General features: G+C 44.9%; 7 protein-coding genes, 1 long non-coding RNA gene, 15 other non-coding genes and 2 pseudogenes across 24 annotated transcripts; 5 read left to right on the forward strand and 20 right to left on the reverse strand.

Moving 5' to 3' along the window:
• The first annotated feature begins 37230 nt into the window (after positions 1–37230).
• LOC123178655 (uncharacterized) lies at positions 37231–37840 on the forward strand. Its single transcript, XR_006489754.1, has 2 exons — positions 37231–37585; positions 37674–37840. It is a non-coding gene; the product is annotated as an uncharacterized lncRNA (long non-coding RNA).
• Positions 37841–41639: 3799 nt separating this feature from the next.
• LOC123161448 (aminopeptidase M1-C-like) lies at positions 41640–67942 on the forward strand. Its single transcript, XM_044579281.1, has 21 exons — positions 41640–41747; positions 41855–42127; positions 42243–42388; positions 42882–42984; positions 43209–43395; positions 43492–43585; positions 43886–44036; positions 44551–44655; positions 44731–44847; positions 47232–47345; positions 47651–47780; positions 64463–64515; positions 65196–65463; positions 65541–65662; positions 65749–65846; positions 66001–66178; positions 66256–66370; positions 66458–66525; positions 66627–66704; positions 67563–67640; positions 67760–67942. The coding sequence occupies exons 1-21, from the start codon at positions 41640–41642 to the stop codon at positions 67940–67942; spliced, it is 2769 nt and encodes a 922-aa protein (XP_044435216.1).
• A 4541-nt stretch (positions 67943–72483) lies between these two features.
• On the reverse strand, positions 72484–74529 carry LOC123178666 (CST complex subunit TEN1). Of its 2 annotated transcripts, none has more exons than XM_044591479.1 (4): positions 74201–74529; positions 73300–73416; positions 73065–73218; positions 72484–72980 (listed from the first exon to the last, which is right to left on the reverse strand). In XM_044591479.1, the coding sequence occupies exons 2-4, from the start codon at positions 73401–73403 to the stop codon at positions 72867–72869; spliced, it is 372 nt and encodes a 123-aa protein (XP_044447414.1). In that variant the 5' UTR covers positions 73404–73416; positions 74201–74529; the 3' UTR covers positions 72484–72866. The 2 variants fall into 2 exon arrangements, with proteins under 2 accessions (XP_044447414.1, XP_044447417.1); XM_044591482.1 differs by lacking the exon at positions 74201–74529 and adding an exon at positions 73551–74163.
• Positions 74530–75544: 1015 nt separating this feature from the next.
• On the reverse strand, positions 75545–75632 carry LOC123183761 (small nucleolar RNA Z195/SNORD33/SNORD32 family). The gene has a single exon (XR_006492788.1). It is a non-coding gene; the product is annotated as a small nucleolar RNA Z195/SNORD33/SNORD32 family (small nucleolar RNA).
• A 2006-nt stretch (positions 75633–77638) lies between these two features.
• Positions 77639–77746, reverse strand: LOC123183879 (small nucleolar RNA snoR100). Its single transcript, XR_006492868.1, has one exon. It is a non-coding gene; the product is annotated as a small nucleolar RNA snoR100 (small nucleolar RNA).
• Positions 77747–78586: 840 nt separating this feature from the next.
• Positions 78587–78663, reverse strand: LOC123183824 (small nucleolar RNA Z155). The gene has a single exon (XR_006492817.1). It is a non-coding gene; the product is annotated as a small nucleolar RNA Z155 (small nucleolar RNA).
• A 644-nt stretch (positions 78664–79307) lies between these two features.
• Positions 79308–79428, reverse strand: LOC123183719 (small nucleolar RNA SNORD14). The gene has a single exon (XR_006492751.1). It is a non-coding gene; the product is annotated as a small nucleolar RNA SNORD14 (small nucleolar RNA).
• Positions 79429–79560: 132 nt separating this feature from the next.
• Positions 79561–79641, reverse strand: LOC123183841 (uncharacterized; annotated as a pseudogene).
• Positions 79642–79770: 129 nt separating this feature from the next.
• LOC123183845 (small nucleolar RNA R11/Z151) lies at positions 79771–79870 on the reverse strand. The gene has a single exon (XR_006492835.1). It is a non-coding gene; the product is annotated as a small nucleolar RNA R11/Z151 (small nucleolar RNA).
• Positions 79871–80497: 627 nt separating this feature from the next.
• LOC123183775 (small nucleolar RNA Z103) lies at positions 80498–80593 on the reverse strand. The gene has a single exon (XR_006492801.1). It is a non-coding gene; the product is annotated as a small nucleolar RNA Z103 (small nucleolar RNA).
• Positions 80594–80793: 200 nt separating this feature from the next.
• On the reverse strand, positions 80794–80880 carry LOC123183760 (small nucleolar RNA Z195/SNORD33/SNORD32 family). Its single transcript, XR_006492787.1, has one exon. It is a non-coding gene; the product is annotated as a small nucleolar RNA Z195/SNORD33/SNORD32 family (small nucleolar RNA).
• Positions 80881–81016: 136 nt separating this feature from the next.
• Positions 81017–81083, reverse strand: LOC123183766 (small nucleolar RNA Z105). Its single transcript, XR_006492793.1, has one exon. It is a non-coding gene; the product is annotated as a small nucleolar RNA Z105 (small nucleolar RNA).
• A 52-nt stretch (positions 81084–81135) lies between these two features.
• Positions 81136–81222, reverse strand: LOC123183931 (small nucleolar RNA SNOR75). The gene has a single exon (XR_006492915.1). It is a non-coding gene; the product is annotated as a small nucleolar RNA SNOR75 (small nucleolar RNA).
• Positions 81223–81979: 757 nt separating this feature from the next.
• On the reverse strand, positions 81980–82092 carry LOC123183881 (small nucleolar RNA snoR100). Its single transcript, XR_006492870.1, has one exon. It is a non-coding gene; the product is annotated as a small nucleolar RNA snoR100 (small nucleolar RNA).
• Positions 82093–82230: 138 nt separating this feature from the next.
• Positions 82231–82309, reverse strand: LOC123183823 (small nucleolar RNA Z155). The gene has a single exon (XR_006492816.1). It is a non-coding gene; the product is annotated as a small nucleolar RNA Z155 (small nucleolar RNA).
• A 581-nt stretch (positions 82310–82890) lies between these two features.
• LOC123183718 (small nucleolar RNA SNORD14) lies at positions 82891–83011 on the reverse strand. The gene has a single exon (XR_006492750.1). It is a non-coding gene; the product is annotated as a small nucleolar RNA SNORD14 (small nucleolar RNA).
• A 72-nt stretch (positions 83012–83083) lies between these two features.
• Positions 83084–83219, reverse strand: LOC123183916 (uncharacterized; annotated as a pseudogene).
• Positions 83220–83272: 53 nt separating this feature from the next.
• LOC123183837 (small nucleolar RNA Z112) lies at positions 83273–83454 on the reverse strand. The gene has a single exon (XR_006492830.1). It is a non-coding gene; the product is annotated as a small nucleolar RNA Z112 (small nucleolar RNA).
• Positions 83455–83500: 46 nt separating this feature from the next.
• Positions 83501–83594, reverse strand: LOC123183848 (small nucleolar RNA Z152/R70/R12). Its single transcript, XR_006492837.1, has one exon. It is a non-coding gene; the product is annotated as a small nucleolar RNA Z152/R70/R12 (small nucleolar RNA).
• Positions 83595–83666: 72 nt separating this feature from the next.
• On the reverse strand, positions 83667–83766 carry LOC123183846 (small nucleolar RNA R11/Z151). Its single transcript, XR_006492836.1, has one exon. It is a non-coding gene; the product is annotated as a small nucleolar RNA R11/Z151 (small nucleolar RNA).
• A 6446-nt stretch (positions 83767–90212) lies between these two features.
• On the forward strand, positions 90213–93538 carry LOC123183354 (RGG repeats nuclear RNA binding protein A). Its single transcript, XM_044596147.1, has 6 exons — positions 90213–90599; positions 90709–91108; positions 91217–91364; positions 92586–92744; positions 92822–92878; positions 92989–93538. The coding sequence occupies exons 1-6, from the start codon at positions 90434–90436 to the stop codon at positions 93181–93183; spliced, it is 1125 nt and encodes a 374-aa protein (XP_044452082.1). The 5' UTR covers positions 90213–90433; the 3' UTR covers positions 93184–93538.
• Positions 93539–93878: 340 nt separating this feature from the next.
• Positions 93879–98146, reverse strand: LOC123183353 (proline-rich receptor-like protein kinase PERK1). The gene is made up of 9 exons (XM_044596146.1): positions 97807–98146; positions 97551–97690; positions 97360–97454; positions 95834–97275; positions 95540–95700; positions 95263–95339; positions 95026–95173; positions 94492–94641; positions 93879–94372 (listed from the first exon to the last, which is right to left on the reverse strand). Exons 1-9 carry the CDS (start codon positions 97973–97975, stop codon positions 94091–94093), a joined length of 2664 nt encoding a protein of 887 aa, XP_044452081.1. The 5' UTR covers positions 97976–98146; the 3' UTR covers positions 93879–94090.
• A 21092-nt stretch (positions 98147–119238) lies between these two features.
• On the forward strand, positions 119239–120929 carry LOC123178687 (GDSL esterase/lipase At5g55050-like). The gene is made up of 5 exons (XM_044591483.1): positions 119239–119458; positions 119625–119795; positions 119901–120013; positions 120072–120579; positions 120736–120929. Exons 1-5 carry the CDS (start codon positions 119239–119241, stop codon positions 120927–120929), a joined length of 1206 nt encoding a protein of 401 aa, XP_044447418.1.
• Positions 120930–135714: 14785 nt separating this feature from the next.
• LOC123178702 (transcription elongation factor 1 homolog) lies at positions 135715–136167 on the forward strand. Its single transcript, XM_044591486.1, has one exon. It carries the CDS (start codon positions 135773–135775, stop codon positions 136103–136105), a length of 333 nt encoding a protein of 110 aa, XP_044447421.1. The 5' UTR covers positions 135715–135772; the 3' UTR covers positions 136106–136167.
• Positions 136168–137591: 1424 nt separating this feature from the next.
• LOC123178717 (uncharacterized) lies at positions 137592–139894 on the reverse strand. Its single transcript, XM_044591489.1, has 3 exons — positions 139191–139894; positions 138604–138898; positions 137592–137945 (listed from the first exon to the last, which is right to left on the reverse strand). Exons 1-3 carry the CDS (start codon positions 139668–139670, stop codon positions 137905–137907), a joined length of 816 nt encoding a protein of 271 aa, XP_044447424.1. The 5' UTR covers positions 139671–139894; the 3' UTR covers positions 137592–137904.
• Positions 139895–141539: the final 1645 nt, after the last annotated feature.

Raw genomic sequence — 141539 nt, forward strand, 5'->3', positions numbered from 1 at the left:
TAAAACCACTAGTTTAAGAAGGGCAAGGGCAAAAGGGATACTTCATGAAACAGCAAGTCGTTTGCTGCTCTAGTGAAGAATCCCAAGGTTGAACCCAAACCCGAGACTAAGTGCTTCTGTAATAAGAGGAACGGTCACTGAAGCAGTACTACCCTAGATACTTGGTAGATGAGAAGGCAGGCAAGGTCGACAGAAGTATATTGGATATACGTTATATGAATGTGTACTTTACTAGTACTCCTAGCAGCACCAGGGTATTAGATACTGGTTCGGTTGCTAAGTGTTAGTAACTCGAAATAAAAGCTGCGGAATAAATGGAGACTAGCTAAAGGTGAGATGACGATATGTGTTGGAAGTGTTTCCAAGGTTGATGTGATCAAGCATCGCATGCTCCCCCTACCATCGAGATTTGGTGTTTGCGTTGAACATGATTGGATTATGTTTATCGCAATACGGTTATTCATTTAAGGAGAATAATGGTTACTCTGTTTATTTGAATAATACCTTCAATGGTCTTGCACCTAAAATGAATCTCGATCGTAGTGATACACATGTTCATGCCAAAAGATATAAGATAGTAATGATAGTACCACATACTTGTGGCACTGCCACTTGAGTCATATTGGTATAGAACGCATGAAGAAGCTCCATGTGGATGGATCTTTGGACTCACTCATTTTTGAAAAGATTGAGACATGCGAACCATGTCTATTGGTATATATGCATGAAGAAACTCCATGCAGATGGATCGTTTAGACTCACTTGATTATGAATCACTTGAGACATGCAAATCATACCACATGGGCAAGATGACTGAAAGTCCTCGTTTTCAGTAAGATGGAACAAGAGAGCAACTTATTGGAAGTAATACATTTTGATGTATGCAGTCCAATGAGTGCTGAGGCATGCAGTGGATATCGTTATGTTCTTACTTCACAGATGATTTGAGTAGATGCTGAGTGTATTTACTTGATGAAACACAAGTCTGAATTATTGAAAGGTTCAAGTAATTTCAGAGTGAAGTTGAAGATCGTCGTGACAAGAGGATAAAATGTCTGTGATATGATCATAGAGATGAGTATCTGAGTTACGAGTTTGGCACACAATTAAGACATTGTGGAAAGTGTTTCACAATTAATACCGCCTGGAACACCATAGTGTGATGGTGTGTCCGAACATCATAACTGCACCCTATTGGATATGGTGCATACCATGATGTTTCTTATCGAATTACCACTATCGTTTATGGGTTAGGCATTAGAGACAACCGCATTCACTTTAAAAGGGGCACCACGCAATTCCGTTGAGACGACACCGTTTAGAGAAACCTAAGTTGTCGTTTCTTAAAAGTTTGGGGCTGCGATGCTTATGTGAAAAAGTTTCAGGCTGATAAGCTCGAACCCAAAGCGGATAAATGCATCTTCATAGAATACCCAAAACAGTTGGGTATACCTCCTATTTCAGATCTGGAAGCAAAAGTAATTGCTTCTAGAAACAGGTCCTTTCTCGAGGAAAAGTTTCTCTCGAAAGAATTGAGTGGGAGGATGGTGGAGACTTGATAAGGTTATTGAACCGTCACTTCAACTAGTGTGTAGCAGGGCACAGGAAGTTGTTCCTGTGGCACCTACACCAATTGAAGTGGAAGCTTATGATGGTGATCATGAAACTTCGGATCAAGTCACTACCAAACCTCGTAGGACGACGAGGATGCGTAATACTTCAGAGTAGTACGTGATCCTGTCTTGGAAGTCATGTTGTTGGACAACGATGAACCTATGAGCTATGGAGAAGCGATGGTGGGCCCATATTCCGACAAATGGTTAGAAGCCATGAAATCCGAGATAAATGGAACTTTGAGAAGAAGACGGACGTGGACGGTAATGTTACCGTCTATGAAGCTCGACTTGTGGCAAAGAGTATTTTCACAAGTTCAAGGAGTTGACTACGATGAGTTTTCTCATCCGTAGCGATGCTTAGGTCCGTCGGAATCATGTTAGCATTAGCTACATTTATGAAATCTGGCAGATGGATGTCAAAACAAGTTTCCTTACCAGTTTTCGTAAGGAAAGGTTGTATGTGATACAATCAGAAAGGTTTTGTCGATCCTAAGGATGCTAAAAGGTATGCTAGCTCCAGCGATCCTTCCATGGATTAGAGCAAGCATCTCGGAGTCAGAATATACGCTTTGATGGGGTGATCAAAGTTTTTGGGTTTATACAAAGTTTGTTAGAAACTTGTATTTACAATAAAGTGAGTGGGAGCGCTACAACATTTCTGATAAGTATATGTGAATGACATATTGTTGATCCGAAATGATGTAAAATTTCTGGAAAGCATAAAGGGTTGTTTGAAAGGAGTTTTTCAAAGGAAGACCTGGATAAAGCTACTTACATATTGGGCATCAAGATCCATAGAGATAGATCAAGACGCCTGATGATACTTTCAAAGAACGCACACCTTGACATGATTTTGAAAGAGTTCAAAATAGATCAGCAAAGAAGGAGTTCTTGGCTGTGTTACAAGGTGTGAGTATTGAGTGAGACTCAAGACCTGACCACAGCAGAAGATAGAGAAAGGACGAAGGTCGTCCCCTATGCTTTAGACGTAGGCTCTATAGTATGCTATGCTGTGTACCGCACATGTAGTGTGCCTTGCCATGAGTTGGTCAAGAGGGTACAATGGTGATCCGGGAAAGGATCACATGACAGCGGTCGAACTTATCCTTAGTACCTAGTGGACTAAGGAATTTTCTCGATTATGGAGGTGGAAAGGAGTTCGTCGTAAAGGGTTACGTCGATGCGAACTTTGACACTAATCCGGATGACTCTGAGTAGTAAACCGGATTCGTATAGTAGAGCAATTATTTGAAATGGCTCCAAATAGCGCGTGGTAGCATCCACAAAGATGACATAGATATTCGTAAAGCACACACGGATCTGAAAGGTTCAGACCCGTTGACTAATAACCTCTCTCACAAGCATAACATGATCAAACCAGAACTCATTGAGTGTTAATCACATAGAGATGTGAACTAGATTGTTGACTCTAGTAAACTCTTGGGTGTTGGTCACATGGTGATGTGACCTGTCAGTGTTAATCACATGGTGATGTGAACTAGATTATTGACTCTAGTGCAAGTGGGAGACTGTTGGAAATATGCCCTAGAGGCAATAATAAATAGGTTATTATTATATTTCCTTGTTCATGATAATCGTTTATTATCCATGCTAGAATTGTATTGATAGGAAACTCAGATACATGTGTGGATACATAGACAACACCATGTCCCTAGTAAGCCTCTAGTGACTAGCTCGTTGATCAATAGATGGTTACGGTTTCCTGACCATGGACATTGGATGTCGTTGATAACGGGATCACATCATTAGGAGAATGATGTGATGGACAAGACCCAATCCTAAGCCTAGCACAAGATCGTGTAGTTCGTTTGCTCAGAGCTTTTCTAATGTCAAGTATCACTTCCTTAGACCATGAGATTGTGCAACTCCCGGATACCGTAGGAATGCTTTGGGTGTACCAAACGTCACAACGTAACTGGGTGGCTATAAAGGTGCACTACGGGTATCTCCGAAAGTGTCTGTTGGGTTGGCACGAATCGAGACTGGGATTTGTCACTCCGTGTAAACGGAGAGGTATCTCTGGGCCCACTCGGTAGGACATCATCATAATGTGCACAGTGTGACCAAGGAGTTGATCACGGGATGATGTGAGTTACGGAACGAGTAAAGAGACTTGCCGGTAACGAGATTGAACAAGGTATAGGGATACCGACGATCGAATCTCGGGCAAGTAACATACCGTTAGACAAAGGGAATTGAATACGGGATTGATTGAATCCCCGACATCGTGGTTCATCCGATGAGATCATCGTGGAACATGTGGGAGCCAACATGGGTATCCAGATCCCGCTGTTGGTTATTGACCGGAGAACGTCTCGGTCATGTCTGCATGGTTCCCGAACCCGTAGGGTCTACACGCTTAAGGTTCGATGACGCTAGGGTTATAGGGAAAGCATGTACGTGGTTACCGAATGTTGTTCGGAGTCCCGGATGAGATCCCGGACGTCACGAGGAGTTCCGGAATGGTCCGGAGGTAAAGATTTATATATGGGAAGTCCTGTTTTGGTCACCGGAAAAGTTTCGGGTGAAATCGGTAATGTACCGGGACCACCGGGAGGGTCCCGGGGGTCCACCAAGTGGGGCCACCAGCCCCAGAAGGCTGCGTGGGCCAAGTGTGGGAGGGGACCAGCCCCAGGTGGGCTGGTGCGCCCCCCCACCAAGGCCCAAGGCGCATGGGAGAGTGGGAGGGGGCAAACCCTAGGTCCAGATGGGCCTTAGGGCCCATCTAGTGGGGCGCCTCCCCCTCTCCTCCCCTTGGCCGCCCCCTTGATGGGATCTAGGGCTGGCTGCCTCCTCTTGGGGGTGGAAACCCTAAGGGGGGCGCAGCCCCCTTCCCCCTATATATACTTGAGGTTTGGGCTGCCATAGACACACGAGAAAGTCTCCTTTTGGTGCAGCCCTACCCCTCTCCCTCCTCCTCCTCTCCCGCGGTGCTTGGCGAAGCCCTGCGGGATTGCCACGCTCCTCCATCACCACCATGCCGTCGTGTTGCTGCTGGATGGAGTCTTCCCAACCTCTCCCTCTCTCCTTGCTGGATCAAGGCGTGGGAGACGTCACCGGGCTGCACGTGTGTTGAACGCGGAGGCACCGTACTTTCGGTGCTTAGATCGGAATCAACCGCGATCTGAATCGCTACGAGTACGACTCCCTCATCCGCGTTCTTGCAACGCTTCCGCATCGCGATCTACAAGGGTATGTAGATGCACTCCCCTTCCCTTCGTTGCTAGTAAACTCCATAGATTGATCTTGGTGATGCGTAGAAAAATTTGAATTTCTGCTACGTTCCCCAACACCTGGTTGGTGGGACAAACCGGGACCAATGGGCCAAGCTCCTGGCCCACCATCCTTTAGTCCCGGTTCATACCACAAACCGAGACTAAAGGGCTGGTCCTAGTTGCGGCCAGTGTTTAGTCCCACCTCGCCAACCGAAGGGCGCTCACACCAGTTTATAAGCCTGTCCCTCTATGCCTTGTTGAGCTTCTCTTAAAGTGAAAATAGATGCCCTTATACAGGGAATTTCACCTAAATTCACAGTAAATTGAAATTTACTGTGAATTTAGGTTTAATTTTCTCTATAAGCGCATCTATGTTCATTTTTTTATATTTATAAAATAAATAAACCTTAATAAAATAAATAAAACTAAATAAACCTTAATAAAATAAAATAAAATAAACTATAGTAACTACAATAAATAAACCTTAATAAATTAAGTAAAAATAGCAGCAGTAAAATAAATAAAAATAGCAGCAGTAAAATAAATAAAAATAAAATAATTAAAGTAAAATACATAAGTAATTAGAAATAAAATAAATAAGTTTTTTGTTGTAAGTAGAAACAAAACAAAACAAATAAAGCAAAAGAGAAAAAAATAACACGAGCCATCAACTCCATAACCGCCATATCTGGGATAGAGAAGGGCGATCCCTTGGAGTGGGATTCACATACAGTTGCCCGTAACATCTACCATTCGAGCCTAGCAGGTGGAACTCGGATCTGTCAACAGTGTCAAAGCGGCAAATAGCAGGCGGAGGAGAAGCCACCGATGTCATGTGTAGATCCCTTCTAGGTCTTGCGGATCGTGCTATTACAACAATTTGGTTGGTTGATCCCAAAAAAAAGGAATTTGGTTGGTTTTCTTGAAGCCCTAGCTTGTTGTGCCGTCCTATTCTCTCAATGCAATTTAGCAAATGCTACTACAGTACAGTAAAGGGCATAAAGAAAAAGCACGCAGTGAAGGAAAATACCTCCATATCAAAGCTGCTACTTATCTTGTTGGTTATCAGGATGTGGATATGTAGAATTTTCTCTAGCCACGGCAACAGACATGCATTCATCGAGGGGGTTCACTACAGAACAAAATAAATGCTGACGTTAGTTGTTGAGGGTACGTTTGACATCCCTAAGAGACTAGATAATGAAAAGATGAATCGTCAAACCTGGATGAACAAAGACGCTACCAAGTGGATGAATCTGATGGCCTGTCCTCCCTTGAAGATCATGCGTCCTCCCTTGAAGGCGCCACCAGGGCCATGGACGCCTCATACACCGCCGCCGACATGTTGTAGTGATGAGGTATCGTGCAGGATCTGACACAGGATCACCTTCAGGCAAGATGAATAGGTCTTCAGGGGCACGACGGCAGCGGCGGCGCCATGGCCGGGACTGGTGACGACGGCGGCGGCGAGCGAGCGGGAGGGTGGCGGCGGCTGCGTGCGAGTGGGAGGCCGGAGGATCACCACTCATTGTGCTCGACATATCACTACAAGAAACCTGTTAATCCATGACGGATTTCTAATGACATTTTTGGAAACTCTCATCGATGACCTGGTAAAACCCCACAAGCCCGGTGAAAGCCCGCTAAAGCCCGTCTAACCGTTCCCGTATAAAAACTTAACCCTAAATTCCCTCCTCGGCCCCTGCATCGTGTCCCACAGCACGTCGCCACCCCTCGTCCCTCCCACAGCTCGTAAACCTTAATAAAATAAAATAAAATAAACTATAGTAACTACAATAAATAAACCTTAATAAATTAAGTAAAAATAGCAGCAGTAAAATAAATAAAAATAGCAGCAGTAAAATAAATAAAAATAAAATAATTAAAGTAAAATACATAAGTAATTAGAAATAAAATAATTAGGTTTTTTTGTTGTAAGTAGAAACAAAACAAAACAAATAAAGCAAAAGAGAAAAAAATAGAGGAAAAAATTATGCCACCTACTGGGCCACCACGGCCTGAATACGACTAGAAACCCATCCATGGGCCAGGATTCAGGCCCGCAGAAGGCCCAGTAGGCCCCACAGGCAAAGAGAACAGTTAAGCCCGAAAGCCTGCAGTTGAGAGGAGTTCGAGAGGGTGGGCGCAGCAGCGCTTATAAACCACTCTCGAGCTCTCTCAACTAGCGAGGTGGGACTAAACTTTTGACGCGGGGCAGCACAAGGCCTTTGGTCCCGGTTGGTGCCACCAACCGGGACTAAAGGGGGCATTGGTCCCGGTTCGTGGCACCAACCGGGACCAAAGGCCTTTAGTCCCGGTTGGTGCCACCAACCGGGACCAATGAGTTCCCTATATATACCCCATCGCCACAGCAGAGCACTCCAGAGTGCTCTGTTTTTTCTGGCCGGCGAGGGGAGGGCATTTGGGTGCTCTAGCTCACCTCCTATGCACATGAGGTGTTCGATGAAATGTCTGAGCCACACTAGTTAATCTTTGTCCTCTCGAAACTCAACCTCCGAGCTCCATTTTCCCCGAGATTTGTCTAGGTTTAGCGGTCCATCACATCCCGTCCCCGTCTTCACCGCCGTCGATCGCCCGCGCCGATCTCGTCGCCAGCACCACCGTGGTGAGCCTCTTGTTCTTATCTTCTTTCTGAAAGGAAAAAAAATTCTTACTTTAGATAGTTACTTGTCTAATTTTGTTACTTTTATTATTCCTTCTTATTACATAGTGCGATGGTTTTGGTATCCGCCCCCGTCGGCCCTCGTCCTGTCTATGATTCAGATGTGGTATATATTATCTTTTTATAACTATTTGGTTCATTTATTGTTTATGACAAATATACCGACCAACGTGACATAGATTTTATTTATCTAGGAGGTGGCTGAACCGGAAATTCTAACCGACCCTATTGTCGAGAGGTTAAATTTAGTTGAAGAAGAAAATAATTACTTGAAGGAAAAAATAAAAAAATTGAGGAGGAGAAGATGATATTGGAGTTGCATGTTGCGGATGTCGTCGATGATCATAAGAGCAAGATGGATGCAATGCGCTTGAAGATTAGAAAGATTAGAAAATATGCCATTCATACCGAGGCTTGGTATCATTATGCCGTTGGATCAATTGTTACCTTGGTTGCGATTATGATCGCATTTGTTTTCGCATTGAAATGTTTTACATAGTTTCAATGTATGGTTTAATTAATTAGATGCTCTAGAGAGCTATATATATGTTGTTAGATGAGAACTATGTATGTACTTTGGTTCTAATGTGATGATGAACTTCTATTAATTTGGTCACTTAATTATCTATTCATGATGTTCTGTAATGGTTTTTGACACACTTAATTATATATAATGCACGCAGATGAACCAGCAATGGATGTACGGTGACAGACACACCGCCGAGTACATTAAGGGCGTGCATGATTTTCTCGAAGTGGCTGAGGCAAACAAGCAGAATGGTTTTATGTGTTGTCCATGCCCTATATGTGGCAATACGAAGTCTTACTCTGACCGAAAAATCCTTCACACCCACCTGCTTTACAAGGGTTTCATGCCACACTATAATATTTGGACGAGGCACGGAGAAATAGGGGTTATGATGGAAGACGGCGAAGAAGAAGAGGACGATGACAACTATGTGCCCCCTGAATATGGTGATGCTGCAACGGGGGAAGCTGCTGAAGATCAAGAGGAACCAGACAATGTGCCCAATGATGCTGCAAGGGGGGAAGCTGCTGAAGATCAAGAGGAACCAGTGCCCGATGATGATGATCTCCGCCGGGTCATAGTCGATGCAAGGACGCAATGCGAAAGTCAAAAGGAGAAGCTGAAGTTCGATCACATGTTAGAGGATCACAAAAAAGGGTTGTACCCCAATTGCGAAGATGGCAACACAAAGCTCGGTACCGTACTGGAATTGCTGCAGTGGAAGGCAGAGAATGCTGTGCCTGGCAAAGGATTTGAGAAGCTATTGAAAATATTGAAGAAGAAGCTTCCTAAGGATAACGAATTGCCCGACAGTACATACACAGCAAAGAAGGTCGTATGCCCTCTAGGATTGGAGGTGCAGAAGATACATGCATGCCCTAATGACTGCATCCTCTACCGCGGTGCGTACAAGGATCTGAACGCATGCCCGGTATGCGGTGCATTGCGGTATAAGATCAGACGAGATGACCCTGGTGATGTTGACGGCGAGCCCCCCAGGAAGAGGGTTCCTGCGAAGGTGATGTGGTATGCTCCTATAATACCACGGTTGAAACGTCTGTTCAGAAACGAAGAGCATGCCAAGTTGATGCGATGGCACAGTGAGGACCGTAAGAAAGACGGGAAGTTGAGAGCACCCGCTGACGGGTCGCAGTGGAGAAAAATCGAGAGAAAGTACTGGGCTGAGTTTGCAGCTGACCCAAGGAACGTATGGTTTGGTTTAAGCGCGGATGGCATTAATCCTTTCGGGGAGCAGAGCAGCAATCACAGCACCTGGCCCGTGACTCTATGTATGTATAACCTTCCTCCTTGGATGTGCATGAAGCGGAAGTTCATTATGATGCCAGTTCTCATCCAAGGCCCTAAGCAACCCGGCAACGACATTGATGTGTACCTAAGGCCATTAGTTGAAGAACTTTTACAGCTGTGGAATGGAAACGGTGTACGTACGTGGGATGAGCACAAACAGGAGGAATTTAACCTGCACGCGTTGCTGTTTGTAACCATCAACGATTGGCCCGCTCTCAGTAACCTTTCAGGACAGACAAACAAGGGATACCACGCATGCACGCACTGTTTAGATGACACTGAAAGTATATACCTGGACAAAAGCAGGAAGAATGTGTACCTGGGCCATCGTCGATTTCTTCCGACCAACCATCAATGTCGAAAGAAAGGCAAGCATTTCAAAGGCGAGGCAGATCACCGGAAGAAGCCCGCCATGCGTACCGGTGATCACGTACTTGCTATGGTCAATGATTTACACGTAATCTTTGGAAAGGGTCCCGGCGGACTAGCTGTTCCGAATGACGCTGAGGGACACGCACCCATGTGGAAGAAGAAATCTATATTTTGGGACCTACCCTACTAGAAAGAGCTAGAGGTCCGCTCTTCAATCGACGTGATGCACGTGACGAAGAACCTTTGCGTGAACCTGCTAGGCTTCTTGGGCGTGTATGGGAAGACAAAAGATACACCTGAGGCACGGGAGGACCTGCAACGTTTGCACGAAAAAGACGGCATGCCTCCGAAGCAGTATGAAGGTCCTGCCAGCTACGCTCTTACGAAAGAAGAGAAAGAAATCTTCTTTGAATGCCTGCTCAGTATGAAGGTCCCGACTGGCTTCTCGTCGAATATAAAGGGAATAATAAATATGCCAGAGAAAAAGTTCCAGAACCTAAAGTCTCATGACTGCCACGTGATTATGACGCAACTGCTTCCGGTTGCATTGAGGGGGCTTCTACCGGAAAACGTCCGATTAGCCATTGTGAAGCTATGTGCATTCCTCAATGCAATCTCTCAGAAGGTGATCGATCCAGAAATCATACCAAGGCTAAGGAGTGATGTGGCGCAATGTCTTGTCAGTTTCGAGCTGGTGTTCCCACCATCCTTCTTCAATATCATGACGCACGTCCTAGTTCATCTAGTCGACGAGATTGTCATTCTGGGGCCCGTATTTCTACACAATATGTTCCCCTTTGAGAGGTTCATGGGAGTCCTAAAGAAATATGTCCGTAACCGCGCTAGGCCAGAAGGAAGCATCTCCATGGGCCATCAAACAGAGGATGTCATTGGGTTTTGTGTTGACTTCATTCCTGGCCTTAAGAAGATAGGTCTCCCTAAATCGCGGTATGAGGGGAGACTGACTGGAAAAGGCACGCTTGGAGGGGGGACTCAATAATATGCAGGGACGGATATTCTTGGTCTCAAGCACACTACACAGTTCTACAGAACTCTACCTTGGTGACCCCGTATGTCGATGAACACAAGAACAGTCTGCGCTCCAAACACCCGGAGCAGTGTGACGACTGGATTACATGTGAACACATCAGGACTTTCAGCAGTTGGTTGGAAACACGTCTCAGAGGTGACACCACTGTTTGTGATGAGTTGTACTCGTTGTCCAGGGGACCATCTTCGACTGTATTGACTTACAAAGGATACGAGATAAATGGGAATACATTTTACACGATCGCCCAAGATCAAAAGAGCACCAACCAAAACAGCGGTGTCCGCTTTGATGCAGCAACCGAGAGGGGAAAGGACACATATTATGGTTACATAATGGACATATGGGAACTTGACTACGGACATGATTTTAAGGTCCCTTTGTTTAAGTGCAAATGGGTCAATCTGTCAGGAGGCGGGGTACAGGTAGACCCACAGTACGGAATGACAACAGTGGATCTGAACAATCTTGGGTACACTGACGAACCGTTCGTCCTAGCCAATGATGTGGCACAGGTTATCTATGTGAAGGACATGTCTACCAGACCGAGGAAAAGAAAAGATAAGGAAGCGAATACATCATACGATGAGCCAAAGCGCCACATAGTTCTTTCAGGAAAAAGGGACATTGTGGGAGTGGAGGGCAAGACAGACATGTCTGAAGATTATGAAAAGTTTCATGAAATTCCTCCCTTCAAAGTCAAGGCTGACCCAAGCATCCTGATAAACGATGAAGATTATCCATGGTTACGGCGCAATAAGCAAATGACACAAGCGAAGAAAAAGTGAAGACTTTCTCCCGCAACTATTATGATGATACCATGCCAACTTTGTAATAGACGAGTATGATACCATTGTCCGTTTTGTACAAGAAGTGCATCTAGTTTTTGCCGTAACCCTCTCAACTTTCTTGCACATGCTATGTGGATGAAATGATGATACCATGCCAACTTTCAACCTTTTCAGAGTTCATTTGAAATGCTTTTCAATTTTAGGGTCTTATAGCTCAAAATAATTAGTAAATGCATGAAAAATAACAGGCCAAAAATTAAAAATTATGCCACCTACTGGGCCACCACGGCCTGAATACGATTAGAAACCCATCCATGGGCCAGGATTCAGGCCCGCAGAAGGCCCAGTAGGCCCACAGGCATGTACAGAGAGGTTAGGCCCGTAAGCCTGCTTTAGAGAGGAGCTCGACAGCTCAGGCGCACCGCACCTTATAAACAGGTGCGGCTCTCTCTTAGCTAGCGAGGTGGGACTAAACTCACCACCACGCCGCTGTGCAAGGCCATTGGTCCCGGTTGGTGGCACGAACCGGGACCAATTCCACCCTTTGCTCCCTGTTGGTGCCACGAACCGGTACTAATGAGGCTGTGGCCCCACGAGCACCATTAGTACCTGTTCGTGGCACGAACCGGTAATAGAGTTTCTTACTAAGCAGTTTTTTAGTCCCACCTCGCTAGCTGAGAGGCACTAGGAGCGGTTTATAAGCCCTGAGTGCAGAGACGATGAAGAAGAGGCGCAATGCTCACGTTGCTTAGCTTCAAGCCTTGAGAAATAAGGTAGACTGCATCGAGCTATGTGCAGTGCAGTCTACACTATTCCGAAAGGCTTGAAGCAAATCAACGAGCATTGCGCCTCCTTTTTATTTTTAATAACTTATTACAACTCCGGACTTCTTGTGTTCCGACAAAATAAAATAAACTTTAATAAATTCATGAAACTAAAATTAACAAAGTATTTTCTGTTCAAAACATTATAAGAAACCTCTATTATTATTGAAACTAAAATCATATAAAATTGATGCAACTAAAATTATCGAAGTATTTTCTGTTCAAAATCATTAAAAGCAAAAAGAATTTTCATAAAGAACTTTTTTTAATAGAAACTTTAATAGCAAAAAGAATTATCATAAAGTAAAATAAATAAGTAATTAGAAACAAAATAAAATAAAGCAAATAAGTTTTTTGTTGTAAGTAGAAACAAAACAAAATAAATATAGCAAAAAAGAAAACAAAAAACTAAATACAGCAAAAAGAATTTTCATAAAGAACTAATGGCACTAATAGAAAGTTTATATTTTTTCTAAAACTAATGGCACTAACAAACAGTTTATAATTTTGCTGACCTAAAAGCAAAAAGAATTAAAAAATAAAGCAAAAAACAAAAGAAAATAAATAATGCAAAAAACAAAACAAAAAAACTGAAAAAAAACTATTTTTATAGTAAAGTTAATCACAAACTTGTGATTCACACAAATTTCATAGAATTCAAATTTTAACTATTTAAATTTGAAAACTAATGGCACTAACAGAAAGTTTATAAATTTTCTGACCTAAAAGCACAAAGAATTAAAAAATAAAGCAAAAAACAAAAGAAAATAAATAATGCAAAAAACAGAACCAAAAAACTGGAAAAAAATTAAAAAAACTGCCACCTATTGGGCCACCACGGCCTGAATACGACTAGAAACCCAACCTGGGCCAGGATTCAGGCCCGCAGAAGGCCCAATAGGCCCACAGACAGCACAGTGTGACATTAGGCCCGTAAGCCTGCATTTGAGAGGAGCTCGAGAGGGCAGCCGCAGTGGGGCTTATAAACCACTCCGAGCCCCTCTCAACTAGCGAGGTGGGACTAAACTTTTGGCCGCGGGCAGCGCAAGGCCTTTGGTCCCGGTTGGTGGCACCAACCGGGACTAAAGGGGGCATTGGTACCGGTTCGTGGCACCAACCGGGACCAATGCCCCCCTTTAGTCCCGGTTGGTGCCACCAACCGGGACCAAAGGCCGCCGCTTCCCGCCCTTTGCGCTGCTGAAAAGGGACCTTTGGTCCCGGTTGGTGGCACCAACCGGGACTAAAGGGTGGCATTGGTCCCGGTTGGTGCCACGAACCGGGACCAATGCCCTTGCTATATAACCAGGACTTGTGAAAATTTCACATCTCCGTCGCCTCCCTCGCCAGTTGCCCCCGCCGCCAGGCTGCCCAAATCGCTCGCGCGCTCCTCGTCGCCGTCTACGCCGCCGCCAACGCCGTCGCCTCCCCGAGCCCGCGCCGTCCTCGTCGCCGGCATCCCTCAGCCCGCCGTCCTCGTCGTCCCCGTCGCCGCGTGCCTCCCCGAGCCCACCCCTCCACGTCCCTGTCGCCGCCTGCCGTCCCGAGACCGCCGTCCCCGTCACCGCGTGCCGCCCCGAGCCCGCCGTCCTCGTCGCCGGACTCCTGCCATCGCCGCCCCCCTCGAAGTGAGCCCCCCCTTTCCCATGGTCCCGATCGAGCGCCGCTCTTGCGCCCGAGTGCCCCTTGCTCTCTGCCGCCCCTGCTCCATGGTCGCCGCCGGCCCCGACGCATTGAAGAGCAGAAGGAGAGGAGAAGGAGAGGAGAGGAGAAGGAGTGGAGCAGCAGCAAGACGCCGTCCAATTTTCTGAAATTTCTGAATTTTTTTACAGATATGAACAGTGCATATAGAGGGTGTTTGATCAAATGCTAGATGGCTTTGGGCATTTTTAGAATTTATGATATTTTTTGTGGTGAGGTACTGATGCAAGACAAAGGTGATGGCAAAATTTCAGAATTTTTGGATTGGTTTAGAATAGGTTTTCAGCAAGGAATTTGAATCTGGTTCAAATTTCATTTGAATGGAATTTGAAAATTTTGAACTATGGATCAGAAGGTTTTTGGTGAAATGGAGTGTGGGTACTGTCATGAAGTTGGAGTAATTTTTGTGGTTGTAAAAGAGTTAGGAAAATTTAGAATGTGCTAAATATGTCAAAAAATGTTTTTTTGTTCATATACAGAATTTTTTTATATATGACTATGGATATATGAGCAATGATGATCCATGGATGTATGCATTGATATATATGAGAAACGATGTTCATAGAATATTTACCAAGTATATATGTATTTTTGTTCATAGCATTTTTTTCCATTTATATATGTATGTGGCTATAGATGGATATATATGAGAAATTATGATCCATGGAAAAGTTTTATATATGCAAAAGTTACATTTTTAGAAAAGTTTTATATATCTAGCTAGGAAAGGAAGAAGAAGAAAAAGAAGGAGAGGAAAAAGGAAAATAAGAAGAGGAAGAAAGGAGAAGAAGAGGAGAGGAAGAAGAGGAGAAATAAATAAGAAGAGGCAAAAAGAAGAAAAAGAAGAGGAGAAGAAGAAAGGAATAGAAGAGAAGAAGAAAAATAGAAAAAATTCTATTTTTTCTTCTTCTCTCCTCTATTCCTTTCTTCTTCTCCTCTTTTTTTTCTTCTTTTTTTCTTCGATCTTCTCCTCTATTCCTTTTCTTCTTCTCCTCTTTTTATTTCTTCTTCGTTTTCTTATGTTTTATCGGGTCTGTCGTCGTCGATATACCCCTCTCCCGATAACTTCAACACGAGGGGGGTCGATATACCCCCTCCCCGCCGATAATATTATTTTCCCATGTACGTATGTCGTCGTTGTCGATATAACCCCCTCCCGATAACTTCAACACGTGGGGGGGGTCGATATACCCCCTCCCCGATAACATTATTTTCCCATGTATGTATGTCGTCGTTGTCGATATATATAACTCCCTCCCAGATAACTTCGACATGATGGACGGTCGATATTTATACCCCTCTCGACCGTGATAACTTATACCACGGGAGCACCCCCCGGCCCTCTCGCTCGACCAAAACTCTCGAGGACACCCAAACCCTAGAAAAAAACGATGTCGGTCTCCTACCCCCTCCCGCCGCGCCCCTACCCTTGAAGCGTTGCCTAGGCCACCCCAAACCCGGAATAAGCTAGGTCTACGTTTGCACTAATATATCCACCTGCTGTCATGTTTGTGTAATAATTGCCATGTTGTAATATTTGCAGAAACAATGGAGCACGGACGAGATGAGCAAGCAGAAGAGGTGTTGGGGGACATAATCTTAGCCGGAGGTGATATCTTGTCGTATCTTAACGACAATGATGGTCTGGAAGAACAGGGTGAAGAAGCAGGCTACGGTGATCGAAGAGTGGAGGAGGAAAGACATGATTATGATGGCTCCGGTGACCCAATGCTGGTGCAAGAAGGAGCCCGTGGTGACGGCTCCGGTGACCGAACAGAGTCCGGCCAGGTAAATATATTAGTTAAGCCTGTGCTGACTAGCTAATTGATGCATTCATTGTTTTGGTATGTACACATATTAATTAACACTCGTCTTTCTTCTTTTTTCTAGCCCTCCGGATCGAGCACAACTTCGGTAAAGAGACGAGGCCCGAAGAGAAAGTTGCGCTCGGATGAAAGGTTTGAGATCACAGCAATCGCGCGCGACGGCCAACCGATTGAACCCCTCCGGACAAAGGATGCATTTGCTGCTCAGTGCGGGGTTCTAGTTAGGGACAAGATCCCGATCAGCATCCACCAATGGTATAAGCCTAAGAAGGAAGACCCTGAGGTGTCTTATGTCAATGATATGCAGAAAGATGATCTTTGGACTGAGCTGAAGGCAAATTTCACCCTACCGCCAGAGGAGGATCCGGAGAAGCCAGTTATAGAGCAATTAATCAAGTCTCATGCTCTTAAGAAGATGGCAGACCTATTCAGGAGGTGGAAGAATGAGCTGAAAACGTTTGTCGACAAAGAAGAGACACCAGAATTCATCGGCCGGTATGAGAAGATCAGAGATCACTGGCCCGCATTTGTGGCCCACAAGACATCGGAAAAGAGTAAGAAGATGTCAGCGACAAACAAGAAGAATGCTGCGAAGAAGAAGCTTCACCATCGCACGGGGTCAGGTGGCTACCTCAAAGCCCGACCTAAGTGGGCCAAGGCTGAGAATGATCTGCTTGAAAAAGGGATCGAACCACAGACAATGAACTGGACAGACCGTTGCCGGACTTGGTTCTTCGGGGCTGGCGGAACCTTGGACCCTGTATCAGGGAGGTGCGTTTGGACGAACGAGCTTTTGAGAATACCAGTCAAGAAGATTCAGCAATATATCGATAGAGCGCAGGAAGGGACGTTCGTTCCAGACAGAGAGAACGACGAGCTCACAATGGCCCTCGGGAATCCTGAGCACCCTGGACGGACACGAGGCACGCCAGGCTCCGTTCCGTGGAAGGCTGGTTTTCCGGACGCGGGCGGTTACAAAAGCCAGGAGAGGAGGAAAAAAGTGGAGCAGATCCAAATTCAGAAGCTGCACGAAAGGGTTCAAGCGCTAGAGGAACGAGACGGCAATCGACATGCCGAAACTGCCCCCGAAGCTACACCGCCATCTCAGCGGAGAAGCAGCGTGGCTTCCACCGAGCTGCTTCAGCTGGAGCATGCGGCTCCTGCTAGCTACCCCGTGGATGCTATCACGGAGTCTCAACATTGCCACCTTATGGCGGAATGGCAGAACTTCAAAGTCAAGGCGGCTGTTGGCTCTGTTTTACCTCCTGAACCCGGCGCAACCTACCACTGCCGGCCGATTCCAGAAGGATATGCTAGGGTGATGGTGGATGAAATAACGGAGGGATTTGAGGAGCTCCAGCTTGACCACCCTACCGGTGAAGGGGAGACTCGGCTGGGTTCTGCTCTGAAGACTCCATGCCTATGGCGGAAGGAGCTCATCAAGCTTCCGAACTGGACGGCTCCGGCGAGTAAGGGCACTCCGCCTCCTCCTCCGCCTCCTCCTCCGGCGAGTGATCAGGGCACTCAGCCTCCTTCTCCGGCGCGTGGCGGCACTCCGCCTCCTTCTCCGCCAGCGCCGGCGCGCCAGAGCAGCCAGCCTCCTCCTTCTCCGCCTCGTCAGCAAGGGCGGAAGAGACCCGCCGCCGCTGCGGCTGCTCCGGCGCGTCGTAGTCCTTCTCCTCCGCCTCGTAAGCAAGGAAAGAAGACAGCCGCAGCCGCTCCGTCTGCTCTGCCGGCGTCTAGCAGTACAGCTGCCAGAGGCGGGAGGCAATACAGATTCGGTCCTTCTCTGAAGACTCCAGAGAAGTTACCATACGAGAGGACCGAGGAGGAAACCAGGAAGATCGTGCGAGCCGAAGTGACAAACTTCTTTGAAGGGGTGAAAGCAAAGAAACATCCACCTCCGGAGGAGAAGGTAGATCCGGTGAAAGCAAAGCGCACTCTGGCTGCCCTGACAAAACCACCAAAGTCTCCGCCGAGAGGCAACTATGAGCGCATTCTTGCAAAGACATATGCCGAAGCGGAGCGGTCGGGAAGTACTGTCAGTGATAAAAGGTTAAAAGAACGACGAGCTGGGAAAAAAATTGCCCAGCTCGGCGAACAAGCGAACCAATCGTGCCCCCCGCTCAAGGTGTCAAAAGACATCGTCGCTAATGATCCGAGTATGGTGCCCGGTTATAGCAATCTTGGAGATTACCTGCCCGACGATGTACATTATGAAATCATGGAGGTGGACGAACACAAATACCATTACGGGAAGCCTCTCGTCAAAGATGAAAGATCTCTAAGCACGATGATGCGAAGACTACATGATTGGTACATGAAAACCTGCAGAGAGTCTGATGGGATGGATACTTTGACGCTGAGAGTTAAACCGGAGCATGACCTCGTTGGAATTGATCTGCTGAATGTTCCATTTGAGGATTTCTTCCAGTTTTACAATCAAAAGGCCCTCGATAAAACAACGATCACTTGCTACTGTCTGTAAGTAGTACTACTTCTGTCATTAAGTCTCTCTATATAGGTCAGCTCTTTCATTGCATGTATTTATACTTATCCTCACTATATTATGCAGATTGAAGATCGCCGAATTGAAGAAAAGACAAATCGGTGATATTGGGTTCATTAACACAAATCTCATAGATGCATATACGGTTGAAAAACATCCCAAAGAAGCCGAGGCCAACTTGCTACAATCGTTGGTATTAAATCAAAACAAAGATATAATACTCTTTCCTTACAACTTCAAGTGAGTGTTACTGTCTTGTGCATATTCGGTTTCCCTTATTAGTCCAGGTTATGGTAATGTAATTGATGACTTATGCATGCATGCGCAGCTTCCACTATATTCTCCTAGAGATTAAGCTTGAGGAGGGAGTAGTAACCGTCTTAGACTCGAGACGAAAAGATCCCCAGGACTATGCGAACATGACTCAAATGCTCGAGAAGTAAGTTAAATCGATCATTATCCACCATATCAGCAACTTTGTTCATTTCCTGATATCAAGTAATTGTTTTCTTTGTCTGGCAGGGTTTGGAGAAAATTCACCTCAAAAGCTCCGGGACTGCCGAAGAAGCTGCAATTTAATCACCCGAAAGTAAGTACTATAGTAGCATGTTCCGCGCATCTCCTAGTGATTCAAGCGCTAGTTTCATCAATACCATTTAGCATGCTTGCTTATCAGTTTGATTGACCTCTATTTCTTGTAAAGTGGTTGTGGCAGGAACCCGGGAATAATTACTGTGGATACTACGTTTGCGAGTCCATCCGCTACACGACCTGTGAGCGGGGCTACACTGAAGAACAATATGAAGTGCGTAAGCAATAATATTCACAATTTTATTTTATTACCATCATTTGTGTTGAGTTTCATTTATTCATATATATATGTATTGACCCCCTTCTTCAAATTAGATGTTTCGGAAGCGGGATGAACTCCTAGCACCAGATCGTATGCGAGGAATTCAAGAGGAATTGGCGGCATTCTTCCTTGACCACGTGATCGCTGAAAACGGAGAATACTATGTGGACCCTGTGTTCCTACAATTTAATTAGGAGATTGTATTGTAAGAGATAATTATTGTATATATGTAGCCGGTAGTGTCGGATAGATATACGAGAACTTGTTGTTCGACCAATATCTCGGAGAAGGAGAGGTGGTCGATATCACTTCTCTCTGTATGCATATGTTCATGACGATCTTCTGTTTCCTTCATTTGATTACTAGCTAGCGTGTCTACTCCTCTCCATACGTATATAGTACGTAGCGTCGACCAAGCACGGAGATAAGAGAGGACACTTCTCTCTATTAATTAGCTAGCTAACACAATATATGAAACACCTAAATTAACCCCCCAAAACCCCTAAACCACCCCCTTTCAAAAAAACAAAAACCTCAGCTCCTGCCAGCTGCTGACGCGTGGATGCCTATTGGTCCCGGTTGGTGACACCAACCGGGACAAAAGGCCCTGCCTATTGGTCCCGGTTGGTGGCACCAACCGGGACCAAAGGCCCTCCTGCTTGGGCTCCCCGCACCGGCCACGTGGACGGCCTTTAGTCCCGGTTCGTGTAAGAACCGGGACTAAAGGGCTAGGGCATTAGTAACGACCCTTTAGTCCCGGTTCCAGAACTGGGACTAAAGGCCCTTATGAACCGGGGTAAAAGCCCATTTTCCTACTAGTGATGTGTTCATCACCGCCCATGGAGCGGAGCAGAGCAAGAGTGGCAAAGCGCTACCGTGCAAGAGCAGGAGAACGCCGCCGCGCATTAGGTGTGGTGCGCTGCACTATTTGAGTGGAGCCGTGTCAGCACCCTGTTGAGTCAACCACTCGAGATTGCACACAGTTTCTAAGAGCACAAACGTGTGTGGTAGTAGGGAGTAAGTCCCACACTATGACCATGGGGAAATGCCTTAAACACGAGGAGGCAACACTTATCAACAAGGTGCAGGTTCCCATCTGCTAGCTGAGTCGAATAGAACACACAGGTTAAGCGTGTTGGGGCTGGAGCAGTCTAAGGATGGGTGACTGGGTGGGAAGTTGCTATATCTCAAGATTTATTTAAGCGATATGATACATTCATTACAGACATTTAGCTTCTAAATGTGTCTGTAGTGACCTGTCATGTCGATTAAATAAAGCATGAGATACTTGTTTTGCAAATTTGGAGAATCATTTTTTTGTTTTGTCTTGTTTTCAAAAATTGGAGAATGATCGAGATCTGTGGGTCCGCGTGAACTATCCCTTTGACCCACAACATACGAGAAGGGTTTAACCATGACGGGTTCCTCTTGGTTTATGTTACGATAGGTCATGGTGGCATGTCAGACCAAAATTAAGTTTGAGCACATGGTTGGATTCCCTCCCGCCGGCTCGATGTTGGGGAACCGGCACCGTACGTCTTGAACCATCTGTCTTCTTGGGGGTACGGTGTTCGGTTTGTAATGCAGATGGTGCCCCATTAAAATCGTGCATTGGGGATTTGAACACCTCATGCTACCTATACATATATTTGGGCCGCATGCAGGGTATAGGTCTTCTGATCGACCCCGTTTCCCTTGTGCGGTATTCAACGACACCTATCTGCGGGCCCTGTGGTCTACATATATATATATATATATCATTTATTGGACCAACAACAAGAGGGGTTCATGGTGACATGTCCGAGCAAAATTCGAGCTCATGCGTTCTTAGGTTTCCCTCCCACACGCTCGAATTGGTGGGATGGACCGACACCCTACGTATGTCGTTCTTAATTACCTAGCTTTCATGGGGTTGTCCGGGTCGTGAGATAGGCGCCACATCAGAAATGTACATTATTGGGTATTTAAAACACATCACCCTTCCTACGTACATTAATTTGGGCCGCATGCAGGTGGTGCTGGTTTTCTGGCCCCTCTTGTTGTCCAATCTGTGGGTGCGCGTGGCCTATTATATCCCTTTTTGACTGACAACAGCAGTGGTCATTTGACCAAGATAGATTCACTTGATCCATGTTGTGGTAGGTCATGATGACATGCATTTCCGACCGAAGTATGAGTGCATGCGTCCCACCGACACGAAGTGGGGGTGGGGCAAGTACCCTATGACCTAACCTGTCATTATAGATATCCAAGTGGCCTTTCCAGTTTGCCAGGCTGGTGCCACATTAAAGTTGTCAATTGTGTATTTAAACATCACACCACCCTTTTATTCCTACATATATTTGGCCACTTCCAGGTGGTGATTGTCTTCTAGCCCCTCTCATCCGATCTTGGACTACGCGCCCACCCATGGGCCTGCGCGGTCTATCCCTTAGGACCACATGTCATGAACCCTTTTCTGACGCACCGAAAGCTTTTATGCATGGATATATATGCATCATGTGCCACATCAAAGTTGTGCATTGGGAACTTAAACATCACACACCATATTTTTCATACATATATATTTGGGCCACATGCTATTGTGGTTGTGTTCTGACCCTCTCTGAAGTTTTTTTTAGCATTTTTCTTGTTGCCAAATGGTGGTATATAAAATAGCAAACGACTCGGATGAAACAACTGTCTGCGAACATATGCGCAACGGACACGGGTGCACCGGATTAACCGTGTGCGATGCTCGTGCCCTGTAAAATCGCCATGACTTCGCAAGTGCCAGCAAGGGTAAAGGGGTAATGTGTATAGGATATTTAGGATGAATTGCACGTCTGCGTCTGAAAATTAGGACGAACCATGTGTAATGAACCAGCTAGCTAGAAATCTCAAAAAGCTACCTACCTTGAGCGATGCAAAAATTGGTTGTTTGTGGCTTTTCCTTATTATCATACACAATTTTTATGTTTAGACCGTGTGCGATGTTGGTTGCTCCCTCCCCGCTTGAATTCCTTTACCCAAATTTTAGTAGCCGCAGTATTTGAACCGTCGCCCTCACTCCTCCACCATCGATCTTATAGTAAATTTCAGTAGCCGAGGCGTTTGAACCGTCACCCTCCCTCATCCACCACTCTCTCCACCCATCATTACTGAAATTTTTAGTAGCCGTGGCATATCCTCAAACACCATGACGCCCCCTCACGAGTCCAATTTATGTGATAGCTTTACTATGTATTTTGTGCCTACATGGTAGGTTTTGTGGAATTTACCGCGTTCGCGCACTTCTTTTTGTTGATAACCCCTCAGGTGAAGTCTTTTGGGTCAATTATCATTTAATGGAGAAAATCCTCAGAAATGCTAGTGGAGTCATGTATTTAAAGTTATAATCACTTTCCATAGGTAGTGGCATCAAGTAAAAATACTTCCTCCAGATCCCGAAGTGTGCCTCGCATCCGAGGTACATCTCACATAGGGCAACAAATCCCGCGACGTGCATGATGGCATTGAGCATTAGGTTGTGGAGTTGGATCCAATAGAACTCAAGAAGGCCCTGAAGGAATGGGTGGATGGGGAATCCAATGCCCCGCAATAAGAAAGGGATAAAATAGACACACTCCTCCCCACAGGGAATAGGATGGATGTCTGTTTGCGCTCGCCCGTCCAAGGATGTAAAGCCTGGGCAGGTGGTCGCGAGATCTGGATCTGACAAATAACCTTGAGTGGCGAGCCGGTTCAGTTGTAGACGGGTGACTGAGTAGCTTCCCCAGTCACCTTGGAGAGGTCCGTGGGATCTCTTCGATGAGCCCGCATGGTTCACCATTGCCAGAGCACTCGAGCTACAACTTTGAAGAGAAGATTCTATGTTAAGATGAGAAGAGGGAAAGTTGGGGCACGGTCTCCACTGTAATCTTGGGTTATGTACCTCATACGTCTCCAACGTATCTATAATTTTTTATTGTTTCATGTTATTATATTATCAATCTTGTATACTTTATATGCATTTTTATACTATTTTATATCATTTTTGGGAACTAACGTATTAACCCAGTGCCTAGTGCCAGTTGTCGTTTCCTGCACATTTTTTGTACCAAACGGAGTCCAAACACTACGAAACGTTTGACGATTTTTTTCTGGACAAAAGAGACCCTAGAAGGTTCGGGAGGAGAGTGTAGGACAAACGAGGAGACGACAAGGAACAGGGCACGACGAGGGGGTAGGGCGCGCCCTATTACCTCGTGGGCCCCATGTTGCTCCGTCTAACCTAATTCCACTTCTATAAATTCTCAAATATATGGAAAACCCCATAGATCCACGTGAAACACTTTTTGCGCCACCGAAAGTCTTTGTTCTTCCGCGACCCCATCTGGAGGCCTTTTCCGGTACTCTACCAGATGGTGTATCGATCACAGAGGGCTTATACATCATCCTTGCTTCATTCTAATGATGCGTGAGTAGTTCACCACAGACCTACGGGTCCATAGCTAGTAGCTAGATGACTTCTCTCTCTTTGATCTTCAATGCAATGTTCTCCTTAATCTTCTTGGAGTTCTATCCGATGTAATCTTCTTTTGCGGTGTGTTTGTTGGGATCCGATGAATTGTGGGTTTATGATCCGATTATTCATTGAAAGTGATTGAGTCTTTTCTGAAGTTTATTTTTCATGATTATGATAGCTTTGTATTTCTCTCCAATCTATCCGTTTGGTTTGGCCAACTAGATTGACTTATCTTCAGTGGGAGAGGTGCTCTGTCGTGGGTTCAATCTTGTGGTGTCCAATGATAGAAAGGGTAGTAAGGAACGTATTGTATTGTTGCTAGTAAGGATAATACGATTGAGTTTAATTTATTTACATCATGTCATCTTGCTTAAGGCGTTACCCTGTTTGTTATGAACTTAATACCATAGATGCATGATTGCTGGATAGCGGTCGATTGGTGGAGTAATAGTAGTAGATGTGGGAAGGAGTTAGACTACTTGTCAGGGACGTGATGCCTATATGTATGATCATTGTCATGAATAACGTCATAACTGATACGTCTCCGTCGTATCTATAATTTTTCATTGTTCCATGCCAATATGATACAACTTTTATATACTTTTTGGCAACTTTTTATACTATTTTTGGGACTAACATATTGATCCAGTGCCCAGTGTCAGTTCCTGGTTGTCGCATGTCTTTGTTTCGCAGAATATTCATATCAAACGGAGTCCGAACGGGATAAAAACGGACGGAGAATTATTTTGGAATATTTATGATTTTTGGGAAGTAAAATCAACGCGAGACGGTGCCCGAGGGGGCCACGAGGCAGGGGGGCACGCCCCAGGGGGGCAGGCGCGCCCTGGACCCTCGCGGGCACCCCGTAAGGCAGTTGACGCTCTTCTTTTGCCGCAAGAAAGCTAATTTTATAAGGAAAACCTGGGCGAAAGATTCAACCCAATCGGAGTTACAGATCTCCGGATATAAAAGAAACGGTGAAGGGCCAGAATCAGAGAACGCAGAAACAGAGAGAGACAGAGAGACAGATGCAATCTCGGAGGGGCTCTCGCCCCTCCCACGCCATGGAGACCAAGGACTAGAGGGGAAACCCTTCTCCGATCTAGGGAGAAGGTCTAGGAAAAATAAGAAGGAGGGGGCTCTCTCCCCCTCGCTTCCGGTGGCGCCGGAGTGCCACCGGGGCCATCATCATCACCGCCATCTTCACCAACAACTTTACCGCCATCATCACCAACTCTTCCCCCCTCTATGCAGCGGTGTAACCCCTCTTTTTCCCACTGTAATCTCTACTTAAACATGGTGCTCAACGCTATATATTATTTCCCAATGATGTACGGCTATCCTATGATGTTTGAGTAGATCTGTTTTGTCCTAATGGCTATTTGATGATCAAGATTGGTTTGAGTTGCATGTTTTATTATTGGTGCTGTCCTATGGTGCTCTCCGTGTCGCGCAAGCGTGAGGGATCCCCGCTGTAGGGTTTGCAATATGTTTATGATTTGCTTATGGTGGGTGGCGTGAGTGACAGAAGCACAGACCCGAGTAAGTAGGTTGTTTGCGTATGGGATAAAGAGGACTTGATACTTTAATGCTATGGTTGGGTTTTACCTTAATGATCGTTAGTAGTTGCGGACGCTTGCTAGAGTTCCAATCATAAGTGCATATGATCCAAGTAGAGAAAGTATGTTAGCTTATGCCTCTCCCTCAAATAAAATTGCAATAGTGATTACCGGTCTAGTTATCGATTGCCTAGGGACAAATAACTTTCTCGTGAAAAAAAGCTCTCTACTAAAACTAATTTAGTTGTGTCTTTATCTAAACAGCCCCTAGCTTTTATTTACGCGCTCTTTATATTCTTGCAAACTTATCCAAAAACACCTACAAAGTACTTCTAGTTTCATACTTGTTCTAGGTAAAGCGAACGTCAAGCATGCGTAGAGTTGTATCGGTGGTCGATAGAACTTGAGGGAATATTTGTTCTACCTTTAGCTCCTCGTTGGGTTCGACACTCTTACTTATCGAAAGAGGCTACAATTGATCCCCTATACTTGTGGGTTATCAAGACCTTTTTCTGGCGCCGTTGCCGGGGAGCAATAGCGTGGGGTGAATATTCTCGTGTGTGCTTGTTTGCTTTATCACTAAGTAATTTTTATTTGCTGTTCTTAGTTGTTCTTTATCATTAGTTATGGATATGGAATAGGAAATACCAAAAAAATAGGTGTACTTGCTGCTCATGGAGATGGGGAACCTCCTAAAACCCTCGATGCTTATTATGTGAGAAATATTATGTACTACTTTAATAATCCTGAGAAAACCCCATTCAACTATGTTATGGGAGTAACGTTGGATCAACGTGAATACTTTAGGGATTATCGCTTGACACAAAAGGGGAAACTATTATGGGATCAAATTATTATGTTGTATGTGTATGCTAGGCAACTATGCTTGAGATATGATTATACTTGATGCTCTAGGACGAAGTCTCCACACCTTCCCTTTTCATGCGAATTTAATGATAATGAAACCTTGGCTTCTTATGCTAGACGTATATATGATTACTATGATGTGGAACGAATAGAAGAATTTGTTGCTTTTATGGGTGCTTATGAAATTGAATCTATGTTTAAAGAGTTTGAAGATTTTGATGATTCAGTTTATAGACCTGAAAATTTAGCTATCCTTAAATATTGTTATGAGAATTATGAATACAATTATGATATTAATGCACTTATTGAGAAAGTCTCCGCTGTCCAAGAAGAGACTAATATTTTGCAGGAATCTATGGAAGAAGAAGTTGATGAAACTGTGAGCTCATTGGATGAAAAAGATGAGGAGAGCGAAGAACAAAAGGAGGAAGAGCGGATTGATCACCCGTGCCCACCTTCTAATGAGAGTAACTCTTCAATTCATACATTGTTTAATTCCCCTTCGTGCTTACCGAAGGATGATTGCTATGATGACTGTTATGATCCCTTTGATTCTTTTGGAATATCCCTTTTTGATGATGCTTGCTATGCTTGTGGCTAAGAAGCCAATATAAATTATGCTTATGGAGATGAACTTGCTATAGTTCCTTATGTTAAACATGAAATTGTTGCTATTGCACCCACGCATGATAGTCCTATTATCTTTTTGAATTCTCCCGATTACACTATATCGGAGAAGTTTGCACTTATTAAGGATTATATTGATGGGTTGCGTTTTACTACCACACATGATGATTTTGATAGATATAATATGCATGTGCTTGCTGCTCCTACTTGCAATTATTATGAGAGAGGAACTACATCTCCGCCTCTTTATGTTTCCAACATGATAGAATTGCAAGAAACTGCTTATACTATGCATTGGCCTTTACTTCGCGTGCATGAATTGTTCTTTTATGACATGCCGATGCATAGGAAGATAGTTAGACTTCGTTGTTGCATGATATATGTTACTTTGTGCTCACTACTAAATTACAAATCATTGTTAATTAAATTTGGCTTTGATATACCTTGGGATCCGGGTGGATCCATTACTTGAGCACTATATACCTAGCTTAATGGGTTTAAAGAAAGCGCTGCCAGGGAGACAACCCGGAAGTTTTAGAGAGTCATTTATTTCTGTTGAGTGCTTTTATATAGTTTAAAAACAAAAACAATAAAGAGGGGAACCCAAAACTTTTCAAAAAAGAAAATTGAAAGTGAGATAGACGAGCATTGTGAAAGTGGGGGACGTCCTTGAACTTTGTTCATGCCCATGGGAACTTTGTGAATCTTAATTACAGAAACTTTTCAACAAAAATAATTATCCCTTGTACAATTCCATTGTATTATAAAAATAATGTGCCAAGGTTTGCCTTTAGGATGTTTACAATGCTTGTTGGTTTGTACGGTGCAGGACAGAAACTTTGGCTGTAGTGAGCGATTTTACATTTTTTACTGGAACGTCAAATGGTTCTGATTCTTTTTGCACTGTCTTTCTACACAAATTTTTTATTTTTCCTAATTTTGGAAGAAATTTTCAAGTATCAGAAGTATGGTGAATGTTCAGATTATTACAGACTGTTCTGTTTTAGACAGATTCTGTTTTTGATGCATAGTTTGCTTGTTTTGATGAAACTATCAATTTATATCAGTGGATTAAGCCATGAAAAAGCTATATTACAGTAGACACAATGCAAATACAAAATATGAATTGGTTTGCAACAGTACTTAGAGTAGTGATTTGCTTTATTATACTAACGGATCTTACCGAGTTTTCTGTTGAAGTTTTGTGTGGATGAAGTGTTCGATGATCGAGGAGGTCTCGGTGTTAGAAGAAGGAAGAGAGGCAAGAGCCCAAGATTGGGGATGCCCAAGGCACCCCAAGTAAATATTCAAGGATACTCAAGCGTCTAAGCTTGGGGATGCCCCGGAAGGCATCCCCTCTTTCTTCAACAAGTATCGGTATGTTTTCGGATTCGTTTCATTCATGTGATATGTGCAAATCTTGGAGAGTCTTTTGCGTTTAGTTTTCATTTTTCTTTTATGCACCATGATGGTATGAGATAGTCCTTGGTTGATTTATATAATGCTCATTGCACTTCACTTAAATCTTTTGAGTATGGCTTTATAGAATGCTTCATGTGCTTCACTTATATCATTTGAAGTTTGGATTGCCTGTTTCTCTTCACATAGAAAACCGCCATTTGTAGAATGCTCTTTTGCTTCACTTATATTTGTTAGAGCATGGGCATATATTTTGTAGAAAGAATTAAACTCTCTTGCTTCACTTATATCTATTTAGAGAGATGACAGGAACCGGTCATTCACATGGTTAGTCATAAAATCCTACATAAAACTTGTAGATCGCTGAATATGATATGTTTGATTCCTTGCAATAGTTTTGCGATATAAAGGTGGTGATATTAAAGTGTGCTAGTGGGTAGTTGTGGATTAGTAGAAATACTTGTGTTGAGGTTTGTGATTCCCGTAGCATGCACGTATGGTGAACCGTTATGTAACGAAGTTGGAGCATGATTTATTTTTTGATTGCCATCCTTTGTGTTGAGGTCGGGATCGCGCGATGGTTAACTCCTACCAACCCTTCCCCTAGGGGCATGCGTCTAATACTTGGTTTCGATAGCTTCTAAATTTTTGCAATAAGTATGTGAGTTCTTTATGACTAAAGTTGAGTCCATGGATTATACGCACTCTCACCCTTCCACCATTGCTAGCCTCTCTAGTACCGCGCAACTTCCGCCGGTGCATTACACCCACCATATACCTTCCTCAAAACAGCCACCATACCTACCTATTATGGCATTTCCATAGCCATTCCGAGATATATTGCCATGCAACTTCCATCATCATCATATACATGACTTGAGCATTCATTGTCATATTGCTTTGCATGATCGTAAGACAGCTAGCATGATGTTTTCATGGCTTGTCCGTTTTTTGATGTCATTACTACGCTAGATCATTGCACATCCCGGTACACCGCCGGAGGCATTCATATAGAGTCATATCTTTGTTCTAGTATCGAGTTGTAATATTGAGTTGTAAGTAAATAGAAGTGTGATGATCATCATTTTTAGAACATTGTCCCATGAGAGGTTATCAAACTAAAAGTGGCCAAAGAAGCCCCCAAAAAAGAGAGAGAGGCCAAAGAAGCCTATAAAAGGAGAGAAAAAGAGAGAAGGGACAATGTTACTATTCTTTTACCACACTTGTGCTTCAGAGTAGCACCATGTTCTTCATATAGAGAGTCTCTTGAGTTATCACTTTCATATACTAGTGGGAATTTTCATTATAGAACTTGGCTTGTATATTCTGATGATGGGCTTCCTCAAATGCCCGAGGTCTTCATGAGCAAGCAAGTTGGATGCACACCCACTTAGTTTCCATTTTGAGCTTTCATACACTTATAGCTCTTAGTGCATCCGTTGCATGGCAATCCCTACTCACTCACATTGATATCTATTGATGGGCATCTCCATAGCCCGTTGATATGCCTAGTTGATGTGAGACTATCTTCTCCTTTTTGTCTTCTCCACCACCATCATATTCTATTCCACCTATAGTGCTATGTCCATGGCTCACGCTCATGTATTGCGTGAAAGTTGAAAAGGTTTGAGAACACTAAAGTATGAAACAATTGCTTGGCTAATTCCGGGGTTGTGCATGATTGAAATATTTTGTGTGATGAAGATGGAGCATAGCCAGACTATATGATTTTGTAGGGATAACTTTCTTTGGCCATGTTGTTTTGAAAAGACATGATTGCTTTATTAGTATGCTTGAAGTATTATTGTTTTTATGTCAATTGATAGACTGTTGCTTTGAATCACTCGTGTCTTAATATTCATGCCATGATTAGATACATGATCAAGATTATGCTAGGTAGCATTCCACATCAAAAATTATCTTTTTTAGCATTTACCTACTCGAGGACGAGCAGGAATTAAGCTTGGGGATGCTGATACGTCTCTGTCGTATCTATAATTTTTTATTGTTCCATGCCAATATGATACAACTTTTATATACTTTTTGGCAACTTTTTATACTATTTTTGGGACTAACATATTGATCCAGTGCCCAGTGCCAGTTCATGCTTGTTGCATGTCTCTGTTTCGCAGAATATCCATATCAAATGGAGTCCAAACGGGATAAAAATGGACGGAGAATTATTTTGGAATATTTATGATTTTTGGGAAGTAAAATCAACGCGAGACGGTGCCCGAGGGGGCCACGAGGCAGGGGGCGCGCCCCAGGGGGGCAGGCGCGCCCTGGACCCTCGTGGGCACCCCGTAAGGCGGTTGACGTTCTTCTTTTGCCGCAAGAAAGCTAATTTTATGAGGAAAATCTGGGCGAAAGATTCAACCCAATCGGAGTTATGGATCTCCGGATATAAAAGAAACGATGAAGGGCCAGAATCAGAGAACACAGAAACAGAGAGAGACAGATAGACAGATCCAATCTCGGAGGGGCTGTCGCCCCTCCCACGCCATGGAGACCAAGGACCAGAGGGGAAACCCTTCTCCGATCTAGGGAGAAGGTCAAGGAAGAAGAAGAAGGAGGGGGGCTCTCTCCCCCTCGCTTCCGGTGGCGCCGGAGTGCCACCGGGGCTATCATCATCACCGCCATCGTCACCAACAACTTCACCGCCATCATCACCAACTCTTCCCCCCTCTATGCAGCGGTGTAACCCCTCTTTTTCCCGCTGTAATCTCTACTTAAACATGGTGCTCAACGCTATATATTATTTCCCAATGATGTATGGCTATCCTATGATGTTTGAGTAGATCCGTTTTGTCCTAATGGCTATTTGATGATCAAGATTGGTTTGAGTTGCATGTTTTATTATTGGTGCTATCCTATGGTGCTCTCCGTGTCGCGCAAGCGTGAGGGATCCCCGCTGTAGGGTTTGCAATATGTTTATGATTTGCTTATGGTGGGTGGCGTGAGTGACAGAAGCATAGAGTAAGTAGGTTGTTTGCGTATGGGATAAAGAGGACTTGATACTTTAATGCTATGGTTGGGTTTTACCTTAATGATCTTTAGTAGTTGCGGACGCTTGCTAGAGTTCCAATCATAAGTGCATATGATCCAAGTAGAGAAAGTATGTTAGCTTATGCCTCTCCCTCAAATAAAATTGCAATAGTGATTACCGGTCTAGTTATCGATTGCCTAGGGACAAATAACTTTCTCGTGACAAAAAGCTCTCTACTAAAACAAATTTAGTTGTGTCTTCATCTAAACAGCCCCTAGCTTTTATTTACGCGCTCTTTATATTCTTGCAAACTTATCCAAAAACACCTACAAAGTACTTCTAGCACTAGTAGAAAAGGGGGCTTTTGTCCCGGTTGGTAAGGGCCTTTAGTCCCGGTTTTTGAACCGGGACTAAAGGGTCATTACTAATGCCTCCCCCCTTTAGTCCCGGTTCTTACACGAACCGGGACTAAAGGGCGTCCACGTGGACACAGCCTGGAGCTCCACCTTTAGTCCCGGTTGGTGTTACCAACCGGGACTAAAGGAAATTTTATGATTTTTTTTTTGAAATTTTTTTTTTGTGAATTTTTTTTAAAAAAAAATGATTTTCAAATTTCTGAATTATTTTAACCTCTAATCTCTAATCACCACCCCTCATCACTGCTCAATTTATCCTCTAATCTCTAATCACCCCTCATCATTCCAAATCATCTAACTTCCCGGACGGTCACCCATCCTCTCACTACTCCAGCCTGAGCACACTTAACTTCCGGGTTCTATTCTCCCTCATTTCCAAGTCTCCACTTGTTGTTTTCCTGACAATAGTAAGATGTCAATTCTATTAACTCTCAGGAATTTAGCTTGAGCATGAAGTGACACATTTCACTGTTTGAGTTTGAAACTATTGTTTTAAAAAACAATAATTATTTAGTAACACTAATATTTCTGGAATAATTAGTTTGACCATTGTTTGACCACTGTTTGACCATAGTTTGACCACAGTTTGACCAGATTTGACCAAAATTCAAAAAAACTGAAATAATTATTTAGTAACACTAATATTCTAGAATAATTAGTTTGACCATTGTTTGACCACAGTTTAATTTTTTTTCCATTTTTTCCCTCTCTAGATCTTAAAAGCCCCATAACTTTTTTTCTGTTAGGTTTTTGAGGATTTTGAAAATGTTTAACGGGGTTCCCCCCGTTAAATTCGGATGTAACTTTTCGAGTAGATGATTTTTCATATAAAAAACTTTTTCATCTGAGTTCGTATGCAAAAGTTATGCCCATTTTAAGAAATTCCAGAGAGATTTTGCAAATAAAGTCGAAATTCATATTTGTTAATTTTCCCAACAACTAGACCACATATCACATGGGAAACTTATTTTATTTTATTTTTTTTACATTTCCATCATTTTCTTTTGTTTTTTCTAAAACTGAAAAGGCGGTCCAGGGGGGGTAGAGTTTGAAAATGGGCCCTTTAGTACCGGTTCGTGCCATGAACCGGTACTAATGCCTCAAAGCCCATTAGTACCAGTTGGTGGCACCAACCGGTACTAATGGGCATCGCACCCTTTAGTCCCGGTTCGTGGCACCAACCGGGACTAAAGGGCCCAGGTGAACCGGGACTAATGCCTTAGCCGCACGAACCGGGACCAACACATTAGTCCCGGTTCGTGACTGAACCGGGACTAATGTGAATATTGCCCTGTGACGAAAGCCCTGTTTTGTACTAATGTAGTTTCATACTTGTTCTAGGTAAAGCGAACGTCAAGCGTGCGTAGAGTTGTATCGGTGGTCGATAGAACTTGAGGGAATATTTGTTCTACCTTTAGCTCCTCGTTGGGTTCGACACTCTTACTTATCAAAAGAGGCTACAATTGATCCCCTATACTTGTGGGTTATCAATAACCATGCGATTTTCTATCAATTACCCAACAGTAATTTGTTTACCCACTGTATGTTATGTGTTCAAGAGAGAAGCCTCTAGTGAAAACTATGGCCCCCGGGTCTACTTTAATCATATTGCAAAAACCAAAAATATCTCGCTGCATTTTATTTTTTATTCATTTTTGCAATTTATCTACGTTAATATACAAGATTTAGTCCTTGCAAGTAACGAGTTCAAGAAGATTGACAACCCTCTTCCCGGCGTTGGGTGCAAGTATTTGCTTTTGTGTGTGCAAGTGCCGTTCACGAGGCTTGGTGTGATCCTCCTATTGGTTCGATAAACCTTGGTTGTCACGGAGTAAAATACTTATCTCTATTGTACTACTTTACCCTTCCTCTTCGGCAAAAATTCCAACGCAGCTCACAAGTAGCAGTACCCACTAAAACAAGCAAAAGGGGGATGCTTCGATGCCCAGCCATAAATAAAACATGGTCCCGGCGACACGGAAATTGAGAAGAATTATAAATAACTGAGTGGGTCGCACATGGTGGGACCCATGGTAAGGTCCTTGGATTGCCTTTAAGCATTGATCTCCTAGAAACTGCGTAGATCTTGCGGATCCTCGGGTTGAACCTGACCTGCTAGGAAAGGAACTCGCCTGTCAAGCCGAATACTTCAAGCCAGAAGACACCGGTCCGAAAACGATTGCCATCCTCGGTTTCGAAGACAAGTTCAGAGGCTACTGACGGTATCCTGGACTAGGAGGTACCAACTTAGTTGGCCCTCAGGCCGATCTTACAGCCCACCAATCTCAATAAGGAAGGACTCCGGGAGCCTCGAACCTATACGTGATCTAGCTAGAGACAGTCGAAGACTTGGCGTATACTTTAAGGATATCTCCCGTGGATGGCGTGTCTACTCCTAGTTGGCAACCAACCATGTGTAACTCCAGATACCCCCAACACATATATAAGGTTAGTGGTTTAGTCTGTAGAGGCACAACCCCAATTACTCACCTTATGGTTAGAACATTACATACGATCTCGAGGTAGATCTACCCTGTATTCGATACTTCACCGCCAATACAATAAAAAGCAGGATTATGGTTTTACCTCTTCGAGAGTGCCCGAACCTGGGTAAACATTGCGTCCCTTGTCTCGTGTTACCTATCGATCTGAGATCGACAGTTTGGGACCCCCTACCCGAGATCAGTCGATTTTATTACCGACACTAGGCCCTCACGATGTGAGTAACAACCCTAGAAATGCTTGTCTTAAATATTACACTCAGGGGGAAGGAGGTTAGTCTCCCACTGTATGAAGTGAGGTAATTTTACAACATGGTTGGTAGAAAGTTACGTTTTGCATATGAAATATCACACTAAAAAGAGATGATGTAATTTTACAACAGGAAATGAGGTACATGCATACTAGAAAGTTACATTCTGCATGTGATAAAAAATGTGGCTATGTCGACTCGCCAAGGTTATTCTTCACTCTGTCCTAATAGAGTATCTATAATAGGGTGTCTATAAGGAGTGATCGATGCGGCCATCTCCGTGAAGCCAAAACATCTTGTGTACATGCCAATGGTCTGCTTCCGGTCTTCCTCGCGCCGTCCGCCTCAGACGCGTCGATCTGCTCCGGGCCTTCCTCGCACTGGCGTCCTCATACACACCACACGCGGGCATCGCCGCCGCGGTCCTGATTTCAGTGGCACGCTCAACTCCTCTGGGCCTCCTCACACCAGCAGCATCAGACCGTACGCGTCTGATGCGGCCGTCCCCACGCAGCCCAGTGAGCAGGGGCGGGCCCACCTCTATTCAAGGGTATTCAACTGAATACCCATTATTTTTGGCAAAAAACTGGTATATATAGCGTATATAATGTGTCTCTATATGCAGAAAACGAAACTGATACATGTACGCCCATAAACAAAACTAGCCCAGCAGTCCACCCTCTTTTTCCCGCAAGGCCTCAACACCCACGGCCCAAATGGCTAGAGCACACCGCACATATATATGTTGAACGGAACCAAGTTATTATCAATTTTTATTAAAATTTCTTATGCGATATTTTTTTTATATAGTTTAGAAATAGTACAATATGCTGCTATAATCGGTTATACTCGCCCAAAGTAAAGCTATAGGCTTTCAAAAAACGTTTTCAAATTTTGGATACACATCCCTCAATTCCTGGGCCCGCCCCTGCCAGTGAGCCTGTACACACGCGTTGCTCTGCTCGAGAATCTCCTCACGCCAATGGCCTCTAACGCACTGGACCCAGTCATCCTTGTTGGGAATTAGCACACAAATGCACTTGTGGTTAACTGAAAACTGCAGCAGAAACAAGTAATCTCAGCACCACATCATATACTAACTCAAAGATCGTTGTTTAGCACGGAAGGAAACATATGCAGCAGCATATAGTGAGGCAGGAAATGTTACTCAGCAGGCAAGACACTCCTCAGCCTAGCGTCTTGTGGTAGGAGTAAGTTTCTGGAAAACACCAAGCATCAACAAAGAGACACCAGATTTTTACGTGGAAAACCCCTCAACTTGAGGGGGAAAACCACGGGCCGAAGCCACCCAAATCATCTTCCACTATTATCAAATGTGGGATACAACAAGTTCTTCTCTAGACAGCACTAGAGGATCTCATACATCAAGATTTCTGAATCTTGGATGAACACAACAAGATTTGGGGCTCAAGAACTAGGGATTGGAACAATCTCACCAAAGATGGTGGAACCGAAGCTTGAAGGAGACAATGTAGTGGATCTGGACCATCATAACCTTGGGGAGGAGCTCCCTTTTCTTCTTCCTTCAATCTTCCTCTTCTTCCCTTGCTCTCTTGGTTTTCTCTCTTCTTCTCTCTTGGATGATGAACTGATTTTCGTCACCCTTGGTGGTGGCTGCTGAATGGAGGGTAAAGCATCCCATCCACTCATGTGCAAAGTCCAAAATGACCCTAGGTCATAGCCCTAATGGGTAGTGGGCTTCTGCACCTCTTTGGGCTGCCTAAAAGGCCTCAAATGGTCATCTCCTCACAGCCCACATGAGGAGGATATCCCAACAATCCTCGTCGCGGCCCCAGTTCCAGCGAGATGAATTCGGGAAGGACAAGCTGGCTCCCCCCACCCCCAACCCCCTGCATCCTCCCTGTCCCGGCGTCACTATCAACACCGCAAGCCCAACCTGAAGAAGAGCGTGAGCGTCTCTTCTCCTCATGATTGGCCGTCACTTCATGCACTTATTAGCTGTTGTAGTTTTGGGTTTCTGGTGGTGTGCTTGGGCTGTTGAATCTTCTTTCATTTTTGTGAGACTTCTATGGCATGGAAAGCTTCTATCAAGATCGGTATCGATGGTGAGCTCGAGCCTTCGATCCGATCTGGTTTACTTGCCTCGTGATTTGCTTGATTTGGTGTGGTAATGTGGTATTATTATATTTCTTGGGGCTTGCTGGTATTTCTGAGGTGCTTGCTACCTTCAACTGGGCGAGGACAGCGACCTACGAACTACAGCAACAACGCTTCTACAGTTCAAGGCCATGTACTCCTGTTCTTCAGTAGTTTTTTCCATGTGCAACCGTACATGCTATAGGTACACAATGTTTTCATCCATTGCTGCTTCTGCATCTTTGTGTGCTTTATTAATATCTAAATTTAATTTTCCTCGACTGATCATTGCCGGTCCCAGATGCTCATGTTCCCGTGTGTTGTTTCTTGAGAGCATTTTGTTCTTCGGATAAGGGTGTGACAAACTGACAATGAATTAGTGCTTCTTGATGTGCAACCTAATCGTACTTCCCAAATTCATATATAACTATCTCACAGATTTGGTAAGTACTGTTAGCACTAATTTTGTCATGATGTATTTGCATATTTGTTTTAGTTTGCATGTAGTTAGAGTTAGCCAGGTGATTCGGTCAAGTAGTGATAGATGCATGCGTTGAGGTTGTTGGCTGCATGCACGTACTAGTATTTGGGATCCTAGAGAGATTCCAGGAGGTGGATAAGGTCATGGGTTAGTTCTGTTAGTACTGGAGAGTCCCTTGTACGTGGACGTGCATGTAGGTAATTAGTTAGTCCATGCATTAGTTGAGTTAGTGGCCGAGTGTGGCTGCTGGGTCATGGCGTGAGTTGCATGGCAGAAGTGCCTAAACTTTTTGTATATATAGTGCTTTGAGTAATGAAAAAAGAAGGCCGTGAGGGCTGATGCAAAGATGTAGCCACGGTGTGCCATCAAGGGAGTGCCTTTGGCAAAGCAATTGCATTTCTCTTGGTGCTGGTGTGTGTGTGTTTCTTTCTCGGTTTCTTCCAGCGTGTGTGTTCTTGAGAGAAACAAGAGGAAGAGAGAGTCATGTGAGGTAGAAGAAGAAGCGGCGCCAACAAGTACGAGCCCCATCCTATTCTTTATTACAGTATCTTTCAAGAATCAAGACTACAAGGAAAACCCAGGTTAGTAATAAACAATTGAGTTTCAGTTCCTTAACAAAAATGTAGTTGTGTTTCAGTTCTGTAAGCCCCATCTTATTCTTTATTTCAGTTTCTTTCAGGGGTCAAGACTGCCAAGGACAACCCAGCTGATTAGTAATAAATAATTGTGTTTCAGTTCCTTTAAAAAAATGTAGTTGTGTTTCAGTTCTGTAAGTATAAAGTGCATGCTTCATATTGTCAATAAACTCATCAAATTAAAAAGATGCATGATGTATAGTTCTGTCCCTCCCCTGATCTTTACACTTTTCTCTAGATGTTCTCTTCTTTTGATCCTTGCCGCTCTGGTTGCTCTGTGTAAAATGCTACCCGCTTATGAAATGAAAAGAGCACTTGCTGGGTATTTACACCATGCAGCTACAATCCTTTTAGAAATTGTTGCTTTGTTGGAACATAAAAGATAAAAGCATCCGAAGTAGGGAATTCGGTATACAATGCACAACCTACAACAGCAAGACTTTCAGAAATTGTTCTCATTCTCACGCAATAATAAATATTTGCTTACAATATTGCTTGATACCTTTGGATGTTTACAGCATATATCTCAGCTTTAGCTCATGCCTCGCTTGATGATAAGATATCTAAGTTTTAGGTGCTCTTTATCGGTACAATCATATGGGCGCCATAGTTTATTATTCTGTTCATATTTTATTTTTTTCCTGTGTTACAAGACTTGGCTACATATATTTGAGCATTTGCGTACAGGTGAACAAATGCCTCTTTTGACTCTAATCCAATCAAGTATACTAGAGTTATGTCGGTGCTCTTACCTGCCAGTTTGACAACTGAGGATTGAAACACCTACGCTTTAGTATTAAACTCTTTATGTTCATACAATATGTAGTATTGTTTAACATTTCGAGTGTAAATATCAATAGAGAAATGTGTAACAGCTCTCGTGTGCCCCTACACCCTCAGGAACAGTAAATTCATAAAAAAATTGAAAAAAAAAACTTTCAGGGGTCAAAGATTTTATGTTCTTGCAAAGTTTCAGCAACAAATAACCTTTGTGGAGCCCTCACCGAAAAAACAACATCACTGCTCAAAAATGTACATAAACTTTGAACAATGATTTTGTTTTTTTACTTAGGGCTCTTCGAATGTTATTTTTAGCTAAAACTTTGCAAGATCATCAAAAGTTTGATCATGTTCGATGTCCCAAAGTTTTTTTTAATTTATTTTGAATTTACTGTTCATAGAGGGTGTAGGGTCACCCGGATGCTGAAAATCCTATCTCATATCAATAACCCATTGGATCTTTAGCTGATGCAGTATTTCTTATTCATTCATTAGGCACAATCTTTCCTCCAAATCAACTCATAGAAGATAGAAAGTCCCACAGCAACGGGGTATCATCTAGAGAGAGTGTGTTAGAGTGTGTGTGTGTGTAGTACAAAGTGGGGTCCAACGACTTGTACACTATGTCAATGGGATATATAGTGTACCTTGACCCGTCATCAATTGAGCTGAGGTGTTTTTGTCTTACTACCTCAACTCGGTCAACCTTGCGGCGCTATTTATACGCCAACTCGCATGTGTTGTGCCATGCAGTTAGCTAGGATACAACTGTGCAACAAATAGGTACAGCGTGCATCTGATCGTCATCCTTCCATGGCACCAACGGGCGGTGGCGTAGTACTGGCGATGTCAGCCCATGTGGTCCACTGTTGTTTAGCGTACTTATTAATGCTAGCTATCCATATGGCTGCATGCATCGCCCAAATACGAGCCAGGGTTATATCCTTTTAAAAAAAATACTAGCTATCCACACAACATCTTAAATTCTTAATAGAAAAAAGCATCTTCGCATACAAAGGGGAACGATTGACCTTTTTTTGCATTTTTTTAGTAAGTTAGTGAAGTGCAGGGACAAAAATGTCTATAATTGAGGTTTTCTGGTCCATGTTATTCAGCAAATTAATGAGTACAATTCAGTAGCCATGTCCATTAAGTAATGGACTGGTGTTTATGGTACTGTCTGGCACTATAATCAATTGAGATGAGGTGTCCTTTGTCTTACTCTACGCTTCTAGCTTGGACATCACTCGGTCAATCTTTCGGCGCTATTTATATGCCAGCTCCCTGTTCTGGGTCGCGCAGTTAGCTATAGGCTACCATTGCACAACAAAAAGCTATTGTGTATCTGAGCATAATCCTTCCATGGCACCAACGGACGGAGGTGCAGCTAGCGCGGCGATGCTGCAATTCCTCCTCTTCACTCACCTCATCGTTGCCGCCTGCAGCAGCGGACAGGTCCAATTAATATTCCATATAGTTGTCAATTTAGCATATATTTGATGCAGTTAGGTATGCGAAATTCTCTAGAATTCATGATGCCATCGTCGCTGTCATGACACCATCGTTGAGTAGGATCAAAGTCTGTATGCTATGTGGTATCCGAGGTCCTCTTCACCTTTTTTTTCTCGGGGACGAGAGACCAATTCATCAAACTGTCCATCTACTGTTGGTTGGTAGTGTATGCTATGTGCCGTGTGGTGGAGGCCAGATGCACGCCAGTAGAGGCATCCGCCCGTGTCATCCTCCTCAATCTTGTGCCGTTGTGGTGTGATGGTTTTCAGGCCGGATCGAACACGCTGACGGTGGACTCACGCACACAGGGAACACACGCGAACACAGAGGCGAGAGAGATTTTGCGACGCGTAAAAACCTGCGTCTTTTCTGCTCCTTTTTTTTATTCTCAGGTGCACGACGTCTTAGCGATCGTGACCGATTCCTACGCCCTCCACGATCCTTGATTGCCTGTGCCATCCCACAAGACCAGATCGTGCAGCGCTTACAACTGAATAAGCGGAAACTAACTAACCTCCACGTGAACGCAGCACGTGTCAGGGTTATTTGCAACAAGCAAAACATAAAAACAAGTCTTTGACATGATCAGATAATCTGTCCATGTCCTACTGAAAACGAAATTCAGACTAAATGTGACACAACGCCACAGCTAGCTCAATAAGACTGACATGGTGGAGGAAGGAAACTGATGGCACATACGGATGAGGCCGCCAACGAACTTGCCCAGTTCTCAGGACTGGTTGCTAAATCTTTAGATCAAATGGCGACCATGCGCCGACCTCCATGGGAGGTGGCTGGCAAACCAAAATGAAAGCAGTTTCCTGGGCTCAGCCTGGCGTCCATAGTTTCTTCCTCTGGTGAGTCTCTGGCGGTGTTGCTGTGCCAAACCCTCCGCCGCAAACAGTCATGTCCACGAACACAGTTGGTTTGGGGAAGTGTTGAAACCAATGTCTAGGACTGGATTACAATATAGTTTTGTTTTCAAGGGTTCTGTCCGCCGCTTTGTTTACAAGGGTCATGTTGCCTAATGTTTCGAACCAGCTCTAATTTTTAGTTTACTGATGAGTCAGGTCGTATGCGGTTCTTGAATGTTTCTAATGTGATCTAATGTGAATCGGGGGTCCTTCGAGACCCTTGCATTGTTCAGAAAAATGTGGATTGATTATTTCTTACCTACTAGTAACGTGTACAATGCATGTTGATATTAGGCAGGATATTAGGTGCACATTGATATTAGGTAAGATATTAATTGTGTTAAATGTGTTTGGTGCTCAGCGTTGAAGCGGTTTGGACCTTTAGATCCATGTGGTTTTATGTTTGAGATTTTTGGATCTGCTCCATTAATGCCTTTTATGTATTAGTATAGATAATAATGCCAGTATACAAGTTTATTATTTTTGTACACTCCTCTAAGAGTTCGGTCATCAGCCCTACCTGGTTATATTTTTAACCAATATTAAATCGCAAAATTTGGCATGAAGTCAAACTGTGCGGACCAAATTTGGCGGAACTTCATATATTAGGCCAGTATTATAACAAGGAAATATACCTACTAGGCTTAGCATCAATTAAGAATTAATTCTGGGCCAATTTTATTGCAAATTTGAAACATTACGTCAGTTTGTAATAAATGTCCGAGTCCAAAATCACCTAAAATCTCCACCTACAGCATGTTTGAATTAGCTGCTCTTTCAACAAGCACGCACCAATGGTTGCTGCTTCTTTGCATACATCACCAAACGCTTGTGGAAATGGAAATTTTGGGCTTGATGGTACAAAAAACAAAAGGTTGTTGTTCCCTTCAAAAAAACAAAAGGTTGTTGTTTCTCATTACTGATACCACAACGTTTGGGGTTTTGTGTAAGTTACTCAATTGTGCATAAATTTACTTTGTCTTTTTGTCTTTTTCCCACATGTATGCAGGGACCAAATCTTGAAGGAACTCCTGGTGTACCTATGGCCGTCCCCATGCCCATGCCGGCAATCACAGCTGACTCACCTGACCAATTCCGTGGAAAGCTTCGACTCCCGCGTTTTGCTATGCCAACCCACTATAAGCTCCATTTCCACCCAGACCTAGTCTCCTCAACATTTTCTAGTGTGGTGTCGATTAATGTCTTCATTTTAGCGCCCACTCGTTTCCTTGTGCTAAATGTTGTGGAACTCACCATCGACCATGCTTCCATCCACTTCAAGGTACACACTGATGTGCCGACCTGTAATGAAAGATCTACTCTCTAAAGATGCTTATTTCTTCAAAGTACATAATAAACGCCATCTTCACTGGTGTCATGGTTCCTGGTTATTGCAGAGTTTGGAGCCAACCGACGTGGTGTTCTTCAAGGACGACCAGATTATGGTACTCGGGTTTCTTAAAGAGCTTCCACTAGGTGAGGGTGTGCTAAGTATGCACTTCAATGGCACCCTTAGCGATGAGATGAAGGGATTTCACAGAGGGTATGAGTTTCTTCTTGCATTTTTCATTCCTGATATTTCCAATATTTTTAAAATAATTCATGCATGAAAATGTAATGTTGTTGATATGAAGTGTTATATGAAGTTGCCACACACACACACACACACACACAGAGTACAATCAAGAGTTGTATTAAGTTGCCATGCACCAAGATCTAGATAAGTCATGTCATTTCTCATCACCACGCATAGCGTTGACTTCAAAAAATAAGCACACACCCAGTGACTATCTAATGGTCAGAAAATCCATATAGATTTAATTATGTATATCAATGGATCATTATGTATACAATAGGAGAGATAACAGATGAATTGTTTGTTTCCATATGCTCAGAACCTTTTAGGACACCAAAGTCACTAGCTAGTGGTATCACTACTGAAACTACAGAAGACACTAGCATTTGGGAAGTATGTGTGTACAACTAATACTATTGTATTTCACGTTTCATGATTTTTTTGTGTATTATGCTTTCAGTAAATACCACTATAAGGGGGAGATGGCATACATGGCGTTCACAGTGTTTGAGCCCGTGCATGCGCGACGGTGTTTTCCTTGTTGGGATGAACCTAATTTCAAGGTGATTATCGTAATAAGATTTATAGATTCTCTAGAGGCTCAATCTATGATTTTTATTTCTTCAGCAGCATTGTCCGTGCACTCATAAGGCCACAATATGTATGTATGTTCGAACAACTGTAATTCCTCATCAGAAGTCTTAATCTTCCTCTCATATGTGTGCAGCAGGGGCCTCAGTGAGGTTGTATATTCTATTATTTTTCTCACGTTATTTCAAACTTTCAGGCTAAGTCCAAGTTAACTTTAGAAGTTCAATCTGACTTGGTAGCTCTATCCAACATGCCTGTACTTGGTGAGATGGTGGATGGTTCTATCAAGGTTGTCCATTTTGAGGAATCACCCCTGATGTCAACTTATTTAGTTGCCATGGTTGTTGGTATTTTTGAGTTTATAGAAGGTGTGACGTCAGAAGGTATCAAATCCACTTTTGTTATCGCATTCACATCATCCTTTGAAATGTCAATGGATTCATTATTTTATACCACTTTCCACCATTCTAATTATTTAGGCACCATAGTCCGTGTGTACACCGAAGTTGGCAAGTCTAAACAAGGGCAGTTTGCATTGGATGTTGCAGTGAAGTCATTGGATCTATATGATGAGTAAGATCATAACCTACCCATGTAGTTAAGTAAACCAGTTGAAAAGAAGAACATAAGTCAATGTAATCCCAGAGATAAGCTGACATGGTGTCCTAGTTTAAAATCATACATATTTTCCACCAAAACATGTGTCACACATTATACTATATATGAAGTTACCAAGCAAAACATCTTGCACACGTTGTCAAGTGCACCTAATAGCTTAACCTGGGTATGCTCCTGATTGTGATAAAGTATCTCAAGATATGAAAGTTAATGGATAGAATCCCTAACCAGGTGTTTATTTCCTACATGTCTAAGTTACTTTGAAACTCCTTATGCACTCCCTAAGCTGGACATGATTGGAATCCCTGATTTTCCTGTGGCCTTGGAAAACTTTGGATTGGTCACAATCGGAGAGGGGGGTTTGCTTTTGGATGAAACGTCTACAACATCCACCAAACTGCAGCAAGTAAGGACCGTAATTCATAAAGTTATTTTTTACCTTTGTTGTCACCAGTTACTACTCACGATTTGAAAAATTATGGTATGCTACCCCACTTAACCGATGTATAAGATAGAATCCCTAACCCGGTGTTTATTTCCTACATGTCTAAGTTACTTTGAAACTCCTTATGCACTCCCTAAGCTGGACATGATTGGAATCCCTGATTTTCCTGTGGCCTTGGAAAACTTTGGATTGGTCACAATCGGAGAGGGGGGTTTGCTTTTGGATGAAACGTCTACAACATCCACCAAACTGCAGCAAGTAAGGACCGTAATTCATAAAGTTATTTTTTACCTTTGTTGTCACCAGTTACTACTCACGATTTGAAAAATTATGGTATGCTACCCCACTTAACCGATGTATAAGGCAATCACAATTTTGACTAATGATAACGTCTAAATATTACACCTTTTTCTTGATGATTGTGGTAATGTGAAGAAATCCTTTGTTCATTGATCTCAACATCTATTATGTTTAGATTGCAGTTAATGTGGCACATGAATTAGCTCATCAATGGTGTGGCAATCTTGTAACCATGGAATGGTGGAATGACATATGGCTAAGTGAGGGATTTGCTACATGGGTATGTTGATGATTAAAATATCAAGAATTGAATACCAAGTTATTTGTGCATGCTGAAAGTACTAGTTTTTAACAGATGAGCCATGAAGCAGTAGATTCTTTTTTTCCTCAGTGGAATATTTGGCTGAAGTTTCTTGTGGGCAGAGTTGAAACTCTTAGATTGGATTCAGTGACGGGGTCTCACCCAATCGAGGTAATCACATTGCTCGTTAATGTTTCATGACATGTCAAGCGATTTAATTGTTATGAATTTCATATGACATGGAGTAATGTGTCTACCCATATAATCTATGGTGTAATATTATTGTTAAAATATAAGAGTCTCATGAATTTTCATTTTGACAATAGTAAATGATAATCATTTTATATAATATTTTAATCTGACATCTCTATAATATCATTGGTTGATTCAAGGTTGTCTCTTGAAAATTCCATGACATGTGAGTAAATTTTAAGAACTACACATGTAAAAAATTATTAGCAAAAATAATAATGAATTTATCATTTTGCAGCACCGAAATGAAAAAAAGTAGTTAAAAATTCGTATGAACGTTGTCTTAGCTAATTGTGATCAATCCATCAATATTTTCATATAAGAGTCATGCACTCAACTCGCTAGGTATTCATCCAACCTACAGCCAATGCAAAAAAAATAAGACCTTCAACCAAACCTGGTTTAGCTCGTCTAGATTGTGAATCTCACTTGTTAGGTATCATTCAAAAGAACACCACGAGTGTGCTTGTGAAATTTGAAGGATGCCTCATGGCCCAGAAGAAAAAGGAAGGAACGTTGTGTCCTCTCACTCGATCCAATTGATGGAGGGGTCTAGGTAGGAGGATGTATCCTGCTCATAAAAGTACTTTCACATGCTCGCCCAGGATGTACTCCAATGGGCTTATGCTTCGCCATCAGGATGCACCTTTCTGTATTAATTTTTTTATTGACACGACCCCTTGCTCCCATGTCTCGTGTTTAGTTTGATCTCACCAGGGTAGTGTCAAATAAATTGGATGAATAGAGAAATCATTTGTATCGCCTTCCACTCTTCTATATACACATCACTAAGCCCCACATATTCTCATTTGGCCTTTCTAGGTGAGTATGAAAAAAGGAGATGATGCTTGCTAGTGCATGACAACACTACTCTAGATTGCTTCATCGTGGATGATTGACAACCGCTCACAATGATGGTTGTCCGGTCAATCCGCTTTTGGTATTCACTTAGATGGCATCATGCCTAGAAATTTATTAGTCCAATTAGGATAGATCACTATTTCAGTTGTTCTTCTTTCAACCATCTTGTATACTAATGATGCTCCAAGAGTTGGGGTGTGGGGGTGAGTCATAGATTGCATTGAGCCCTAGTTGGATATCACACTCATGCTAATGTGGTAGAGAGGCCATGCCAGTGGTGGAGGTAACATGCTTCACATCACTAGAAAACCTTGTTCTACACTACATGCCATGAGAACAATTGAGCTTCCCTCTTGCAATTTATCTCTCTTACCATTTCCATTTTTTTCTTGGAAAATATCATTTTTTGTACTAATCATTAAAAAGGTAAAAACAATTTATTAATAAATATCACTAGAGATTTTGAGTAGTAAAGACTCAATTTTGCGGCTATGTGCTTGATTTATCATGTGAGAGTATTCACAAGAAGAATGATCCTATAGATGTAAGCAGTTCGGCGGAACAAAGGTTGCGGGCTGTGGTGGACTATTGGTTTGTGTGGTATTATAACACCGAGAGAGTTCGACAACAGTTCTTTCTAATTACTCCTCCCTTCCCGGTTTTTTGGGCTTATCACATTTCTTGGTTTTTCCATTTTTTAAGTCCTACATTCACTTCTATCCACCACATGTTCACATTCCGAGTCGCGTTAAATTGATGCATGCAAGGATTAAAATGAAACCAACCAAGGCATATAACAATTCCTACTCATTCGCGGCCACCCATGAGTAGTTAATGCAGATTAAAGTTTGAGTAGTTTTACAAACTACATGATACATTCCTCCACTCATCATCTACTTTGGTTGATGAGATTTCAAATATGAACTCTCTATACCGGAAAGGATGCAGTATACACTAGAAGATTCTTTAGACAATATAGGTTTAACGTATTGATGGCATGTTTTTAAACACCCATGTTTTGTACAATCGATGGGTGCTTAAAACACTTAAAATTAATGTACTTTATTAAAAAAATAGGTTCTAAGATGTCTGTAAGAGAGTAGGATTTTGTAATATGTTTGTGAAAAGCATCTAGGATGACATTCCTGGAGGGAAGCATCCAACCAAGTACATTACCATGGGTAGGGGGGTCGCTCGCTATTTAATCTATAAAATCTAATGTTTAGTTGCTACTTCGATCATAATTTCCCTTTTCATGTGTAATTTTGTTAAATATGGAAGTTGATATTAAAACTCTTTTAATTTCATATGTTATGTTAGACATCCGTTGTCTTGCCAATTTCGTCAACAGAGATTAAATTGGATGCATTAACATTTTAACTTATCTAAATCATGGCATGTAATTCCTTTCATGTTTTCATTATTATTCTTATATATGTCAGGTTGAGATACACCATACTAATGAAATCAATGGTATTTTTGATGAAATCATTTATGTTAAAGGTGCTTCTATTATTCGCATGCTACAAAGTTTCTTGGGGGCAAAGCGTTTCCAGGTCTCGAATCTACTATTATTGTTGTTGATAGAATACATTTTAGAATGTTACTTAAAAGTGTACAAATCAATTTCTAAAATTCTCTTGTTCATCATATTCTGGAATGAAATTTTAGAAGACCAGTTATATTTCCATAGTCTCATACAGTAAAGATGAATAAATTTATATGTGGGCATAATTGATTATGTTTCATGAATTTTTTGTTGTTGGTTCTCTCTCTCCCCCTGGTTTTCTTGATGTTAGTTGGATCTGCAAAATTTTCTCCCACTTCACTATTCTATACTGAACCTGAGAAACTATTGTAGAAAGCATTGGCTTCGTATGTAAAGAAATATGCATACTCGAATGCTAAAACCGAGGACCTATGGACAGTGATTGAAGAGGAAACTGGTGAACCGTTCAAGGATTTGATGACTCCTTGGACGAAGGAACCAGGTGTTGGGGAACGTAGTAATTTCAAAAAAATTCCTACGCACACGCAAGATCATGGTGATGCATAGCAACGAGAGGGGAAAGTGTTGTCCAAGTACCCTCGTAGACCGACAGCGGAAGCGTTATCACAACGCGGTTGATGTAGTCGTACGTCTTCACGATCCGACCGATCAAGTACCGAACGTATGGCACCTCCGAGTTCTACACACGTTCAGCTTGATGACGTCCCTCGAACTCCGATCCAGCCGAGTGTTGAGGGAGAGTTTCGTCAGCACGACGGCGTGGTGACGATGATGATGTTCCACCGACGCAGGGCTTCGCCTAAGCTCCGCAATGGTGTTATCGAGGTGTAATATGGTGGAGGGGGGCACCGCACACGGCTAAGAGATCTCAAGGATCAATTGTTGTGTCTCTGGGGTGCCCCCCTGCCCCCGTATATAAAGGAGCAAGGGGGAGGCAGCCGGCCAAGGGGAGAGGCGCGCCATAGGGGGGAGTCCTACTCCCACCGGGAGTAGGACTCCTCCTTTCCTTGTGGGAGTAGGAGAAGGGAAGGGGGAAGGAGAAAGAAGGAAGGGTGCGCCCCCCTTCCCTAGTCCAATTCGGACCAGACCATGGGGAGGGGTGCGGCCACCTTTTGAGGCCTTTCTCTCCTTTCCCGTATGGCCCATTAAGGCCCAATACGAATTCCCGTAACTCTCCGGTACTCCGAAAAATACCCGAATCACTCGGAACCTTTCCGAAGTCCGAATATAGTCGTCCAATATATCGATCTTTACGTCTCGACCATTTCGAGACTCCTCGTCATATCCCCGATCTCATCCGGGACTCCGAACTCCTTCGGTACATCAAAACTCAATAAAACTGTCATCGTAACGTTAAGCGTGCGGACCCTACGGGTTCGAGAACTATGTAGACATGACCGAGACACGTCTCCGGTCAATAACCAATAGCGGGACCTGGATGCCCATATTGGCTCCCACATATTCTACGAAGATCTTTATCGGTCAGACCGCATAACAACATACGTTGTTCCCTTTGTCACCGGTATGTTACTTGCCCGAGATTTGATCGTCGGTATCTCGATACCTAGTTCAATCTCGTTACCGGCAAGTCTCTTTACTCGTTCCGTAATACATCATCCCGCAACTAACTCATTAGTCACAATGCTTGCAAGGCTTATAGTGATGTGCATTACCGAGTGGGCCCAGAGATACCTCTCCGACAATCGGAGTGACAAATCCTAATCTCGAAATACGCCAACCCAACAAGTACCTTTGGAGACACCTGTAGAGCACCTTTATAATCACCCATTTACGTTGTGACGTTTGGTAGCACACAAAGTGTTCCTCCGGTAAACGGGAGTTGCATAATCTCATAGTCATAGGAACATGTATAAGTCATGAAGAAAGCAATAGCAACATACTAAACGATCGGGTGCTAAGCTAACGGAATGGGTCAAGTCAATCACGTCATTCTCCTAATGAGGTGATCCCGTTAATCAAATGACAACTCATGTCTATGGCTAGGAAACATAACCATCTTTGATTAACGAGCTAGTCAAGTAGAGGCATACTAGTGACACTCTGTTTGTCTATGTATTCACACATGTATTATGTTTCCGGTTAATACAATTCTAGCATGAATAATAAACATTTATCATGATATAAGGAAATAAATAATACTTTATTATTGCCTCTAGGGCATATTTCCTTCAGTCTCCCACTTGCACTAGAGTCAATAATCTAGTTCACATCGCCATGTGATTTAACATCAATAATTCACATCACCATGTGATTAACACCCATAGTTCACATCTCTATGTGACCAACACTCAAAGGGTTTACTAGAGTCAATAATCTAGTTCACATCGCTATGTGATTAACACCCAAAGAGTACTAAGGTGTGATCATGTTTTGATTGTGAGATAATTTTAGTCAACGGGTCTGTCACATTCAGATCCGTAAGTATTTTGCAAATTTCTATGTCTACAATGCTCTGCACGGAGCTACTCTAGCTAATTGCTCCCACTTTCAATATGTATCTAGACCGAGACTTAGAGTCATCTAGATTTAGTGTCAAAACTTGCATCGACGTAACCCTTTACGACGAACCTTTTGTCACTTCCATAATCGAGAAACATATCCTTATTCCACTAAGGATAATTTTGACCGCTGTCCAGTGATCTACTCCTAGATCACTATTGTACTCCCTTGCCAAAATCAGTGTAGGGTATACAATAGATCTGGTACACAGCATGGCATACTTTATAGAACCTATGGCCAAGGCATAGGGAATGACTTTCATTCTCTTTCTATCTTCTGCCGTGGTCGGGCTTTGAGTCTTACTCAATTTCACACCTTGTAACACAGGCAAGAACTCTTTCTTTGACTGTTCTATTTTGAACTACTTCAAAATCTTGTTAAGGTATGTACTCATTGAAAAACTTATCAAGCGTCTTCATCTATCTCTATAGATCTTGATGCTCAATATGTAAGCAGCTTCACCGAGGTCTTTCTTTGAAAAACTCCTTTCAAACACTCCTTTATGCTTTGCAGAATAATTCTACATTATTTCCGATCAACAATATGTCATTCACATATACTTATCAGAAATGCTGTAGTGCTCCCACTCACTTTCTTGTAAATACAGGCTTCACCGCAAGTCTGTATAAAACTATATCCTTTGATCAACTTATCAAAGCGTATATTCCAACTCCGAGATGCTTGCACCAGTCCATAGATGGATCGCTGGAGCTTGCATATTTTGTTAGCACCTTTAGGATTGACAAAACCTTCTGGTTGCATCATATACAACTCTTCTTTAATAAATCCATTAAGGAATGCAGTTTTGTTTATCCATTTGCCATATTTCATAAAATGCGGCAATTGCTAACATGATTCAGACAGACTTAAGCATAGATACGAGTGAGAAACTCTCATCGTAGTCAACACCTTGAACTTGTCGAAAACCTTTTTGCGACAATTCTAGCTTTGTAGATAGTAACACTACTATCAGCGTCCGTCTTCCTCTTGACGATCCATTTATTCTCAATTGCTTGCCGATCATCGGGCAAGTCAACCAAAGTCCACACTTTGTTCTCATACATGGATCTCATCTCAGATTTCATGGCCTCAAGCCATTTTGCGGAATCTGGGCTCACCATCGCTTCTTCATAGTTCGTAGGTTCGTCATGGTCTAGTAACATAACCTCCAGAACAGGATTACCGTACCACTCTGGTGCGGATCTTACTCTGGTTTACCTACGAGGTTTGGTAGTAACTTGATCTGAAGTTACATGATCATCATCATTAACTTCCTCACTAATTGGTGTAGGAGTCACAGAAACAGATTTCTGTGATGAACTACTTTCCAATAAGGGAGCAGGTACAGTTACCTCATCAAGTTCTACTTTCCTCCCACTCATTTCTTTCGAGAGAAACTCCTTCTCTAGAAAGGATCCATTCTTAGCAACGAATGTCTTGCCTTCGGATATGTGATAGAAGGTGTACCCAACAGTCTCCTTTGGGTATCCTATGAAGACACATTTCTCCGATTTGGGTTTGAGCTTATCAGGATGAAACTTTTTCACATAAGCATCGCAACCCCAAACTTTAAGAAACGACAACTTTGGTTTCTTGCCAAACCACAGTTCATAAGGCGTCGTTTCAACGGATTTTGATGGTGCCCTATTTAACGTGAATGCGGCTGTCTCTAATGCATAACCCCAAAACGATAGTGGTAAATCGGTAAGAGACATCATAGATTGCACTATATCCAATGAAGTACGGTTATGACGTTCGGACACACCATTATGCTGTGGTGTTCCAGGTGGCGTGAGTAGTGAAACTATTTCACATTGTTTTAACTGAAGGCCAAACTCGTAACTCAAATACTCTTCTCTACGATCAGATCGTAGAAACTTTATTTTCTTGTTACGATGATTTTCCACTTCACTCTGAAATTATATGAACTTTTCAAATGTTTCAGACTTATGTTTCATTAAGTAGATATACCCATATCTGCTCAAATCATCTGTGAAGGTCAGAAAATAATGATACCTGCTACGAGCCTCAATATTCATCGGACCACATACATCTGTATGTATGATTTCCAACAAATCTGTTGCTCTCTCCATAGTTCCGGAGAACGGCGTTTTAGTCATCTTGCCCATGAGGCACGGTTCGCAAGCATCAAGTGATTCATAATCAAGTGATTCCAAAATCCCATCAGTATGGAGTTTCTTCATGCGCTTTACACCAATATGACCTAAACGGCAGTGCCACAAATAAGTTGCACTATCATTATTAACTTTGCATCTTTTGGCTTCATTATTATGAATATGTGTATCACTACGATCGAGATCCAACAAACCATTTTCGTTGGTGTGTATGACCATAGAAGGTTTTTATTCATGTAAACAGAACAACAATTGTTCTCTAACTTAAATGAATAACCGTATTGCAATAAACATGATCAAATCATATTCATGCTCAACGCAAACACCAAATAACACTTATTTAGTTTCAACACTAATCCCGAAAGTATAGGGAGTGTGCGATGATGATCATATCAATCTTGGAACTACTTCCAACACACATCGTCACCTCGCCTTTTACTAGTCTCTGTTTATTCTGCAACTCCCGTTTTCGAGTTACTACTCTTTAGCAACTGAACCAGTATCAAATACTGAGGGGTTGCTATAAACACTAGTAAGTACACATCAATAACATGTATATCCAATATACCTTTGTTCACTTTGCCATCCTTCTTATCCACCAAATACTTGGGGCAGTTCCGCCTCCAGTGACCAGTCCCTTTGCAGTAGAAGCACTTAGTCTCAGGCTTAGGTACAGACTTGGGCTTCTTCACTTGAGTAGCAACTTGCTTGCCGTTCTTTTTGAAGTTCCCCTTCTTCCCTTTGCCCTTTTCTTGAAACTAGTGGTCTCGTCAACACTGAGGTCAACCATCAACACTTGATGTTTTTCTTGATTTCTACCTTCGTCGATTTCAGCATCACGAAGAGCTCGGGAATTACTTTCGTCATCCCTTGCATACTATAGTTCATCACGAAGTTCTACTAACTTGGTGATGGTGACTAGAGAATTCTGTCAATCACTATTTTATCTGGAAGATTAACTCCCACTTGATTCAAGCGATTGTAGTACCCAGACAATCTGAGCACATGCTCACTAGTTGAGCGATTCTCCTCCATCTTTTAGCTATAGAACTTGTTGGAGACTTCATATCTCTCAACTCGGGTATTTGCTTGAAATATTAACTTCAACTCCTGGAACATCTCATATGGTCCATGACGTTCAAAACGTCTTTGAAGTCCCGATTCTAAGCCGTTAAGCATGGTGCACTAAACTATCAAGTAGTCATCATATTGAGCTAGCCAAACGTTCATAACGTCTGCATCTGCTCCTGCAATAGGTCTGTCACCTAGCGGTGCATCAAGGACATAATTTTTCTGTGCAGCAATGAGGATAATCCTCAGATCACGGATCCAATCCGCATCTTTGCTACTAACATCTTTCAACATAATTTTTCTCTAGGAACATATCAAAAATAAACACAGGGAAGCAACAACGCGAGCTATTGATCTACAACATAATTTGCAAAATACTATCAGGACTAAGTTCATGATAAATTTAAGTTCAATTAATCATATTACTTAAGAACTCCCACTTAGATAGACATCCCTCTAATCCTCTAAGTGATCACGTGATCCATATCAACTAAACCATGTCCGATCATCACGTGAGATGGAGTAGTTTCAATGGTGAACATCACTATGTTGATCATATCTACTATATGATTCACGCTCGACCTTTCGGTCTCCGTGTTCCGAGGCCATATCTGTTATATGCTAGGCTCGTCAAGTTTAACCTGAGTATTCCGCGTGTGCAACTGTTTTGCACCCGTTGTATTTGAACGTAGAGCCTATCACACCCGATCATCACGTGGTGTCTCAGCACGAAGAACTTTCGCAACGGTGCATACTCAGGGAGAACACTTATACTTTGATAATTTAGTGAAGGATCATCTTATAATGCTACCGTCAAACAAAGCAAGATAAGATGCATAAAGGATTAACATCACATGCAATCAATATAAGTGATATGATATGGCCATCATCATCTTGTGCTTGTGATCTCCATCTCCGAAGCACCGTGCTTGTGATCTCCATCTCCGAAGCACCGTCATGATCACCATCGTCACCGGCGCGACACCTTGATCTCCATCGTAGCATCGTTGTCGTCTCGCCAACTTATTGCTTTTACGACTATCGCTACCGCTTAGTGATAAAGTAAAACTATTACATGGCGATTGCATCTCATACAATAAAGCGACAACCATATGGCTCCTGCCAGTTGCCGATAACTCGGTTACAAAACATGATCATCTCATACAACACATTATATCACATCATGTCTTGACCATATCACATCACAACATGCCCTGCAAAAACAAGTTAGACGTCCTCTACTTTGTTGTTGCATATTTTACGTGGCTGCTACGGGCTTAGCAAGAACCGTTCTTACCTACGCATCAAAACCACAACGATAGTTTGTCAAGTTGGTGCTGTTTTAACCTTCGCAAGGACCGGGCGTAGCCACACTCGGTTCAACTAAAGTGAGAGAGACAGACACCCGCCGGTCACCTTTAAGCAACGAGTGCTCGCAACGGTGAAACCAGTCTCGCGTAAGCGTACGCGTAATGTCGGTCCGGGCCGCTTCATCTCACAATACCGCTGAACCAAAGTATGACATGCTGGTAAGCAGTATGACTTATATCGCCCACAACTCACTTGTGTTCTACTCGTGCATAGCATCAACGCATAAAACCAGGCTCGGATGCCACTGTTGGGGAACGTAGTAATTTCAAAAAATTCCTACGCACACGCAAGATCATGGTGATGCATAGCAACGAGAGGGGAGAGTGTTGTCCACGTACCCTCGTAGACCGACAGCGGAAGCGTTATCACAACGCGGTTGATGTAGTCGTACGTCTTCACGATCCGACCGATCAAGTACCGAACGTACGGCACCTCCGAGTTCTACACACGTTCAGCTCGATGACGTCCCTCGAACTCCGATCCAGCCGAGTGTTGAGGGAGAGTTTCGTCAGCACGACGGCGTGGTGACGATGATGATGTTCCACCGACGCAGGGCTTCGCCTAAGCTCCGCAACGGTATTATCGAGGTGTAATATGGTGGAGGGGGGCACCGCACACGGCTAAGAGATCTCAAGGATCAATTGTTGTGTCTCTGGGGTGCCCCCCTGCCCCCGTATATAAAGGAGCAAGGGGGAGGCAGCCGGCCAAGGGGAGAGGCGCGCCATAGGGGGGAGTCCTACTCCCACCGGGAGTAGGACTCCTCCTTTCCTTGTGGGAGTAGGAGAAGGGAAGGGGGAAGGAGAAAGAAGGAAGGGTGCGCCCCCCTTCCCTAGTCCAATTCGGACCAGACCATGGGGAGGGGTGCGGCCACCTTTTGAGGCCTTTCTCTCCTTTCCCGTATGGCCCATTAAGGCCCAATACGAATTCCCGTAACTCTCCGGTACTCCGAAAAATACCCGAATCACTCGGAACCTTTCCGAAGTCCGAATATAGTCGTCCAATATATCGATCTTTACGTCTCGACCATTTCGAGACTCCTCGTCATATCCCCGATCTCATCCGGGACTCCGAACTCCTTCGGTACATCAAAACTCAATAAAACTGTCATCGTAACGTTAAGCGTGCGGACCCTACGGGTTCGAGAACTATGTAGACATGACCGAGACACGTCTCCGGTCAATAACCAATAGCGGGACCTGGATGCCCATATTGGCTCCCACATATTCTACGAAGATCTTTATCGGTCAGACCGCATAACAACATACGTTGTTCCCTTTGTCACCGGTATGTTACTTGCCCGAGATTTGATCGTCGGTATCTCGATACCTAGTTCAATCTCGTTACCGGCAAGTCTCTTTACTCGTTCCGTAATACATCATCCCGCAACTAACTCATTAGTCACAATGCTTGCAAGGCTTATAGTGATGTGCATTACCGAGTGGGCCCAGAGATACCTCTCCGACAATCGGAGTGACAAATCCTAATCTCGAAATACGCCAACCCAACAAGTACCTTTGGAGACACCTGTAGAGCACCTTTATAATCACCCATTTACGTTGTGACGTTTGGTAGCACACAAAGTGTTCCTCCGGTAAACGGGAGTTGCATAATCTCATAGTCATAGGAACATGTATAAGTCATGAAGAAAGCAATAGCAACATACTAAACGATCGAGTGCTAAGCTAACGGAATGGGTCAAGTCAATCACGTCATTCTCCTAATGAGGTGATCCCGTTAATCAAATGACAACTCATGTCTATGGCTAGGAAACATAACCATCTTTGATTAACGAGCTAGTCAAGTAGAGGCATACTAGTGACACTCTGTTTGTCTATGTATTCACACATGTATTATGTTTCCGGTTAATACAATTCTAGCATGAATAATAAACATTTATCATGATATAAGGAAATAATAATACTTTATTATTGCCTCTAGGGCATATTTCCTTCAGTCTCCCACTTGCACTAGAGTCAATAATCTAGTTCACATCGCCATGTGATTTAACATCAATAATTCACATCACCATGTGATTAACACCCATAGTTCACATCTCTATGTGACCAACACTCAAAGGGTTTACTAGAGTCAATAATCTAGTTCACATCGCTATGTGATTAACACCCAAAGAGTACTAAGGTGTGATCATGTTTTGATTGTGAGATAATTTTAGTCAACGGGTCTGTCACATTCAGATCCGTAAGTATTTTGCAAATTTCTATGTCTACAATGCTCTGCACGGAGCTACTCTAGCTAATTGCTCCCACTTTCAATATGTATCTAGACCGAGACTTAGAGTCATCTAGATTTAGTGTCAAAACTTGCATCGACGTAACCCTTTACGACGAACCTTTTGTCACTTCCATAATCGAGAAACATATCCTTATTCCACTAAGGATAATTTTGACCGCTGTCCAGTGATCTACTCCTAGATCACTATTGTACTCCCTTGCCAAAATCAGTGTAGGGTATACAATAGATCTGGTACACAGCATGGCATACTTTATAGAACCTATGGCCAAGGCATAGGGAATGACTTTCATTCTCTTTCTATCTTCTGCCGTGGTCGGGCTTTGAGTCTTACTCAATTTCACACCTTGTAACACAGGCAAGAACTCTTTCTTTGACTGTTCTATTTTGAACTACTTCAAAATCTTGTTAAGGTATGTACTCATTGAAAAACTTATCAAGCGTCTTCATCTATCTCTATAGATCTTGATGCTCAATATGTAAGCAGCTTCACCGAGGTCTTTCTTTGAAAAACTCCTTTCAAACACTCCTTTATGCTTTGCAGAATAATTCTACATTATTTCCGATCAACAATATGTCATTCACATATACTTATCAGAAATGCTGTAGTGCTCCCACTCACTTTCTTGTAAATACAGGCTTCACCGCAAGTCTGTATAAAACTATATCCTTTGATCAACTTATCAAAGCGTATATTCCAACTCCGAGATGCTTGCACCAGTCCATAGATGGATCGCTGGAGCTTGCATATTTTGTTAGCACCTTTAGGATTGACAAAACCTTCTGGTTGCATCATATACAACTCTTCTTTAATAAATCCATTAAGGAATGCAGTTTTGTTTATCCATTTGCCATATTTCATAAAATGCGGCAATTGCTAACATGATTCAGACAGACTTAAGCATAGATACGAGTGAGAAACTCTCATCGTAGTCAACACCTTGAACTTGTCGAAAACCTTTTTGCGACAATTCTAGCTTTGTAGATAGTAACACTACTATCAGCGTCCGTCTTCCTCTTGAAGATCCATTTAATCTCAATGGCTCGCCGATCATTGGGCAAGTCAACCAAAGTCCATACTTTGTTCTCATACATGGATCTCATCTCAGATTTCATGGCCTCAAGCCATTTTGCGGAATCTGGGCTCACCATCGCTTCTTCATAGTTCGTAGGTTCGTCATGGTCTAGTAACATAACCTCCAGAACAGGATTACCGTACCACTCTGGTGCGGATCTTACTCTGGTTACCTACGAGGTTGGTAGTAACTTGATCTGAAGTTCATGATCATCATCATTAACTTCCTCACTAATTGGTGTAGGAGTCACAGGAACAGGTTTCTGTGATGAACTACTTTCCAATAAGGGAGCAGGTACAGTTACCTCATCAAGTTCTACTTTCCTCCCACTCACTTCTTTCGAGAGAAACTCCTTCTCTAGAAAGGATCCATTCTTAGCAACGAATGTCTTGCCTTCGGATCTGTGATAGAAGGTGTACCCAACTGTCTCCTTTGGGTATCCTATGAAGACACATTTCTCCGATTTGGGTTTGAGCTTATCAGGATGAAACTTTTTCACATAAGCATCGCAACCCCAAACTTTAAGAAACGACAACTTTGGTTTCTTGCCAAACCGTAGTTCATAAGGCGTCGTCTCAACGGATTTTGATGGTGCCCTATTTAACGTGAATGTAGCTGTCTCTAATGCATAACCCCAAAACGATAGTGGTAAATCTGTAAGAGACATCATAGATTGCACTATATCCAATAAAGTACGGTTATGACGTTCGGACACACCATTATGCTGTGGTGTTCCAGGTGGCGTGAGTAGTGAAACTATTTCGCATTGTTTTAACTGAAGGCCAAACTCGTAACTCAAATACTTTTCTCTACGATCAGATCGTAGAAACTTTATTTTTCTTGTTACGATGATTTTCCACTTCACTCTGAAATTATATGAACTTTACAAATGTTTCAGACTTATGTTTCATTAAGTAGATATACCCATATCTGCTCAAATCATCTGTGAATGTGAGAAAATAACAATATCCGCCACGAGCCTGAATATTCATTGGACCACATACATCTGTATGTATGACTTCCAACAAATCTGTTGCTCTCTCCATAGTTCGGGAGAACGGCGTTTTAGTCATCTTGCCCATGAGGCACGGTTCGCAAGCATCAAGTGATTCATAATCAAGTGATTCCAAAATCCCATCAGTATGGAGTTTCTTCATGCGCTTTACACCAATATGACCTAAACGGCAGTGCCACAAATAAGTTGCACTATCATTATTAACTTTGCATCTTTTGGCTTCATTATTATGAATATGTGTATCACTACGATCGAGATCCAACAAACCATTTTCGTTGGTGTGTATGACCATAGAAGGTTTTTATTCATGTAAACAGAACAACAATTGTTCTCTAACTTAAATGAATAACCGTATTGCAATAAACATGATCAAATCATATTCATGCTCAACGCAAACACCAAATAACACTTATTTAGTTTCAACACTAATCCCGAAAGTATAGGGAGTGTGCGATGATGATCATATCAATCTTGGAACTACTTCCAACACACATCGTCACCTCGCCTTTTACTAGTCTCTGTTTATTCTGCAACTCCCGTTTTCGAGTTACTACTCTTTAGCAACTGAACCAGTATCAAATACTGAGGGGTTGCTATAAACACTAGTAAGTACACATCAATAACATGTATATCCAATATACCTTTGTTCACTTTGCCATCCTTCTTATCCACCAAATACTTGGGGCAGTTCCGCCTCCAGTGACCAGTCCCTTTGCAGTAGAAGCACTTAGTCTCAGGCTTAGGTACAGACTTGGGCTTCTTCACTTGAGTAGCAACTTGCTTGCCGTTCTTTTTGAAGTTCCCCTTCTTCCCTTTGCCCTTTTCTTGAAACTAGTGGTCTCGTCAACCATCAACACTTGATGTTTTTCTTGATTTCTACCTTCGTCGATTTCAGCATCACGAAGAGCTCGGGAATTACTTTCGTCATCCCTTGCATACTATAGTTCATCACGAAGTTCTACTAACTTGGTGATGGTGACTAGAGAATTCTGTCAATCACTATTTTATCTGGAAGATTAACTCCCACTTGATTCAAGCGATTGTAGTACCCAGACAATCTGAGCACATGCTCACTAGTTGAGCGATTCTCCTCCATCTTTTAGCTATAGAACTTGTTGGAGACTTCATATCTCTCAACTCGGGTATTTGCTTGAAATATTAACTTCAACTCCTGGAACATCTCATATGGTCCATGACGTTCAAAACGTCTTTGAAGTCCCGATTCTAAGCCGTTAAGCATGGTGCACTAAACTATCAAGTAGTCATCATATTGAGCTAGCCAAACGTTCATAACGTCTGCATCTGCTCCTGCAATAGGTCTGTCACCTAGCGGTGCATCAAGGACATAATTTTCTGTGCAGCAATGAGGATAATCCTCAGATCACGGATCCAATCCGCATCTTTGCTACTAACATCTTTCAACATAATTTTTCTCTAGGAACATATCAAAAATAAACACAGGGAAGCAACAACGCGAGCTATTGATCTACAACATAATTTGCAAAATACTATCAGGACTAAGTTCATGATAAATTTAAGTTCAATTAATCATATTACTTAAGAACTCCCACTTAGATAGACATCCCTCTAATCCTCTAAGTGATCACGTGATCCATATCAACTAAACCATGTCCGATCATCACGTGAGATGGAGTAGTTTCAATGGTGAACATCACTATGTTGATCATATCTACTATATGATTCACGCTCGACCTTTCGGTCTCCGTGTTCCGAGGCCATATCTGTTATATGCTAGGCTCGTCAAGTTTAACCTGAGTATTCCGCGTGTGCAACTGTTTTGCACCCGTTGTATTTGAACGTAGAGCCTATCACACCCGATCATCACGTGGTGTCTCAGCACGAAGAACTTTCGCAACGGTGCATACTCAGGGAGAACACTTATACTTTGATAATTTAGTGAAGGATCATCTTATAATGCTACCGTCAAACAAAGCAAGATAAGATGCATAAAGGATTAACATCACATGCAATCAATATAAGTGATATGATATGGCCATCATCATCTTGTGCTTGTGATCTCCATCTCCGAAGCACCGTGCTTGTGATCTCCATCTCCGAAGCACCGTCATGATCACCATCGTCACCGGCGCGACACCTTGATCTCCATCGTAGCATCGTTGTCGTCTCGCCAACTTATTGCTTTTACGACTATCGCTACCGCTTAGTGATAAAGTAAAACTATTACATGGCGATTGCATCTCATACAATAAAGCGACAACCATATGGCTCCTGCCAGTTGCCGATAACTCGGTTACAAAACATGATCATCTCATACAACACATTATATCACATCATGTCTTGACCATATCACATCACAACATGCCCTGCAAAAACAAGTTAGACGTCCTCTACTTTGTTGTTGCATATTTTACGTGGCTGCTACGGGCTTAGCAAGAACCGTTCTTACCTACGCATCAAAACCACAACGATAGTTTGTCAAGTTGGTGCTGTTTTAACCTTCGCAAGGACCGGGCGTAGCCACACTCGGTTCAACTAAAGTGAGAGAGACAGACACCCGCCGGTCACCTTTAAGCAACGAGTGCTCGCAACGGTGAAACCAGTCTCGCGTAAGCGTACGCGTAATGTCGGTCCGGGCCGCTTCATCTCACAATACCGCTGAACCAAAGTATGACATGCTGGTAAGCAGTATGACTTATATCGCCCACAACTCACTTGTGTTCTACTCGTGCATAGCATCAACGCATAAAACCAGGCTCGGATGCCACTGTTGGGGAACGTAGTAATTTCAAAAAAATTCCTACGCACACGCAAGATCATGGTGATGCATAGCAACGAGAGGGGAGAGTGTTGTCCACGTACCCTCGTAGACCGACAGCGGAAGCGTTATCACAACGCGGTTGATGTAGTCGTACGTCTTCACGATCCGACCGATCAAGTACCGAACGTACGGCACCTCCGAGTTCTACACACGTTCAGCTCGATGACGTCCCTCGAACTCCGATCCAGCCGAGTGTTGAGGGAGAGTTTCGTCAGCACGACGGCGTGGTGACGATGATGATGTTCCACCGACGCAGGGCTTCGCCTAAGCTCCGCAACGGTATTATCGAGGTGTAATATGGTGGAGGGGGGCACCGCACACGGCTAAGAGATCTCAAGGATCAATTGTTGTGTCTCTGGGGTGCCCCCTGCCCCCGTATATAAAGGAGCAAGGGGGAGGCAGCCGGCCAAGGGGAGAGGCGCGCCATAGGGGGGAGTCCTACTCCCACCGGGAGTAGGACTCCTCCTTTCCTTGTGGGAGTAGGAGAAGGGAAGGGGGAAGGAGAAAGAAGGAAGGGTGCGCCCCCCTTCCCTAGTCCAATTCGGACCAGACCATGGGGAGGGGTGCGGCCACCTTTTGAGGCCTTTCTCTCCTTTCCCGTATGGCCCATTAAGGCCCAATACGAATTCCCGTAACTCTCCGGTACTCCGAAAAATACCCGAATCACTCGGAACCTTTCCGAAGTCCGAATATAGTCGTCCAATATATCGATCTTTACGTCTCGACCATTTCGAGACTCCTCGTCATATCCCCGATCTCATCCGGGACTCCGAACTCCTTCGGTACATCAAAACTCAATAAAACTGTCATCGTAACGTTAAGCGTGCGGACCCTACGGGTTCGAGAACTATGTAGACATGACCGAGACACGTCTCCGGTCAATAACCAATAGCGGGACCTGGATGCCCATATTGGCTCCCACATATTCTACGAAGATCTTTATCGGTCAGACCGCATAACAACATACGTTGTTCCCTTTGTCACCGGTATGTTACTTGCCCGAGATTTGATCGTCGGTATCTCGATACCTAGTTCAATCTCGTTACCGGCAAGTCTCTTTACTCGTTCCGTAATACATCATCCCGCAACTAACTCATTAGTCACAATGCTTGCAAGGCTTATAGTGATGTGCATTACCGAGTGGGCCCAGAGATACCTCTCCGACAATCGGAGTGACAAATCCTAATCTCGAAATACGCCAACCCAACAAGTACCTTTGGAGACACCTGTAGAGCACCTTTATAATCACCCATTTACGTTGTGACGTTTGGTAGCACACAAAGTGTTCCTCCGGTAAACGGGAGTTGCATAATCTCATAGTCATAGGAACATGTATAAGTCATGAAGAAAGCAATAGCAACATACTAAACGATCGGGTGCTAAGCTAACGGAATGGGTCAAGTCAATCACGTCATTCTCCTAATGAGGTGATCCCGTTAATCAAATGACAACTCATGTCTATGGCTAGGAAACATAACCATCTTTGATTAACGAGCTAGTCAAGTAGAGGCATACTAGTGACACTCTGTTTGTCTATGTATTCACACATGTATTATGTTTCCGGTTAATACAATTCTAGCATGAATAATAAACATTTATCATGATATAAGGAAATAAATAATACTTTATTATTGCCTCTAGGGCATATTTCCTTCAGTCTCCCACTTGCACTAGAGTCAATAATCTAGTTCACATCGCCATGTGATTTAACATTAATAATTCACATCACCATGTGATTAACACCCATAGTTCACATCTCTATGTGACCAACACTCAAAGGGTTTACTAGAGTCAATAATCTAGTTCACATCGCTATGTGATTAACACCCAAAGAGTACTAAGGTGTGATCATGTTTTGATTGTGAGATAATTTTAGTCAACGGGTCTGTCACGTTCAGATCCGTAATTATTTTGCAAATTTCTATGTCTACAATGCTCTGCACGGAGCTACTCTAGCTAATTGCTCCCACTTTCAATATGTATCTAGACCGAGACTTAGAGTCATCTAGATTTAGTGTCAAAACTTGCATCGACGTAACCCTTTACGACGAACCTTTTGTCACTTCCATAATCGAGAAACATATCCTTATTCCACTAAGGATAATTTTGACCGCTGTCCAGTGATCTACTCCTAGATCACTATTGTACTCCCTTGCCAAAATCAGTGTAGGGTATACAATAGATCTGGTACACAGCATGGCATACTTTATAGAACCTATGGCCAAGGCATAGGGAATGACTTTCATTCTCTTTCTATCTTTGCCGTGGTCGGGCTTTGAGTCTTTACTCAATTTCACACCTTGTAACACAGGCAAGAACTCTTTCTTTGACTGTTCTATTTTGAACTACTTCAAAATCTTGTTAAGGTATGTACTCATTGAAAAACTTATCAAGCGTCTTCATCTATCTCTATAGATCTTGATGCTCAATATGTAAGCAGCTTCACCGAGGTCTATCTTTGAAAAAATCCTTTCAAACACTCCTTTATGCTTTGCAGAATAATTCTACATTATTTCTGATTAACAATATGTCATTCACATATACTTATCAGAAATGTTGTAGTGCTCCCACTCACTTTCTTGTAAATACAGGCTTCACCGCAAGTCTGTATAAAACTATATCCTTTGATCAACTTATCAAAGCGTATATTCCAACTCCGAGATGCTTGCTCCAGTCCATAGATGGATCGCTGGAGCTTGCATATTTTGTTAGCACCTTTAGGATTGACAAGACCTTCTGGTTGCATCATATACAACTCTTCTTTAATAAATCCATTAAGGAATGCAGCTTTGTTTATCCATTTGCCATATTTCATAAAATGCGGCAATTGCTAAACAATTCTAGCATGAATAATAAACATTTATCATGATATAAGGAAATAAATAATACTTTATTATTGCCTCTAGGGCATATTTCCTTCACCAGGATATCCTGTGATTAATGTAAAACATGAAGGGGAACACATCCAACTTGAACAGGTAATCTTATCTAAAATGTATTCTTCATTTGTTTTATGTTGTGCATCTATATCGAATTACTAACCATAGAGTACTTACAAACATGTATCATTTGTTTTGGATGTCCCTATTTATTTAGTTGACATATTTTTGGTGTAGTTTGGATTAGTCCTTCTCTAGAATTCCTATGAGCATCTATTCACTCACATTGAAAATATGTGGATTGGACCTTTATTTTTGTTGCTTACTCCTATTATTTTTTGGAGGTGGTTTGGTAGAATTCCTCTGAAAAAGGAACTGCGGCATGTTTTGGGGAATATCCTGTAGTCCCTATATTGATATACCCAAACCTACTAAAAACTAACATTCTTATATAGGGAATCACGTTGTGCAAACCTTGCAATGCTAAGCCATTTTTTCTTCCCCTCTTGACCAAATTGCTCTATATCATTTATTACATGCGACGGTAGCTGTGTCGCATAGACCTCGGCGTTCATGCGAGCTATGGGCCACAGGTACATTGTCTAGATAGTAGACGTCGCATGAGGAGAGGGTCTGCAAAAGTAGTCATGTCGTCCAGGCTTTGAAGTCCACTCGAGGGGTGCATTCCATGACCATATGTCATAGAGAAGGCCAGGGACTCATTTAATCAATTTTAATATTGTACATTTCTTCACATATATTGTTTCGTTTCATTACAGGCCAAGTTTGAGTTAGATGGATCCTCTCGATCTAGCTTGTGGGATGTGCCAATAACTCTAAGATGTACATCATCAACAGAAAAGTTCATTTTGAAACATAAGCATGACAAGTTGGATTTATGTTGTAAACGACAGAAGGATAGAAATATTTGGATTAAGTTAAACATAAATGAAACAGGATTTTATCGAGTGAAGTATGATAAAGAAATTACAACTGCACTTTCATATGCATTAGAGGCCAGTGAGTTCTCTTCAATGGAAAAAATTGGTATGCATAGCATCTTTCACTATTAAGTTTTGTTTGCAATATCTGGGTGATAGCATAATATAACATCGGTTTTCCAGGAATTTTGGACAACGCACTTGTGCTTTCCATGTCCTACGAACACACACTAGCTTCGTTGCTACATATAGTTTACGCTTGTCGTGAAGAAACCGACTACAATGTTGTCCCACACATATGTGATGTATGTATATTCCAGTTTTCAACCTATTTCCCCTATATTCCTTTTATACATATTAATTATCTATGTATTTTCCTTTGGCTTTGCAGATAACTAGAAGCGTTTCCCAGATAACTTTTGATGCCGCACCTAACTTGGCTGGTGACATCAGACAACTTCTCATCAAAATTCTTTTGTCACCTACTCTGTATGACATGTCACAGTTTTAATCTTATGTTAACCACTACATACTTACTTAAATATTCCTATTTCATGGCAAATATGCACTCTAGCATATATGCAATATTTTCATTATTACTATATCTTGGCTATAACCTCATTTGTGTACTCTTCTTTTACAGAAAGTTAGGCTGGGACCCCAAGGATGGTGAGGGGGACCTAGTTGTAGGTCTTAGAGAAACTATCTTGGTTGCCCTTGTCAAACTTGGACATGATAAAACCATTAATGAAGGTGTTAAGCGCTTTCACATATTAAAGCATGATAACAACTCCTCTATTCTTTCTCCACACACTAGAAAGGTTTGATATTTTTCCCTTACTTCACATGGTCCTCATATCTTGCTTCTTCCATTTTTCTGCCGTGCAATTTACTATAGGCTGCATACCTCTCTATGAGGAAAAAATCTAGTAGCTTAGATAGATCTGGCTATGATGATCTTCGACAACTCTACAAGGACTTGGGAGATGAGGAGGAAAAGCTACGCATGTTAGGTACATAACTATTTTACCATCCTAAATTAAAAATCTTCTTTATGATGGTTGTTGGTTATCTTGAAAGAATCCTCTAATTGTTTCTAGGTGTATTGTCTTCTTGCTCGGATATGGAAATTGTTCTCGAGTCATTGAATTTAATATTCACTAATGAGGTTGCCAATGAACCTATTTGCTCCTTCCTCGGTTATACATGATTAAAATAATCATGCAATATAAATTACATTTTGGACTCACCTCTCTCTCCTCCTTGTAGGTACCAAATCAACATGCAATTGATGTTCTTAATGGTATTACAATAGAGGCACGTGAAATTGCATGGATATGGTTGAAGGTACATTCTATTTTATTAAGTATGGTGGGCATACTGTTTAGAAAGTTGAAACTTTAAATCATTATAGAAAAAATTTATTATGTAGGAATTTTGGACTAAATTAAAAATCCACGTATAGTATTCTAATGCTTACCAATAGGTTCCCAACATAAGAGAAATTATTAACTGAGCTCATTTCTAGTAATTTTATCAATTTAGAAGTTGCGGGAGTTTAGATGCTAACCATTAATAAATTGAGATCAATTGCATTATGTCCTAATAAATGTACAAATTTGAACAAAAAATTCAAGACATACAACTAATTAACTCACACCTTAAAATGTTTATGTTAAATTGGTTTGTTGTGTTTTAAGTACCATATCATCGGACGCCAAACATTTAGAAGTACGCTCTTATATAAGTGATTGACAACATGCACAAGTTTTTTGTGAATATGACAAGATGTTCAAATTACTATGTGTGGACACTAGTTTGTTTGTGTCGATGCATAAGAGAATAGGTAGAGGCCATTGTTTAACCAAATCTGAAAGATTATTGGCCTATTACCATGTCGATAATTGTATCATCACTTAAGAAGACTAAAACATTGGCACCTAGTAGGTGCACTACAAGAAAGATTATTACTAAGCAACACAATACATTCTAAAATTCTTTTCTAAAGTCTTTTTATATGCCCTAGTTTGAATCAATGTGTGAAACTTATTCACTTAACACCTAATTTTGGAAATTGATTATTTCCCTATATCATCTATTTGCCTGGTATATGGTAAATGCTTCATGTCAATATTTTTAGGTCGTTAGCTTTTTTAAAACATCATCCTTATATCGTCAAATTTGTGTCTTTACTTCCATTCACAGGGAAATTGGGACCGTATCTTGAAGGTTGTTCCTAAGAAGGACCTATGGTCAAGTATTGTCGACAACATTGTTCCATTGGTACATTCATAGGAACTTCCTATGCCCCGATTTGGCAATTTATATACTTCTTATTAATCAATCTTTAGCCGTTGTTACCATTAGATTGTTTCTAATGTGCACTGCCTTTTTTATGTTAGTTCAACTCCAATGATAAGGTAGAAGAGATCATCAAGTTCTTCACAAAGTACCCAGAGCCGAGTCTGCAGGGTTTGCTACAAAACAAACTTCGTATGGTACACATCAACATGAAATGGACTAAGGGTATCCAGAGTGAGCCCATGCTTGAACAGACGGTGCATGAAGTACTTCACAAGCCCTAATGTGGGTATTCTGGTAGCATTATGATTATTATGATGTACTGTCACAGTGAACCTAGAAGCTGCTTCCTTGTTGTACTATTATGGTTCGCAATAAAATGCTCTGCTTCCTTATTATGTATAGAAGATGTCTCTTTCGGCTTGTATAATGTTCAAAAGGCATGAAGATAAACCTATAGAATTGAAGAAAAACTATAGCTGCAAATAAGAGAATGCCCATGGTGAAATATTGTTCACATCAATCAAAATAATAGTTTATTGCAACCGTAGATGAACAAGTCATTCCAAAATCTCATAGGCAAGGTTAAGGGCATGCCACCTCTGCACTAACTAACACCTCCTATGGCTTGTGCTCCCGATGCATCACCGACTATGCCGGCTCCAACATGGAACCAGACTGCTTTTCTTCATGCCATGAATGCCCACACCAACCAAAACAATTGCGGTTGGCTCTTCAAGTTGGGCATAATTCACATATGTAGGCCAGAAAATGGTATGTTTTCAACACATCTCCAAATATCCTCCTTTCATCCCAATCACAGTTGGCAAGAAGATCCATCGGAGTCAACATCCTTACATCCATGCCATCTTCTTTGTTTTCTTCCTTACCATCCATGTTAACCTCAATCTAATATATTTTCCCTAATTTACATGTTGTTCCGAAGGAGGGGAAATTGCCAAAAGTTGCAGAAAAGCACCAAAACAAGGAACAGTGAAGAAAATATTTTTCTGGAGCCCAAATAAATCCAACAAGATCAGAAAGTTATTTTCATGCGGGGAGAGAGTCATGCGGTCACACTCCCTCTACAGGCCTTTGTGGGGCCCACATGGCCACACGACATGGCGAGGCCAAGTGTCGTGAGCCAGGGGCACATGGGGCCCACAGGGCACTCCCTCGATGCTCTCAAGTACTCCTGGTCCTATTTTACCCTGAAAACTCTATCTCTATTTGATGATTTTTTTTCTACCACCATCTTTGAAGGGGAAACTGAGCGGAGCACTTTTTTGCTCCTGGAGGGTTGTTTCTTTGGGGTCCTTCCCTCTAGGTAGGGGAATTTGAATCCATCGACATCACCAACACTCTATTCATTATGGGGATCATCATCATCACCACCATCATCATCATCATCATCACAAGCACCATCTGTGTACTCATACATCTCTAGACCTAGCCGCAAAATGTAAACTATTATATGAGACCAGTTGCGGTGATCACTTCCTGGTGTTAATTACTGCTTAGTACATTATCCTTAGTGATTTGTTGGTAAAATATATGTATGCTCGTATTGTTTATAATACCATTATCACACTGATCATGATTCATATGATGTCTTGTGAGTAGTTTTTTATGTTCTTCGGGACTTGGGAGAAACCTTGTTGCTAGTAACCATGTGAATTGAGTAAAGTTCAATGTTTTGATATTATGTTGTGTTGTAATTCTCTATGGACGTCAACTGCATATTGCCTCACCTTTGTGGGCATAAAGGAGAGTATTATGTGATAAGTTTGCTTAGGATGGATGGTCGAGTGACAGATATTACCATGTCGTACTGTTAGTATGCTCTCTAGCTGGTAGGCAACTTAGAGGTGAAGCTAGTCAGCTTGGTAGTCATCGTAACCAACTTAGAAAGAAATCCCGCTGATAGGTAGTCATAGAAGGAAAAAAAAAGAAGTTTCTTTCCTATAGCACTAAAGTTGCCTCCGTAGCACCCAAACTTGCCCTTGAAAAAAGTTTGACAAAACCGACCCATATGGGATCTAGTTTTTAAGAACTCGTTGTGATAAACCTAGTGGTGAAAATGGATCATAATTCCAACGCTAGGATCAAAAGTTGTGCCTTCCAATTATTTTTTTGAAACACCAAAGAAATGCATGTGGGACAAGATCTTGACTGATTTCTTTGATAGCATGGGATCGGATACTTTCATTTATGGATTTTTGTTGGTCCTGGGATCACGTGGGCACGAGAGGGGTGGTCCGAAGACATCAATTTTCTTTTTTAGAAAGTGATAGCCTGGCATTCCATATATGGGCATCTGCTCGCCAAGACCATCAAGCACGTGGGGGCTTCCTAGCCGCATCCTAGTAAAGAAATGTAGGTGGCATGCTTGTCTTCTTGAAATAGACAAGTCTACAGATATTATAAGTATATCTTATTAAGACTGGATTTTCAGAAACTTTATGTCTCTTTATATAGACAAAAAATAGTGATATTAGTAGAGTAGAAAACTGAATGTTTTTATTGTTCACACATTTGGTCAATAGAGCCAGTAAATTTGTGTATGCATACTATTTTCATGTTCTTAGACAATGTTTTTCTTCATGAGAGTTTCCTAGTGCGAGGCCTTATCTGCAACCTTGATAGTGCATTTCACTGAAAAAGGTGTTCGCCCCGCTTTATATATAAAGCAACTGTCACAAGCCGAGTCCAACAAGATAGCAATACAAAAGATGACGCACACCATAAACGAACACAAAAGGTAGCACAAATAGGGGTTATGTTGATGTCCGGCTCCGGTGGTGGTGGAGGAAGCAGAGGCGCCAAGCGAAGCGCCAGAGAACTAAATCTGCCAGTGATGGTGTCGATGGCATCACGCTCCTGGCCGCGGCTAAGCGGCTTCCACAGCTTCAGAAAGCCATAAAGTTCATAAACAGCGTCAGTAGGCCGCCGAAGAGGAGTCCGTTCAATCACAAGCTTATTGTGAATTTTCCACAATTTCCATGTTAGGACCCACATCACCACCACCTAATGTGGACGTACCCAACGGTTGAATCTTGCCACTACTTGTAAATGTCGGGGAAGTTAGTGTGGCACCACCTGCCACCCATCACATCCCGGAAGCATGACCCGAGGAACTGAACTGAAGCAAATGTGAAAAAAAATATGGTTGGAATCTTCTGTCGTGCCACACAGAGGGCAGATACCATCGCTAGGGCCATTACGCTTAAGCACCTCCACCCCTGAAGGTACTCGACCGCGAATCCATTACCCAAGGAAAATCCTAATTTTCAGCGGAAGCTTAATCGTCCAAATTTGGACAAGGGGCGCTAGGGCGGGTGTGAGGGCAATGACCTGATACAACAAACTAGTATCATGAAACCTGGTCTGGTGCTAAGCTGGGAGTGTGTAAGGCGACACACTCCAACAATTCCTTGGATACGACACCTTGGATACACCCGGCCATCTTGGCCTTATCTTGAATGGTCGTAAGGGCATCTACCACCATGTTGAATAGGAAAGGGGAGTAATGATCTCCTTGGCCACCACACAAAACATGAGAAAGTACGAGTCGATTTCCCCATTGATGTTCACAATCGTGTGACCACTCGATACCACCTGCATGACGCGGGTAACCCAGCGGTAGTCGAATCCCTTCCAAAGAAGGACTTCCCAAAGAAAGGACCGGTGAACTGTGTCGTAAGCCTTATGAAAGTTAATCTTAAGAAAGACTTCATGTTGACGTTTACACTTCACCTCATGGATAGCCCCATCCAGAATAAATTTGCCTTGAATAAAGGCCGATTGGTTCGGATGAGTAAGCCGGTCTGCCACAAGGGCCGCCCTATTGGCGCGCACCTTCACCAGGATGCGCGCAAAGATCACACACCAGGATGCGCGCAAAGATCACATTAATGACCGTGATCGGGCCGGAAATGACGGATGCCCGAGGCTCCCAACACTTTCGGAAAGAGTAATAATCCCGTAGTTAAGTCGGGACTGGTCAAGCACTCCGACATACTAGAATTCTTGGAACATGTCCATTAGGAGGTCTTTCACCGAAGACAGGAAGAACCTAATAGAACGGGACCTCCTCCGGGCCCGGGGCCCTGCCCTTGATGGCCGCAAGGACCTCCTCCTCCGAGAACGGGACAAGTAGAGCCTTGTTGAGAGCCCAAAATGTTAAATGCATGACGGGATTCGATCCTGTGACTTCAGGTTACAGTGTGAGGGTACCACCAACCAACTGCATTTTCACCACCAGATATCATTAAGATGGCCACATCAACTGGGTCGAGGCTAAGAAGTGGTTCTTCAATTATGGATTAGAGCCTTGAAAAGGTCCTTTTCTCCTCCAAGGTCTTTAGTTTGTGTCGGTTTTCCATAAGTATAGTGAACTAAACATACTTGGGCAATTTTATGGCGGCATGTAATGTAGTGCAGTGTGGCTTTTCTGCTCACAGGCCTACAGCAAGTCCCTGATCAGAGCTACCGATGGACAGGGACGTTTGATCAGCATCCCAAATCGCCAAAAAAAATTACCTAATCTGATCTCCCTTGGCAGCAAAGAAGATATCTCAGCCGATATTGGGCCAAAAAAAGAAGGGAAAGCAAAATTTTAAATTGGCCAGATAAGAAATGATGGCATCTGCACAATATGAACACCTTCAATAATTTCCAAATTGCAGACCATTTTTTGTCACAAATGTATAAAGAAAAGGTGATCTCATATACAGGAATAACACGTCAAGTTCATTTTGTTTATTATTCTCTTTTCTTCTTTTATACAGGGTGGCTGATCAGAAGTTGACATGACACAAAACGATGAAATCGAAGACAGAGAACCACCATGCTATTTATTTCAATTTAGCAAATATATAGCAAGTCAGGCTCCAAATTGTTCACAATAGATAGGACATCACTCTGCAGCTAAATCTGTCAAGACTACACCTCTGCTGCAAGGGAATGCCAGCCCACAAAAACGATGTGAAACGATGTATGGACCCTCAAATAAAATGAGCATGAAAAGCCTTGAAAATGAGGTGGTCACAGAGAAATACTCTGTGCTCAGGAAATTCAGTTAACAGCTACTAGTACTACTTTGTAGGTTTGCACCCATCTAAAAAATTGAAGCCCAGGATTGTCGAGTCGAGGTGATTATGTCCTCCGGAACTGAAATGAGGCATGAGCCTGCTTCACAGCTTTGGATCAATCCCTCCTCAGCAGTCTGGCTTTATGCTGCCGCCGGATGATCAGAGACTGCTGGTAAAGGTTCAGGTCAAGGCCATCAACGTTCCTGCCCACACGTGCTTGCAGAATCGCCTGCAGGATGTAAGCAACAAATTTGATGCACCATTGTTCAACTGATACCAGACTGCTAAAAGCTGGAGAAGGTTAGAGAATTACGTCGTTGTTTGGCCGGATCAGGAGCTCGCCGATGAACTGGAACATAGAGCCGCTGCGGAAACCGATTTCCCTCAGGTGCTGGGTGTCAATTCTAAGCGTCGCGCTGCCATCTCGTATGACGGCAACCGCGGAGTCCACATCGTATGACTGAAGGCTGGAGAATCGCAAGCCAAGAAGGTTAGCACAGTTAATTAGAAGTTGTGGTTTTCAGATGGAAGCAGCTGCAATAACGTACGTTCCTGTTACTCGGATGGATGCCCCTTGCTTGAACATCTCCGAGGAGGGCTCAAGCTCTTGCAGAGTGATAGGCACACCTGGTTTCAGAGTAGAAGATGCCATCTAGCACAGGGACCTGATGAAACGCAACATGAGGAAGTTATGTCTGGCCTCTGGTAATAGTCCTCACAAACAAGAAATGTACTAATCACTTTTTTCAGAATTCCAGCACCAAAATAAAGATAAGGAGTGATATCAAAGGATGCGAACCCTGAGTGACAGTAACAGGTTAACTGTTTCCAAAAAGATTCATAATTCCTAGTGATGCATTTTGGAGTCCTCTGCACGATTCATGCTACATTCCTACATCAAAAAAAAAAGGATGCGTCGCTTACTGATCTAGCATCGTAATCGTCAATTACGGGGGACAAAGCAAAATGTTTCAGCTATATAGTAAGGGCTTCAAAATCAGTAGCATGCACAGGTGGATCATCATTTTTGCATGTTTCAGTTAACAGTGCTACTTTGCAGGTTTGCACAACCATGAACAGATGGCCGCTTATGGAAAATAGCAGAGCAAAAGAAAGAAGGGAATCATTCGCATTTCCCAATCCAACATTCTGACATTGAATTCTAATCTGAAACTGAACTTGTTCCGTATCTTTGCTCCCTCCTGACGGAGGACATCTGGATCTTGTCTTGGCCAAAACGTTGGTCGGCAGCTAACGGCATACCTAACACGCACTGGAAGAGAAGAGACCTGATGAAATCCACGACCCAGGCAGCATTGCTGACCTACTCCTTCCTCCTCCGGCTCCTCCGCCACGCGTCGCCGGCGATGTGCGCGAACAGTAGAGCCGCTCGAGGCGCGAGAGGAAGACTGGAGGGAGGGGAGATCGGGACGTAGAAGCGAAGCTCACCTGGCGGGAGGATGGATGGGACGACGGCGGCGGCGGAGGATCCCGGCGACCGGGGTTGGGTCCCCTTCTTGGAGTAAGGAAGACGAGGCACACCAGTACCGGGGGCTACAGGCAGTGTATGGATCAATACATATTTCTCAAAAATGGGCCCATCTAGGCCAATTACTCTCCAGGCCCATACACGAAGAAACATTCAACACCCTCCGGACCAGACCGATGCCCATGGCAGATCCAATTCGCCGCGTGAGTCGCTGCTTAGGTTTCAGCCGGCCCAACTAGCCGTTTCCAGTGTGAACATTCCTATGCCAGATTTTTTTTCGTGTTCTTTTTCGTTTTTTTTCTCCATTTCATTTTCTTTTTCCTATATATTTTTATTTCTTTTTTTCCTTTCTTTTTTCCTATATATTTTAATTTTTTATATGTTTCCCGTATTTTTTTATTTCCAAATTCAAGAACATTTTCTGAAATCTGGGATCATCTTTTCCAAATCGGTGAACATTTTTTATATTGGTGAATATTTTTGGCAATTTAAAATTTGTTCATTTAATTTGAAATTTGTTCATGGAAATAAAAAACGTTCATGATTTCTCAAAAAAGCTTCATCATATTCAAAAATGCTCAGCGAATTCAAACATGTTCTCGAATTCAAAATGTGTTCATCCAATTCAAAACATTGTTCATTGAATTTAAAAAATCATGAAATTCCAAAAAAAATCATATTTTGACCATTTAAATTGTTCTAGTCACTAATGCTCTTTTTTTTTCATTTATGATCATTTTTTGAATTCATGAACTTTTTCCTTTGCATTAGTGACCATTTTCTGAACCCGTTTCCTTCTCACTGTCTGTCAATCTTAGAAGAAACAAGGCCATTAAACAAGAAAAGAATCAGATACCTCATGGCATAAATTCTACCTAAGTTGTGTATGGACAAGTTAAATGCACAAGCCATCATGAAGAATGGTTTGTGCCAAAATCTTGGCCCAAAGATTCCTCTCGTCGACGTACAACACTGAATGCCGCCACTAAGAAGCACACCAGAGACTCTAATTTATTGCCTTCGGAAATCCTAAAATAAGTAATTCAATTTATCATCATAGTGTAAATGGATTTATGGTGTCAATTGGAGTAATTCTTCAGTAGAGCATGCTAATTTGTGGAAAGAAATGCTAACTATCCTTCAATTTATTGCTTCAAAATAAAGCATAAGGTTCAGGCTATACCAAAACTATGTTTGATTTTATTTCACAATCCAAAGTTATGGTCAAGTTGATATCAATTATCATGATCTCACAGGATATCAGAATTCAAAAGTTTAATCATATAAGAACAAAAGATAGCAGTCGGAGATCAGATGGTAGTGCATGATGTAAATTGATCATCACAGTGAATACAGAAAATGTGGTATGGTTATGATATCATCACTTCTCCCATCAAGTCATATAAGACAAAAAAGGTTGAGTTTTTTAAAAGAAAAATACCAATAGTGAATCCCGTATAGTTGTTCTTTCGCATATCAATTGACGTGACAGAATGCATGATGCCGATTAGAAATTCAGAATGAGTAGGAGGAACTAATCAGTGGTCATCATCACTGAGAACCTCTGATCAAGCAGAAAGAATGAAACGATTGATAAAGGCTGTAAACGGGGGTATAGTAACAGAAAAATCCTGGTATGAAAGCAGTCAGTGCCGCAAAAACCAGTTTCCTTCTTGCTGTCTGCCAATGCACCGAGAAACAAGGTCGTTAAAGAATCAGATACCTCATGGCATCCCGTCTACCCAACCCAAATAAAATGCAACACTAATCGCTAATACATGTATGGACAAGTTGAATGCACAAGCCATCTCAAAAAATGGTTTGTGCCAGAATCTTAGCCCAAAGATTCCTCTCGGCAACGTACAGCACTGAATTACACTATTAAGAAGTGCACCAGAGACTCTAATTTATTGCCTTCAGAAGTTTTTAGATCGAATCAAATCAAAAAGAAGAAATGTAACTGGATTTGTGGTGTCAGGTGGAGTAATTCTTCAGTTTTGCAACTGTGTGGGTTGATGTATCAAGAAGGAAGCACAAGAAAGTCATCCCTTTTTCCAAGTCTGTACGGGGGGAACAACTCCCCGCCGCTTGTTATTATACTCTCAAAGGCCGACCGACCGACGGGGCAACGGGAACACATGTGTGTGTGTGTTTGTGTGTGGGGGGGGGGGGGGGGGGGATAAGAGAACACAAACGAGGTCAAGCAGCAGCAGCACGAGCAAGATGCATACGAATCTGCTCAAGACCTTCAATTGGCACAAAAAAAAGGCAATGTACGTGGTCTTACTGACCATGCGCACAGAGATTGCTGCCATGGCGGTGGCCACTGTGTGTTAACTGGCTAGTTAGCCACTAAGCACATACGCGCAGGTCACTGCACAATCTATGGGTGTGTTTGGTAGGGTGCATGGATGGTGCATGAGGGCAAAAGTTCCCATTCCGACCCACTTTTGCTTGTTTGGTAGGGTGGATGGGCTCACCTGAGCTATGTCCATCTCATGCATAAAAGGGCCCTCAACCATGCTCATCTCATGCACCCCAAACAGGGTGCATGAAGGCAGCCATGCTGGCCCTGACCCTCGTCCCCACCCACCAGATCACGTTCAGATATGTTTATATTTCAAAAAATGTTCAAATTTCGAAAAAGTTCAGAATTTTGATTTTTTAAAAAAGTTTAAATTTTCAAAATTGTTTAAATTTTCAAAATTTGTTTGAATTTTCAATAAATGTTTTAAAATTTTAAAAAATGTTCGGAATTTAGAAAAATAAATATTTTTGAGTTTTGAAAAAAACCAGAATTTCAAAAAAACATATAAAATATTCAAGTATTGTTTAAATTTTCAAAAGTTCAGAATTTCAAATATTTTCAAAATTTCAAAATATGTTTAGAATTTCAAATTTTAATTAATTTTGAAAAAAAGTTTAGAATTTCAACTTTTTTAAAATTTTCAAAATTTGTTTAAATTTGTTTCAATTTTGTTCATCATTCAAAAAATTAGATTTTGAAATTGTTTAGCATGTCTAAACACATGCAGGCTGCCAAACAAAGTCTCATCTCAGCATGTCTCAGCGTATACATCGCCGCCAAACAACAGCAACTGCATGGACTCAACATGTTTACACTCAGCATGTATGAGAGGAGAACAACTAGGCTAGGTCCATACATGCTACCAAACACACCCTATCTGAACCATGGCTGATCTAATCTACGTTAGGGAAGTGTTGAACAGTACGATTCAAAGAGCTAATTAACTAAATTTGACATACTTAGAATTTTACTACTACTGACAGTATCATTCAAGGTGATTACTGAAAACTAAACGACGTTTTCAGGTAAGCAAGTACTAAACAGTACTCCCTCCGTCCGGAAATACTTGTCGGAGAAATGGATGTATCGGGAGTATGGGTCAAATCCAGGCCCGCGAGATCAAAGCCCAAAGGCGTCAGGGCGAGCAGACATGCAGACCAAGTCAATCTCCATGCACATTACCATACTTCCTTCCTCTTCTCATCCAGAGCATCGGCTTGTTGTGCACAGATCCAACAAAATAACCAGAGAAGTTGAAGCCAATGAAAAATCAAGTTGGTACACTGTATGTACAGAAAGACATCAGTTGATTCGGGAGCTGATCAGAAACCTCGCTCTTGGCATCACTACCATACCCAAATAAAATGCAACGCTAATACATGTATGAACAAGTTGAATGCACAAGCCATCTTGAAGAATGGTTTGTGACAGAATCTTAGCCCATTGATTCCTCTCGGCAACGTACAGCACTGAATTACGCTATTAAGAAGTGCACCAGAGACTCTAATTTATTGCCTTCAGAAGTTCTAGATCAAATCAAATAAAAAACAAGAAGAAATGTAACTGGACTTGTGGTGTCAGGTGGAGTAATTCTTCAGTTTTGCAATTGAGTGAGTTGATGTATCAAAGAAGGAAGCACGAGAAAGTCATCCCTTCAATTGGCACAACAAAACGAGTGAATGTAGGTGGTCTTACTGACCATTCACACAGAGATTGCTGCCATGGACAAACTATCTGAGCCATGGCTGATCTAATCTACGTAAGGAAAGTTTTGAACATTACGATTCAAAGAGACGGTTAACTAAATCCGACAGACTACTTAGAATTTTAGTACTACTGACAGTTTCAATCAAGGTGATTACTGAAAACTAAACAGTGTGAGTCAAATCCAGAGTATCTGCTTATTGTGCACGGATCGGATAAAAGAAACCAGAGAAGTTGAAGCCAGTGAAAAATCAAGTTGATACTCTTCTGTACCAAAAGACATCAGTTGAAGTTCCAGACAAATGAGAGAACAGATCGGTTGAGGAGATTCAGGAGTTGATCAGATAATTGTAGTCTGTAATTTGGTCAACACTAAATATGGTTCTGTTGAAGATTATCATCACATCAACTCAATAAATCTTGTTACACTCCATTACAAAAAAAACAAAGGTAAATCATGAAAAAAAATGAAACAGAGAAGCAGTTTGACTGATCTCGGAAGGCTCAGACAAATGAATTATGTCAGGGTTGTGATAGAGTAGTCTTGGTAGTCCTGACTCCTGAGTGATGTGGGTGTACCTACAATGATGCGAACATCATCCGCTAAGGTCTCTTGTAAACTTTTTGCCCCCTTCTACAGAACTATGTAACTCCTTTGGGGTACTCTCAAAAAAAAAAACTCTTTGCTCTTCGTAAAAATTAATTATGATACATACTGTAGATCATATTATAATTCAGATGATCTGAATCGTTTTGAGACAAGTACGCTTTTCCTACCGCTGGCCACAATTCCATCAAGGCAATTCGAGACCCTACATTGCACAAGAGACTGAAAAATATCAAAGACCATGTTCACGAGAAAGAGATGCGCAGATACATGGGCAGATCACGGTTCTACGATTCCATGTTCTCACAGGCATTGTGCACGCCTCTATACTGGTAAACATGGCCTAGGATATTTAATTTTATTCTCTGAAGCAATTGGTGAAATGTCTTATAACAAGCAGAAAGATTAAAGAGAAACCAAAAACAAGATTAAACTGGGGAAACCAGCATGGCTCAGACATCCAAGGAAGGAATTAGCAGCATTAACTCTCAAGCCTGGCAGGGCGAAAGCTCTTAGGCGGCATCTGCGAATGTTTTGAGAAACAAGCCTTAGTTCTATCATCATCGCCATTGTTTTCCTCAATTTCAAATCAACAACGCCAAATACTTATGTCAAGCAAAAAATTCAAACGAAAATACATGTCAAGCAAGAAGTGTAATCACGGAAAACGGCTGTGTACCTACTGTATCACAGCCACAAAAATCTCTGTTTTCAGTGGCAGAGAAGCAGCTGCTGTTTTCAGTGTCATACGGCACTTCCTGGTCTGAGCTATTCACCGAGACAGGATGATACAGGAAAGAGAAGTCACCACAGCCAAAAACCTACATGAATCGTCATTGCATCATCACTAGAACCAAGAGGAAAATAGAAACAAGGATGATTTGAATTCGACAGAAGAGAACAGAAGGAAAAGGCTTAAGTGTGTGTAACAACATGAATCGATCAACGGCGGACGAATCCGCCTCACCGAAATCCGCTAAGATCCTTTCGGACCTGAATCATCACCAGCCAACCAAATCCAATCCACTTCACACGAACCAAAGAGATAACAACAGAGGTAAAAAAAAATTGGGACAGAGTGAGTTAGCTTTTCTTCCACACATCAAGATATAATAAGATAAGAAAATTACGTACTGTGCCAACGGAAAGGGCCCGAAAAATCATCTAGTAAAATCAGATCCAGGTGAGTTGAAAGCCGGCTTGGGTTTCAATCTAGCAAGATGGCAGGACAATTTGCCGATTGGCTGGGATCATGGGTAACGAGATCCAGACAAGAAGCTGATCTTGCAAAAAAACGTAGAACGAAAAACATTAAAATCAAGAAGAGCACAGAGAGGAGCAGTAGAAAAGAAGACCCGACACCGATGAGATCGATGCCGCCATCGCCAATCAGGGGCCGCCGCCCTGAGATCCAAGGCCCCCTGCGGCACAGAGCAGCAGAGCCTCGCCGCCACCATAACCGGCAGACGCGCAGCAGCGCCGACGAGCGCCTTGGGTGGCGGCGGGGGGGAGGGAGGGGGCGGCGAAGCTAGGGTTAGGTCGCTGACGTGTTGTCCATGAGGGGCGATGCGAGAGCTGGGGGGTTGCCATTCAACATAAACTATACATCAAACTAGACTAATGAGAAAAGTCAACATGATGGATCAGATTTCTGGCTTGGAATCCTGATGGGATTACATTTGCTCATAGTAATAATCATAGTCGGTAATTTGGGGAAAGTATCCTCACATCCTTTCAACTTGTGAAAAAATAACCAAATAGAAGTCAGAAAGATAAAATAGAACAAAATAAAGTAATAAGGTTCAGGCTATACCAAAACTATCTTTGATTTTATTTCACAATCCAAAGTTATGCTCAGGTTGATATCAAATTTCGTGATCTCGTAGGATATCAGAATTCAAAAGTTTAATCATATAAAAACAAAAAATAGCAGTGGGAGATCAGATGGTAGTGCATGATATAAATTGATCATCACAGTGAATGCAGAAATGTGGTATGGTTATGATATCATCACTTCTCCCATCAAGTCAAATCAAATATGACAAACAAAAAAACTGTCAGAGTTTTTTTAAAGAAAAGATAGGCATAGAGCATCTCATATAAGAGTTCTTTCGCATATCAATTGACGTGACAGAATATATGATGCCGATTAGACATTCAGAATGAGTAGGAGGAATTTATCATCAAATTGATCAGACACCAATTGTCTTCCTCATAATGCCACCGAGACAATCATACTAAAAGAAAAGAAAAAATAACAAACACACAGACCAATGTTCTCTCAGACAAATGCCTCAATTGTCCACATGGTTTAAAAGAATGGATTACATCAGACTCGTCATCTGTTTTCATCATCACAGAGAACTAAGAACAATGGAAAATGGAAGTGTTAAACAAACATGAGTTCAGTTAATCTCACAGAATAAGCAAACATATAATTGATAGCACAGAAGTAGTAGAATAAGCTGTATCAGACATCTAATCAGTGGTCATCATCACCGAGAACCTCTGATCAAGCAGAAAGAATGAAACGATTGATAAAGGCTGTAAACAGGGGTATAGTAACAGAAAGCTCCTGGTATTAAAGCAGTCAGTGTCGCACAAACCCGTTCCGTTACCACTGTCTGCCAATCTAACGAGAACCAAGGCCAATAAACAAGACCAAGAATCAGATACCTCATGGCATCCCTTCTTACCATACCCAAATCAAATACAACGCTAATACATGTATGGACAAGTTGAATGCACACGCCATCTCGAAGAATGGTTTGTGCCAGAATCTTAGCCCAAAGATTCCTCTCGGCAACATACAGCGCTGAATTACGCTATTAAGAAGCGCACCAGAGACTCTAATTTATTGCCTTCAGAAGTTCTCGATCAAATCAAAAAAAATACAAGAAATGTAACTGGATTTGTGGTGTTGCGTTGAGTAATTCTTCAGTCGTGAGTTATGTATCAAATAAAGAAGCACAAGAAAGCCATCCCTTCATATTGGCACAATGAAACAAGTCTATGTAGGTGGTCTCACTGACCATCCACAGAGATTGCTGCCATGGCGGTAGCCACGGTGGCTAATTAGCCACCGAGCACACACGTGCAGGTCACTGGAATTTTACCAAATAGTGTGGGTCAAATACAGGCCAGCAAGAGTAAAGCCCGAAGGCATCAGGGCGAGCAGACATGCAGACTGAGTTCAGTCAATCTCTATGCACATTACCAGGCATCCTTCCTCTTCTCATCCAGAACTGGGCTTGTTGTGTACAGAGCTGACAAAATAACCAGAAGTTGAAGCCAATGAAAAATCTGTGCAGAAAGACATCAGTTGAAAATCCAGGGGACAAAAAGAAAAGATTGGTTGAGCGAGATTCAGGAGCTGATCAGATAATTGTAGTCTGTAATTTGGTCAACACTAAATATGATTTTCTGTGGAAGATTATCATCACATCAACTCAATAAATCCTGTTTTTCCACTCAGTTACAAAAGAAACAACAAAAGTAAATCAAGAACAAAAAAAAATTGAAACAGAGAAGCAGTTTGACTGATCTTGGAAGGCTCAGAGCCTCAGATGAATAGTCTTAGCAGTCGTGAGCGGTATGGTGTACCTACAATGATGCAAACATCATCAGCTAGCCTCTGTAAACTCCCCCCCCCCCCCCCCCCCCCCGCCCCCTTATATAAGACTATGGTAGGCCTTTGGCGTACTCTCAAAAAAAAAGTTCTCTTTGCTCTTCATAAAAATTAATTATGATGCGTACTGTTAGAGATCATATTAAAATTTTGATGGTCTGAATCGTTTTGAGACAATTGCGGTTTTCCTACCGCTGGCCACAATTCAATTAAGGCAGTACCGAAGGCCATGTTCACAAGAAGGAAAGATGCGCAAATACATGGGCAGATGATGGTTCTATGATTAAACATTCTCACGCATTGTATTAATTATCTTCTCTAAAGCAATTGGTGAAATGTCCTACAATGAGCAGAAAGATAAAAGAGAAACCAAAAACAAGATTAAAGTGGGGAAAGCAGAGCATGGCTCAGACATCCAAGGAAGGAATTAGCAGCATTAGCTCTCAAGCCTGGCAGGGCGAAAGCTCTTAGGCGGCATCTGCGAATGTTTTGAGAAACAAGCCTTAGTTCTATCATCATCGCCATTGTTTTCCTCAATTTAAAATCAACATCACCAAACACTTATGTCAAGCAAAAAAAATACATGTTCAAGCAGGAAGTGTAATCACAAAAAACGGCTCTGTGTACCACTGAATCACAGCCACAGGTTCCTATCAGATGTGAAAATCTCTGTCGGCACAATGTAGCATCTCCGGTCAAGGCTTGTGGCTACCGGAGACGTGGCATCGGGCCCAAGAAAACAAGGTAAAAATTGCTGCAACAGAACAGAACGAATTACTAGAGAAATCACTCAGAGACCCATTTCAAATCACGCACAAAGCTGAATCAAGCCAGTGCAAATGGGTATTCCGTCCCAGAGCAAACCACAGAGGTTACGATACAGGGGTGGGCACTTGCAGCGGCGGAGAAGCAGCTGCTGTTTACAGTGTCATACGGCACTTCCTGGTCTAGAGCTCTTCACCGAGACAAAATGATGATGTTTACAAAACGAAAATAAGAAGACGGAATTAAGCAATGCTCAGTGGAAAGAGAAGTCGTTTTTGGTTTGCAGGCTCACGGTGACAGATGCCGCCACTGCCAAAAACCTATATGAATCATCATCGCATCATCAGTAGAACGAAAATGATGATAGAAACAAGGATGATTTGAAATCGACAGGAGCGAATTTTAGTAAGGAAAAGGCTTCAGTGTGTGTAACAACATGAATCGATCAACGGCGGACGAATCCGCCTCACCGAAATCCGCTAAGATCCTCTCGGACCTGAATCATCACCAGCCGAGCCAACCAAATCCAGTTCACTTGACACGAACAAAACAGAGAAGAACAGAGTAAAGCTTATTCGCGAAGAAGATTACGTGCTGTGCCGACGGAAAGGGCCCGGAAAATCATCGAGTGAATCAGATCCAGGTGAGTTGAAAGCCGGCTTGGGTTTCGATCTAGCAAGATGGCAGGACGATTTGCCGGTTGGCTGGGGCCGTGGGTAACGAGATCCAGACAAGAAGCTGATCTTGCAAGAAACGTAGAACGAAGAACATTGGAATCGAGAAGAAGAGCGCAGAGAGGAGCAGTAGAAAAGAAGACCGACGAACGGTGAAGGTTGAGGGAGGGAGGTGCGGCGGCAGTGAAGAGGCGGCGCGCCGGCGATGGGATGGTGCGCGGGTCTGCTCGTAATATATAGCCGCCGCCCCGCGGGGTTCTTTGTCAGGGTTTCAGCTTCCCTGGGCCACAAGATGCGGGGACGTTACCGGACCCGGTTCGGCCCAGGTGTGAAATCTGAATCGCGAGGGCTTCCACCCGGGGGGAATAGTATTATGTTTTTTTTCGAGACTAAAAAAAAAGTATTATGTTTTTTTCAGAAAAAATATATTATTTTTTTATCTCAAAACAAAATCTATCTACTGCACCGGGGCCTTCCCTAAAAAGAGAAGTGCACTGGGGTGGTCACATCTTCTCTACAAAAATTTAAATCTTCTAAAAAATAGAAGTTTTTATAAAAATCTGAAAATAATGCAAGACACAGATAATATTGATATTTAATAAAGTGTAAAATTATTTTAACCAAAATTAGTACCCAAAAAGCTCGTGAATATATACCAGTGTGAAAAGACCCAAAGGGGCTGATCCAACTAATCTTGACAATCAAACCATGTCAATCCAACGGCTTAGATTGCTCCAATTGTGTGTGTTCAACGTATTTAGCGTGCAATTAATATCATATCAAATAGCAATGTTTGTGTTAACCTAACAGCAAGTTGCCAACCACATGTATGCAAGATAATGAATTCATAAAAGTATTTATCCATGTCTTCGGCTCGCTTTTGTGCTCGTCGCTAAGTGGTCTAAGGATCTTGATGTAACTTTTATTATTTCTGGTATTCGTTGTACGATCATGATTGAATATGAATAGATCAGAAGTTTTTTGCGCAAAAAATTAGAAAGAAGGCCAGCCAAGCATTGCAAATTTACCTTATTTGAATAGCCATTGAAAACCAGAGCTAATATACTTTGAAATGCCAAAACATCAACTATTAGCTTCAGGTCACATGAATCAGCTTTTTATTAGCAACCGGGAGGAGCTCTGCCTTTTCACTAAAAGAAGAGAATTGACCAGTTTGTACATACACATGAATCAGTTCAGCCAATAGGCATAAAATATAATATATGAACATCAACTATTAGCTTCAACTTTTTGTCCAAAACACAATGGCTGTATCTTTGTTGTCGGTTGCATCAATAGTAAAGGCTTCAGGACAAGTAATGGCTCAACCTTCACCCTTTTTAGTAACCTCCTTAGCATGAATATGTCATTTCGACCACTTAATAAAACTTCATGTGACAATTGGAATCAAAAGACTGGTCTAGGTTAAAAATATCTTTGGTGCATCATGCGATTGTACCACACTACATCAGCGGTGCACTTTAAAGGTGACCCAAAATACAATTTTTTTTAAAGGAGGTCCAAACCCCTTAGCCTATGCATCAATGAGATTATTAAGAAAAGCACAGAAGAAATGAACTCCGGCCGAAGCATTACAAGATGAAAAATACCCACCTACGACTAAGCATACACTTGTTCCGTAGCAGAGCACCAAAAGCATAAATTGCAGCAGAAGAATTGTTCAGCTCGCGTCGATTCTGTTGACTCCATATCTTCATCTGTGCGTAGCGTTGTAGACCTCACTTGCTACATGTTCTAGCAGTTTTGCCCCAACCATCAGCGCCTCTTTTTCGGTCTCCTTTATCTGCAAGATTGACCATCCCACAATCCAATGACAAGTGAGTCTTGTTAGGATCATTGGGATATTATATATTTTTTTATCAAATATACAAATTACATCTTCTCTCTCTCTCTTCTAACTCAGGTCTCTCTCCCGGTCTCTGCTTTAGCAGCGACAGCGAAAAGCAGCAGCAACAACAACGTAGAGTAAAAGAAAATCACATATATTTCCTCTTTGTTGTCAAACATCTCTCTCCCACTCCTTGCTCTATTTATCAGTAGCAGTGGCACGAACACCGACAATGTAGGGAAAGGCTGCGTACAATAGACCCAAAGTGGTCGGGCCCTTCCCGAGACCCTCCGCAAGCGGGAGCTACATGCACTGGGGCTGCCCTTTTTTTTAGTGGCACGAACACCGACAAATATAACTGTTTGGTTGAAGAATCGGTTTGCCACGCCTAAGCTGAGGCGTTAGCCACACCTGTGGTGCGCCCCCAAGAAGTATCGCGGCTTGCGGGCAAAACAAGTGCCACACATTTGGCAAAAAAATCTATAGTAAAAGCTCCTTTGCGCCGTGGCGAGCTAGACCTTCGTAAAACACGGAACGCCTGCCTAGGGAGCTGTGGCACGCCGCAAGAAGTGTGGCGGGCACGGCGTGGAGGGGCCATGGGGAGCAATCGGACCTAAGCGGAGGAGGCAAAATTTAAATGAGGGAAGAACCTTATACATAGACTCAAGCATGGAAATGGCTGGGTGACTAGTCATGATCATAAAAGCAACATTGTCCAGACGCATTTTGTCAACATTATCAAGAGGGGTTCGCCTCGCCCCAAAACTATTAACTAGGGCGCCTTCCCCCCTACAGGACGTGACCTTTCTGACCTTGGGGTGTCTATCACAGAGGATGAGGTAAAGGATGCTCTCTCTGCCCTTCCTGGGGACAAGGCCCCGGGACCTGATGGATTCACTAGGAAATTCTTCAAGGTTTGCTGGGACACTATCAAACAGGATGTCATGCTTGTGATTAACAAGTTCTCATATCTGCATGCGGAACACTTCCACTGGCTCAACTCGGCGAACATCACCCTCATCCCCAAGAAGGATGGCGCCGAAGACATCTCAGACTTCCGACCCATCAGCCTGATACATGCTGTTGCAAAGCTCATTGCCAAAGTCCTTGCAACTCAGCTGGCCCGTCACATGAACAGTACTGTCTCCATTGCGCAAAGCGCCTTCATCAAAACAAGGAGTATCCACGACAACTTCCTGTACGTGCGGAACTTGGCCAGGAAATTCCACCGCAAAAAAACCCTATGCTCCTCTTCAAGCTTGATATTAAGAAGGCGTTCGACTCAGTCAAGTGGGACTATTTAATGCAACTTCTGACCCATCATGGCTTCCCGAGTCGGTTCAGAGGGTGGGTCTCGGCCTCCTCTCCACGGCCTCCTCCAGAGTATTGCTCAATGGTATTGCCGGTGATCCGATCAAGCATGGTTGTGGCCTTCGGCAGGGTGACCCCCTCTCGCCATTGCTCTTCGTGCTTGCTATTGATCCGATGCACCACTATTGGGGAACGCAGTAACTTCAAAAAAATTCCTACGCATACGCAAGATCCATCTAGGTGATGCATAGCAACGAGAGGGGAGAGTGTTGTCCACGTACCCTCGTAAACCGAAAGCGGAAGCGTTATGACAACGCGGTTGATGTAGTCGTACGTCTTCACGATCCGACCGATCCTAGTACCGAAAGTACGGCACCTCCGCGATCTGCACACGTTCAGCTCGGTGACGTCCCACGAACTCTAGATCCAGCTGAGTGTCGAGGCAGAGCTTCGTCAGCACGACGGCATGATGACGGTGATGATGAAGTTACCGACGCAGGGCTTCACCTAAGCACTACAACGATATGAGCGAGGTGGAAATCTGTGGAGGGGGGCACCGCATATGGCTAAACAATCAACTTGTGTGTCTATGGGGTGCCCCCTCCCCCGTTTCTAAAGGAGGGGAGGAGGAGGCCGGCCAGTCCTAGAGGGCGTGCCAAGGGGGGAGGAATCCTCCTCCTAGTAGGAGTAGGATTCCTCCTTTCCTAGTCCTACTAGGAGGGGGAAGGAAGGAGAGGGGGAGGGGGAGGGGGGCAAGAGGGGCCGCGCCCCCCTCCCCTAGTCCAATTCGGACCCCCTTGGGGGGGGGCGCCACCTCCTGGCTGCTACCCTCTCTCTCCCCTAAAGCCCACTAAGGGCCCAATAACTTCCGGGGGGAGGGGTTCCGGTAACCCTCCGGCATTTCGGTTTTATCCGAAACCTCCCGGAACACTTCCCACTACAAAAAAATACACTTCTGTGATGATACGTGTTTGTCACAGTAGGTCGCGTTTTTTTGTCATGCATGTACATCCATGACAAATTTATGACAGAATCAAGATAGTCATACCTGTGCTGTCGTAGAAGTATTCCATGACATTACCAAAATTATCATCACGGAAGTGTCCACTTCCATGACGATAAATCGCGCGTCACAGAAATGCTTTCGTCAAGGGTGACCGACACGTGGCATCCACCGTAACGGAACGCCGTTAAGCTATCGGGTCGGGTTTTGGATCCGATAACCCGTTAACAGCCCCGACCAATGAGGATTTTCCACGTGTAAAATCATCATTGGCTGAAGGAAACACGTGTCAGCTCACCGTTGGGACAGATGTCATCCGCTCATTGGACCGAAGGCGCCTATGATACGGCGACACGTGGCATGGCCCAACAGAGGTCCATTCCTGTGAAAAGGCCGGCCTGTTTGACTTGGTCAAAAGGTGGCGGGCCGCCCCACGGAAAGCCTGTTAACGGCCTGTTCGCATATAGCCCATTTACAGCCCACTAACCCAGGGCCCGTTACGCCCTATCCGAATTAGGCCCAGTAGCGTCATCTGGGCCGTCCAATATGATTCAGCCCGTTTTAACTTCCGGCCCATGTGTGGCCCATGACTTCTTTCGGCCCATATGAGGACCTTTGTAACTCTTGGCCCATTAACGGCCCGTGGTGAAACTGGCCCGTAATGAACAGTGTATCACTTTATACCCATTAACGGCCCGTTATTCCATTGGGACGTTTCCAGCCCAAGTTATCTTTCGGCCTTCTCAGGGCCCATTGATTCTTGGGCTCATTTGCAGCATTCGGTTACATACAGCCCGTTACTGTCATTTTCTGCTTGTGGGCCAAATTCAGCCCGTCGTTACAGTCGGTCCGTTTACGGACCGTTAATACGTTGGGCCGTTTTCATGTCAAAAAAAAAACCCGTTGGGCTGTTTTCATAGAGTTATCAAATACGGCCTATTAACGGCCCGTTATGGTCCACGAATAGTACGGCCCATGATTGGCGAAATGATGATACGCCCCGTAGAAGGCCCATGGATCCTACCGCCCGTATGAGGCCCATCGATAGTATGGCCCGTAGAAGGCCCATGGACCACGACCCGTAGAAGGCCCATGGACCCTAAGGCCTGTATAGAAGGCCGATGGATCCTACGGCCGGACGAAGGCCCATGGATCATACGGCCTGCAGGAGGCCCATGGTTACAACAGTTCGTGTGTTGCCACGATTATTTTGGCCTAGTTACCAAAAATAGGTATTGTGGCCACTAGAAAAAAACAGAAAAAGAACTGCAGTGACTACAAGCAAACAACTAAACAAGACAATAAAGAAATAAATAAGCAAGCAATTAACGCTAGCCTATTACCGCTATTACACATATTACATCCACTGGGCATCAAAGTTCGCCTAGTTAAGCGTCTATCCTGTATAAATAAGCACCGGTGCCTAAGGAAAGTCTGGTTTATTTCTCGAAGCACCTCTCCTAAGCACCTTGCATTGTACAAGGTCTAAGCTTCTCTTCATCGGTGGCGGTTGCTGTTCTGGTGCGTTGGTCCTATGGGGCCCGGCCTTAGCACGATGATTTTTCGACTGTCTACTATAACAAGTCGTCCCAGCTTCGATGAGGGAGGGCCGATGACGGCGGCGCCAGCCTTTGTCTCCCTTCAGCGCTTGTAGTGGTCGCTAGGTGGTCTATGAATCTGGATGTGATTTTTTATTGTTTCTGGTGTTTGTTGTACTGCCATGATTGAAGATGAATAGATTGGAAGTTTCTCGCAGAAAAAATCCGTAACTATGTGAAGCGAAACATAATGTTGTCAAGTATTCAACCCATGAACAAAAACAGAAAACATGCTGCAAGATCAAAGTACAGCGCAGTGTATCGATGGAAAAAAAATATTTGTGACGAATGGACGAGGTGGCGGCCCATCAGCTCTCGAGGCCCATACACCAAGCCAGGGCAGGCCGACACCCACGCCCGAAGCCCACGACCGCCGTCCCAACAACCCACCTCCAAAATGACCAAACCACCCCCAGCCCCAGCACCTCCCACCCCACGCACACCCGTAATTTCCCCTCTCCCCCAGCCCCATTTCCGCCATTTCCCCTCCGCCCGCGGTCTGAAAACGGAGGCCAGCACACTCCGCTGTCACATCCCACACACTCCCACAGCTTCAGCAGCACAGCACACAGCGGCTTCTTCTCCGTTGGCGGCGGCGGCTAGGGTTTTACCACCTCCCTCCAAAACCCTAATCTTTCCACCCAATCCAATCCGTCCGTCGTCCATGCCGGCGGCCTCCTGCTAGATTCGAATCGCGCCGGAGTTGTACTTAGTTTGAGTGCTTGGTTTGGTGCTGTGCGGCGGAGATGACGTCCAACCAGTTCGATCTCCTCGGCGACGTCGACAACGACGACCCCTCGCAGCTCCTCGCCGCCGCCGCCGCCAAGAAGGCCGCCGAGCCCAAGCCCGCGGCGCCGGCGCCGGCCGCCGCCAAGCCCGGCTCCAAGCCGCCCGCCAAGACCACGCCGCCCGGTGAGTGACCCTCTCGGTTCGCGCTCCCTCCGATTCGATTGCTCGATGGGTCTTCCGATGCGAGCTTCCATTTCTGTTGCTCATGGTGTGATGCGATTTGCGGCTGCAGCGGAGGACGCGAGGGGCAGCCGGGGGGACGGCGCCGGGCGCGGGAGGGGCGGCCGCGGGGGCGGGTTCGGCAGGACCGGCCCGCGGCGGGACTACGGCGACGCCGACGCCAACGGCGGCTTCGAGGGCGGGTACGGCGGTGGCGGCGGCGGCGGCTATGCGGCGCCTCGCCTGGAGGACGGCGATGGGAAGCAGGCGGAGAGGGGCCGCGGCCCGCGCCAGCCCTACCGCGGAGGGGGCGGCCGCCGCGGGGGCTACTCCGACGGGCAGAACACGGACGAGTTCGGGCGCCCGCACCGCTCCTACGAGCGCCGCAGCGGCACCGGCCGGGGCTTCGGGATGAAGCGCGACGGTGCTGGCCGCGGCAACTGGGGGACTGCCACCGACGAAGGGTTCCCACAGTTAAGATTGATCCAATTAGTCTCTGTTTCATGGCATGATGCTGATTCTTTTTGCTGCTGTCATGTGTGGAGCTTGATGCTTTTTATTATGTGGGTGGTGGTGATCAGGGAAAATGTGGAGGCTGTCAACACTGAGGAGACCCCTGCTGTGACAGAGGATGAGAAGAAGCCCGAGGATGCGCCGCAGCCCGAGGCTGAGAAGGTCAAGGAGGGTGCGGAGAATGAAGAGGACCAGAAGGAAGCTGAGGAAGATAAGGTATATTTTTCAGAATTTGCCATCATCTGATTGCTTTAAATTGTGTTGTGGTAGTTGTATGGCGTGTGCATTTTGTATTGGTGACAATGGTGATGGTAGCATTTCTTGCTGGATAAGACAATCCAGATACTCCCTCCGGTCAGAATTAAATGACGCAATCTCTATATAATGTCCGTTTTGCGTTGTATCGAGGTTGCGTTAATTAATTCGGATCGAAGGGAGTATCATGTTTTACATATGCTATTCTAGGGATGTAACGTAATACAGTTACTCGACCAGTCTAGATGTTTGCTGTACACCTGCTCGCATAATAGCTACTTCTGTCACAGTACAGAAATGGTTTGCATTAAGCTCTTTGGAAGCTGGAATCTCTTCCTCATCTTCCAGGCTAGTCTTATTGTCAGCTTTATAGTTCTCTTCTCCTTTGTGCCCAATGCTACATATTTCTGTCAGAATGTATTGCGTTGTTTTTTGATGCATTTGATCACATACATTAGTGTATTGTCACATCCGTGCCACTAACTGACCTCAGTGAGCCATTTGATTTGCTGCTGGCATCTAAGTAGTTTGTAGATGAAATGCATATATACATGTACTGAAATATCAATTTCTTTAATCGTCATTCACTTTGAAGGCTTGCCTGTTATTTGGTTGGGAGTAATGAAATCTGGTTGATCCAGTTAGACTGACATTCTCAGAAATGGATTGCCAGTGTTCAGTTTTACCTAGCCAATAGTTGGTTCATATAACAGCATCCTCTCTTTTGATGTAATGTGCTCTTGTTTAATTTTATTTTGGCAATAGCTTTCCTTAGAATTTCTGACTTCCTGTTATTTAATTGAGATGTTGAGTGCAATTTTGTTCCTTGTTTGTGGTCCAGAATTCTTTGATATATTCCTGGGCTTGTTTCTTTTATGATGAAGGTGTGTTCTGTTACAGTGTCACTACCCCTTCACCATCTTCACCCTTCATTTTGGGGATGGCTTATCATGACATATTCAACTTCTCTTAAGCTTTCTGGTGCTTCTGTATTGTTGTCTGTGCATGTTCTGCTTTTGTATTTGTTGCCAGGACATGTTCTAGGTATATCGTTACAAGCTTGAATGGGTTGCCTCTGGCATGCTTGAACTGTTTCTGATGTTTGTCCTGTCTGATGTCTGCCTGATAAGGGGATTCACTGCTAAGAAATTGTTAACATGCCATGTCACCACCGTTGTACAGGAGATGACCTTGGAGGAGTATGAGAAAGTATTGGAGGAGAAGCGGAAAGCAATACTCGCACTAAAGGCTGAGGAGAGAAAGGTTGAAGTTGACAAGGAGCTGCAGTCCATGCAGCAACTGTCAGTGAAGAAGGATGCTGAGGAAGTATTTATCAAGCTGGTAAGTTATACATGTTGCGGTCCTTCTTCTGCGTGTGGTTATATCGATGCTAATTTTTACCCAACTCCCTGCTGCAGGGCTCTGACAAGGAGAAGAAGAAAGAAAACACAGAAAGAGAGGAGCGTGCCAAGAAGGTATCCTGCGCATTTCTCTCATGTCCTGTTACTTTGGTCCGAGCAACTGTTGTATCTTTTACTAACTGTTGCGCTATGTTTCCTGTGATGCTGCCTGTCCCTGCCTGAAGTCCCTCAGCATCAACGAATTCCTGAAGCCCGCTGAAGGCGAGAGGTACAGTGGCGGTCGGGGCCGCGGCCGTGGCTTCAGGGGACGCGGCGAGGCCCGTGGCGGGTACAACGGCGGCGGCGGCGGTGGCAGGCGACCAGCTGCTGCTCCGGCGATCGAAGACCAGTCCCAGTTTCCGACGCTAGGTGGGAAGTGAAGGGGTCCGTGTCCCGTGCCCTGATCCGACTAGCAGCGGCTCCTCGGTGGTTCGCTCCAGACTGTGTCCTTGTTGAATTGTCAGTACTCAGTAGCGTGTCGTCGTTTCGCCCGTCCGTCTTTTTACCTGTCGCCGTGTCTTCGTCGCCGTCTGTGTATCCCGTGTACACCGGAGGTGCACCCGCCCATCGCCACCCGCCCGTGTCTTGTTTTAGCCGCAGCTTATTCCGTTCATTTCGATAGCACAATGCCATGTATGAGATGTTTTCCTGGTGCACTTGCTGCTGTCATGTGTCTCCTGTGTGCTTGGTTCAGTGATTTTGCTCATCTCAGAATTAAGTCCATCTTCTTTCTTATGGGTTGTTTGTTCACTGTGCATATTTCTGTGGAGAATCATTCTGCCATGGCAAGGCACCTCATGGGTGCTTGTGCAAAGGCTGAACTAAGCCTGGAAAATATAGGCAAATCACAGCACAAAATTGTCCTTGGTTTCTCGGAAACTACTCCCTCCGTTCCTAAATACTCACTCCGTTTTTATTTACTCTGCATAGAGATTTCAATACGAACTACGCCTTTTTAGATATTTCAATATGAACTACATACAGATGTATGTAGACATATTTTAGAGTATATTCACTCGTTTTGCTCTGTATGTAGTTTATATTTGGAATCTCTAAAAGGATTTATATATAGGAATGGAGGGGGTATGAAACAACTGCATGTACATCATCACACTTGTCTCAGTTCATCCATATAAAGAAGAGCTAACCCATGGCTCATCATAATGTAGTAAAACACTATTACTATACTATCTACTCCACTGATATAAACAGAGTAGCAGCAAAAAGTTACTACATCTCAAGTCAGCTAACATGGTTACACAGATGCAGAGAGCAGCACACATTGCATCATCTTTGGTGCTGGCTGCAGTCTGCGGCAGCTGCTGAAGGGTACCAGAACCTGTTAGACAGGCCCTGCACATGAGCATCCCAGGCGCTCCTCAGGGTGGTCTCAAGGGAGCGGTTCACCCCGCCGACACGTTGCGAATCGGACCGAACCGGGCTGCCCTGCTCCTGGTAGTGCAGCCGGTCGCTCAGCATGCGGCGGCTCATGCTCCCGGCATCGCTGCTCGGCGCGGAGATGCAGCCGCCGGACTCCACCACCATGTCGCCCTCCAGGATGCGCAGAACCTGACAAACAGTTGGGACATACAAGAAGAAAGGTAAGCAACTAGGCACAACATGGACACTGAATACTGATCATGCTGAGAGCTTCAGGGGGTGAAATGTTTGTGTGGGAGTTGACTGACATGGGACATTCGCGGCCTCGAATGCGGGTCGCGCCGTATGCAGAGGTTCGCCGCGTGCAGCATGCAGTAGACCTCGTTCTCACAGAAGCGGTCCTCGAGGCGCGGGTCGATGAGCTCGTCGATCGCGTGCTCTTCCAGCAATGGCCGGGCCTGTTGCAAACCAAGTTGAATAGGGTTAGAATTTAGTTATACCAGGACAGGATCCTTCCAATGAAGGCTGGGCCTGTCGGAGCAGATGGATCAAAGCAATACAAAATTCATTTTGCTTTCGGATTCTATTGCTGATGGAGCATAAACAGGCATGCAAATATCTAAACGCTCTAGTTTACAGAGGGAGTACCACTTAACTATCGTATGTATTCCTTCAAGAGTATTTTTTTTTCAGTTGGTGAAAACTACCGCTTAGCTATCATATTCGTACAGTATGGTTATACCACCACAGTAGGTTCTTGCCATTAACCAGTGGAAAATAAAATTCAGAAAGGGAATTATGATAGTACTATCAATCATCTAATTATTATGATGTGAGCTCACCCATTCAGTCAGGAATTGCTGGCCCTTGGGCCTGTTAATATCGACGGCCTTGCGTCCAGTGACAAGCTCCACAAGAACAACTCCAAACGAGTAGACATCGGCCTTCTCCGTAATTTGCCCGCTCTGCGCATATTCAGGGGCTAGATAACTGCATAACGGTAAAAGAGGCTCAGATTTTTCCCAAATCACAAGTTACACCTGACCAAGCATGGGGAAACTTTTTGTCTGATCAATTACCCAAATGTGCCAATGACTCTTGTATCGACACCCATGTCCCCATCAGGTTGCCATCTAGCCAGGCCGAAATCGCCGACCTGTCACACCATCATGAAGGAAGAGACTTATTTAGCACTGTGGAGCAAAGATAACCAGATACTTATTTAGCACATAGCTTAGCTTAATAAAGTTCCAACATAATCATGTAGGGTATGTGGTAAGCTTTCATAGCATTGAAATCACCCAAATGGCCTTGTTTGCATTGTAGTACTAACAAAGGTTGATGCTCATTTCATACCAGTGGCTCGAAATCATGCGTGACGAGGATGTTGTTCGGTCTCATGTCGCGGTGGATAATGCAGCCGACCCTGCATTCCTCATGGAGGTACCGCAGCCCCCTGGCGGCGCCGACCGCGATCTTCTGCCGGGCAGCCCACCCCAAGGTCTCCTTGTGACGGCCTAACAGAGCACAACCAATGGAGTTCAGTTAGCAAGGCCACACACTCATGCACTGAAGGAAATATTGGTGCATTTCTATCTCAACAACTGAATTTGTCACACTGAGTTTTGCATGATGAGATGATCAGCTTACCATAGAGATGAGTGTCCAGTGATCTGTTGCAGATGTACTCGTAGACCAGCAGCCTCCTCTTGCCCTCGACGCAGAACCCGATGAGCATGACGACGTTCCGGTGCTGCGCGCAGCTGAGCACCTCCACCTCCGAGCAGAACTCGACGTCGCCCTGCGAGCTGCTGGCGAGCCTGTGCTGCTTGACGGCGATGGCCTGGCCGTCAGGCAGCACCCCTCGGTGCACCGACCCGAACCCACCCTCGGCCAGGAAGTTGGCCCTGGAGAAGCCGCCGGTGGCGTGCTCCAGCTCGGCGTAGCTGAACCACCGCGGCGGCTTCCCGAACACCGGCGTCTTGTGCTGGCACACCGAGCAGAGCGGCGGCGGCCCCGGCGCAGGGGTCCGGGAGAGGGACACGACGTCCCTGACGTTGCCTCTGAAGTTGAGGTCGGACCTGCTCCTCACGGCGCTGATCTCGGTCAGTAGGTCCAGCTTGGCGATCTTCTCCAGCAGCGCGTCCGCCGTCGGGGTTCTTCGGCGGGTTGGTGTTGGTCTTGGGGATGCGGCGGGTCGCTGCAGGATGTCGGCCATCCATGGCTGGAGTGACGGCGAGGCTGCTGCTGATGCTGCCTGAGGAGTTGGAGCTGAAGCTTCACTGTCAGGGCCAGATAGTACATTGGCTGCTTCTCTCTTGAGAGGGCTACTATCTGTTTCTGAAACACAAACTGTAGTGGTGCCATGGCCTGAGCTTGCGGCGGAGGATGCTCCGGTGGAATCGTCGAACGCCTCCGTCTCCGGCGAGCTGCTGTCTGTTTCTGAAGCGAACAATGGAGAGGTTGCAGGGTCTGTTGAGCTTGACACAGAGGTTGCATCGGCATTCCTGGTTTCTTCTTTCTTCAGAGAGCTGCTGTCTGTTTCTGAAGCACGCAATGGAGAATTGCCTGGGTTTGTTGAGTTTGACACAGAGGATGTTTCCTCGGATTCTTCTTCTTCCTTCTTCATCAGAGAGATGCCTGATTCTTCTAAAGCACACAATGGAGAAATGCCCGGTTCTTCTGAAGAACTTGGCACGGAGGACGCTCTCACATCCTCTGCTTCTTCCTTCTTCTTCAGAGAGATGCAGATGACGGCTTCAGAGGAAGCAGACAGTGGAGAAGCTGCGCCGGGGTCCGAGGTCGACACGGAGGAGGACGCTCCGGCGTCGTCGGTGCTGCCGGACGGCGTCTCTGAGTCCGGGATGCAGCTCGGCGTCTTCACGGCGGGTTCCCGGACCGAGACCATCTCGTGCTCCACATCACCTGAAGCACTGGGCTCGGGCTGGGGCGGAGGAGCTGCCGGCTCCGGGCGTGTCTCCTCCGTGGAGCAGGCGAGGTTGAGCCGGAGCACCTTGGGCCGGGAGCGCCTGACGGCGACGATGTTGCACTGGAGCTCCTCCATGCAGCGCGTCTCCTCAACCTTGAGATCCCTGAAGTAAATGGCAACAAATGCAACATCGCACCACTGACTACTGAAGAAACTGAGCAGCTGCTGTGCGACATTATCACAGTACCTGTCGAGCACGACCCAGCTCGCCAGCGCCCGCTTCGCCTCGGCGGCCACGGCGCCGGGGCCCGCGCCGGCGACGATCCTCACCCTCAGGTTCACCTGCACCATGCTCAGCAACAGGAGGGAGGCACTTCATTCAGACAAGTTTCGGTGGACGGGGCAGAGTGACGAACAACAGAGCAGCGGGTAGCTGACCTTGGTGGGGTCGTAGAGGTCGCGGAGGGTGAGCGTCATCTGCGCGCAGAGGTCGGAGACGTCGGAGCGCTGCGCCGGCGCCGCGGCGTGGGCGCTGGCGCAGGCCCCCGCGAAGAAGGGGAAGCTCCACGGCCTTCTACCTGGAGGACGGACAAATTAAAGGGGAAGAAAGGACACACACTCTGAGCACGCATCCGTGAGTGACCAGGGGAGGGGACGACAATGATCCGGGGGAAGGGGAAGGTTAGGTGGGTACCGGAGGCGGCGGCGGGCGGCGGCGGCGGCATGAGGACGAGGATGAGCACGGCGTCGCCGGGCCGCGCGACGTGCGCCAGCGCCCACGCGGCCGCCGCCCGGGGCACCTCCCTGGCGGCGGCCCGCGCCGCCACCACCACCGCCGCGCGCGTCGGCTCGCCGGCCGCCATCCGCGGAGCGCAGTCAGGCTTCGAGCTTCCGCCGGCGTGCTGGCTTCTCTTTTGGCAGCGCGCTGTTCGAATTTGGATTTTGGAAGCGGGGGAGCAGAAGAGCAGAGATGAGAAGACCTGTCAGTGAGTGAGGGTGAGATGGTCTTCTTGTCCTGTCTTTTTCATGTGGTTTGAAAAAAGAGGGCAGAGCTATTATTGCTAGCGCTACTCAGCTACTGGTACTGTCACATTCAGTGCAAGTGCCAGTAATGCTGCTGAGGGTACCATGATTATACCTGGCCATCCGTCGGGCCGGGCCGGGCCTACCCAAGCCCGACGTAGAAAACCCAGGACCGAGCTTGTCCCAGCCGTCGGCCCAAGCCTGGCCCGGGTCTTCTCCTTAAACAGCAAATATGGCGGGCCCAAGCCCGGCCCGACCCGGCCATCAGACTCAAACTCTAGGCCCAGGCCCGGCCTGTGGGCAAGGATAGGGCTAGATCGGGCTTTTTTAGGCCGGGTTGGGTTGGGCCATCCGGGCCAGGCTGCCCATGGCCAGGTATAACCATGATTAAGACAAAGAACAAATGGCCAAAACCCAGAGTGAACATTACATGGTTGACGGTACCACCTAAATAATATGCTACTTTGACAACTTTGTCTTGATCCATCCATGATTAATCCCTTTTCTTCAAACAAAAGAAAAAAAAAATCTTTGGTTAGAAATCTGAAATTGAAAAAAAAATTATACTTGAATTCGAAACATAGGATAATAAACACAAATGATAAATTCATGATCCAGCATAGTTTCTTTATCATTTCGTTAGCAATCCATGATCCAGCATAGTTTCTTTATCATTTCGTTAGCAATCCATGATCCAGCATAGTTTCTTTATCATTTGTGTTTATTATCCTATGTTTCGAATTTAGTACTCCCTCCAATTCAGTACAAGTTTGTACTAGACCTGTGTCAATTAATATGGATTGAAGGAAGTAACATACATGGTCGACTATAGTATACTCGTGTATGAAGTTTCACGAACAAATGGCATCCGTGGTATGTTTGGCAAAAATGACAACATTGAAGCTGTATTTGAAAACATGGTTTGAAGGTATATAAGGCCGGATTGTATTTTCTTCACTACGAAATATGCCACGCGTGTCAATCCTAGATGAAACTACATACTACTGAGAATGCTCGATCAAGTTTGATAGCCCAAAATTTGAGATTTTTTTTATTTTTTCTAGTATTTTTCTAGAACTTATTATGCATTTATGCATGTGGGTTGTATACATGCATAGTATCCTGTGCACCGGGTTACATGGTGCTACCAGTGTGTCTGGTTAAAAAAAATCAATTTGCAAATGTTGAAAAATCCCGAAAAAATCTTTATATTGCAGTCCTAAATTCGGAACATAGGATAATAAACACAAATGATAAAGAAACTATGCTGGATTCAAGGCCCGTTTGCATTGGCCCCTATCCACATGTTGATTTTTTTTCCGGTTGTTCATATGTAATACTACATCCATCCTGATTTATTGGTCCCTTGTATTTTGTGTCAAATTTTGATCATAAATTTAGCTAACAAAATATGAATGCATGTCAAGAAAAATTATACCCTTGGATTTGCATTTGTACATAGTTTTTAGTGATGCTATTTTCGTTGACATGTATTAACATTTTTTTTGTTAAATCTAAGATCAAAATTCGACACAAATTACGAAGGGGACCACTAATCAGGACGAAGGTAGCTTGGGGCCCAGTTCTTTTGCCAGAATCTGGGGATTCTCCCAGAATCCGACCCCTACCCAGGTTCTATCAGAATCTTTGAGTCACATTTGTTTTACAATTCTATCTAGCTGGGTAGGGGCCGGATTCTCGGAGAATTCCCAGATTCTTCTGGCTAAAGAACTGGGCCTGAATCCGATGACATGAATGGCCAGGGAACAAGCGTTCGTAGTATATTCTCTTGTTCGAACGGGAAAAAGGGATGGACTGAATCCGATGCCCTGGATCGTTTCATTCATGCATGCATGCATGCGTGCCGGCACGGAGGTCAAGGCAGGCGGCTTTAATTTGCATACGAAGGTGAGAGCTGGGTCTCTTTTCGTTTTGATCATTGCATATGCGTTTGTGTCCTTTATCGTCTGGAAACCTGCGCCGCGTTGGCGAGCCATGCATGTAATTTTTGAACCTGGAGAGAGCCAAACAAATTTGAGACCGTAGAGCAGGCATGCATGCACTTGAAACATTTCTTCGCTCCAAGATTCGTATATGCATGGAGGCTAATTACCTGTCAGTCACAGTGTGTGTGCACGTACGATCGAGACGGCCAAGCTACCCAACTGCACGGAAGACTCATCAACAGTTTGTACGTGACATGATTTCCTTTCCAGACGGGATTAATGCCATGGACACATGAGCTGATGTGCGACGCTCCCATGCAATTGCAATGCAAAAGCATGCACCACGAATGTACTCAAGTTCAAATTAAAGACGACACACCAGGTCCATGTGTGAGTCTCTGTGATCCATGGAGTACTATGTGGGGTGCTGCTTTTGTCTACACCCAACTTTACCTTGAAGAGTATAGAAGGTCGGTGGGACCATTTCCATGCATGCATACATGCTGCAGAAGCTGATCCACCGAGGTGATTTTCTTCTCTATATATCTTTGATCGATCGAAATGACACGTCGAACGTGGAGTTTCAGCTCCAGACCTCAATTGCACCTTGAAAAAAAAATACAATAGTACTAGAAAAGACAATTTTTTTAGTTAAATCTATGATCAAAATTTGACACAAAATACGAATTAATGGGGCAAATAAATCAGGACGGAGGTAGTAGAAAAACACAGAATTATCCGATTTCATTTTTTTCTTTCTATGTTACTCCGTGGCAGATGCATTTGAGCACGGAAGCACAAGACCGCTCTCGGAGTCGACATGCGCTCCCACATCGGTCTAGCAAAAAGGAAGCAGGACGCGCATGTACTGATGGTGGTGAGCTGAGCCATCAATGGATCGCCAAGTTCGGCCTAACTAATTGTGTCTACTGTAGCATCCATCGTTTTGGCCGCCCACACCGTTGGTACGTAGGAGTAGTACATATGCATATGCATGCATGGAACTATGGAAGACAAGTCTGGTCGAACAACGTGATGACTATGCAAGACAACTAAGCTAGTGCAGTACTTGTTTCTTGATCGCAAAGCAAAAGTGAACACTTGATAACGGCCGGTACAACCCAAAACAGTGACCGGTCTACAGTCGTCCATGAGGACCATGACAAGAAGAAAAAGAAGAAGAACACTGTATCACTCAAAGTCCACGCTTAATACAAGAAACAAATGATGTGTTTGGTTGCTCGCATAAAAATGACCTGTTTGGTTGTCAGCGTTCATTGTTTGGCCTGGATAGTACGAAACATAAAGCACCTTGGGGCTAGGCCCGTTGGGAACGACCGAATCGTCAGTTTTTCCACAGTCTGGCCTGGGGATGCACGTGGGCGGCGACTGCACGCGAGGAGCCACGCTCGAGATGTCGCGTTGTTTTCCGACGCGCGGGCATAATTACCCTCACCACTTTCTAAGGCGACCACCGCCGTCCATCATCGGCAACACTTCAGTAATGCCGGTAAGCCCTATTTTCACCTCCTCGCTAACGATTTTTCTATTCGATCCGCGTATTAGAGCAACTCCAGCCGTTGGCCGCCAGGGGGCGCGTAAAATCGCCGCCTGGGGGCGAGCCGGCGCTAAAATCGGCGTGGGGGCGAGCGGCCACCCAGCCGCCGGCCCCAGGGTCGCCCCTAGGCGCGGGTTTTTTTAAAAGGAATTCGGCAAAGTTCGTCAATGTTCGGCTAAAGTTCGGCAAACTTGACATATATTCGACATGTTCGACGTTACATAATAAGTTATTAAAAAAAACCCAACTAAGGGGCGAAGAAGTCGCTGAGCGCGGCGAAGTCGCCGACGTCGCCGCCATCCTCGTCGTCGTCGGCGGCCTTCTCCTTCTTGACGTGGCCGCCCCTGCTGGATCCCTGCCCGGCGTCGCCTTGGCGGACCGGCGGCGGCGGCGGTGTGTCGTCGTCGCTGTCATCGAGGACGACGACGCCTCCCTCGTCCCGGCCACGGCGCCGAGCTTCAAACCGCTCGTAGGCGAGGCGCTGGCGCTCCAGCTCCGTGCGCGCCCAGTCTTCACGCACCCACTTGAAGGCCGCCGCATCGTCGAGCTCCTCCTTAACACCGCCGGCGAGCCCGGGCTCTGTCTTCACGACGGGGAGCCCCGGCTCCATCTTGACGGCGGCGAGCCCTGGCTCCGTCTTTGGCTTGACGTAGCGCGGAGTAGCCGAGGAGGAGGCGCGCCTGCCGCCCTCGTTGATGACGATGCCAGCGCTGCGGGTGTGCCGGCCGAGCGGCGTCTCCGCGGCGAGCTCGGCCTTGACACCGAACAGCGCCGGTGAGCCCGAGGAATGAGACGAGGAGCGGGAGGAGGACTGCGAGGAGGAAGACGATGAGGAGCCGAATCTCCTGGGCATCCATCACCCTGCGCTCCGGCGGGGACGGGGGGGGGGGGGCGCCGCGGCTGGGTATGCCAGCGGTGGGTCATTGCCGTCCTCGAGGTATGCCAGCACCTCGTGGAGCGTGCGGCCGGGGGCGCCCCACCATACGCGGCGCCCCTCGCAGTTCTTGACGCCGCCCACCACCGGCACGCCGTTGGTGGATGCCAGCCGCTGCGCCTGCCGGCGCTGGAAGTACACCGCCCATGACGCGTGGTTGTCGGCGGCGTACTGGGGGCGCTGCTCCTCCGTTAAGGGCGCCCGCACACGGTCGACGTCGGGCACCGGGGGGATGGGGACGCCCCCGCTGCTGAGCCTCCACCCCGTCGGCCTGGCGCGCATGTCCGTTGGCTGCCGCCGCGTCGCCGGGGAAGCATTCAGCCATCGCTTAGAGGGAAGGGGAGGAATGCCGGCAGACGGGGAGAAAGGTAGCTCGGCGGCGGACGGGAGAGAGGCAGAGGATTTGGGCTCGGGCTGGTGTGGCCAGCGGCGAGGGGGAGCCGCTGGTTTTATAGCCCCGCGCCGTGTGTACGCGTGGCGGAAGGGGAGGCGTCGCCGCGCCGCCCGTGACGCGCTGCCCGCGAGGAATCAATGGCAAGGCTGACCGGCGACAGCCTTGCCATTGATTCCCCGCGGGAAACCGAGGTGTTCTGAGGGAAGACGAGGCACGTGTCGCTGACTCGGCAGGCCCGCGGCTCTTTCGCGCCAAAACCGCTCGCCCCGGCGCCCCCGGGCGCCCCCAGCGCGCCAGGTTCGGCCTGGGTTCGTCGGCGCCAGTTTCGGCCCAAACCGGCGAAAAACGGGCTCCTGGGGGCGCGACTGGGCCGATTTTTGGGCGCCGGCGCTGAAAAATCGCCCGAGGAGGGCCTGTTGGGGATGCGGTTGGAGATGCTCTTAGATTTAGTTTGCGCATTCGATCCGTGTGCTAGGGGTACGATTGATTGCGAGGGTCCGATAGGATTGATCAGCACATCTTTATTCAGTCTAGCCTGGGGGATGTGTTCGAAATATCAACACATTTTCAACTAATCTAATCCACGAGTAAATAGTAAATCTCGCAAATACGGTATGCATCTCATACCGATACCTAAGCATGTGAGCGCGTATAGTACATAAAACCGAAACATCTATGAACAACATATATACGACCATCACATGAATGAGTAGATAGGGGATGAGAATGAGTCATACCCTCTGGTTGGCCAAGCCAACGCGGTGACGGCAGTGGTAGCCTCGACATCGGCCGAGGCCTTCTTCTTGGCGACTTCGTCGTCAGCCATGAAGTCGATGTAGAGGAAGTAGTGGAAGCAAAGGCGGACAGAGATGGGAGCAGTCACATCGAGACGCTCGCCAAAAACCTTATTGTCGTTCTCCTGGGCAGGATCTCGAATGACAGGGTTTCGGACGCACCTGCTCTCCCAACCAACCGTGCATGCGGTCGTCGGAATGGGATCGCCGGAAGCAACACATAGATAAGAAGAGTAGATGACGGTTAGGGTTGTGCGAGAGGGAGTGAGTGAACTGAGTTAGGGTTCACTCCACTGGCAAGCGCCTTCTTATATAGGTCATCGGATGGATGGTCCTGGGCTCAGGCCCACGACCGAGTCCACGAACAACCCACGGTCCAATGTCTTGGGCAGTGGCACTACTGTAGCAACTCATCAATTAATCCGAGATTAATAACCATTCCCGACCGGCAAAAATAAGCTTTGGCTCGGCTCATTCCCGCAACCCGCGGCGCGCGCGCATCGTGACGAGGCGAGGCGGGCGGCGGAGGAGGAGGAGCGCGTGTGTACAACTCCTCTTCCCAAGCTCCCAATGGCATGTGTTAGAGCAACCCTTATAAAGAGATCTCACTTTCACTCCACTAGTAGTATGGTACTAAACTTCCCACCACTTGCCATGCACGTAAATGGGCCTTAGAGATTAACCAGGGATTATTATCTTATATGGGCCTAAGCCCATCCATAATCCAACAATCCCCCACCAGATCTCGAGGCACATAAGTTTGTCAACTGTTCCAAACAATGTTTGATATACCAAAATTTTCGCTGGAGACTATTAAGTTGAACTTCCACCTAGAGCAACAGGATTAGACTTCCTCACAACTGAACAATGGACTATGCCTTGAATTGTCAGTTTGGCGTGTGGAAGTTTCGCCTATTGTCAGCTGATACGTGGTTGCCGAAGGCAAAACCCCATGCGTGGAGCTTATTAGTCATACTCCTTACCTACTCATGAGCTTCCTAGAGATTACCCAATCTCATAGACTGTGACCAGCAGTCGGGCTCACATAGGTGTGTTCCTCCAAATAATGCTCTGTAGGTTAGCATCTTGCTTACATAAGCTTTGGAACAAATTAAGACAAAAGTCAGCCTGCTTTATAGATTTGAGAGTATTCTTGCATCTCCAATGGAGTGGGTTAATTAAGGATACTCTCCTCAGTTGACCGCTGGATTGTTTTCCCATGTCCTAGTTCACGGGATCTCCGATCACATAGGCTGGGTTACCCCCATGGAAACTTACGTGGGTCTCATACACATCCGCCTCGATGCATTTTCTATCACAATCCGCGATAGCCCTTTTGTAAAAGGGTCTGCCAGATTCTTAGCTGTTTGGATGTAATCCAATGTTATCACTCCGGAGTTTCTGGATTTTCTGACAGGTTTTAATCTTCTTCTTATGTGCTTTGTGGATTTCATATTGTCCTTTGAACTCTTAGCCTTGGCAATCGCAGTTTGATTGTCACAGTTCATACGGACAGCTGGGACTGGTTTATCAACCATTGGCAAATCCATCAAAAGATCTCGAAGCCATTTTGCTTCGACGCATGATGTGTCTAATGCTGTGAGTTCTGCTTCCATAGTCGATCTCGTTAAGATCGTATGCTTGCAAGATTTCCAGGAAACAACACCACCACCAAGTGTGAAGACATATCCACTTGTGACTTTCATCTCATCAGCATCAGATATCCAATTAGAATCACTATACCCCTCAAGTACCGTCAGGTACCCAGAATAATGAATTCCATAGTTCACAGTACCTTGCAAATAACACATCACTTGCTCAACAGCATGCCAATGCACATCTCCCGGATTGGAAACAAACCGGCTCAGTTTGCACAAGGCAAATGAGATGTCAGGACGAGTAGTACAAGCTAGGTACATGAGTGAACCAACCACTTGAGAATATCTTAATTGATCTACAATCGTGCCTTCGAACTTTCGAATCCGCATGCTAGGATCATATGGTGTTGCAAAAGATTTGCAGTTCGAATATCCAAAACGACTCAAAATCTTCTCAACATAGTGGGATTGCAAAAGTGTAATTCCACCCTCAGTATTTCTCAGTAGCTTGATGTTCAAAGTAACATCAACAATGCCCATGTCTTTCATCTCAAAGTTATGAGATAGAAAAGCCTTGACCTCCTCAATGACTTTGAGGTGGGTCCTAAATATCAGTATGTCATCGACATACAGACGTAGTATAGCTCCTTCGCCCCCACCATAGCGATAGTATACACATTTGTCAGCTTTGTTAACAACAAAGCCAGCAGATGTCAAACTTGTATTAAACTTCTCATGCCATTGCTTAGGCGCTTGTTTCAGGCCATACAAAGATTTCACTAGCTTGCACACCTTTCTTTCCTGACCATTTACTACAAAGCCATCTGGCTGTTGCATGTAAATTTCCTCGTCTAGCTCTCCGTTAAGGAAATCCGTCTTAACATCCATCTGATGAACGAGAAGACCATGCGAGTCAGCCAATGTGAGTAACACTCGAGTGGTTGTCAGTCTAGCCACATGTGAGTAAGTATCGAAGAAATCTTCTTCTTCTTTCTGGGTATAACCCTTGACCACAAGCCTAGCCTTGTACTTCTCAATAGTACCATTGGGCCTAAGCTTCCTTTTGAACACCCACTTACATCCCAATGGTTGGCAACCATAAGGACGATCAGTGATCTCCCATGTCCCATTAGCCAAGATGGAATCCATCTCACTACGGACAGCATCCTTCCAGTAGTCTGCATCTGGTGATGCATAACCTTCTGAAATGGAACTGGGAGTGTTGTCATCCACAAGGTGCACGAGGAAATCATCACCAAAAGACTTTGCACTCCTCTGTCTCTTGCTCCTAATAGGAGCTTCTCGTCATCCTCCAATGAACTTTCATCACTTTTGTGTTCATAATATTCCGTCGGAATGGCAAGTTCAGGAGTCTCATCAGATTCCAGACTAGAAGTGCTTCGCATATCTCTCATGGGAAAAATATCCTTAAAGAATATAGCATCCTTAGACTCTATAATTGTACCGACCTTCTGGTGAGGTACCTCGGATTTTGCTACTAGAAATCTATAGCCAACACTATTCTCAGCGTAGCCCAAATTAACGCAGTCCACGACCTTAAGTCCAAGCTTACGCTTTTTGGGGATCGGCACATTGACTTTTGCCAAACAACCCCAAGTGTGCAAGTAAGAGACTGTAGTTCTTTTCTTTTCCCATTGCTCATAGGGAGTAGTCTCATTATCCTTTTCGGGAACTTTATTCAGGACATGACATGATGTCAATACAGCCTCCCCCACGATGCCTTGGATAAACCCAATGTATCTAACATTGCGTTAACCAAGTCTGTAGAGTACGGTTTTTCCGTTCGGCAACCCCGTTTGACTGGGGTGAATAGGGAGGCGTCCTCTCATGAATAATACCATGTTCCGCACAGAATACATCAAACTCATTAGAAAAGTACTCTCCACCATGATCGTCTGGAATCGTTTTATTTTCTTCTCAAGTTGGTTCTCAACTTCTGCCTTATAGATTTTAAAGTAGTGTAGAGACTCATCCTTTGTATTTAACAAATACACATAACAGAATCTAGTGGAATCATAAATCAAAGTCATGAAGTATTTCTTTCCACCTTTAGTCAACACACCATTCATCTCACAAAGATCTGAATGTATGAGCTCTAATGGTCCCAGGTGTCTTTCCTTCGCAGGCTTGTGAGGCTTACGAGGTTGCTTTGCTTGCACACACGCATGTCACTTAGAGCCTTTGGCTAAAGTGAAACTCGGGATTAGATCCATCTTAGCTAGCCGCATCATACAACTGAAATTTATGTGACAAAGACGTGAATGCCAAACCACAGATTCGTTCACATTAGAATGAATTTGGTTCACGACTTTATTATAGAAATCCTCCAGGGAAAGGCAGAACAAACCACCACAATCATATCCTTTTCCAATAAACAATCCATACCGAGATACCACTACCTTGTTGGACTCAAATACTAACTTGAACCCTTCTTTACATAGAAGGGAGCCCCTAACGAGATTCTTCTTGGTGGGGACACGCTGCACGTTCTTCAGTTGCATGATCTTTCCCGAAGTAAACTTCAGATCTACCGTGCCAACACCATGAACAGAAGCATGCGAGCCATTGCCCATCAGAACAGAACAATCTTGTGTGACATGGTAGGAAGAAAACAAAGACACATCAGCATACACATGAATGTTGGCCCCAGTGTCAACCCACCAATCAGTGGACTGACAAACTAAAAGTACGGTAAACAGATTACCATACCCAGATGCTCCATCATTGTTGCTCAGAGTGACATTGATAGACTTGGAGTCCTGTCCTGGCTTCTTATACTTGTTTGCCCAGTGTTCCTCTGAACCACAAGTAAAGCAGCCATCTCTCTTTTTGTCTTTCTCTTACCCTTCTTCTTAAAGGTATTATTCTGCTAGATAGAGTTATTTCCCTTGAACTTGTGGAAATTCTTCTGCACCACATTGGTGCTAGAAGAACCCTCTGCCCCTTTCACGTGTGAGTCCTTTGCTCTCGAGTTCTCCTCAACACTTAGATGACCGATGACATCCTCAATAGAGAATTCACGTCTCAAGTGCTTGAGAGAAGTAGCAAAGTTTCTCCATCCAGGAGGGAGTTTTTCAATAATGCAACCCGCGACAAACTTGTTCGGTAACTCACACTTCAGGAGTTCCAGCTCCTTAGCGATGCACTGTATCTCATGAGCCTAGTCCAATACAGGACGGTTATCAACCATCCTGTAGTCATGGAACTGCTCCATGGCATACAACTCGCTTTCAGCATCGGTTGCGCCGAATTGCGCTTCGAGCGCATTCCATAAATTCTTGGCAGCACGCATATGGAGATATGCATCTAGCAGCTTGTCTCCGATCATACTAAGAACGGCTCCCACAAAAATTGTGGTTTCCTCCCTAAACGCATTCTCCTGTTCAGGAGCAATCATTACCGTGGGAGACACACCACCAACCCAGAACACGTTCATTGTTGTGAGCCACAAGGTGGTCCTCGTCTGCCAAGGCTTAAAATGCGTCCCAGTAATCTTTTCCGGTTTCAGAGTAGCGGCGAAGCCATGGGTCTAAAATGCCTAAAATAAGGTTTTTGGATTGTTGGAAATATCAGCACATTTTCAACTAATCTAATCCACGAGTAAACAGTAAACATGGCAAATACGGTATGCATATCATACCGATACCTAAGCATGTGAGCACGTACAATACATAGAACCAAAACATCTATGAACAACATATATATGGCCAACACATGAACGAGCTGATAGGGGATGCAACGAGTCATATCCTTCGGTTGGCCAAGCCAATGCGGCGGCGGCAGCGGCAGCTTCGGCATCAGTCTTGGCGACTTCGTCGTCCGCCATGGAGTCGACGTAGAGGAAGTAGTGTAAGCATAGGCGAACGGAGAAGGGGACGGGAGCAGTCGCGTCGAGACGCTCCCCAAAAACCTTATTGCCATTCTCCTGGGCAGGATCTCGAACGGCAGGGTTCCGGAGGTACCTACTCTCCTGACCAACCGTGCACGTGGTCGTTGGGATGCGATCGCCGGAAGCAGCACAGAGACAGGGGCAGTAGATGACGACTAGGGTTGTGCAAGCGGGAGTGAGTGAACTGAGTTAGGGTTCACTCCACTAGCCAACACCTTCTTATATAGGCCGCCGGATGGATGGGCCTGGGCTCACGCCCACAACCGAGTCCGCTAACAGCCCACTGTCCAACGTCTTGGAAAGTGGCACTACTGTAGCAACTCGTCAATTAATCCAAGATTAATTAACCATTCCTGACCGGCAAAAATAAGCTTCGCCTCGGCTCATTCCCGCAACGCGTGGCGCGTGCGCGCATCGTGATGAGGCGAGGCAGGCGGCAGAGGAGGAGGAGCACGCGTGTACAACTCCTCTTCCCAAGCTCGCAATGGCATGTGTTAGAGCAACCCTTATAAAGATGTCTCTGTCTTACTCCACTATCAGTATGATACTAAACTTCCCACCACTTGCCATGCACCTAACTGGGACTTAGAGATTAACTAGGGATTATTGTCTTATATGGGCCTAAGCCCATCCGTAATCCAACAGGATGCATGTGGGCGGTGGCTGCACGCGAGGAGCCACGCGCGAGATGTCGCGTTGTTTTCCGACATGCGGCCATAATTACCCTCACCGCTTTCTCTCCCTTCTCTCCACTTTCCCACTTTCACACCGGTGGCGACGATAAGAGGAGTGGAGAATAGGAAGGCGACCACAACCGTCCATCATCGGCAGCACTTCAGTAATGGCGGTAAGCCTATTTTCACCTCCTCGCTAATGATTTTTTATTTGATCCGCGTATTATATTCGGTCTGTGCATTCGATCTGCGTGCCAGGGATATGATTGATTGTGATGGTTCGATAGGATTGATCAGTACATCTTGATGACTAGGAGTAGCGATGGATTTTAGGGTTCGATTGGGATTGAGTACGAGGGGAATAGGGTGAATATTACACAATAGCGCAAAATCCTAGTCACGGTGATCCTGGGGGCGCTTGGGGCGGTGGGTGCCCTTGGCCCTGTAGTTGCGACTATAGCATGCACCATTTCCTCATCCTCGTTGTCGTCCAGAACTTTGTCCTAGTACGGTGGCCTCGCTCCGGCGCCCTGACCACCGCCTCCACTGCTTTTTCTTCTTCATCCGGCTCCAGAATGATGATGGCTGGCGCCACCGCGACGTCCGACTGGTCTTGGCGAGACCTGTAAAGGCTGTACTTGGCACATCTGGCTCTTTGACCAGCATCACCGGACTCGGCCTGATCCATCGCCCAACGCAGTATGTCCACTGAGATAGTGCCTTTGACTTGATCAGGAATCAACGTCTTAACTCCTCCTTTGTGGTATTGAACACCACAACGTCCGCCTCCTTATGCATGTCCTTGATGCTTGTGAAGTCATAGTACACTTCCATGGTGTTCTCGAACTTGGTGCAATCACCGAGCGAGCAGCCAAGGAAGAAATCCCTCCATCCAATGCCCCATGGGAAGGGGTTGGGGATGGGTTTCATGGCGATGGAGAGGTGGTGAAACATAGATATGAAAGTGGAGTGACAGTGAGAGACAGAGAGGGTTAATTGAATACTGTTGTGGGTAAGTTGTAGAGCCTTTGGGTGGATAAATATAGGGGCTTTGGACGATACGACTGAATGTTGATCAACCTTTGAACATTGTGTTGTTCATAATGCAGATTGAGACAGAGAACACAAAGGGCAAGGAGGTGGTGGAGCCTAGGGACAAGGGCAAGGACGTGGTGGCATCTAGAGATAAGAACAAGGAGGTGGTGCCTGCCTTAGACAAGGGCAAGGATGTGGTGCCACCCTTGAACGACGACGTGGTGCTTGAGGAGCCCCGAACGATAAGTGGAGGAACAATGGCCATTACCACGAGGAGGAAGGACCAACCCACTTCTGCAAGGTGCTCCTTGCCCTGAAGCTAGCATGCCTGCCTATGCCTCTAAACTTTACGAAGCACTTCCCCGCCATCCCTCAGGAGTTCAAGTGAAGACGACCACCGGCTGCGCATGGAGGGTGACGATCCGACTGCTGAATGGCAGGGTCACCCTTGATCAGGGTTAGGTCCCCGTTACCACTGTTCACCAGATCAGGATAGGTTACATGGTCACCTTCAAGCTTCTGACTCCCGACAACTTGAAGGTGATCGTTTTCAACGATGACGGCATTGAAGTGGTCATCAAGTGCAAGAACACGACGCCGCCTTTACCATGAACGTCTAGAGAGCTCCTTGTTATCTGATTGCATGTGTTCAGATTTAAACGGGCCCCTGCTTGTTTAAGATTATGTCCTGCTGGTTTAAGATTGCTTGTTTAAGATTCGTACTATGTTAAACTTATTCCTATGCTATCTGTTTTGTGTGCTACTGGTTTGTTCTTTTGCTAGTGTGCTGGTAACCTCACCACTTCCACGAGGAGGTTACCAGACAATATGTGTTGCATGTAACCAAACAACCTTACTTGTGTTTCCGCCTAAACAAGCTCGCAACCAAACAGTCCACCTTTCGTTTTGCCACAACCATGCTAGAGGATATGCAGGCAACCAAACTACATAAAGATATTGGTATTTAGCCTATTTTTTATCAACCAAACCCAACTACAAGCATGCGATGCAGAAAAAAGATGCAAGCAACCAACCACGTCAAACAAGAATGGAGTAGCACACTCCCACTGTTCAAGTTAAAGGGGCATGCACATGTACAATATAGCAACATGTTTGACCCTCTCCGTCACCTTCATTCAGTTATTTGTTTGGATCAGGTAACTTCAGCTAAATTTTCACTGACCAGTGAACTTTGGATAAGATTGACGCATGCAAGGATTGGATGGGATGGAATTGAAAACTCTCGGACATGCAATGGAAGGCAGGATCTACCTACTTCTGCAAGGTGCTCCTTGCGCTGAAGCTGGAGTGCCTGGCCAAGCCTCCATACTTCACGAAGCACTTCCCCGCCACCCGTCAGGAGTTCAAGCTGAAGATGACCGTCGACGACGCATGGAGGGTGACGATCCGGCTGCTGAATGGCAAGGTCACCCTTTATCAGGGATTGGCCCCTTTACCGTTGTTCACCAGATCAGGATCGACTACATGGTCACCTTCAAGATTCTAACTCCCGACACCCTGAAGATGATCATCTTGAACGACAACAACATTGAAGTGGCGACCAAGTGCAAGAAGCACGCCACCGCCTCTACGGTGAACGTCCAGAGAGCTCTGTTGCCTGATTACGCGTGTTCAGATTTAAACTGGCCCCTGCTTGTTTAAGATTATGTCCTACTGGTTTAAGACTGCTTGTGTAAGATTGGTACTATGTAAAACTTGTTCCTATGCTATCTATTTTGTGTGTTAGAGCATCTACAGTCGGACTCCTCAATGCTCGGGCTGTCCGGGACCCCTCATATTGCCCTCATATATGGAATGAGTACGAGGTGCGCCCGAGCGTGTCCGGTCAGAAGTCCTACATCCGCCACATAGGATTTGGCCCACCTTTTCTCTTTGTTTATTTATTCTTTTATTTCTCTCACCTTATCTCCACCAATCACATGCATGTGACCAGACGTATAGGAAAAAAATGAGAGACATGACTGTGAAAGTGAAAATTTGAGAGGTGACCGGTCAGTGTTCGCGGACGCGCCCGGTCGCGTCCGCGAGCGTTTGAGGGGCCGGATTTGCAGGTTGCAGCTGTAGATGCTCTTGTTGGTTTGTTCTTTTGCTATTGTGCTGGTAACCTTACCAATTCCCTGAGGAGGTCACCAGAAAACATGTGTTGCATGTAACCAAACAACCTTACTTGTGTTTCCGCTGAAACAAGCCCGCAAAACAGTCGGCCTATCGTCTTGCCGCAGCCATGCTAGAGGATATGAAGACAACCAAACCACATGTAGATATTGATATTTAGCCTATTTTTATCAACCAAACCGAACTGAGACAAGCATGTGATGCAGAAAAAATAGATGCAAGCAACAAAACACATCAAATGAGACTGGAGTAGCACACTCCTGCATGGCTGTTCAACCTAAAGACACATGCACATGTACAGGACAACAACCTGTTTGACCCTCTCCGTCACCTTCATTCAGTTATTTGTTTTGATCAGATAACTTCAGCTGAATTGTCACTGACCGATGAACTTTGGATTAGATCGTTGCATGCAAGAATTGGATGGGATGGAATTGAAAACTCTCGGGCATGCAATGGAAGGCGAGCGACTGAAGTAATACTTCTTCTTTTGCATGGAGCAGTACGTTTGGCAGCCGCAGCAGCCAGGCCTAGCTAGCTCAAGCCTGGATCACATGAGTCAGGTTGAGCAAATGCAACCTCTAAAACATCATCTGCAACCTGTTTGATTGCCCGCATTTACTTTTCACGCATTAGGGGATAGCTAGGCGCATAGTGTTTGGTTGCCCACATTGTCTGAACTCACACATAAGCACACTGTTTGGTTGCATGCAACGCCTGATGCATGATAAGCTCTTCGGCGCGGTGGTGAGGTTACCAGCACACAACAGCGTAAAAAAGAACACACAAAACCAAACATACTAGAAGCGGTTATAAATATTGTGCCACACATAAACATATCAGTTCAAACATAGTACTAAGCAGTTCAATATTGAACTAAAGCAGCTGGAGAATACAATGGCCTGTCCTAGCCTCCTAGGCGTTCACAACGAAGGCGTTGTCGTGCCTCCCCCACCTTGTCACCACTTCAATGCCATCGTCATTTAAGATGATGACCTTCAGCATGTCGGGAGTCAGCAGCTTGAAGGTCACCATGAAGCCTATCTTGATCTGAGGGATGACAGCAAAGGTCGCCCAACCCTGATCAAGGGTGACCCTGTCGTCCAATAGCCGGATAGTGACCCTACAGGAGCAGCTGGTGTTTGTCTTCAGCTTGAACTCCTGTGGCACGAACGGGAACTGCTTCGTGAAGGCCAACGACATAGGTATGGCCTCAAGCTGGGGGCCATGATCACCTTGCAGAAGTTGGTTGACCCTCCCACCTCAGGGTAGTGGCCGTAGTTGCGGCGCTTGCCATTGGGGGGGCTCCTCCGCCATGTCGTCGTCCGTGGCCGGGCTCTGGACGAACGTCACCTCTGAGGGCGGCACCACGTCCTTGCCCTTGTCCTGCTCCTTCGATGTCACCACCTCCTTTACTTTGTTCTCTATGTCGATCTGCATTTGAAGAGGTTTAGAGGCTGGGTCAGGAAGTGCATTATGAATCTTGCAACATCGCCATTAAAACCTATGCTCGTGTGCCCCTTTATTTACGCACCATGAAGGTCACCACTTACCCACCACCTCCCTGTCTCTCACTCTTCCTCCAACCCAACGCCATGAACTCCAACAACAAGTCGAACCCCAACCCAACCCCTTCCCTTGGGGCATTGGATGGAGGGCTTTCATCCTAGGGTGCTCGCTCGGTGACCGCACCAAGTTTGAGAACACCATTAAAGTGTGCTCAAACTTCAGCGGCATGGAAGATCTGCACAAAAAGGCAGACGCTGTGGTGAAGAAGGCGGCGCCGGAGGAGTTGAAGATACTAGTTCCTGACCCAGCGAAGGGCGCTATGTCAGTCGACATACTTCGCTGGGCCATGAATTAGGCTGACTCCTGCGACGCTGGACAGAGGAAAAAGTGGGCCAACTACAGATAGTACCGGCATCCTCATGACCATCATGCCTCCGAGTACTTGAGCACAAAGACTGTGGTGGTGCCATAGGAGGATCAAGAAGCGGTACCTATGGAGGTGGAAGAACAAGATTCGGTTGCAATGATTGTGAGGGCGCCGGATCCAGGACATTGAAGCATGCCAATCGAGCTGGACTCCGACGACGAAGAAGAGAGGGTGGTGCAGGTCGAGGAGAAGACCAAGACCAAGGCCACCCGTCGCTCCAATCGCCTCCAGGGTACCCGAGGCTAAAATTTGTGCGTACTATGTAAGATGAACCATAATCCTGATTTCTATTGTACTCAATCCGGATCTGGAATCTCATATCTACCCGTAGTCATGACGATGTTATGATCACTCGTATGGTGTTTACCCCGATTCCCCGTTCGCCTAGCGGGGATCGAATCTAAACTCGAATCGAATGCAAAGTAGTAGATGAGGAGGGGCGCGCGGGGGGGGGGGGGGGATTGCTAACCGCCATTGTGAAAGTGCCGATGCGGATGCCGGTGAAGGTGGCCGGAGGTCGACTTGTTGTTGTCCGATCTACGCCGCCGCCGCCGCCGTCGTCGAGTGGGGGGGGGGGGAGGGGAGAGAGAGCGGTGAGGGAAGGTGAGGGTAATAACTGCCGCCACATCGAGAAGCAACGCGGCTTCTCGAGGGTGGCTCCTCGCATGCAGCCACCGCCGCCCACGTGCCTCGCGCGGGCCTTGCTCGCGAGAAATAGCCGATTCGAGCGTGCCTGACGAGACAGGCCCAGAGGTGCTTTTAACTTCGTGCGATGCAGGTCCAATAGTGTATACTGGCAACCAATGAGCCCAGTTTCTTCCCGTGTGGGTCTAGTTAGACCTTACGCGGGCAACTAAACGCATCCATACATACGCAACCCACCCCGGCCACGGCATTGTACGTCTTTGTCGCCTAGGAGTACTTATCAACCATGTGGACCGGCCGGCCTTTGCTATGGTGGCTGGCGTACAGCACAGTATCGTACCAACCTACAAACGTACTTCGTACGTGACCATGCATGCATATATCTGGTCCATGCATGCAGATGCAGATGCAGATTCAGATCGGCGCGGTGCCCGGTTGATTCAACAGCAAGCTACCTAGTGCGCGACGATGGGAGGCGGATGTTTCTTCTATGGGTGTACCTACACGCTATATGGATGCTCTTTCAGTAATTAAGTAAAAGGTTAAAAAAATCCGGAAAATATTTTTGAAATAAACGTGACCTTCCATTGCGCCTATGAAAAAGATTCCACAAAAAAACCTTGAATTCTAAAAAAAAACAAATTTTGGCCAAAATAGTGTGAACAGTGACCTATAAATATAATAGCAATTATTTTTTTGTGCTTTTTTGCCCTGAAGTTAACGTTGTGTATTTTCGCGAAAATTTATATATTAGTGCAAAAGAAAGTCAAGTATATTTTAAAAAAACTTCTGAACTATTTTGATTTTTTCCTACATATATAGGGTGTAGATACAACTAGCAACCAAGAGGTATTTCCCGTGTGCTACAAATTCAAGCTTGTTCTATCGCCCATGAGGGTCAAAATGTGGTTTCTCTAGGCCTGGCTCCGCGAACGGGCGCCCCTATGTGAGCAAGACAGAGGGAACCCTTGTTGAAGGATGTCGCGAGTTTGGCTGGCCCAATTGCGCGGGTAACAACAGCCTCATTTTTTCTTCTTCTTTTTTACAGTTTTGTTTACTTTTTTTATACTTTCAAATATTCTAAATAAATATATTAAAAACACTCTACATAAAACATTTAAATTTTTTTGACATAGCATTTGGAAAATGCTAAATGTGCATAGAGAAAATGTCTATCACGCATATGAAAAATGTGTACACTTTTTTTATATGAAAACAATTCCTTTTTTGGAAAATGTTAATCAAGCATTAAAAAATGTTGAACAAGTGTTTGAAAAAGGTTAACCAAGCAATTGGAAAAAGTTAAATGTGTATTGAAAAATGTCGACCATGTATTAAAAGAATAATGAAAAAACTGATCACATATATAAATATGTTAATCATGAATTTGAAAAAATGATGAACAAGTATTTGAAAAATGTTAAATTTGTATAGAAAAATATTGACCATGTATTAAAAAATGATGATTTTTTTATCATGTATATAAAAATGTTAATAACGCATTTGAGAAAAATGTTGAACAAGTATTTGAAATTTTTTAATCAAGAAGTTGAAAAGTGTTAAATGTGTTTAGAAAAAAAGTTGACCATTTGTTAAAAAAGTAAATATTGCACTTTAAAAATGCTAATCAAGCATTCAAATGTTTTTTAAATGCGCATAGAAAAATGTTGACTATGTATCAAAAAAAGTTAACCTTGTATTTTAAATATGTTAATCAAGAATTTGAAAAAGTTTAAGACTTTATACAGAAAAAGTGTTGACCATGTATTCAAAAAATGTTAATCAAGCATTTAAAAACTATTGAACAAATGTTTGAAAAATGTTAAGCAAACAATTGGAAAATGTTAAATGTGTATAGAAAAATTGTTGACCATGTATTAAAAGAATGATGAAAACATTGATCATGTATATAAAAATGTTAATCAAGAATTAGAAAAAATGTTGAGCAAGTATTTGAAAAATGTTAAATGTGTATAGAAAAATTGTTGACCATGTATTAAAAGAATGATGAAAACATTGATCATGTATATAAAAATGTTAATCAAGAATTAGAAAAAATGTTGAGCAAGTATTTGAAAAATGTTAAATGTGTATAGAAAAATTGTTGACATGTATTAGAAAAATTTATCAAGCATTTGAATTTTTTTGAAGAACTATTTGAATTTTTTTAATCAAGAGGTTGAAAATTGTTATATGTGTTTAGAAAAATGTTGACCATGTTTAAAAAATGTATTTAAAAAATGTTAATCAAGTATTTGTATTTCTTTAAGTGTGCATAGGAAAAAATGTTGACCATGTATTAGAAAATTTTAACCTTGTATTTTAAAAATGTTAATAAAGCATTCGAAAAAGTTTAAAAATGTATAGAGGAAAAATGTTGACCATGTATTAGAAAAATGTTAATCTTGTATTTGATTTTTTTAGATGTGTATTGGAAAACTATGGACCATGTAATAAAAAATATTAAACTTGCACTGGAATAATACGCCAAGAAAAGTACGCCCGGACTACTCGGTGGACCGATACAGCGCGGTCCGGGCAGTTGCGGGTGGTTTGAGGGTTCGCTTTGGAGATGTCGTAAGGCCTCTATAACTAGGTAGAAAGTCACAATGATTTCTGTCCGTTGCTTCTTTCATTTCATCTTCCCCTCTTCTCACTGCGCGTGCATACCATGGTTAAACGACTTCTACTTCTCTAAAAAAAACGACTTCTACTTGTACTCTGATGAATATTGAAAAAGGATTTCTCCTGCTTTATATATTGAGCAACCATCGTCGAACCAAGCGAGACAACCACGACTACTACTTGTACTAGTACCTATGATGAATGAATATATAATGCACATTGAGATCGATTCGGCCTGACCCAGCTGCTTAAATTAGGGTGTACGATTTGAGGATACAACTTTCCAGCTGCAGTTGCATTGCATATTGCGGCATCGAGACCGGAGCATATTATAACTGTCAACTTAACTATGAATCTGGTAGTACGACTTCTAGGTAGCATCCTTGAAAGAAAAAAACTGCCGACATACTTATGAGACACACTCACAAGCTACCTAGTAGTATGTTGATGCATACAGTTCTGATCTTTTTGGACTGGGTCCTCACTTTTACAACGAAAATCCTAAACCGTTCGTACGCAGCTGCTACGAAAACTTCCAACTAATGTAAACATGCCCCCCCCCCCCCCCCCCTCTGATTTTCAGATGGGGTGGGCCTAACCCTCTCCTTTAATCCAATCAAATAGTCCAACTTTAGATCAGTTCGCAACCTTACCTAAACCACCATTACATGGATGTCGCATTGCTCCACCCGATTAAGTCTTGTATGGTACTCCTCGTCCTTCATAAGACAAGTCAAGCACTTACATTGCTGCCCCGACACTCTGGGTCAACGCTTGATGCATGGCCACTGACCCAGCGTGCTAACTAGCTGGAGTATATTTAGGACCCTTGGTGCGCAGGCCCCTAACATCACACCCATCACTACCAGCAATTCGTAGCCGAAATCTCTGTGTTCCTTGGATCAGTTGAGGGCAGCAATGGCCGCTCGTGTTAGCGGGCTCGCGGTGGGCTTCCTCTGCCTGCTTGCAATGTTGTCGCCGTCCGCGCAGCAATCCCCGCCCCCAGACTCCCCAGATTTAAAGTCGTCAATAGACACAGACACCCCACCTCTCCCTGACATACGCCCGCCCCCGAGCTCCCCGCGCGGCTACGAGTTGGACGTGCCCCCCAGGAACGTCACGTGCAAGGATACCGACGGTAAGCGGCCGGGGTGCACGGGAACTTGCCCTCGCCGCTGCCCCCAGTGCATCGTCCTCTGCCCCGACTGCAAGACATTATGCCGTAAATACCCACATATAGTTGGTTGCATGCATGTATTACATCTAAATACATCTGTTTGAGCGACAAGTAATTTCGGACGGAGCTGGTGCAGATGACGAGGTACAGATGCCAAGGCCCGTGCCGCCACCTGCCATGTTGGTGTTCGGAGATGGGCAGTTCGACAACGGTAACAACGGATACTTGGAGCCCCCTAACTACCCCTACTCTGGCACCGGCAGGCTTAGCAACGGGGCCAACCTTGCCGATGCCATTGGTACGTGTGTGCACAACACACCATGATCATACACATACTCTCTCTCTCCTCTCTTCACCGCCGGTCATGTTTGATGGATTATTTGTTTGATTTCATGGTGCCCAGCATACACTATCGGATTCCCGCAAAGTCCTCTACCCTTCATGTCGTTGCGCGGCCGGATCAGCATGTGGGGCGCCAACTACGCTTCCGTGGGCGCTGGGATTCGGAACTCCACGGTAAGTCGTCAACCCATTGCACTTAATTTGCACTCATTTTAGAAAAAAGATCGACAAGAATAGAAATAAGAGAAGAAACGAGAGATGCGTGCAGAACGGAGAGCGGAGCATCCCTCTTTCGCAGCAGCTGGAGGACTTCAGGACGACGAGGGCCCTTATGGGGATAATGCTAGGGGGTGAAGCCAAGCTGCGCGCGTACCTGTCCAAGTCCATCTTCCTCCTCGGCATCGGCAGTCAGGACCTCGACCCAAGATGGAACATACACCTCGCAAATTCGACCGAGATCCAGAGCCTCGTTGCCCTATACGGGGAGGCCGTCACGTCCCTCTACGACATGGGCGCTAGGAAGCTGGCCATCGTCAACGTTGGGCTCATCGGCTGTGCGCCCCAGATCTTTGACTACAGGTACGGTTGCGACGAGAGCCTGAACGACCGCGCCGCCGCGTTCAACGCCGCCCTCAAGCCCCTCATGGCTGGCCTTGCGTCAAAGAAGAAGGGCCTTTTCTACTCCATCGGCGACTTTCATAGCTTCACCACCACCGTCTTCGCCGACCCGTCAGCTTATTGTACGTAAACAGCCCACGGATACGATACTCATGAGAAGCAGTCTAGGATTTATCCTCCTTTTATTTATTATATTAGGAAAATGAGAAGCTGTTCGTTTGAGTATTTATGTTATTTTTATTTATTGTGGTTTGCTTAATTAGTTGTGCGTGGTGCAGGGATGGTGAACATCCGGGACTCGTGTAGCTTCACGGACCACCCAGAGAGGACGTGCTCTCCCCAGGAAGAGCACTGGTTCTGGGATTCAGAGTTCATGACGGATCAGGCATGTAGGCTGACGGCCACTGCATTTTACTATGGACCGCCTCAGTTTACCGCCCCCATGACCTTCAAGGCACTGCTGGAGAAATAATATCCTTATCACTATTTTTTTTATCAGTTTGTTTCCACTCCAACTGTAATTGTGTGCCTCCCTCATCAACCGGGATATAACAATAAGAATAAAAATAGGCTATTCTAACATTCTACTACCTATGATGAATAAGATCGTGAATTTTCCTCAAAAATAAAGATGGTGAATCTTGTTTGAAAAATGTTTGGTGCCGGAGCGCCGGCTGAAATATTTCGCCGGACCAGCAACACGCGTTGGATCAAACAACGCTGGTTGCCCACATGGCTACGTTCCTAGGGTAGTCCACCTAGCCCACCACCACTAATCCCTCTTGATTCTTATCGCGTAGAGGAGGCTCTTCTCGTCCACTCATTCACTCTCCTTTCTCATCACCTACCTCTAGCGAGCACCCAAATCAAACCGCCAGAGAAATCACCGCCGCTCCCTCCCGCTCCCATGCGACAACCTTTTTGCATCCAGATCGGGTAGAGATGGGCTCGCAGCCGACTGCCCACACCGCTGGATGCGAGGAGTGCTCAGGGGCTGTTTGTCGTGAGGCCGGAGATGACAGCCACCGGTGCTTCAACCAGCTAACGGCCGGAGGGGGGGGGGGGGGGGAGGGGGCAGATGCTACAACCGTTGGACGGAGGTACCGGAAACGCCCAACAAAGGTGATGCGACGACCTGGCGTGGAGATGCTACAACCAATCAACGGTGGTGCTGGGACCGCCAAGGGACAGTGTTGCATCCATTCCCAGAGAAAGCTACATCCGTTGTTGGTGAAGGTGCATCCATTGCCGACAAAAGCTGCATCCATCACCGGCGACGCTGCGACGACATGCCGAAGGTGTTGGAACCGACTGCAGAGGTGCTGCTACCGTTACCAGTGAAGCTGCATCCATTGGCGCCGGTGCTGCAACCACATTGCTATGTGCTGGAACCAGACGACCGTCGAAGTCGTTTTTGCGGGCACTGGCGATTTTTTTTTGCTGGAACTGGTATTTATTTTTGCTACTACCAGATAGATAATTTTGCTACCACCAGCAGCGATGAGCTTCTTTTTGCTGGAAGCACCATTCTTTTTTACTTCCATGACTACTAGAGTTTTTGTTGTCGAGTTTTTTTTTTTGCTAGGAACATGGTGGTCCAGGCCGACGACTGCGACGAGCTGGAGGCGGTGACGCTGAAGATGTTGCAGATCACGGTGACCACATGCTGAAACCAGCCGGTGGAAGGGGTGCGGTCGTCAACGGCCGAAGCTGGAACCACCGGCAGCCGTGATGTATGTGGCAGGCGGCGTGCATCGTCAACGAGACATAGGCCTAACATTTACTTTTTTCTGAACGAGAGGCGGCGGCGGCCGTGCGCAGCAGCGCTGGGTCAACGTGCGTCGCTCGGTGATAAGGGAAGAAAACGATAACTTAGTGCCAATTGAACGACCGGCTCAACTTTGGGCCGGTGCCTATCACTGGCCATCTTCTTTGGGCTACCGTACGTACTGTGATGGGCGCAGATTGTCTGACGTACTTTGGGTTGTTGACATGTGGGTTAGAGTGTTGATGGACTTTGGGTTGTTGACATGTGGGTTAGAGTGTTGATGGACCCACATGTCAGTCAATCCAACGTCACCGGACTTATGTTAGAGAATCCACACCGTATTTTTTTGTGCACATCTTAAGCTGTTTCTTTTTGCAGGGAAAATGTGCTGTCTATAAGTACTCATGGCCTAGTATTTTTTTACTAAAATACAGAGATTTTTTTTTTTGTAAACAAGCATGGCGTTCAATAGATGATGTAGATAAAAAAAAATTACGTCACCTCCTTCAAATGATGTAAACTACAACACTAGGAGATGCAAATCTGAATCTCCACCTCCCAAGTGATGTAGAAGTTCAGTTGCGCGCCAACCGCATAACCTTGTTCATTTCGTTTTGGCCCGACGCCCGCTCGCCTCCGCCATCGGCGATTTCTGCCGGGAAATGCCGCCGCCACCCATCCGTCTATCCTCGACCCCACCACCAGTCGCGTTGCCCTAGCCACCGACGACCCGCCGACGACCGGCCGCCCGCACCGCCGATGATTTGTGCCCGAAAATGCCGTCGTCGCCCGTCCGTCCATCTCCGATCCCTCCGTGACCAGGCAGGCCATCCCCGCCGCCAGCCCTCTGATTTGAATCCGCCCGACCAATGACCGCATGACCGATTCAGAGGTCCGCCAGAGCTCCGACGGCCGTAATGGCTGTAGCAGCTCACGACCACCTTCCTTGGTACTGCTGCCTGCCGCCGAAGCTAGTAGGGCGGCCACGTGACCACCACAACCCGCCGAGCCGAGGGTCTCTTGGTCGTTGCCAGCACCACTACGTCGCCGCGGGCGAAGTCCTCCAACAGCCCCACGACCGTCCAGAGGCTGTTGAAGCAGGCGCCGCCCACCCCAGACGGGCTTTGTGTTTCCCGGCAACGCTCCGACCCGCCGCCGGCTGGTTTCTTCCACCTCGCATGAAATGTGTTCGACATAATTATCTGTTGGAGTAGGAAGTTTACATCACCAAACACACATTATCTGTTGGAGTAGGAGGTTTATACATTACAAAATATACATCATTTGTTGGGGTTGGCTCTTTTTTGAAGATGTAAAAATCACTTTTTGATGGTGAAAATTATACAACACCCATTTTTACATCTCCAAATTTATATCATTTATTCGAGATGCTCTAAAATGAAAGAAAAAACCCGACTCACAAAAACAGATGGCCGGAAATTAGGATAAGTGTTACTTAAATCTCTTCCAACTATAGAACTAATTAATGCTATTGCCAAACATTGTACGAGATAAATTTGACAAATAATAACTTCCTAATTTTAGGAACTTGTCTAAAAGAGGAGAATCCTTTTGGTCTACTTGAGAAGGACGTGATGCCTATATTCATGATCGTTGCCTTAGATATCATCATAACTTTGCACTTTTTTATCAATTGCTCGACAATAATTTGTTCACCCACCGTATCATTTGCTATCTTGAGAGAAGCCTATAGTGAAATCTATGTCCCCCGGGGTCTATTTTCCATCATATTAGTTTCCGATTTACTTCTTTTGCAATCTTTTACTTTCCGATCTATAAACCAAAAATACCAAAAATATTTACTTTATCGTTTATCTATCTCTATCAGATCTCACTTTTGTAAATAACTGTGAAGGGATTGATAACCCCTTTATCGCGTTGGGTGGAAGTTTGTTTGATTGTTTGTGCAGGTATTCGGTGACTTGTGCGTTGTCTCCTACTGGATTGATACCTTGGTTCTCAAACTGAGGGAAATACTTATCTCTACTTTGCTGCATCACCCTTTCCTCTTCAAGGGATAAACCAACACAAGCTCAAGAAGTAGCAGCGTCTTCCTCACTGCAGTCTTGCACCTCACCACCCATAACCCTAGCAACCCGCCTCCCTCTCGTCGGTCAAAGGTGACATTTTTACCATCCGGGGTGCTCGATTCGTGGCGGCGGTGCTCGATTCGAGGGCGGCGGTGCTCGACCCGTAGGCGGCGGTACTCGATCCATGCTGGAGCAGCGGGAGAAGGAGGCCAGGGTGGAGATCACGGTGCGGGAGGGGGAGCTCGGTGAGATGGTGGCGGCGGCGGAGGGGCAGCTCCGGGCGTCCACGCTCCTCGTCAGCTTCCACGACAAGAGCTTCCTCTACAAGTAACTGAATAAATTCAGCTATCTGAACTCGCTGGGAGCTACCAGGCTCTGAATTTGCTTCTGTTCTCTTGACTGTCTGTCAGGTCGCCGAGCCCGTACGCCGGTTTGAGCTGCCTGAGTTGCCGGGTGCTCACCGTCTGGCAGCAGACCACAGCGTGACACGGGGCAGTGGAGGCAGAGCTCACCCAGGTCGAGACCATACGGTGGCAGTAGGAGGGGACTGAGCACCATGTGGTGTGGGCGCCGATTCGAAATCACTAGCGAGTCCTACTTCAACTGCAATGCAATGGTGAGCCTCACTTGCCATCCTCCCTCTCTTTTTCTTTTGTGAGAACAGCATTTCAGTTTGGAGTTTGCTCTGCTATGTGTGTGAGAGAGAGGTACCTTGGTGGCCAGCTATAAGTTGTCCTATGATTTTGGTTTCACCTAAGTCTGCTATATGAACACTTCCTTGGATGGCTCCCCCTCCTCCTCCCACCTCCCTCCCCACCTCCACCTCCACCACCGGCGGCCATGGATCCTTCTAAGCCACCATGGAAGGGCTCCTCCACTGGGACTTCAACCCCAGCCTAAAGGTCGAGGACCAGGTTCGTAGGCGTTTCAAATCCACGGTCCATTTCTCCCCGGCCTCCTCCTCCAAGGAATTCTTCTTGGTGGTCACGTTCTCTTCTGCCTCTTTCCCCTTGTCCTGTGCTTCGGTTGGTTTGGCCTTACAATGTTGCATTGGAGGTATTGCTTCTGGTTTCAAGGTTACATCCATTGGAGAAAGGAATTTTCGGTTCTCGGTGGCTTCAAATAAAGTGGGTCATTTCATCTATGCCCTATGGGATAGAGTTTGGCCAGATTTTGTCTACCATTTTGGTCTTTTTAGACATCCTTGGAATGTACCAAATGTGGATCCTGCTGTGAGGAACACTCCACATGAGATTGATGCTTTCCGGGGCAGAGCACCTAAAGCCATTCACACTAATCTGGATTTTCTTGAGAAAAGTGCCTCTAAGGATGTTTCGGCCACTAAGGAGTTGGCCAAATTTGGCCTTTGCATGCAACGATCTACCAATTTACTGAGCTCCTTCGATGAGGTCTCCTCTCAACGTGGTTTTTCTCATGATGATCATCTCTCGGATGCTTCTTCATTCAACATTGCAAATCGTGAGTTCATACAAGGGGGGTTGATTTTTGGCAGTTTACATATTCCGGTTTCTTCGGAGCACATTCCCAACCCTACCAAAAAATTCTTCGGTAAGAATCATCGTGAGCAGATTTGGCGTAATATTCCATCTTCGGTTTTGGAGGATATCTTAGACTTCAGGCAAGCTAATTATGACGAGGCAGATATTCAAAAAATCTATGATTTAGAGGACTTGCCTCCCTCGGACTTCATCCATCATATTTTGGGCAGATGCTCCAGATGTTTCGGGGGTGGCCATGATGCCACTAATTGTAATGCCAAAAGTGGTGCCACCTGCCATAACTTCGAACGTGCATGCTTTTGCATGCGGCATGAGATGGGCCGGCCTGTTAGAGGCCGCACGATCTGCAATAATCTGGCCCACCAGCGGGAATTTTGCCCCGGGCTTCTTTGGTGCCAGCGTTGTAAGCTCCTGGGCCATGGGGCTAAATCTTGCTCCTCTAAGTCTGCTCCACGATATTTTTGGCAACAGAGGAAGGTGGAACGGCAGGATCAACCAAACATGGATTCATTGCCTCGATTTCGCGCGGTCCTCCCACCACAGAATCCCAATATTTCTAATAGAAAATTGGTTTGGCGTCCCAAAAGGAAAGTACTAGACTCTGGGCCCCCTCCCCCTATAGCCATTGGGTGGACGTTTCCGCTTCAAGCACCACGCCATTTGCCTACTCTGCCGCCCCTGACAACCAAAGAGCAGAGCGACACCCCCTCCTTCCTCCCAGCTCCGCCATTGACTGACGCGACAGCCATCGCCGCCACCACTATCGCCATGGCCAACTTTCCGGCGAGGCCCTTCCAGTTCATGCCGATGGGAGCCCGGATTGAGCGTGGTCCGGACCACAGATTGGCGCGCAACATGATGGTGGTGGATGACCCGCCGCTGAGCCACGAGAGGTATGCCATTGTCACTGTTGTTCCCCCAGTCCCAGATCATCAGAAGCAGTTAGTGTTGGATGAGGTTGTTCGCATCATGGTTGAGGATTTTCATCTTGAAGTACCTGCTGCTTTCGTGTATCCTATCGGTGTGGGCATGGTTGCGTTTGCTGATGTAGCTCTGAGAGACCAATTTATTCAGGAGAGTCCGCATCAGTTAGACCCCCTGGATGATGATATGACCTTCTCTTTTGTGCCGCATGATGAGGGGGAAAACATGCGCCGTTGCCCGTTTCAGTATGTTGCTTGGGTCCTGTTCCTTGCTTTCCCTATGGATTACCAAAAAGATCACTATATCAATAAGGCTGTGTCATGTTTCGGGAAGTTAGATCTCTAGCACAGGCCCGGACACAACAAGGAACGAGTTTTAGTACGGGTTATCATCAGTGATATCGCACAGGTTCCCCACAGTCTTGTGATTAAGAGAATTGGCACTCTGCCAGGTATGGGTAGATCCTGGTCTGTTCCCGTTTATGTACTTAATGGAAGGAATACGATTCCTGAGCTTGTTGGGAATGAAGATGATGCTCCACCGATGAATGCATCTCCGCATCCTTATGAGTTGCCGTACCTGACTGCTGCCCAATAGTGGGCGTTGGATCATCAGCGATGGCTGCAGCAGCAGATTGATGAGGCCTGGGAGCAGCAGGTGCCCCAACAGCAGCCGACGCAGAATGATGGCTGGGGAGTCTGGCCTGTGGCACCACCTCCATACAGAGGATTCAGTTTCAGAACGCTATTTCAGTACACTAGTCCCTCTCTCATGGATGGAGTGGAACAAGAGAGCAACATCACAGATGATCCCCAGGATGAATGGTCGGTATATTCTGATATTGCAGAGGCTGTGGATGCTCTGATCAATGGAACACCAACCTCTGGTCTACAATTTGTGCGTGCTAATGGCAGTTCCCTTGCTGTTGAGGTTCAGGCTGAAGAGGGGTACCTATTCTTGCAGTTTCTTTGGATGATCTCTTTCGGAAGGTACACTCGTTGCATTACTGCACCTGATGATTGTCTGACGGGCGATTTGTTCCCTCTGAACCCTCTTGCCGTCTTTCACACTGTGACTGCTGCTGTTATCAAGGGTGTGTGCCATATGAATGAGCAGTTTGGCCCAAGGACTGAGCTGCTTCCCTGTAGTCCGGCAGATATATTCATACCTTCTGATATTTGGGATCACTATGTTATAACAATCACATTGCCTGAAGTTGCTGTCACTGATGGTGTCGGGTGCTCCACTAGGCAGGCTCTGGAGATGAGTGGAGAGGGAAATGCTGACCCTGGGAATAACTCTGAGGCCTTTGGAAACGTTGGTATAACTGAATCTTCTGAAGCTCTTGGGGCCAAGCCACTCAATAAGTACATTCAGAAGATGATCCTAGCAGAGAAGATGCCAATCGACACAACTTGCCTGAGACGCAGCTCCAGGGCCACAAGGTATGATGGCTTCAAGGTAAACCTCATCACTGATGCTAAAAAGCCGCAATCCAAGGTCAAACACAGAGGGGCCCCAGCGGTTGCTTGCTCCTCCAAGGCGACAGACCCCTGTCCCAAGTTGATGCTGCAGCCTGACGCGGTTCAGACTGAAGAATTGCCTCCGCCAACTACGATCTAGCAGCTGCAACCTGTGGGCACAGAGCTGTGTGGGATACCTGCCGAAGAACTTAGCGCCCAGAAGCTTCTAGCAAGTGCTCGTGGCGACACTCGGGAGCTGCCCTAAGTGAGATGTCGTCAAATAAACAGTGGAACATTCTCTACTGGAACATCCGAGGAATCAATTCAGACAAAAAGCAGTTGGCGATCCGTAATGCGATTGAGATTAGTGGTTGTTCGGTAGTTTGCTTTCAAGAAACCAAGCGAGAATCTTTTGATGCGTCGTTTATTAAACTCTTTTGCCCTAAGAAGTTTGATATGTTTGAATTTGTGCCATCTGTTGGTAATTCTAGGGGTCTAATCACTGTGTGGATGAGCTCGGTTTTCACAGGTGTTTCTGTTTTCTCTGAATCTTTCACGCTCGGCGTTAGGCTTACCTCGACTCAGTCCGATGATACGTGGACACTTGTAACGTATACGGCCCTTGCGCTGATCCCAACAGAGCTTTGTTTACTGGGGGGGGGGTGATGCTAACGATATGCTAATCTTCAATGAATTCATCCGTAGACAGTCTTTGGTTGAATTACCGATCAAGGGGCGATCCTTCACCTGGAGCAATATGCAAACCAACCCCCTGCTTGAACAGTTGGACTCGCACTTTACTTCTCTGGATTGGGCGGCCAAATATCCGAATACTGTAGTCATGCCCCTAGGGAAGCCCACGTCAGATCATGTGCCTTGTTATGTTAGCATCCAGACCAAAATTCCCAAGACCAAATTATTTCGTTTTGAGAACTACTGGATCAAACAACCATGTTTCTTTGATGTGGTGCAGAGATCGTGGAATAAACATTGTTATGCCCCGAACACAGCTGCTGCCTTGTGCAAAAAACTAAAAAACCTGCGATATGATCTGAAACAATGGCGCAAGAAAATCTCTAAGTTGTCTGTGTTGATTGAGAACTGTAACAAAACCCTTCTGGAGCTTGATAGTCTAGAGGATCGTAGACGGTTGACTATACCTGAAGCTAATTTCAGAAAAATTCTGAAGAAGCATCTTCTTCACTTGCTTGACTGCAGAAAAGCATACTGGAAGAAACGCTACACCATCAGGTACTTCAAATTTGGCGACGACAACACCAAGTTCTTCCATAGGGTAGCGACTGAAGATTTTCGCAGAAACAATATTGCTTCGCTGCGGTTGTCAGATGACTCAGTTGTCTATGATCATGTGGGTAAAGAGGCAGTCCTTCTCCAAACCTACAAGGAAAGACTAGGTTGCTCAAATCCTACTAACATGAGATTTGATCTGGAACACAACATCAAAAAAGTGGAAGGGCTGTAGGCCCTGTCGGAGCCCTTTACTCGGGAGGAGATTGACCAAGTTGTCAAAGAGATGCCGTCTGATCGTGCGCCTAGACCAGATGGTTTCAGTGGAAGTTTCATAAAATCTTGCCGGCACATCATTAAGGAGGAGTTCTATCGGCTTTGCTTTGATTTTCATGCAGGTACCTTGGATCTTGAAAGTTTGAATACTGGATTTATCACTCTCATCCCGAAGACTCATTCGCCGGAGACAGCTGATGACTACCGCCCTATAACACTCTTAAACTGCTGCCTCAAATTGCTGACAAAACTCTTGGCAAACCGTCTGCAGAAAGTGGTTCTTAAAATCATGCATTGGAACCAATACGGGTTCTTGCGGGGTAGATCGATCCAAGACTGTGTGGCTTGGGCGTATGAATTCATACACCAGTGCCAGGCTTCGAGACTCGAAATCGCCATTCTTAAGCTCGACTTTGCTAAAGCCTTTGATACAATCGAGCATGCTCCAATGATGCAGATTATGAAGTGCATGGGCTTTGATGATCGTTGGCTTGGGTGGATTCAGTGCTTGTTTTCGACTGCAAAATCCTCTGTGCTCCTCAATGGGATCCCCGACAGGCAGTTCTTCTGTAAAAGAGGGGTGCGCTAAGGTGACCCACTGTCCCCACTCATCTTCGTCTTGGCGGATGATCTTCTACAAGCAGCCATCAATGATGCATACCGGAGTGGTGCACTAGAGCTACCCATACCAGCTCCGGAGGATGACTACCCTGTGATCCAGTACGCAGATGACACGATACTCGTGATGCCAGCTGATCGAGCGCAAGCGGAGACAATCAAACGCGTGCTTCAGGACTATGCCTCCTCCATAGGATTGCGCATCAACTTTCAAAAATCGACCCCGATGACTGTCAATACGGCTGTGGATGCAACAGAGCGCCTGGCGGAGGTTTTTGGCTGCAAGGTTGGCAAGATGCCATTCACGTACCCGGGCATGCCGATGGGCACTGCTAAACCAACGGTGACTGACCTAATGCCGCGGGTTGCATCGGTCGAGCGCAGGCTATCCACTGCCACCTCGCTCTTGGACCTTGGATCAAAGCTCACCTTGGTCAACTCGGTGATCACGTCCCTGGCGATTTACGCCATGTGTTCCATCGGACTGCCTCCAAAGATCCTAGAACAATATCCAAGAATTTATGGCATAACAATATCCTCTGTGACAGCCACCCCCGACTGTTTTCCTTTGCTCTTAATGAAGATGTCTCGGTGCAAGCGCTGCTGACAACACCTACGCTTGGGCACAATTTCCAGCTACCGATCTCTGCCCAAGCCAGGGATGAGTTGCATAACCTTCAATGCAGCACGACCGTGAGGGAATTGAGTGACACCACAGACATCTGGAGATGCGTCTGGGGATCGGGAGACTTTGCTTCCAGAAAGTATTATGACAATTGCTTTCGAGAAGTCGGGGCGGATGATGCACTCAGATGGATCTGGAAGTCAAAATGCACCAATAAATGGAGGGTTTTTGCATGGCTTCTTCTAGCGGACAGGCTGAACACTAGAAACATGCTGAAGAGGAGAGGAATGAAGCTGCAAGACGATGCATATACTTGCCTCCTCTGTGACAACCCGCCAGAAGAGACAGTGGAGCACCTCTTCTTCGAGTGTACCTTTTGTAGAACATGCTGGAGGAAGCTGAGGATCGAGTGGGAGCATAGTAGAAACAAGCTCAAGCTTGTGCATGAGGCAAACGACAAGTGGACGGGTCCAATGTTCATGTAGATCTTTGTGATTGCAGCCTGGAGCATATGGAAGGAACGCAACAACAAGCACTTCAGGGGTGTCTTGCCTACGGTTGATGGCTGGCTTATTAGATTCAAAAATGACTTTCGTTTGATGAGGCACAGCGTCAGGGAGGCCTTGGTGCCATTTGTAGAGAGCTTGGTTACATCCATCTAGAGTGTAATAGCCTTTTTCTTGTAATTCTCTACATACACTCATCTCCCCTCTCTCCGGTGGTGAGGGCTTGTAATATCCACCCTGATGTAGCCTCAGAGAGTTGTACACCATGATTGTTGAGTTAATATAAAGTCAGTGGGGGGTTGCCCCCACTGTCCTAAGCTTAAAAAACACTTCCTTGTTGTTTGTATACACCGTCGAGTTGAATTGCCTAACTTCTGGATGTCTACATGACCATTCTTTGTTCCTGTCAATGAAAATCAGTGTTAGTAGCAATGTTCAGGTTGTTACCAATGTTCAGTTTTACCAATGTGTTCTGAAAATAAAAATCCATTTAGTGAGCACAGTTGCTAGAAGTACAGTGTTACGCATGCCAATGTTCAGTTTTACCAATGTTCAATTTTGAGAGGGAGTACTCCATTTAGTGAGCATATTTGCTGGCTTGCAATAAGAGGATCAGCAGTAGTTCAGATTCTCGGTATCTTCTCTGTAGGAGTAGTTTCAGTTAATTAACTGAAACTTTCTACTCCTCTTCTGCAGGAGCATCTTCTTGCTCTCTTCTCTCTTCTTATCTCTTCTTTCTCTCTTCTTATCTCTCCTCTCTTCTCTTATCTTATCCTCTCCTCTTAGATAATTTTAATTAACTGGCATTTAAACCTTTTCTTTTAGTTAAATCTAGATTTAACATTTTAGTTAATTAAACTTAAAATAAACCTTTTGTGTTACTAAATTAAACCTTCTGTGTTAAAATTAAATTAAACTTCTTCCTCTCCTCTCCTATTCCACTCCACTCCTCTCCTCTTCTATTCCACTCATTTCCTCTCATATTCCTCTCCTAGTCCTTTCCTTTAACAACATCAACAACAATGTGAAGTCCAAGATTGAAGACAAGGAGGGCATCCCAGCCTACATACTCTTCTCTAATTCACTCCTCTCCCCTCCTACTACTCTCCTATCAGAGAATAATCATACAAATGGAGTAATAGAAATATACACATATAAGTGGAGTATGGAGTGAAAAATAGATGGAGTAAAAGTGCAAAATTAAATGGAGTAAAAATTTAAATGGAGTTACACATACAAGTGGAGTTAGACATACAACATACTCCACACAAACAACATACTCCAACATACTCAAATATGGATTATTACAGACATGATAAGCATCACAGCCTCATCGCAAGCATCACAAGCATCATCACTAGTATCACAAGCATCATTACGAGCATCGGAGCCTCATCACAAGCATCACTAGCATCACAAGCATCATCACAAGCATCAGAGCCTCATCACAAGTAGCACATCCTCATCACAAGCATCACAAGCATCATCACGAGCATCAGAGCCTCATCACAAGCAGCACATCCTCATCACAAGCATCACAAGCATCATCACGAGCATCAGAGCCTCATCACAAGCATCATAAGCATCATCACTAGCATCACATGCATCATCACGAGCATAAGAGCCTCATCACAAGCAGCACATCCTCATCACAAGCATCATCACGAGCATCAGAGCCTCATCACAAGCAGCACATCTCATCACAAGCATCACAAGCGTCATCACAAGCACCAGAACCTCATCACAAGCATCATCACTAGCATCAAAAGCATCATCACGAGCATCAGAGCCTCATCACAAGCATCACTAGCATCACAAGCACAATCACTAGCATCAGAGCCTCATATTCCATTATTGAACCCTCTCCATTAGCCCTAAGTTGTGTAGGGCATTTGCGTAAACCTCTTGAGGGCAGGATAGTCTTGGAGGTAGCTGCCAAAGACCCTCAAGCCTTTCCTTGTTTACATGGGCATGGTTCAGGATCTCGACCATGCACGTTTGTAGAGTTAGGAAAATTCTGTTGAGCTTGTAAACCTCATAGCCTTCAAATTCCTCCAAAACACCCTTAATAAGGTCTTGTAGTGTTTTAGGACTCGGACAATCTGTCAGGGATTGCAGCGAGTTGAAAAACTCAAGGTCAAGCACATTCAAATCAGGACTGTTGGCAGGCTGTTGTATTATTCGGATGTCAAGTCCAGTTTTTGCGACAGTTTCTAGAAATTCCGGGGTCATCTGGTAAGATATGGGGCTTAGCATTATCCTGCTAAATGTAGATGGTCTGTCCAGCATCACCTTCGGGCCAAACAGCTTGTATTGCTGGCAAGACCTTCTCTATCAGGAACTCCCTCATAACTTTTCTGTCGACCTTTAAAATTCAGCAAAGTGCACTTAACTGACAACAACACTGACAACAAGTGGTTTTTGTTTGCTTTTTTTGTCTATGTTGATGAGATGTTGAGATTTTCTGTCTATGTTTTTTTGGCTTAAAAATTGAGTAAAGTGCACTTAACTGAATTAACCACTGCTCTACACTACTGCTTGTTGCATCACATCTCACACACAGAATGCCAGAAGATACAAAGTTAAAAAAGGTACTCCCGGATAATAATCCAATTAGTTTCTTATACTGTTGATCTTGCTTTTCAATCTTCTGCTGATTTGTCAATCTTGCTTTTGTTTTCATAGGTGGACAGATGGACAGTGGTTAATTCAGGTACATCCAGTGTTGCTTCCTTCCTGGCAAGTTTTGGTTGCAGTAGTCTCGTTAACATAATGAAGTAGTCTTGTTAATTAAACTAACTGAAACATTTTCTACTCCTCTGTTTACTTATTTTGGTTGGGAATAGTGATGCTGCTATGATCCCACCAGGTAAAATAGTCAGCAATTTGTTTTGAGTAACTTTGGGTGTGTGGTGTACAAGGAATGGGCATGACCAAGTGATCAAATGGAAGATCAAGAAGTAAATATCACAGGTAATTTTCAGTAAGTCCCTAAAATGGAACAGACATAAATAGGCTACTTCTCTGTTCATGTCCAATTGAACTTTTCTGTATGTTTTCTCATCAAACTACTGTAGAGTATTGTCCAACTGAACAGACATAAATAGGCTACTTCTCTTGGTGTCTCATCAAACTACTGTTGTTCATCATGGAGTATTGTTCATACTACTGTTGTTCATCAAACTATTTTGTGTTTCCTCATCAAACTATTGTTCATACTACTCCTGTTCAATCAAGATGTTTCCAAAATTACAGGAAATTCACATTTGTACTCCTTAAAATCTGTGAAGATTGATTGATTGAAGAGTACTTTGAAATCTGTGATATGTTGAAGATTCATTACACAGTAGTAATTACACACAGTACTCTGAAATCTCATTAAGCCTTTCTTTGATTGAAATCCCGAAATCTTATTTAGCCTTTATTTGATTGATTGATTGTGCAGGAAATTCAAATGTGTTAGCTCCTGATTATACTCTGCAAATGATAGTAGCTCCTGATTATACTCTGCAGGAAGACACTTGCAAATGATTATACTCTGCTCCTTCATCTTGAGACGTGCATTGAGATCGAAATTTTCCTAACATTGAGACAAAATTACTGTAGACGTACTCCGATCGATTGCTCAACATGCTGTGTGATCAGTAATTTTCCTAACATGTCTTAGATCGAATGCTCAACATGCTGCGTGACACAATACATGTCACACAGAGACATGTTAATTCAGAATACTCCAAGCAATTCTGTGTGCATTCAGAATCATTCATCCACAGTATCATTCTGTGTGCATTCAGAATGATTATACTCTGTATTCTGTATAATCATTTTGTCTCTGTGTTCATCCAGCAGAAATCCAAGCAATTCTGATCAAATTACTGTGCGTATGCAAGAGCAGAAAGGAGCATCGAGCAGCGGCGGCTGACCTTGAGCTCTTGATTGGAGTGGAGGGAGGCGGCCGGCGAGGGATCTGCGGAGAAGAAGAAGCGTAGTTTTCCCGCAAGAAAAGAAAGGAAAAAAAATAGTTTTCCCACCGCTGACAGTACGTGCCCAGCCAGCAATGCGTAGCCCAGGTAGACTAGCTACCTCCCGTCATCTCCCGGCGATACGGCGCCTGGGCCATTTCGACTGGGCGCCAGAATCCGGCTCCGACTTGTTAATGGCTTCGTTGCACCGCCGCCGAAGAGGAGCCGGAGTCGGAGTAGGCACGTCCTTTATAACAACCACACCCAACGCTTTCCCTACGAACACACATCGCGTCTGGACGACTCTCCTGATCGCGAAGCCTAGCTGCGCCTGCGATCTGGTGCAGAGAAGAGATGGCGAAGCGCAAGTCGATGAGCTCCAAGATGGCGTCCCGGAAGAAGCCGGCGCCGAAGCTGGACACCACCTTCTGCTGCCCCTTCTGCAACCACCCCGACAGCGTGGCCTGCACCATCGACCTCAAGCTCTTGGTCGCCACCGCCGTCTGCTACGTCTGCGAGGAGGCCTACCACACCACGGCGCACTACCTCACCGAGCCCGTCGACATCTACCACGACTGGATCGACGCCTGCGAGCAGGCCAACCAAGGCATCGAACTCCAAGCCCGGGACTACCACAAACGGCAGCGGCGAGTAGGCAGCGACGACGACGACGAGAGCGATGCCTGATCGATCGATCAATCGTGTCCGGTCGTGTCCTTTTCTTGACTAGTTTGATGTTTGATCGTGTCTCTCGAGTTTCCGCATCTAGTCCTCCTCTACCTCTGTTGCAGTGCTGCGTACTGTGTAGCTCATGAGTTCTGAACATCAGCCAATATTGTCCAAGGCCTTGTACTGAATCTGTGACTGGTTTCGTTGTTGCAGTGGTACCTTCTTTTCCTTTTCAAAAAAAAAGAAAAAAAAAAGAGTACCTTGTTGTCTCTAGAAAAAATAAAGTTGGCACCGTTCAAGAACAAAGACGCTCTGCAAGTTCAGAAACACAAGGGCGAAGCAGACAGGTTCCTCCTGTCAGGAGAATGAATCAATTTCAGTTAGCAGACTCACAAGAGTTGCTGGGGTTTTCCTAAACCTATATCTCAATGCAAATTGTATTTCTGAATCTCATGTCCGAGGCGGCCACACTTCTGAAGAGGTGGACTGTCAGGAGTCCTGCTCTTATCTTTCTCTACGCTGCATTGACATCTGAGTACCGCAACTCGGCGTGGGCTGAATTAGACCAGACAGTGAAAGAGTAAGGAATCATATCACAGGCAATCTTTGGAGAAGATGTATATATAAATTAAATGTCATCACTGTATTGGACAATTGACGAACAAGACAGCTTATGTACAAAACCTGGAAAACAACCTGAATTTGGTATCATCAAAACAACCTAAATCAGCCAGAAATCTGTGTCTTCTCTTTAAGGCTGAGAACACATATCGTGACTGAGTTGGGTTTCTGAGTTCCAAAGTTTCTCCTAGCAGCAAATAGTAACAAATGGGAAAATTTAATTATCTGCACCAGTCGTATGAAACCAAAAATTCCTGTATCAAGGTTTAGTGTGAATATGTGACTTCAGTAATGATTTTCTCCCCCAACAACCAGTTTAGCTTCAGATCACCTTCTAGCATCTGTACAACAGGCATAATGCAAATACCAACTACTTCTATTCAACTCCTTCTACTTATATCTGATACAGACAACAGTCCAGACAACTCCCAACTCCTAACTGAAGATTAGCAGCAGTTGCAGAATACAACAGTTTCCGTAAACTGCTAACTGAAGATTAGCAGCAGATACAGAATACAAAAGTTTCAGTAAACTCCTAACTGAAGATTAGCATTGTCTTCCACCACAAGCTGATCAGTGCTCCATTAAAATAAATCCCAAAAGATCATGTCAATGCAGCAAATAATACAACAGCGCTGGCATCTAAGGGAAACAAATGCACTTGGCGGTACATATCTTGCAAAATTCATTTTCTGCAGCAAATAATACAACAGCAAATAATCCCAAAAGACCACTACCAGTACATATCTTGCAAAATTCATTTTCTGCTGAATGACTGAAACTTGAAACGGCAGCGCTGGCATCTAGGGGAAACAAATGCACTGGGCGGTTCAAATGCTGAAGTAGCAGCAAGAATAAGAACACAACCATTACAAACCAATGCCATTGCATAACTGTTCACAGAGGTTCTCAAGTTGACATCTTAGAGAAATGCACTTGGCAATGCTGAAGTAGCAGCCACAATAAGAACACAATCATTTCTTCACACAGGTTCTGAAATTTAGAACCACATGGGACAGGTTCCTCCTATCTGGCGAATGAATCAAGTTTATCTAGGCTAGCAGACAAGAGGCGCTTCCTAGACCTATATCTCAATGAAAAGTGCAGTTCTGAATTCTCATGTCATAGTGTCCTAGGAGGCGACACTTCTGAAGAGGTGGATGGTCGACGGTCAGGAGTCCAGCTCTTATATTTCTCTACTCTGCATTGACATTCGGGTACCGCAGGTCTGCATGGGCTGAATTAGAACATGAAATGAGGAAGTTAGGCATCATGTCAGTGCAACAGTTTGAGAAGATCAATAGCTTAAATATCACTGTTTTCCAGAATTAATGAAGACAGCTCATGCACAAAAGCCTGAGAAACAATATAATGTGCAAAAACCTGAAAGACAACTTTCATGAAATACTGCAGGATTAACCTGAATTTGGTTCACATGTTGTTCACATAATTTTTATAGTATGCTAAATCCAACAGAATTTACAGTACAAGTAACTTGACTGAGTTGGATATCAAAGTTCCAAATTTTCTACAGGTGACAAATAGTGCCTAATGGGAAAACTGACTTGTCTGTATCAGGGACAGTACGATGAAACCAATAATTTCTGTGTTAGGGTTTAATGTGAATATGTTATGATTTTATCCACAAACAAACTGGATTCAGATACCTTCTAGCATCTTTGCAGCAGGCATAATGCAAACACCAACTGTTTCCGTTTAACTCCGTCTACTTATGTCTAATACTACAACAGTCCACACAACTCCCAAGTCGTAACTGAAGATTAGCAGCAGTTGCAGAAAACAACAGTTACAGTAAACTGTTCTTCAGACAGTTTCATAGTAAACTGTTCTTCAGTCAATGCAGCAAACAGGAAGTTGGCAATGGCGCGTCTCACCTGGCGTCCCCGCCATGAAGACGATGATGTCGAGGGTCTGCCTGCTGCGGGGCAGGTCGATGACCAGTGGGGTAGGCCGCCCGTGCATACCCGCTCGGACGCACATGACGAGGTTGGAGACGTCCATGGCGACACCCAGCCGGCTGGCCAGCTTCTTCCTCAGGTGGTACGCGGACCTGCCCCTGAATACGAGTGAGGCCCAGGGGAAGCTGGCGTTGGACTCGTCGGCGCCTGCCTGCTCGACCTGGATCACCCGCCACGGCAACATGAAGCTGAGGCTTCTGGGGAGGCGGAGCTGCAGTTGAGTCCCAAAGAACCATCAAATACGAAGCAGAGGCAGAGTAGTACTGCTCTGAATCTTCCTCAAGAATTGCAAAAGAATTGCAAGATGCCTATAATTGCAAATCCCCAATTGTCACGACATCCAAGAGAACCCAATTCTGGAAGATTCAAGAAGCGGGTATGGCGCAAATTTGGCAGGAATCTGCCATCCCCGCGGTTGAATCCGGACGCAAACTAACGACACCCAAGAACCCAATTCGCTAAGCAGTTCGAGAAGTACGAAGCAGCGGGCATGGCGGACTCACCCCAGTCGGAGCTGCAAGGCGAGGCGTGTCCTCCCTGGAGGGGATGCGCTCCACGACCCAATGCATCATCGTGCCGGCGCTGTCGGAGTCGTCGACGCTGAGGTACCTCCCGTTGGCGCGGAGGCGGCGGCCGCCGACGTGGCGGAGCAGGATATTGTCCCCCGAGCCGATCCCGGCGGCCTGCCACCTGATGGCCTCCTCCTCCCACGGCCCGTAGTCGCACTGCTCGACGCGGCTCTCAATGTGGCCTCGCAGCGCCGGCGCGTCCGTGGCGCCGAGGTAGCGGCCGTAGGCGGCGCTGTGGAGGAGCAAGTACTGGGCACCGCCATCTCCCTGGTAGATGTGCACCGCCCAAGCCGCGTTCATCGACGCGCGGCGCCGGCTCAGGGAGACGCCAAGCCCGTCGTCGTCGGCGTGCAGGTACGTGCCGCGCTCGCGGCTCCGCAGCCGCACGTGGTGGCCGTCCTCGAACTGCTCCATCGGTCGCCAGTGACGCTGGAGAGCAGAGGCGCGCGGTGGAGAGAGAAACCGAGCGGGGATGGAGGAGAGGCGGGGATGGTGGTTTCTTGGCGCTCCGGCGACGGGGAGAAGAGGAGGAGAGAAGGCTGTTGGTTGGGACGGTTACGTTCGGGCGCCAAGGCGGGGTATTTCAAGGTGCCTGGCGCGTCCCCCCAGCCCACACTCCTGTGCGCAGCCTCCTTCCGAAGAGCCCACATGACTTGTTTCCTTTTGCCCTGATTCCTCAACACATCCGCGGGCGCAAAATCCCTATTCTAGGCTCAACGCCAACGTCAAACATGAAGAGCAGGAGAAGCCACACCTAACACACTACAACCAAGACAACTGAAGAGGACCGGAGCCGCGCCGCCAAGAGAAACCACCGTGCCACGAGAACCCGAACACACCGAGTCTTCTCCGACCGAGCCACCTCCGGAGAGGGCCGACTCATCGTCGAGACTGCCCCCTTGCTCCGGGTCATGGAGCGCCGCTCCTGCCAAGAAACAGTAAGGACCGAGAATGGAGACCACGAGAACAATCTACAAGATAGGCGGTCATCGAAACCACCCCTCGCTACAGGCAAGGATGCAGTACGCCAGCGAGAAGGCAAACTCGATGCTATAAGCCATCTGCAACCGAGAGGAACCGAGGGTCCACAACGACACCCTCAAGAGGGTGATGACACCGTGTGCCACCGTCGTCGAGTCCGAGAGATGGACTAGGATTTTTCACCCTGGACCCGTGGTACCTTGAGGGGACCAATAGCAACCCCCTAGAGGAAAGCGACGTTCGTAGGTGCCATCGTTGCCGGCGCCGGAGTGCAGAGCTTTCGCTCGGACCCACACAAGTGCCACCTGTGGACTCAAGGTTGCCGACCCAACATATGAGGGGGAGTCGCGACCTTTCGCGCTAGGCCTCCAGATCTAGACAAGGGAATCGCCATTGCTAAAGCCACGATGACACCAGGGCCACCCGCCACCCCTCCCCTTGCTACCCACATAGCCAAGAGAAGGCGCCACCACCGCTGCCGTGCTTCCAGCTGCAGAGCCACCCGTGCAACCTCACTATTGGTGTCAAAACCGGCGGATCTCGGGTAGGGGGTCCCGAGCTGTGGATCTGGGTGTTGGAAATATGCCCCAGAGGCAATAATAAAATGGTTATTATTATATTTCCTTGTTCATGATAATTGTCTGTTGTTCATGCTTTAATTGTGTTATCCGGAAATCGTAATACATGTGTGAATACATAGACCATAACATGTCCCTAGTGAGCCTCTAGTTGACTAGCTCGTTGATCAATAGATGGTTACGGTTTCCTGACCATCGACATTGGATGTCATTGATAACGGGATCACATCATTAGGATAATGATGTGATGGACAAGACCCAATCCTAAGCATAGCACTAGATCGTGTAGTTCGTTTGCTAAAGCTTTTCTAATGTCAAGTATCATTTCCTTAGACCATGAGATCGTGCAACTCCCGGATACCGTAGGAATGCTTTGGGTGTACCAAACGTCACAACGTAACTGGGTGGCTATAAAGGTGCACTACAGGTATCTCCGAAAGTGTCTGTTGGGTTGGCTCGGATCGAGACTAGGATTTGTCACTCCGTATGACGGAGAGGTATCTCTGGGCCCACTCGGTATTGCATCATCATAATGAGCTCAATGTGACTAAGTAGTTAGTCACGGGATCATGCATTACGGAACGAGTAAAGTGACTTGCCGGTAACGAGATTGAACGAGGTATTGGGAGACCGACGATCGAATCTCGGGCAAGTAACATACCGATTGATAAAGGGAATTGTATACGGGATTGCTTGAATCCTCGACATCGTGGTTCATCCGATG

The sequence above is a fragment of the Triticum aestivum genome, chromosome 1D, assembly GCF_018294505.1.
Source record: "Triticum aestivum cultivar Chinese Spring chromosome 1D, IWGSC CS RefSeq v2.1, whole genome shotgun sequence".
In the NCBI taxonomy this organism is placed as follows: domain Eukaryota; kingdom Viridiplantae; phylum Streptophyta; class Magnoliopsida; order Poales; family Poaceae; genus Triticum; species Triticum aestivum.

Bases quoted from the DNA above. Each gene is read 5' to 3' on its own strand.
- LOC123178666 (XM_044591479.1), bottom strand. From the start codon at position 73,403: ATGGCATCTTCTACTCTGAAACCAGGTGTGCCTATCACTCTGCAAGAG. The intron at 73,219-73,299 runs GTACGTTATTGC...GCGATTCTCCAG, and splicing joins TCCATCCGAGTAACAGGAAC to CCTTCAGTCATACGATGTGG. The intron at 72,981-73,064 runs GTAATTCTCTAA...TACATCCTGCAG, and splicing joins TGATCCGGCCAAACAACGAC to GCGATTCTGCAAGCACGTGT.
- LOC123178687 (XM_044591483.1), top strand. From the start codon at position 119,239: ATGGCCGCTCGTGTTAGCGGGCTCGCGGTGGGCTTCCTCTGCCTGCTT. The intron at 119,459-119,624 runs GTAAGCGGCCGG...TTTCGGACGGAG, and splicing joins CACGTGCAAGGATACCGACG to CTGGTGCAGATGACGAGGTA. The intron at 120,580-120,735 runs GTACGTAAACAG...TGCGTGGTGCAG, and splicing joins CGCCGACCCGTCAGCTTATT to GGATGGTGAACATCCGGGAC.
- LOC123178702 (XM_044591486.1), top strand. From the start codon at position 135,773: ATGGCGAAGCGCAAGTCGATGAGCTCCAAGATGGCGTCCCGGAAGAAG.
- LOC123178717 (XM_044591489.1), bottom strand. From the start codon at position 139,670: ATGGAGCAGTTCGAGGACGGCCACCACGTGCGGCTGCGGAGCCGCGAG. The intron at 138,899-139,190 runs GTGAGTCCGCCA...ACTCAACTGCAG, and splicing joins GCCTTGCAGCTCCGACTGGG to CTCCGCCTCCCCAGAAGCCT. The intron at 137,946-138,603 runs GTGAGACGCGCC...GTTCTAATTCAG, and splicing joins CTTCATGGCGGGGACGCCAG to CCCATGCAGACCTGCGGTAC.
- LOC123183353 (XM_044596146.1), bottom strand. From the start codon at position 97,975: ATGGCGGCCGGCGAGCCGACGCGCGCGGCGGTGGTGGTGGCGGCGCGG. The intron at 97,691-97,806 runs GTACCCACCTAA...TCCGTCCTCCAG, and splicing joins GCCGCCCGCCGCCGCCTCCG to GTAGAAGGCCGTGGAGCTTC. The intron at 95,174-95,262 runs GTAATTGATCAG...ACCGTTATGCAG, and splicing joins AGAGTCATTGGCACATTTGG to TTATCTAGCCCCTGAATATG.
- LOC123183354 (XM_044596147.1), top strand. From the start codon at position 90,434: ATGACGTCCAACCAGTTCGATCTCCTCGGCGACGTCGACAACGACGAC. The intron at 91,109-91,216 runs GTTAAGATTGAT...GGTGGTGATCAG, and splicing joins ACCGACGAAGGGTTCCCACA to GGAAAATGTGGAGGCTGTCA. The intron at 92,879-92,988 runs GTATCCTGCGCA...CCCTGCCTGAAG, and splicing joins GAGAGGAGCGTGCCAAGAAG to TCCCTCAGCATCAACGAATT.
- LOC123161448 (XM_044579281.1), top strand. From the start codon at position 41,640: ATGGTTGCTGCTTCTTTGCATACATCACCAAACGCTTGTGGAAATGGA. The intron at 65,663-65,748 runs GTATGTATATTC...TTGGCTTTGCAG, and splicing joins TTGTCCCACACATATGTGAT to ATAACTAGAAGCGTTTCCCA. The intron at 66,526-66,626 runs GTTGCCAATGAA...TCCTCCTTGTAG, and splicing joins ATTTAATATTCACTAATGAG to GTACCAAATCAACATGCAAT.